Source organism: Podarcis bocagei (genome assembly GCF_964188305.1).
Source record: "Podarcis bocagei genome assembly, chromosome: 13".
NCBI classification, from domain to species: Eukaryota; Metazoa; Chordata; class Lepidosauria; order Squamata; family Lacertidae; genus Podarcis; species Podarcis bocagei.
This window is the reverse complement of record NC_138138.1, coordinates 11874414-11996309: the sequence shown is the minus strand read 5'-3', so window position 1 is coordinate 11996309 and position 121896 is coordinate 11874414. Positions and strand designations below refer to the sequence as shown.

At 48.1% G+C, this 121896-nt stretch overlaps 2 protein-coding genes across 4 annotated transcripts; one reads left to right on the top strand and one right to left on the bottom strand.

Annotated features, from left to right (window-relative positions):
- Positions 1 to 331: 331 nt before the first annotated feature.
- On the top strand, positions 332 to 52369 carry LOC308571364 (transcription initiation factor TFIID subunit 1-like). 2 transcript variants are annotated; one of them, XM_081167017.1, is made up of 40 exons: positions 332 to 533; positions 2204 to 2321; positions 3415 to 3531; positions 4571 to 4696; positions 6189 to 6430; positions 8343 to 8561; positions 9293 to 9505; positions 10271 to 10466; positions 11974 to 12090; positions 15141 to 15308; positions 18699 to 18826; positions 18925 to 19032; positions 20242 to 20415; positions 20572 to 20745; positions 20836 to 20940; positions 22362 to 22562; positions 23263 to 23404; positions 23722 to 23852; positions 25668 to 25748; positions 25901 to 26050; positions 26948 to 27067; positions 27147 to 27322; positions 28681 to 28922; positions 30300 to 30513; positions 31112 to 31277; positions 32133 to 32344; positions 34471 to 34579; positions 34825 to 34923; positions 35552 to 35729; positions 41235 to 41302; positions 41544 to 41666; positions 43030 to 43122; positions 44111 to 44195; positions 45470 to 45537; positions 45630 to 45746; positions 46700 to 46825; positions 47929 to 48027; positions 48283 to 48430; positions 50539 to 50716; positions 51966 to 52369. In XM_081167017.1, the coding sequence occupies exons 1-40, from the start codon at positions 405 to 407 to the stop codon at positions 52183 to 52185; spliced, it is 5880 nt and encodes a 1959-aa protein (XP_081023143.1). In that variant the 5' UTR covers positions 332 to 404; the 3' UTR covers positions 52186 to 52369. The 2 variants fall into 2 exon arrangements, with proteins under 2 accessions (XP_081023143.1, XP_081023142.1); XM_081167016.1 differs by having other exon boundaries at positions 9293 to 9508.
- A 1303-nt stretch (positions 52370 to 53672) lies between these two features.
- Positions 53673 to 82537, bottom strand: LOC308571098 (zinc finger matrin-type protein 1-like). Of its 2 annotated transcripts, none has more exons than XM_081166480.1 (7): positions 82386 to 82537; positions 72549 to 72655; positions 69302 to 69406; positions 61524 to 61692; positions 59443 to 59709; positions 59034 to 59133; positions 53673 to 55537 (listed from the first exon to the last, which is right to left on the bottom strand). In XM_081166480.1, the coding sequence occupies exons 1-7, from the start codon at positions 82507 to 82509 to the stop codon at positions 54718 to 54720; spliced, it is 1692 nt and encodes a 563-aa protein (XP_081022606.1). In that variant the 5' UTR covers positions 82510 to 82537; the 3' UTR covers positions 53673 to 54717. The 2 variants fall into 2 exon arrangements, with proteins under 2 accessions (XP_081022606.1, XP_081022607.1); XM_081166481.1 differs by lacking the exon at positions 82386 to 82537 and adding an exon at positions 81045 to 81226.
- Between the last annotated feature and the right edge of the window lie 39359 nt (positions 82538 to 121896).

The following is a 121896-nucleotide window of genomic DNA, read 5'->3' as shown; positions in this document are numbered from 1 at the left end:
AAAAAAAAACCCAGTTTATATTCATGCTGCGTTTGCAAAATCGTTAATTTTTGCCGGGTTGTGTGTTGTTGTTGTTTTGGAACTTCATCTTCTGCATTTTGATATATTTCCGACGTATTCCAATGTTTTCGGGGCCGTAAGCCGCTTTGGCACAGCCGATCGCGGGGAAAGCGGCGGATAAGTCAAGCGACCCATCGACAGAGAAGCCAGCCGATGGAATCCTAGAGGCGCCGCTGTAGCGGTCGATGCGGAACTCGCCCAGGGGGCCTCCTAGCGCCGCTCTACCCTTCCGGCGTGCTTTTTATGGTCGCGGCGGCTTCCGCTTCCGGCGTAAACACTTAAAGGCAGGCGGCTGAGGCGGCGGCGCTCTTAGGAACGGAGTCGGCTGCTGCTGCGTCGTGGAGATGTCGGACTCGGACAGCGAGGAGGACGAGGGCGGCGAGAGCCGGGCGGCGCCCTTCTCCCTGGCCGGCTTCCTCTTCGGCAACATCAACGAGCAGGGCCAGCTCGAGGGCGAGGGGCTCCTCGACCAGGTGGGCGCTTCGCGGGGGTGGGGGCTTACTGGTCGGGGGGGGCAGGGACGAAGGGAGGGGGGCTGGCTAGCTAGCCGTGTCAAGGTAAAGGGGGCGCGCGGAGTGGGGCGAGGCGCGGGGCACAGTGGGAGGGGCCGAGTTGAAAGGGGGAGGAGGACACCTGTCAAGCTGGGTCGAATTGGAATGGGGGCGGCACAAGGGGGGGCAGGGGAAAGGTAGGGGCGGGGACTGGCTAGTCGGGTCGAGCTGAACGTGGGAGGGGGGCTGGGGACGGTGGGGGCTGGCCAGCCAGGTGTGTGTGTGTGTGTGTGTGTGTGCAGGACAGCACGCGGGAGGAGAGACGGGAAGGGAGGGGAGCGGGGGTTGCCAAGCCATGGGGACGGGGGGCCCCGAGGGCTGCCCAGACGGTGGAGCAGGGGGCTGCCAAGCCATGGGAGGGGGCTACAGTTGTGCAGACGGGAGGTGGGGTTGCCCAGCCATGGGGAGGGGGTTGAGGGCTGTGCAGGCGGGGGGGGGCTGCCCAGCCATGGGGGGGGGGGGCTAGGGCTGTGCAGGGGTGGGGTTGCCCAGCCATGGGGAGGGGGGTGAGGGCTGTACAGACGGGGAGTGAGGGGCTGCCCAGCCATGGGGGCTGCCCAGACGGTGGAGCAGGGGGCTGCCAAGCCATGGGGGCGGGTGGCGGGTGAGGGCTGTGCAGACGGGTGTGTGTGGGGGGGTTGCCCAGCCATGGGAAGGGGGGTGAGGGCTGTCCAGACGGGGAGTGAGGGGCTGCCCAGCCATGGGGGGGGGCTAGGGCTGTGCAGGCAGGGGGCGGGGGTTGCCCAGCCATGGTGAGGGGGGTGAGGGCTGTCCAGATGGGGAGCAAGGGGCTGCCCAGCCATGGGGAGGGGGGCAAGGGCTGCCCAGACGGGGTGGGGGCTGCCCAGCCATGGGGACGGGGGGGGGCAAAGGCTACCCAGATGGAGGAGCAGGGGGCTGCCAAACCATGGGGGACGGCTAGGGCTGTGCAGATGGGGGGGGGGTTGCACAGCCATGGGGAGGGAGGTGAGGGCTGTCCAAACGGGGAGCGAGGGGCTGCCCAGCCACGGGGGTTGGGGCGAGGGCTGCCCAGGCGGGTTGGGGGCTGCCCAGCCATGGGGATGGGGGGGCAGGGCTGCCCAGCTGTCGGGACGGGGGAGGGTTCTGGGTCAAGCTGGAGCAGGGAAGAGAAGATGGAGGGAGGGAGGCAGCAGGGAAGGGATGGGGGAGTCGGCACACGTGGGGCAGAGTGAACTTTAGATAAACTGGTCTCAAACTATTCAGGGCTTTATATGCCAACAGAGTAACACTTTGAAGCTGTTGGGATGCTTCCAAGGGAACGGGGGCAATTTGCAAGCCCCCAGCTGGCTCCAGCCCACCGGCCAGTAGCCAGGTGATCTCCTGTCCTTGGCTCAGCATGAAACAGCGACCCACAGCTTCAGAAGCCTTCAGAAGCTGGAGCATGCTCTAATCAGCAAGATCGTAACAGAATCTAGCCTGATAGCAAATGGGCAACTAGTGCATATCTCTGAGCAAGGCACAGCGGTTTGAGTTAGAGCATCTACTTTGTATGAGGAAGGTCACAGTATGGTCTTAAGGTTCTTTCCCTCCGCTTCCAGCCAAATCCTGTTTTCTTTCTGTCCCCTCCCCAGGAGTCAAAAAAACATTTGGCCGGACTTGGGGCATTGGGTCTGGGGAGCCTCATAACAGAAATCACAGCCAGCGAAGATGATGCTTCTGAGTCAGATGGAGCCCAGTTGGATGAGGAAGGTAGGAGAACGTTTTTGTCTTAGGACTGGGACAGAATAGCTTTCTCCAGGCTGGTGCCTTTCATATGTTGTTTGGAGCCCCATCAGCTCCTGCTGATGGCCAGTGGTCAAGGATGATGGTACTTGTGGTGCAACAACTTACTGAGGGCACTAGTTTGGGAAAGGCTAGGATATAAGGCTTTGCTCTCTCAGGGATCAAGGCTGACTCCTGTTTGTGCATTTAAAAAGAGGTGCAGCTGGTTAATTCAGTGTTCTGGCATTGCTTACTCAGGGTTTGCATGTAATGCATGAACTTAGTAGCAAAGCAGTAGCCTCTACAAGCCGTCTGTAAAGTCCAGCACCACCATGATAGCACAATATTTTATTTTAATTTGGATACCACTCTTCATCCATAGATCTCAGGGGGTTTAAACATAAAAATACAAAATAAAAACACAAATTACATAATAAAACAATAACAAAAAACCACAAACCAATGAACCCCCCTCACCCTCTCCCACAACCCTGCGTAAAAGTTGTAAAAGGTGTTAATCTGCCAAAGGCCTGGTTGAAGAAGAACGCTTTCACATGGTGCCTAAAGGTCTATCATGAAGGCACCAGGCAAGCCTCCCTGGGGAGAGCATTCTACAGGCAGAGACCCACTGCAGAAAAAAGGCTTGTTCTTGTGTTGCCACCCTCAAGGTCTGGGTAGGTTCATATGGAGAGAGGTCGTCCTTGAGGTATTGTGGTCCTGAGCCATTTTTTAAAAAGATGATCTTTATTTTTTTTATAATTACATAATATACATACACATAAAATATTACATTTTAGAAGGAAGGAGGGAAGTCAGCTCTTGAGAGCAAGAATAAATCTAAAATGTAAAAATGTCCTGAGCCATTTAAGGCTTTATAGATCAAAACCAGCACTTTGAATTGGGCCCAGAAACTAACTGGCAGTCAGTGCAGTGGGGCCAGAATTGAATGCTGAAACCCGTATTGCCCTGGTGAGCAACATTATTCTTGAACATGGGTGCGGAAGCTGGGATAGAAAAATGGTGTGGCCTGTTGGGTCTGTAATTTTTCTGTGTTCTTCCCTGTTCCTCTCCCTGCCGCCAGGCTGGGTTAAAAGCACCGAGGATGCTGTCGATTATTCTGACATCACCGAAGTGGCCGAAGATGAAAGCCGCAGGTACCGGCAGGCAATGGGCAACCTTCAGCCAGTTCAGAGGGCAGGTAGGTGGTGGCAACAGCTGCTTTCCTTTGTCACAACTGTGATCTTTCACCTCTTCAACTGGTCCTTGCTAACCTGACACTCGCCCTGGCTCCCCGTTGCTCTTCTTGTTTAGCATCCTGTGTATGGGGCGTTAGAGGAAGGGTAGTGCCTATGGTAGATGGGCTACCAGGATGACCAGCCCCATCTGCTGTCACCTCTCTACAGCATGTGCAGAAACTATTGGGCCCATATTGTTCTTGTCCTCTCAATCCGCCAGAGCCTGTTTTCGCATGCATGGGAAGTCCCTAACTAACCAGGGGTTTGAGACCTGTCAACTACCCTCGCCTGGTTTAGCTGGCCAGTTGAAGCCAATTTTGGGGTGTGGCTGCTGTCACGTGCTGTCACATTCCCTTTGTTTTTAAATTTACTGTACACCCATTTGGGCGTTTTATATTAAAAGAACATAGGAAGCCGCCTTATATTGATTCAGATCCTTGGTACATCTGGTTCAAATGGGACGCGGGTGGCACTGTGATCTAACCCACCAAGCCTCTTGGGCTTGCTGATCTTAAGGTCAGCAGTTCGAATCCACATGTCGGGGTGAGCTCCTGTCACTTTGTCCCAGCTCCTGCCAGCCTAGCAGTTTGAAAGCATACCAGTGCAAGTAGATAAATAGGTACCTGCTGCGGTGGGAAGGTAAACGGCGTTTCCATGCACTTGTCACGGTGTCCCGTTGCACCACAAGCGGTTTAGTCATGCTGGCCACATGATCCAGAAAAACTGTCTGCGGACAAATGCTGGCTCCCTCGGCTTGAAAGCAGAGATGAGTACTGCACCCCATAGTTGAATTTGACTGGACTTAACCATCCAGGGTAAACCTTTACCTTTTTTACCATCTAGTTCAGATGGTGGGAATAGAATATCTGTTTTGGATGATGGAGGGTGCCTGGATTTTCTTGGAATGTTTCATCCTGGTGGTTTTTAACAGGGACGATAAACTGAAGTTGAGATGTGATGGAAGGGCTGCCCACCACTCCTTTTTTTTCTTCCTTTCCTTAGACGATGATGATGATGATGATGATTATGATGCTGACTCCGAAGATATTGACTCCAAGCTGATGCCTCCCCCACCACCACCTCCAGGGCCAATGAGAAAAGAGGACGAAAAGGATGCAAGTGCTTCTGGTGAGTATGTACTGTTGAGATGTAACATGTACTCCTGGGAAGTGCCTGTGAGTCCTGCAGGGCCCAGGGGTGAGCAGTATCATAGGCTTGTAGAGTTGGAAGGGAACCCGAGGGTCATCTAGTCCAAACCCCTTCAATGCAGAAATCTTTGGCCCAACTTGGGCTCAAACCCACAACCCTGAGATTAAGAGTCTCATGCTCTACCCCCTGAGCTATCCCTGGTCTGAAAGAAACACAGTGAAAAATCGTGGGTGGAGTCCAGAGTAGCAGTACCTATTGTTCTGTTAGCATAAGAATTTTTGCTTCTGCCATGTAACTCCCCCCATGTGCACCCCACACACCCAGTCTGTTCTGGAGGGGCTACTTTGGTGGAGGAGAGGGGTAGGATGTTCCGTTGCAGAAGCAGAAATCCTTGCGCTGGCAGAACATTCACACAGTGCCACTTTGGATACAGCCCTAATCTGGGATTTCCCTTTTACGTTGCTGCCTCAGCTAAAATGTGGTTTTATTTTGATGTACTTTTTTCTGGCTTGCGGTTTTTCACTTTAAAGTGCTTTCAGCTTTGTGATAAGGCAGTATGCAAATGTGCTTCATTTATTCAATAACCGTAGAATCTACCGGAAGCAGGAGAATTGGATCTGAGAATTTAAAACTCCCTGAGTGCGGAGTCCATGCAGTTTTTGATGTGTCCAGGAGGATTCTCTTGGCGTCTCTTCCCCTCCCACTCACTTGACCCTTTTTAAAATGCAAGTTGAAAATTTCAAGAAATACTGCACTTTTGTCTTTGATGCCTGGAATAAGGCATGTGACCCAGGGTTAGCTTTCGGACATGTTGAGGTTAGGAAGTAGAGTCTTTCTTTCTTTCTTCCTTTTTTTAAAATAATATTTATTACTTTCCAACAAATTAGATATTACATAAAAAAAGAAAATAAACAATACAATACAATAAATACAATACAATACAAAAACAATACCTAACACTAAACTAACAAAAACAATTTAAACTAAAAAACAAAACAAAAGCAATTTAAAACACATCAAATAGTTTCAATCTTTCATTCACTTGTTTCCATGACCTCCTCACACCTCCCTTTTTGTATTCCGCTTCTATTAGTTGTTTCAGCAATTCCTTTCCATCTTCCTCTGCTTTCTATCCTATAATTATCTTAACACATTTTGACCTTATTTTCCCCTTTAATTCTCTATTAATCTATTTATACTTAATTCCTTATAACATTTCTGCTGAAGCCATATAATTTCATTCCAACATTTTTCTAACATTCATTGATTTTACAATATTTCTGTAAATAGTCTTTAAACTTTTTCCAATCTTCTTCACCGACTCTTCTCCCTGGTCTCGGATTCTGCCAGTCATTTCTGCCAATTCCATATAGTCCATCAACTTCATCTGCCATTCTTCCCGGGTGGGTAAATCTTGTGTCTTCCAATATCTTTCTTTTTTTCTTTATTTCTGAGAGGTACTCTCTTCCAGGGTCTGAAGACAACGATGGTATCATCCTTCCATCCATCATTGCCCCTTCATCCGCTGCCTTGGAGAAGAATGACTTCAGCAGCTCTTCGGATTCTGAATCGGAATCGGGGTCCCAGGACTCGCGGAAGGAAGAGTCCAGCGACAGCAGACTTACGCTGCCACTTGCAGGGATAATGCAGCAGGATACCACCAAGCAGCTGCCAAGTGTCACAGATCTGTTCCCCGAGTTCAGACCAGGCAAGGTAGGGCTTGAAGGTTGACACTCTGCAGAAAGGGGGGCGGGGAGGACTGAGTGAAAGGCCATGCTTTGTGCTAAAAGGACGGAGGTCTCCCCTGTGCTTGATTTCCTTTATTTTATGTCATATAAGTTAGCAGAACAGATGGGCTACCTTCTCGGGTTGATGAGCCCCTTGTAGGAGAAAGAAAAGACCGATCCTAAACCTCCACTGCCCTACACAAATCTGGGGTGGATTTGCTAACATGGTTGGATGGAATGTTGTATGCTCCTTCCAGCAATTCCTGCAGCCAAGCTGGTGCCGAATGTATTGCTGTGCATTCCTTTGGCCCACATCAGCGAGGCTTGTTGTCTGGGCAAAAAGGTAAAATAACGAAATGGAGGAAAAAATCACAGCCATACTTAAAAGCATAAAGGTAAAGGGACCCCTGACCATTAGGTCCAGTCGTGACCCACTTTGGGGTTGCGGCGCTCATCTCGCTTTATTGGCCGAGGGAGCCGGTGTACAGCTTCCGGGTCATGTGGCCAGCATGACTAAGCCGCTTCTGGCGAACCAGAGCAGCGCACAGAAACGCCGTTTACCTTTCTGCCGGAGTGGTACCTATTTATCTACTTGCACTTTGATGTGCTTTTGAACTGCTAGGATGGCAGGAGCAGGGACCGAGCAACGGGAGCTCACCCCATCACGGGGATTCGAACCGCCAACCTTATGATCGGCAAGTTCTAGACTCTGTGGTTTAATCCACAGCACCACCCGCGTCCCTACTTAAAAACATACAGAGGATAAAATGCTAAAACAAATTAATTGTGATGTTTAATACAGCTTCACTAGGTGAGGACAACATTGGTCGCTGGGAACCCACAAAAGCAGAGTTCACAGGCATATGTTACCCAGGCTTCTGTCGAGGCATAGCCTCATCTGAGATTTTCACATGTGTAGGAATCAAGTCTTATAGTAAGCAGGATTGCAATCTGGAAACCAACCAATGGCCTTATCAGAAGAGCAAGCGTAACATCACAGGAACAGGCTTGAATAGCAAATTCAAATATTTATCTGTCAGTTTCAGCAGATTCCTTCATACCTCATTACAGACATTTCTGCTCTTTTACAACACCCTTTCACTCAATATTTTCTTCGCACTTGCTTTTACTGCCAGTAAGCTATCTTTCAGAAGGTGCATCAATGTATTTATCCACCACAGGGGCACTATTTTGTTGAGGGGATTGCAGCTCTTCCCACCCCACCCAAAAACTGCCCTTCCCTGCTACGGAAAATGCTGCCCCACTGCAGTTAGGCTTGGAGAAAGCCTCCTATTTTATAGCGGTTTTTCATGCCTGGTTGTGGCGGGGGCAAAGTTTACATTGACAGAATGGATGTTTGTGTCCGTGAGTGTAGAGGAGTTATCTGAATAAATAACTCTGCGTGTGTCCCCCAAGCTGAGGACGCTCCCCCACTCGTCCTCCTGGTCTAGCATCCCCATCTGCAGAGGGCTGCCTCTCCAGTGAGCCAGAGATGTGAACTTGCCTTTGACACAGCTGAGTGACCAGAGGCCAGTCGCTTGCGCCTCCCAACCTTTCCTCCACTCTCTGCCAGTGTGGTGTAGTGGTTAAGAGCGGTAGACTCGTAATCTGGTGAACCGGGTTCGCGTCTCCGCTCCTCCACATGCAGCTGCTGGGTGACCTTGGGCCAGTCACACTTCTTTGAAGTCTCTCAGCCTCACTCACCTCAGAGTGTTTGTTGTGGGGGAGGGAGGGAAAGGAGAATGTTAGCCGCTTTGAGACTCCTTTGGGTAGTGATAAAGCGGGATATCAAATCCTAACTCGTCCTCCTCCTCCTCTTCTTCTTCTACTTCTTCTTCTTCTTCTTCTTCTTCTTCTTCTTCTTCTTCTTCTTCTTCTTCTTCTTCGTCTCCCCTTAGGTGCTGCGCTTCCTGCGCCTCTTTGGCCCTGGGAAAAACATCCCATCGGTCTGGCGCAGCGCCCGCAGGAAGCGCAAGAAGAAGCACCGGGAAGTCACTCCGGAAGTGCAGATCCTGGATGGAGAAGCTGCGGTCGAGACAATTGTGGAAGAGAAATCTCCCTGGGAGTACGAATATGCCCCGCCTCCTCCTCCGGAGCAGTGCCTTTCAGACGACGAGGTGAGTCTTCAGGAGCAGAGAGGATGATAGAAGTGGGGCGGGGTGTCACGTCACATGGCTTTGTTCCTACTCCAAGAGAGAGGGCGGGGCTTCCTCTCTGCCTTGCAGTAGGACTGTCCCCCTGCCGACAACAGCTGGATATAGTAACAAGGCAGGGTAGTGGTGGTGGGAAGACAGTGAGCGGTCAGAGGGAGCAGATTGGTAGGAGGAGATGTTGCAAGCTGAAGAGGCAACAGGGTTTAGTGAGCAGGAAGAGTCTGTGGCAGAGAGCAGCTCAGAATCAGAGGTGGAGGCTGGAGAGGATAAGGCTAAGAGGCAGAGATGAGGCAGGCTGCTGAAGAAGCCGGGGGGGGGGGGAGTCTCCCCCTCCTGCTGTGACCAGCCCCTGCCCCCAGTCTCCCAGAACCCAGAGAACTATGAATAAGGTGAAGCAGAGATAAGTTGCAGAAGTATCAGGTTGCTTGGAAAGGACACGGGGTAGGAAGGGCCTTAGAGAGCAGTGGGAAGGCTGGGACCTTCAGGCTTCACAACTGCCTCATGGGGGCAAGACCTACTGGGAAGAGTTGCTGTGCTCACTGGGTCTGAGCTGCTTAGTTTCTTTGAATAAAGAGCTAACTTCACGGGCACCTTGTTAGTTATTTCTGACCTGCACCTGACACCTGCCTTGACATCATCTCAGGATGATCCCAGTTCCGTCTCCCTTGACCCTCCAACACCCTCTTGTCCTCCAGATCACCATGATGGCACCGGTGGAGTCCAAGTTCTCCCAGTCTACAGGAGATGCGGACAAGGTGGCCGACACCAGGCCCAAGGTGGCTGAATGGCGCTATGGGCCTGCCCAGCTCTGGTATGACATGTTGGGCGTTCCTGAGGATGGCAGCGGCTTCGACTATGGCTTCAAGATGAAAGAGCGCAAAGAGGAGGAGGAGGAGGAGAAGGAGGAGGTAGTGAGTTGGGGGAAAGGCTTGAATTTGTCTCTCCTGAGGCAGTGCATTGGCAGTTTAAAAAATTTCTTTCTGTAAAGTTTTATTATCATCATTTCATGTTATAACACATATAAAACAGAGAACAATTATAACCATGAAAAAAAAATTAAAAGATGGAAAAACAGAACTACAAAACAAACTTACAATGACCACATGAGTTAAAACAACAAAATTCAAGTAAAGACTTACCAACGTTCTCAGATAATGAAGTTTTGTCAGGCTTATGACAAGGGTCGGCTTGAAAATGACAGTTCCGCTCAGTGCTATTTTTCTGTAAAAAGAGGAGCTGGAACTCATCATTTATACCTCCCTCATTCTCTTTAGAATGGCAATGGCACCCACCTGAGAGGTGCTGGAATTGAGTTGCAAAAAAAAGGACTGGTTCTGCTCTATATGTCCTAAAAGAACGCCAAATATATTAAAAGTGCCTGGAGGTTCTAGTCCTTGTGGAAATCTCAAATTATGCAGAGTTTTCTCCATTACTGCTGTATTCCAGAGTGAGCGGTACCAGGCGTCCAGTGCAAGGTTTGGGGCTGTTTCCCATTGAGTTGCAATTTGTGCTGCCAGGATCGCATACAAGATCTATTCTTTTGGCCATATATCTGCATTGGCATCGTCTAAAATACTCAGCGACCTTCATTTTGGGCAGCAGGCGGTAGTTTCCATAGTAGTAATCACTGTTTCTGTCGAAACCCTTGAGGCTTTTCTGTTCTGCCCTGGCAGAGCGCTGTGGTGGAGAAGGATGCGCTGCTGGCAGACGAGCACTTCCTCATGGTGACCCAGCTGCAGTGGGAGGACGACGTGATCTGGAACGGGGAGGACATCAAACACAAGGGGACCAAGACGCAGAGGGCTAGTCTGGCTGGCTGGCTGCCCTCCAGCATGACCAGGAATGCTACTGCTTACAACGCCCAGCAAGGTGAGCTCAGCAGGCAGCTGGGCCAACACGGGCCATAGTTCAGTGTCAGAGCACTTGCCTTGCATGCAAAAGGTCCCAGGTTCTGTCCCTGGGCAGGTGTGAAGGTCCCAGGTTCTGTCCCTGGGCAACTGTGCCCCTGAAGAACCAGGTGCGCAGCCTGGGAGTCATTTTGGACTCACAGCTGTCCATGGAAATGCAGGTCAATTCTGTGTCCAGGGCGGCTGTCTACCAGCTCCATCAGGTACGCAGGCTGAGACCCTACCTGCCCGGAGACTGGCCAGAGTGGTGCATGCTCTGCTTATCTCCCGCCTGGACTACTGCAATGTGCTCTACGTGGGGCAACCTTTGAAGGTGACCCAGAAACTACAACTAATCCAGAATGTGGCAGCTTGACTGGTGACTGGGAGTGGCCGCCGACCATATAATACTGGTCCTGAAAGACCTATCATTGGCTCCCAGTACTCCATCCCCATCGTTCAGCCCGGACACTGAGGTCCAGGTTTGAGGACCTTCTGGCAGTTCCCTCACTGCAAGGTGAAGTTACAGGGAACCAGGCAGAGGGCCTTCTCGGTAGTGGCACCCTCCCTTTGGAACACCCTTCTATCAGAAATAAACAGCTATCTGATTTTTAGAAGACATCTGAAGGCAACACTGTTTAGGAAAGTTTTAAATGTTTGATGTTATATTGTGTTTTTAATATTATGTTGCGAGCCGCCCAGAGTGGCTGGGGAAACCCAGCCAGATGGGTGGGGTATAAATATTTTTTATTATCCCTGGCATCTCCAGGTATGGTCAGGAAATGCTGCCGGAAAGCCCAGAAGCTGCTTCCAGTCAGTGTACTCAATACTGAGCTTGATGGACCAATGGTCAGACTCAAGATATGGTAGCTTCCAGATAATTATGTCTCTTCAAAGCTGCTGGCTTTCTTTGTTACCCTCTTGATAATGAAATTTTTATTATTACTGTTACTCCTTTTACATACGCCTCAAGGTGATGTGCAGGCATACAATAAGAATGGCTAAAAATGGTTTTAAAAATTCTACAGCTTTAAAACCAATGCTAAATGAATACAGCAGAGACCCTTCATCTCAGTGTGGTGTAGTGGTTAAGAGTGGTAGACTTGTAATCTGGTGAACCGGGTTCGCGTCTCCGCTCCTCCACATGCAGCTGCTGGGTGACTTTGGGCCAGTCATACTTCTCTGAAGTCTCTCAGCCCCACTCACCTCACAGAGTGTTTTGTACAGCCTCCACAGAAGGAGGCTGTGGGGGAGGAAGGGAAAGGAGAATGTTAGCCGCTTTGAGACTCCTTCGGGTAGTGATAAAGCGGGATATCAAATCCAAACTCTTCTTCTTGCTGCAAAAGTTTATTGAAACAAAAATGTCAACAGTTTGTTTTTCATGCCTGGTTTTATTGGTATATCGCCCTGGAACCTTTCTTAGCCAGCTGCTGCCTGGTTTCAGCAGAGGCTCCCTGACATTTTCAATGCCCTCTTGCTTCTGTTTCCAGGGCTGAACCGCAGTGGGTCCCTGCTCAATTTGCCTGTCCCTATGATGCAGAAGCCCAGCATGTCAGGAGTCATGGGCCTTGCCAAGTGCAAAGAGAAGCAGCTCCCTGAGCAGCAAGGTAAGGAGGAGCGGAGGCTTGTGGCTCACAGTGAGGAGATGGTATGTGTTGGTCAGCAAAAAGGAAACTGGTGATAATTACCTGGCAGGCTCTGGGTCTGATGTATCGGCTGCAGCCCTGCCCAAACATTAAACTTAAGGTTTCTTCAGAGGGGAAGCAGCACCCCACAACAGATCTCTACACCACCAGTGACCCTGAAGAGTTGTTGAATCCTGGCATTCCTGCCCCAGGACCAGAGATCCCCACACCTGGGTTCAAGAATGTATAGAATCATAACCTCAATCTCTCTAGTTACTGTGTTCACCCACTAATAATAATAATAATTTTTTATTTATACCCCGCCCTCCCCAGCCAAGGCCGGGCTCAGAGCGGCTTACAAGCAATAATAAAAACAAGATGAGTGATTACAACTTAAAAACAAAAATAAAATACAACATTAAAATAATGGAACATTAAAATATTAAAATGGAGCCTCATTGCAGGAGAAGGAAAAGAAAAAAGAAAAAGGGGGCGGAGGGAATCAAATTGGCTCCAATCCAAAGGCCAGGCGGAACAACTCTGTCTTACAGGCCCTGCGGAAAGAGATCAGATCCTGCAGGGCCCTGGTCTCATGAGACAGAGCGTTCCACCAAGTTGGGGCCAGTGCTGAAAAGGCCCTGGCTCTGGTTGAAGCCAATCTAACTTCCTTAGGGCCTGGGACCACTAGGGTGTTGTTATTTATGGACCTTGAGGCTCTCCGTGGGGCATACCAGGCGAGGCGGTCCCGTAGGTACGAGGGTCCTAGGCCGTGAAGGGCTTTAAAGGTCAAAAGCAGCACCTTAAATCTGACCCTGTACTCCACCGGGAGCCAGTGCAGCTTGAAAAGCACTGGATGAATATGCTCCCATGGCAGAGACGCTGTGAGGAGCCTCGCTGCAGCATTCTGTACCCGCTGGAGTTTCTGGGACAGCTTCAAGGGCAGCCCCGCGTAGAGCGAGTTACAGTAGTCAAGCCTGGAGATGACTGTTGCATGGATCACTGTGGCCAGGTCGGGGCGGGAAAGGTAAGGGACCAACTGCTTGATGCGGCGAAGGTGGAAAAATGTCGCCTTGGCTGTTGCTGTGACTTGCGCCTCCATGGAAAGGGAGGCGTCAAGGATTACACCCAAACTCTTAACGGAAGGCAATGGCACTAATTGGGCCCCCGCAAGAGAAGGGAGTTGGTCCCTCATCCCCATGCTATCCCGACCTAGCCATAGGACCTCTGTCTTCGAAGGATTTAGTTTCAATCGGCTCCCACGAAACCATCCAGCCACAGCTTCCAAGCATCTGGTCAGTGTGTAAGGGGCCGAGTTGGTGTGGCCATCCATCAGTAGATAGAGCTGAGTGTCATCAGCATATTGATGACAGCCCAGCCCAAAGCTCCGGATAATCTGGGCAAGGGGGCGCATAAAGATGTTAAAAAGCATTGGGGAGAGAATTGCGCCCTGCGGCACTCCACACACCAAGGAGTGGCGTGACGACATTTCCCTCCCTAGTGCCACCCTCTGTCCCCGACCAGAGATAAAAGAGCACAACCAGTTACGGGCTATGCCCTGTATCCCCACGTCTGCAAGGCGATGGTCCAGAAGATCATGATCGACCATGTCAAAGGCTGCTGACAAATCTAAAAGGATCAGCAGTCCTGACCCGCCTCGATCCAGTTGTCTACGGATATCATCTGTTAGGGCAACCAGAGCCGTCTCCGTCCCAAAACCAGGACGGAAACCGGACTGAAATGGATCTAATGCCGATGCATTAGTGGCTGCATGACCTACTTTCATCAATTAGTTGGTTAAGTATAATAATTTTATTGACCATTAAGGTAAATGTGTACAGGATTCGACAAATCTATGGAGGGTTAGATTGTCAAAGGCTCCTAACCCAGATGGCCACGTTCACCATTGGAGGCAGTATTCTTCTGAATACCTGTTGCTGGAAACAGCAGCAGAGGGGCTTGCCGCTGTGCTCATGTCCTGCTTGTGGACTTCTGGTTGGCCACTGTGAGAATACAATATGGGACTAGATGAGCCGTTGGCCTGGTCTACAAGGGCTTTTCATAGGAGGCCTTGAGAGAGCAGCGCCTTGGCATTGAGTGGCTTAAAGTCCAGCGTGCCTTAAGTTAGCAGGTGGCACAGTCGGTGCAAATGGGAGCACTTCAGCCCTATGGGTTTCCAGGAAAAAGATGGCAAAGGTGTGCTCTGGTGAGGAACAAGCAGAAGTAGGGAATTCTACTCATATATGGAATTCTATTCATATATTGATCCAGAGTTGAATCCCAATGTATAGTTAACAGAGTAAAAACTTTAACACGTTGCAGGATCCCCACAAAATAGACCAGAGGCAATTGTATTTCATCCAACAGAGCTTTACTGCTACTGAATGGGGAGGGGTATACAAGGGTTAAGGAGGGACGCAGGTGGCGCTGTGGGTTAAACCACAGAGCCTAGGACTTGCCAATCAGAAGGTTGGCGGTTCGAATCCCTGCAACGGGGTGAGCTCCTGTTGCTCGGTCCCTGCTCCTGCCAACCTAGCAGTTCGAAAGCACGTCAAAGTGCAAGTAGATAAATAGGTACTGCTCTGGCAGGAAGGTAAACGGCGTTTCCGTGCGCTGCTCTGGTTCGCCAGAAGGGGCTTAGTCATGCTGGCCACATGACCCAGAAGCTGTATGCCGGCTCCCTCGGCCAGTAAAGCGAGATGAGCGCTGCAACCCCAGAGTCGTCCGCGACTGGACCTACCTGTCAGGGGTCCCTTTACCTTTACCTATGTCTTGCGGACGGTGCAAAAACCTTGTGTTAAACGAGCAGCATTGATTCCACACAAGATCTCCACCTGGAGCCATTCTCCATTGACAATGTGCTCTTCCTCCTTGTCTCGTAATGGCAGAGTCTGGAGTTGGACTCTTCTGGTGGTACTCTGGGGTAGGGTCTGCCTTTTGGAGAGGGTGGCTGGCCTCGTTTTGGGGAAGAGGAACTTGACGGTATCTTAGTACTCCAGAAATAGAGAGATGTGTCGTATGTTGTGTTGTTGCAGCATCTCTGGATGAAGACAAGCCGTGGTATTCTATTTTCCCCATTGACAACGAAGAGCTGGTTTATGGCCGCTGGGAGAACAACATCATCTGGGATGACGAGGCGATGGAGAAAGTCTTGACCCCACCCGTTCTGACCCTTGACCCAAATGATGAAAATATAATCCTGGGTATGTCCACAGAACCATTGTGCTTTCCCTTTGGGCCTACTAGTGGTTGGAGAGAAAAGATCTCTGGCTTTCTGAAGCATGGTGATTTTGTAACTGGGCTTCAAGGTGAAAAATTTAGGTGGGCTGAGGGAAATTTTTTCCTCAGCAACCACCTGTCCAAGGGCGGCGAAGCTCCTGCTTTTTCTATCTCCCAGGAAACTACCTCTCCTAATGAATTCTGGGAACTGTAGTTAATATGAGGAGCCTGAAGATCTCTTACAGAACTTTCAGTAAACTGTAATTGCCAAGGTTCTTTTGCAGCAACCATGACAGTTAACTGCCTCCCCCCCCCCCTTATTTAAATTTGCACTGTAGCTATTTCTATACTGTAATGAGCAGTGGGGCTTAAATTGCAGAAGTAGGGAGTGAGGTAACCTGTTATATAAAAGATCCCATAGGGAGGAACCGTTGCCTCAGGCTTAAAAATCCCCATAATCTCTGATAGTTTTAAGTTTAATGGCTATTTTTAAAAAATCAGGCCATTTAAAAAATAATAATTTTGCAAATGTAACAGAATAAAAATTCTGTTAAATGGTATTAAAAGAAAGAATATTCCATCAATCCCGGCTTAAAATCATAGGTTACTATAAATAGTTTCATGTCCAAATAGGTACCTAAACGAGATTGATGATTATAAGCCCTGCATTCAAATGGGCTTCTTTTATGTATTTTTCCCCCCTGAAATGGAAATATCCTTTTAAATTACATTTGTGGCTAAAAACTCGTTTGCTTTATAAAAACAGGTGCAATACAATCCTTTGACTGCATTGACATTTATGTCAAAGTGTTACTTAAGAGAAAAATAAGGAGCCTTGCTATCTCTAAGCTAATCAGGTGCTCAAATGAAAGGTAACAAGGATAACAAGGTCCATAAGAGAATAATACATGGTAAATAAATCTACCACAGAAATTCAAGCCATTGCATGTTGACCATTTGTGTAAGCTTCTATTTTTTTAAAAAAGATATTTATTAAGGTTTCAACATATTACAAAATATGCAAAAAAAGAAAAAAGAAATAAAGAGAAAAAATAGAAAATGAAGATACAAAATATAAACAATTAAAAAAACAGATTAGTCTTTCCATGTCTTATCTTTCATTTGCTTGTTTCCCCGACCTCCTCACACCTCCCTTTTTGTATTCCAGTTCAAATTAGTTAATTCAGCAAATCCTTTCCCTCTTTGATTTTATCTTAATCTCTTATCTTAAAATATAATAACTTTAAATTTTCACCTGTTAACAATCCATTTTTACATATTCCTTTTAACATTGCTGCTAAAAGCCACTTAACTTCAATCCAACATCATTCTAACATTCATTAATTTTGCAGTATTTCTGTAAATAGTCTTTAAATTTCTTCCAATCTTCTTCCACCGACTCTTCTCCCTGGTCTCGGATTCTGCCAGTCATTTCCGCCAGTTCCATATAGTCCATCACCTTCATCTGCCATTCTTCCAGAGTGGGTAAATCTTGTGTCTTCCAATACTTTGCCATAAGTATTCTTGCTGCTGTTGTAGCATACATAAAGAAAGTTCTATCCTTCTTTAGCACCAATTGGCCAACCATGCCCAGGAGAAAGGCCTCTGGTTTCTTCAGAAAGGTATATTTAAATACCCTTTTCATTTCATTATAAATCATCTCCCAGAAAGCCTTAATCCTTGGGCACGTCCACCAAAGGTGAAAGAATGTACCTTCAGTTTCTTTACATTTCCAACATTTATTATCGGGCAAATGATAGATTTTTGCAAGCTTGACTGGTGTCATGTACCACCTGTAAATCATTTTCACAATATTCTCTCTTAAGGCATTACATGCCGTAAACTTCATACCTGTGGTCCATAACTGTTCCCAGTCAGCCATCATTATGTTATGTCCAACATCTTGTGCCCATTTAATCATAGCAGATTTCACCGTTTCATCCTGAGTGTTCCATTTCAACAGCAAGTTATACATCTTTGACAAAACCTTGGTTTTGGGTTCTAACAGTTCTGTTTCCAATTTTGATTTTTCCACCTGGAAGCCAATTTTCTTGTCCAAATTTTATGCCTCCATTATCTGATAATAATGAAGCCAATCTCGCACTTTATTTTTTAGTTTTTCAAAACTCTGCAATTTCAATCTGTCTCCCTCTTGTTCCAAAATTTCCCAATATTTCGGCCATTTGGCCTCCATATTGAGCTTTTTCTGAGCCTTCGCTTCCATCGGTGACAACCACCTTGGGGTTTTATTTTCAAGTAGGTCCTTATATCTTATCCAGACATTAAACAATGTTTTCCTGACAATATGGTTTTTAAATGCTTTATGTGCTTTAACCTTATCATACCACAAATATGCATGCCATCCAAATACATTATTAAAACCTTCTAAATCCAAAATGTCTGTGTTTTCAAGAAGCAGCCAATCTTTCAGCCAGCAAAAAGCTGCTGATTCATAATAAAGTTTAAGGTCTGGCAGGGCAAATCCACCTCTTTCCTTTGCATCCGTTAGTATTTTAAATTTTATTCTAGGCTTCTTGCCCTGCCAGACAAATCTAGAAATATCTCTCTGCCACTTCTTGAAGCAATCCATTTTATCCAAAATTTGCAATGTTTGAAACAGAAACAACATTCTAGGCAATACATTCATTTTTATCGCAGCAATACGGCCTAGCAGTGAAAGCTTCAAATTTGACCAGATTTCTAAATCTTTTTTCACTTTAGTCCAGCATTTTTCATAATTGTCTTTAAATAGATTCCCATTTTTAGCTGTCATGTTAATCCCCAGGTATTTCACTTTCTTAACCAGTGCTAATCCTGTCTCATTCTGAAACCTCTCTCTCTCAATCTCTGTTAAATTTTTCTCTAAGACCTTTGTTTTTAGCTTATTCAGTTTAAATCCTGCAACCTGACCAAATTCTTGAATCAGTTCCAAAACTCTTTTGGTACTAGATTCTGGCTCCTGTAATGTCAATACTAAGTCATCTGCAAATGCTCTCAATTTGTACTGTTTAACTCCGACTTGTATACCTTTAACCAATTGGTCCCTTCTAATCATATTCAGCAGGACCTCCAGGACCGATATCGGACATTTGTGTAAGCTTCTAGTCTAGCACTGAGCAGGATATTGACTGCTTAGCACACTCTCAAAGAAGCACAATACTGTCCCCCACTGGTATCAGCTGCCTCCAGAACAGAGGAGCTGACAGACAGCTAAAATGGACAGTACTTTTATCTTCCAGCAGTGAACACTGTCACAGACATCGAGATGACAAAGACACCTGACCACCACTCGAGTTCTTTTATGTTTTTGAAGTGGTGCTGCGGATATCTGAGGGAAGCATTCAGAATCCATTCTCTTGTATGTTCCTTCCTAGAAATTCCTGATGAGAAGGAAGAGATGACGTTGAACTCTCCTTCCAAAGAGAGCAAGAAAGAGTCTTCTCTAAAGAAGAGCCGGATTCTCCTGGGCAAGACAGGGGTCATTAAGGAAGAGACTCAGCAGGTTTGTGGGAATGGCTCAGGTGTCTCTCTCCCCCCCCCCCCCAGAATGATGAACAGTAGACAAATTCCGACTCTTGCTTCCCTGTGTTGCAACTCTAGAATATGTCTCAACCGGAGGTGAAGGATCCCTGGAACCTCTCAAATGATGAATTTTACTATCCAAAGCAGCAGGGGCTTCGTGGAACCTTTGGAGGCAACATCATCCAGGTTAGAACCAGTAGGGGTAACTCTCTCCAGCTCTGTGTGTGCATTTAAGTATGCAAAATGCAATCTCCTGTAGAATTCCATCATTCTGTAGAACCATGTGGTGTTCCCTGCCTTCATCATAGGACAAGGCGCCCTGTGCAGGTATAACTGGTGACCCAGCTTTCGGTTGGAAGTTTGCAGGGCCTCTTTCCAAAGCTTTGCATGCTATAGAAAGCAGCAGGTCCGTGGTACCTAACACCAAGAAAACTAGCGCTAATACGCCCAGGAACCTCACCAAAATGCTGGAGAGGGTGCACCTCCACAGGCACATACCTCCACATGTGGTGGGAGCGCCCCAAAATCCAACTATTCTGGACAACAACCATCCAAGAAATAAGTAAAATAACCAAGCAAGTACTAGAAATCACCCCAGAATTGACCTTACTAAACATCTTCCAAGACAATAATGCCCACTTACACCACAAAGAACTCATAACCCACCTACTTTCAGCAGCCAGAAGCATCATAGCCAGACACTGGACAGACCTGTCAGGAGTAAGCATGGACCAATGGTACCAAATAGTATGGGAAACAGCCCTACTAGAAAAATTAACCAATAAACTGAAACTGACACGGGGACAAATAGAAGAAGACGACTTCACCCCGGTATGGCTCACTTTTATCACATACACAGCCCAACAAGACAACGACAAAAATCCACCAACGGCATACAAATCAATATGGCTAACCTGATCCAAAACACCCACCCACCCCACTCACACACGAAAACAAAGACCACCACAGCCAACCACAAATGAATAACCACACTATAGGCCAACCCCAACCTCTCTCACCACCAAAGGAACACAAGCAAACAGCAAAGAACCTGCACAATCAATGCTGACACCAAACCCTACACATAGTAAGTAAAATAGAAACATTGCCACCTGACCCCACTCCCCCTCCACCTCTTTCCCCCTTTTCTTCCTAATGTCTCGACAAATGAAACTGATTTGTTAAAATGTTACATGGAAAAAAAATACGAGAGAGAGAGACATTGCAAACAGCAGCAGGTCCTTTGGGCGGACACATCCCTCAGCCCCTTCTCTTCCTGTGACCCAGGATTTCCCTGTTCTGGGATGGGGAGGTGTCCCTGTGGCTGGCGGTAATGTGCGTCCTGATTTTTGTGCCCCTCGAGTGACGGCGCACATGTGCTCTTTTTTGGTGCAGCACTCCATCCCTGCGGTGGAGCTCCGGCAGCCCTTCTTCCCCACCCACATGGGCCCCATGAAGTTGCGCCAGGCTCACCGGCCTCCCCTGAAGAAATACTCCTTTGGGACCATTTCCCAGCCCGGCCCTCATCCGGTGCAGCCGCTGCTGAAGCACATAAAGAAGAAAGCCAAGGTGAGGCCCTCCCACTTCCTGGTTCTGCTTTGACAGCTTCGACCTTGGCTGCTCTTCACTTTGAGGGGCTTCCCTGCTCTTCCTGGGATCCGCTGCTTGGCGTGTGGGTTTCCGTTGTCTTTTGCTCTTTTGATAACCTCCTTGCTTCGCGCCCAGATGAGAGAACAAGAGCGGCAAGCCTCTGGCGGCGGGGAGATGTTCTTCATGCGCACCCCAGCCGACCTCACTGGCAAGGACGGCGACCTCATCCTGGCCGAGTACAGTGAGGAGAACGCCCCCTTGATGATGCAGGTCGGCATGGCAACCAAGATCAAGAACTACTACAAGCGGGTGAGTGCGCTGGGGTTTGGCTGCCGGGGTTTTGGGCTTCTGCAATTTGAACCTGCCCTTCTGACTTAACCCTGTCTTCCTTCCTGGCAGAAACCGGGCAAGGATCCTGGTGCCCCAGACTGTAAATACGGAGAGACGGTGTACTGCCACACCTCCCCGTTCTTGGGCTCTCTTCATCCGGGCCAGCTGCTCCAGGTGAGAGATTTGACTTTTACAGGGGGTGCGTGGGTGGAGTTGGTGTGTGCTTCGAATTACCACCAGCTGCAATTGCTTGGGCAGGTGGCCTTTCTAACGTCTGCCCATCTCTCTTTCCCAATGAAGGCATTTCGTGTGCAGCAGCAATATTAATTCATAGAATCATAGGACTGTAGAGTTGGAAGGGACCACAAGGGTTGTCTAGTCCAAACTCCTGCAATGCGGAAATCTGACGATGATGATGATGAGAATAATTTATTTATACCCCTCCCATCAGGGCAGCTCCCAACAGAATATTAAAAACCCGATAAAACATCAAACATTGAAAACTTCCTTAAACAGGGCTGCCTTTAGATGTTTTCTAAAAGTCAGATAGTTGTTTATTCCTTTGACATCTGATGGGAGGGCATTACACAGGGTGGGTGCCACTACCGAGAAGGCCCTCTGCCTGGGCCTTCCCTGTAGCTTCACTTCTTGCAGGGAGAGAGCCACCAGAAGGCCCTCGGAGCTGGACCTCTGTTGAATGATGGGGGTGGAGATGCTCCTTCAGGTATACTGGGCTGAGACCGTTCTGCCCAGTGTGCGGCTTGAACCCACAACCCTGCGATTTAAGAGCCTCATGCGGTACGAACGAAGCTATCCAAAATTCATTTGCTTATTCATTGCAATATTAATAATCCACATTTCCTGAAAGTATAACAAGAGCAGTATGCAAAATACAAGATTATAATAAAATCAGGAAAAGTGTCGGGCAAAAACTTCTTTTTTTAAAAAATAATAATAAGCAAATACTGATAGGTTAAAAATAAATAAATGTAAAGTCCTATCTAAAGAATGCAGCTTTCGGAAGACCCCTAAAGGAGGCAGGAGTGTTTACTGCCAATTCGCTCAGATGCTTACATGAAGCCTCGGTCCTGGCAAGTAAAGTTGTGATGGACAACTCCGTCACGGCTAGGGAGTTTGTGTCTTGAGCGTGGGTGCTTCTTACCCAAGCTACCAGCAGAGGCCAGAGGCTGGGGGTGGCAAAACAACTTGATTAAGGCATTCCAGTTCATGGCAGACTCTTCCATGGGCTGTGTCCAGTACTCCACCTGGTCCGTAGCTTCAGGGAGTATACTTAAAACATGCAGGCAAGCAACCAGTTCTTTCACTTTCAATTTTTTTTTTGCACATCAGTCACCTTTGGGGAATGGAAAATGACTTGCTGTGTGTGTTGCAAGCTTCAGACTCTGGCGTATAAATATTTTTGTGGTGCTTGCCCATCTTTGAGCCTTCTGTGTTATCTCGACTGTCTCTTGGGTTTGGTGGATAATCCCAGTGCATCTCAAGGACTAAAACTGGCCTGTAAGGTTATGCCAGATTTCTTTTCTTCCTCTGACTGCTTTTGCAGTTGACCAAAAGCTGGCCCCTTTTTCTTTCAGGCATTTGAAAACAATCTCTTCCGGGCTCCGATCTACCTTCACAAGATGCCTGAAACAGACTTCTTAGTTATCCGGACGCGACAAGCTTATTACATCCGGGAGCTGGTGGATATATTTGTGGTTGGACAAGAATGTCCTCTCTTTGAAGTTCCTGGACCCAACTCTAAACGGGCCAATACTCACATCCGAGACTTTCTACAGGTTTGTTTTTTGTGGTTTGTGTAAATTATCTCTACGACAAGCTCAGGGAAGAGGAAAAAAAAATAGCAAGTTGCTTAGCACATACAACTGGTGTTGTCTCAGCTGTGAGACATGGGTCTGTGCAAGAGGGCACCTTAAAAAAAGGTCTTCATACTTGAGATCAGAAAGGGATCAGCTCAGGTTGGCTAGTAACCTCAGAGTACTTGTCCTCTCTTGCAGTTTGGCTCACTTGCTAGAGACTACTGTTGTTGTTGTCTTTAAAAAGTCATTAGGTAAAGGGACCCCTGACCATTAGGTCCAGTCGTGACCGACTCTAGGGTTGCGGCACTCATCTTGCTTTATTGGCTTCCGGGTCATGTGACCAGCATGACTAAGCCGCTTCTGGCGAACCAGAACAGCGCACGGAAACGCCGTTTACCTTCCCGCCGGAGTGGTACCTATTTATCTACTTGCACTTTGACGTGCTTTCGAACTGCTAGGTGGGCAGGAGCAGGGACCGAGCAATGGGAGCTCACCCCGTCGCGGGGATTTGAACCACCGACCTTCTGATCGGCAAGTCCTAGGCTCTGTGGTTTAACCCAGCTCTTGGTGGGCAGAAAGGAGCACCAGGCTGGGCTGCCTGGTCCACGCCCCCTACTGGCACCCCTTCACACTACGCCCCTGCTTGTAACTCATACTGTTCCTTGGGCTTCCTTGCCAGGTCTTCATCTATCGCCTGTTCTGGAAGAGCAGAGACCGGCCCCGAAGGATCCGCATGGAGGATATTAAGAAGGCCTTTCCTTCCCACTCGGAGAGCAGCATCCGCAAGCGGCTGAAGCTCTGCGCCGACTTCAAGCGCACAGGTAGGCTTTGCTCACTTCACAGTGTCATGCAGGTGCCCCGTTCTGCCGAGGTGGCCAGTCGCGGAGCGTAGCATCGTTTTTCTGAGAAGGGGCCACAGCTTGGTGTTAGAGCACCTTCGTTGCCAGCAGAAGGTCCTGTGATTTGTCTCTGCCATCTCCAGTTAAAAGGATCGGGCCACGAGTGCTGTAACTGGAATGCCTTCCGACACTTCCCACGTCTGAAATGTCGTCTGCTTGCTGGTCCTGCTCTTGGGACTATGAGAGGAGGGAGGGAATATTGCCTAGCCTGGCTTATTGGGGACCCCTGCCTTTTTCAGGGATGGACTCGAACTGGTGGGTTCTAAAGCCAGATTTCCGACTCCCCACCGAAGAGGAGATTAGAGCGATGGTGTCTCCGGAGCAGTGCTGTGCCTATTACAGCATGATCTCTGCTGAGCAGCGCTTGAAGGTGAGCCTATGCCTTTTGTGAATTTCCTCAGTCCTTGTTGGTCGCTTGCTTTTGCGCTTTGCAAGGTACTTTGAGAACTGCAGGGCCATCTTCCTCCTGGCAGTTTCCACCAGTGGGAGAATCACAAAGGCAAAGGACCGTACTTTTCTGTGTATAAGACTAGGTTTTTTTCTTTTAAAAACTATGCCAAAAAGTGGGGGTCGTCTTATACATGGATAGCGCATAGGGTTGACGTTTGATTGGTTGCTGCATCAAGGGCTGGTTTTGATTGGGTGACGCTGTGCCAATTGGGTGGACGATTGGCAGCTTCTGTCGGCAAGGGGACAGATGAGAGGCGGATTTTGCGCTGCTTTCGGTTGGGCGATTTTTGGCAATCCTTCCCAATAAAGTTCAACAACTCAGAGCCATCTCCCCCCATTTTCTTAAATTTGAGTCCCCCAAAATAGGGGCGTCTTATTCATGGGGGTGTCTTATACACAGAAAAGTACAGTATATGTTGCAGAACCTGGTCAGTGGTGGTGCAGTGGTCAGAATGTCAGACTAGGACCTGGGAGACTGGGGTTCAAATCCCCATCTCAGCCATGCAGCTCACTAAGGTGACCTTGGGCCGGTCACTGCCTCTCAGCCTAACCTACCTCACAGGGCTGTTGTGAGCTCTTTGGAGAAAAAAAGTGGGAAATAATCGCAGTAAACAAATAAACCTTAAATGCATCCTAAATAAACAATACCGTATTGGCCTGAATATAAGCTGCACCCGTAAATAAGCCACACATTTAAAATTTAGAGGCTTGGGAGCGGCGGGTGGGCGCCGTTTGCCTTATGCTCCTGGGCTGCTTCCTGAGGGGGTGGGAGTCGCGCCGCTTTGCCGGTGGCTTAAGGTCGCAAATATAAGTTGCACTTTTAACTTTTCATGATTGGAATTTGGGGGGGGGAAAGTGTGGCTTATATTCAGGCCAATATGGTAAATAAATTTCGTGTTAAGTAGACTAGCCCAAGGGAGTAGATGATCCTGTGTCCTCAACTGTCCGCCCTGGAGTGTCGTGGACTGACTGGATGCAAGGGGGGGGGCACTACTTTGTGAGCCCCCAAGGGAAAGAAGGCTCAGAACCAGGGGAATGGTGGTGGGGCGACAGTGAGTGGCCAGGGAGGAGGAGGTGTTGGAAACTTGAAGAGGCAAGCGAGTTTAGTGAGGAGGAAGGTGGGGCAGAGAGCAGGTCAGAGACAGTTTGTTGAGGAGCGGGACGAGAAGCATTGTAGAGGCAAGTTGCTGAAGAAGCCAGGGAGTCTCCCCCTCCTGCTGCAGCCAGCTCCTCTTCCCCCAGTCTCCAAAACATGCAGAGAAATGAAAAGAACAGAGCAGAAATTGGTTGTACGCAGAGGCAGTTTGGGAAAGACGCTGGAGAGGTGGCGCCTTATAGAGTGGTGGGAAGGCAGGGACTTTTAAGTCCTTGCGACTGCCTCATTGGATTAAGACCTGGGATTCAGCTAGACTGGCAAAGAAAAGTGTTTTATATGCATTGTATATGCGATATAACACTGTGACACCAGATGGTGTTGTGGAGTCCCGTCTTTCCCTCCCAGATTTCCCTGTATGAGTCTACAATGCATTTACGCGAATAGCTTCTTTGATGTGCCTAGATCCAGTCTTACTGGGACCACAAGGCCTGCGCTGTTTTGGTTTCTTTGAAGAGTTAACTGCACAGAGTGTTGTTGTTTTTTTAAATTGCTGACCTACACTTGACTCCAACTCCTGACATTCATCTGGTATGTCCCACGTGACTCAGAAAACTGCTTCCTAACCCTCTCTTTCCTCAGGACGCAGGTTATGGAGAGAAATCCTTCTTTGCCCCAGAAGAGGAAAACGAGGAGGACTTCCAGATGAAGATAGATGATGAGGTACAACTGGCGGTATCCAGGGTGCAGTAGGGGCCTGCGGGTGCTAGGCCACTGGGGAAGTCGTAAATGTACTCAGGTGGAGATAATATCTTCTCACGGCCTCGGCTGCCCAGGCCTGGAGTGACAATGGCTTCCCCCCCTCTTCCTCTCAGGTCCGCACAGCTCCCTGGAACACCACACGGGCCTTCATTGCAGCCATGAAGGGGAAATGTCTCTTGGAAGTGACGGGAGTGGCAGACCCTACGGGATGCGGAGAAGGCTTCTCCTATGTGAAGATCCCAAACAAGCCAACGCAGCAGAAAGTAAGTGGAAGGGCCAGGTTAGAAAAGTGTGGAGCAAGGGCCCATGGTTGTGAGGCAGGCGCTTAGGAGTCTCCTCTTTCTGTTGCTTCCTCCTCTTACTTGCCGGCGAGGAAGGGAGAAGAAGATGAGCTTTCCTATTTTGCCCCCTGAGGTTAGGGGTTAGATAAGGTTAGGGGTTAGATAAGGTTATGAGGGGCGCGGGTGGTGCTGTGGGTTAAACCACAGAGCCTAGGACTTGCTGATCAGAAGTTCAGCGGTTCGAATCCCCACGGCGGGGTGAGCTCCCGTTTCTCAGTCCCTCCTCCTGCCAACCTAGCAGTTCGAAAGCATGTCAAAGTGCAAGTAGATAAATAGGTACCACGCCAGAGGGAAGGTAAATGGCGTTTCCGTGCGCTGCTCTGGTTCTCCAGAAGCGGCTTAGTCCTGCTGGCCACATGACCCGGAAGCTGTACGCCGGCTCCCTTGGCCAATAAAGCGAGATGAGCACCGCAACCCCAGAGTTGGTCACGACTGGACTAATGGTCAGGGGTCCCTTTACCTTTAAGGTTAAGGAGGTGGCTAGTTTCCATTGAAGGTGGCTGAGTTTCCATTGAAATGAGGCTGCATTTTAATTTTAATGTTTTAATGTTGTATTTTAAACTTGTTTTAAAGTTGTATTTCAATCAATTCATTTTTATATGGGTTGTTAGCCGCCATGAGCCCAGTCTTGGCTGGGGAGGGTGGGGTATAAATAAAATTTATTATTATTATTAGGCCTGGGGAGGGTGGGGTATAAATAAAATTTATTATTATTATTAGGCCTGAATTTTTTATTATTATTAGGCCTGGGAAATGGGAGGGTAACTGGATGGGACTCTGACAGGAAGAATCCTGCTCTCCTTCTCCTTCTTCAAGCAGGACGACAAGGAGCCCCAGCCGGTGAAGAAGACGGTGACCGGGACGGACGCGGACCTGCGGCGCCTGTCGCTCAAAAACGCCAAGCAGCTTCTGCGCAAGTTTGGCGTTCCCGAGGAGGAGGTGAGTAGGCGCTGTCTCAGGCTTGTGCCCGGAGCCTCCGCTCGGAATCCTCTTGCACTCAGCCAATCTCTCCTTGCAGATCAAGAAGCTCTCCCGCTGGGAGGTGATCGACGTCGTGCGCACCATGTCCACGGAGCAGGCTCGCTCGGGTGAAACCCCCATGAGCAAATTTGCCCGCGGGTCTCGCTTCTCCGTGGCGGAGCACCAGGAGAGGTACAAGGAGGAGTGCCAGCGCATCTTTGACCTGCAGAACAAGTGAGTTTCTTTGGCCTGTGCCACGTGATCTTTTCTGCCATGCTTCCCCCGCCCATCCTTCTACCAGTCAGTGCTGTTAGTTCTGAGATAGATGGACCAGTGTCCTGACTATGAATGAATGAATGAATGAATGAATTTATTAATACGGTCACAGACCGGCATCAACACACACAATATCACAGATCATAAAAAAATCATAAAAAATATCAGAAATACAGAGGACAATTTGAATATAACAAGGATTTAAATATAAAAAATTAAAATTAATTTCTATCAGTGTCCTGACTATGAACCAGAAAAAGTTTTATTTGCACCAGCCACTTCCCACAGCAATAAAATAAAATGTACTGAAGACAGGGGTAAAAACTTAACTATGCACAATACATTTGGGAGGTTTACATCAATAATCCAATAATAGATCTTATTCTAATTGCCGCCACTAAAAACCTTGCAGTTTTTGCTGACGCCTGATCATCATCATCATCATTATTTTATTTGTATGCCGCCTCTCCACAGTTAAAAACAATGCTCAAGGCAGCTTACAACATGACAAGATTTACTTAATTACAAAAGTCAAAAACATAAACAAACCACATTAAAAAATACACAAGCAAATGGAAAATAATTTCCACATAAATAAAAATCTAAAACTAAGAATACAGCATTAATAATGACATAGGTAAAAAATAACAGCAATTTAAAACCAAAAAACCAAAAGTATCACAGTTTAAAATGACATAGGTAAAAAATAACATCAATTTAAAAACGAAAACCAAAATCGGAGCCCTCCCTGTCCAGCAGCAGCGGCAGCAGTCCTTTATGGAGCCCGTCAGGCCCCGCCCTAGGCCAGGTGGTGAGTGGCAGGACTGGGGCCCCGCTGAGCAGGGTCTTGGTCTTTTAAAAGAAAGGACGCAGTAGCAATGGTTGAATGACCCGGCATGGACAATAATAGAGGGGTGATAACCTCACTCCTCAAATCTTTACGAAGAGTGCTGACCAGAAGCAGGTGAGCCACTGACTCCATCAGTGTCCACATGGACATAACTGTTTTTCCAGTGGAAGTTTTTGAAATCGACCCTCAAGTACAGCCGAAGGCAGTATATTCATTCTTGCAAAAGTGAAGGCGCGCCTGTATTTTGGAATTGTTAAATTTTGCAAATAGGGTGCCAAAGTGTTCTGGCTATGCTTTAGGCCGCTTTCGGTGTCCTAGTGTGTGTAGGAGAGTCGCCAGGGCTCTGTGGTTGTGACTCCTTGAAAGCCGCTGCGATGTTTGTGCTTCCGCCCCCCTGTTTGCGGCCCAGTGCCTTACATGCTACAACCCCAAAGAGGTTGACCCCGGTGGTGGTTTTCTTCTTCAGGGTCCTAGAGTCTACGGAGATCTTATCCACGGACACCGACAGCAGCTCTGCGGAGGACAGCGACTTTGAGGAGATGGGGAAGAACATTGAGAACATGCTCCAGAACAAGAAGACCAGCTCCCAGCTGTCGCGGGAGAGGGAGGAGCAGGAGCGGAAGGAACTGCAGAGGATGTTGATGGGGGAGGACAGCATCAACGAGAAGGAGAGGGGCAAGAAAGACAGGAAGGACAAGAAAGGGCTCTGTGAGTGCCTGGCAGGGGCAGGAAAGTCCCCAGATAGGGGGCAGCTTGGGATCCAGCTATAGTCTTAATGCAGCAGCAGCTGTGGCATTCCTGGTGTTCTTGGACTCCAACTCCCAGCATCCTTTGCCAGTATGGCCCAATGCTCAGGGATGATGGGAGTTGTGGTCCAGATATAAAGTAAAGGTAAAGGACCCCTGACAGTTAAGTCCAGTCGCGGACGACTCTGGGGTTGCGGTGCTCATCTCGCTTTACTGGCTGAGGAAGCCGACGTTTGTCCGCGAACAGTTTTTCCAGGTCATGTGGCCAGCATGACTAAGCTGCTTCTGCCGAAACGGAGATGCCATTTACCTTCCCGTCGCAGTGGCGCCTATTTATCTACTTGCACTAGTGTGCTTTTGAACTGCTGGGTTGGCAGGAGCAGGGACCGAGCAACAGGAGCCCACCCCGTTGCGGGGATTCGAACCACCAACCTTCTGATCGGCAACCCCTAGGTTCAGTGGTTTAGACCACAGGGCCACCAACGTCCAGATATAGCTATAGCTATATATAGCGGTACCTCGGGTTAAGTACTTAATTTGTTCCAGAGGTCCGTTCTTAACCTGAAACTGTTCTTAACCTGAAGCACCACTTTAGCTAATGGGGCCTCCTGCTGCCTCTGTGCTGCCGGAGCACGATTTGTGTTCTCATCCTCAAGCAAAGTTCTTAACCCGAGGTACTATTTCTGGGTTAGCGGAGTCTGTAACCTGAAGTGTATGTAACCTGAAGCGTATGTAACCCCAGGTAAAGGTAAAGGGACCCCTGACCATTGGGTCCAGTCGTGACCGACCGACCTGAAGTGCATGTACTGTATTTTTCGCCCTATAGGACGCACTTTTCCCCCTCCAGAAATGAAGGGGAAATGTGTGTGCGTCCTATGGGGCGAATGCAGGCTTTCGCTGAAGCCTGGAGAGCGAGAGGGGTCGGTGCGCACCGACCCCTCTCGCTCTTCAGGCTTCAGGAAGCTATCCGCAAGCCTTGCCAGCCCGGCGGGAGTTCCCAAGTTCCTGCGGGCTCGCAAGGCTTGCGGGCGGCAGCCTGCAGCCCACAAGCTCGGGGGACAGCGGGGAGGCTCAGCGCGCCTTCCCGCTGTCCCCCGACCTGGTTTGGAGCCTGGCGCTGGGGAGAAGGTGCTCTCCTAGGGTGCACATTGCTTAAAAGGTGCATGGTTTAATGGGGGGTGGCAGTTTCTATGTGCTCTCTCCTAAACGTCCAGTCCCGAGACGTGCCTTTGCCCCTTCCCATTGGATATTGGAGACACTAGGCATTTCGGTTTCCGCATGGAGAGCTTACCGCCTTGGCTTGTCCCCTTGGCAATGCAGCCCGTGTTTTCCCTTGCAGCCTCCACCCCTGGCAGCCTGGGAGGGTCTCACAAAGATGACGACACGGCTTCTGTGACCAGCCTGAACTCCTCCGCCACGGGCCGCCGCTTGAAAATCTACCGCACTTTCCGCGACGAGGACGGGAAAGAGTACGTGAGGTGCGAGACGGTCCGCAAGCCCGCAGTCATCGATGCCTACAGCAGGATACGGACAACCAAGGACGACGAGTTCATGTAAGGGCATTCCAGAGACGCTGCTTTCCTCTTGGGAGTGACATGTTGGTAGGGTGGGGAATCTCCTTGCCAAAGGAGAGTGGCGAGAGGCCAGAAAACGTGCAGTGTGTTTATATTTGTTCCTTAAAAAAAAAGTTGCATCCTGCCTTTGTGCCTTTTTCTACGCGGAAAAAAATATTTTAAAATACACATGGGCGGGATATGGCAAATAAGAAAATATGGAACCAGCACAAGGAGTCAGTCAGAGTGAATCAAATCGGGCAGCAGCCAACGTTGTATTCCAGAGGCGAGGAACCTGTGGCCCCATCAGATGTTGTTGGACTCCAAATCCCATCAGCCCTAGCGGGCATAGCTAGTGGTCAAGGATGATGGGAGCTGTAGTCCAGCACCATCTGAAAAGCCATATGCCTAGTTTTTGTTTATCTGTGTGCTTTAATGCTTAGTGGCCGGCCCTACCGTTAGGCCAGGGAAACCTGTGGTCATCTGGAAGCTGCTGGCTATACACAGCTCCCATCAGGGCTTGCCAGCAGAGCCAATTGTCTGGATGATGGGAGTTTGAGTCCTGCAACATCAAAGTCCCTCGCCTTTGTGTTTCCAGCCGGAAGTTTGCCCTCTTTGACGAGCAGCACCGGGAGGAGATGCGGAAAGAGAGGCGCCGGATCCAGGAGCAGCTGCGGCGGCTCAAACGAAACCAAGAGAAGGAGAAGCTGAAGGGTCCTCCTGAGAAGAAGCCCAAGAAGATGAAGGAGCGGACGGACCTTAAGGTAGGCTGTCTCTCTTGAAAACTTTGGCTGCCTCTGCTCCTTTTCTTGTGGTCTTTAAAGTAATAGTCCAGCTGTTGTGTTTGTGGAGAAAAAATAAGCAAGCATCTCAGAAACCAGATTGCGGACCTTTAGCAGGTGGTGCTATCCTGTTCTTGTCCCCTCCTCCAAGTCTGGTAGAAGCAGCATAAATTCTGCAAGGAAGGAAATGTGTAGCCCAGTTTTATTCAGCCATTGTTGAGAGACTTTGCTGAATTTAGATTGCATAGCTGCAGAATCATTTTTTTTAAATAAAAAAGAATCCCAGAGTGGTAGCCATGCAACTAAAAAAATATCAGAGGCCTGTAGCACCTTAAAGACTAACACATTTTATTAAGGCATAAAATTTTGTGGGCACAAACCCCCTTTGTCAAAAGCATTAGGTGAAAGTTGGCAGTAAGAAAGCAGAAATTTTAATAAGTTTCAACTCTAGTTTATCACAGACTAGGTTTTTTTGCATCTCCTTGCCATTCGGCTCCCACCTTAAAAGTCTCTCCTTTATCTACCTCCCAGCTAAGAACTCCATGCCACTGACAGGGTGATCTTGAATCCACAAAAGATGACAGCATAATAAATTTGATAGTCTTTAAGTGTGCCGCAGGACTCTTTAATTTTTTTAGCTACATGGCTACCTATCTGGGATTTCCTCCCCCTAAATCTGGATTCTGCAGCTATGCAACTTAGTAGGTGCACAATTTAGCTTTAAGCTGCTTCTGGTGGTGCAGTTGATGAAAGCCTTGCCTGTGTCTATTGAGAACCCCCCCCTTTTTTTTTTTTGCTTCTGGAGCTAAGCCTTCATCCCTTTGCTTTTGCTTGCAGTTAAAGTGTGGTGCTTGCGGTGCCATTGGCCACATGCGAACCAACAAATTCTGCCCCCTCTACTACCAAACCAACGCTCCGCCCTCCAACCCCGTTGCCATGACGGAGGAGCAGGAGGAGGAGCTGGAGAAGACCGTCATCCCCAACGATAACGAGGAGCTGATCAAAGTGGAGGGGACCAAGATTGTCTTGGGGAAGCAGCTCATCGAGAGGTGAGAGGCGTTTGACATCATCTCACAGATAGGGGAGTCTTCTGGATCAGGGCCATAGCCCATCTAGTGCAAGCATCCTAATCTCACAGTGGGGACCCAAAAGTCTGTGGGAAGCCCCCAAGTGCAAGAGCACTTCTCTCCTCCTCTGATATTTAGCAACTAGCATTCAGAAGCATAGGGGACGCGGGTGGCGCTGTGGGTTAAACCACAGAGCCTAGGACTTGCCGATCAGAAGGTCGGCGGTTCGAATCCCCGCGACGGGGTGAGCTCCTGTTGCTCGGTCCCTGCTCCTGCCAACCTAGCAGTTCGAAAGCACATCAAAGTACAAATAGATAAATAGGTACTGCTCTGGTGGAAAGGTAAATGGCGTTTCCGTGTGCTGCTCTGGTTCGCCAGAAGCGGCTTAGTCATGCTGGCCACATGACTCGGAAGCTGTAAGCCGGCTCCCTCGGCCAATAAAGCGAGATGAGCCCCAGAGTCGGCCACGACTGGACCTAATGGTCAGGGATCCCTTTACCTTACCTTTTATTCAGAAGCATTACTGGTCATATCCATTGTGGCTTGTAGCCATTGACAGAGGACCACCGTCATACGGTCTCCTGTGGGAGCAAGTTCCATACTTTAACTATGCGTTGCAGGAATAAATGCCAAATCTTCTACTATTCAGCTTCATTGAATGGCCACAATTTCTACTGTTACCAGAGAGGAGCAAAAACTTTCTCCTATGCCAGTGGTTTTTAACCTTTTTGAGTCCACATCTCCCTTGACCAATCATTCTTTCTGCGGCTCCCCTGCGGAAGCCACTTACCCTGGGGTTCCTTTGCAGTAAGTGGGGATTTCTCGTTCTGCTTCTGCCCTGCTCCTTTCTGGCACCCTTTTGGGCACGCAGGTAACTGCCCTAAGTAGAATAACAGGGTTGTGTCCTGTGTTCATCATAATCCAGAGCAGACCCAAAGAATGAATATGCCTAACTTAGGCTTGTTAATTTTAGTGGATCTGCTCCAAGTAGTACAGTGGTGCCTCGCAAGACGAAATTAATTCGTTCCGCAAGTCTCTTCGTCTTGCGAGTTTTTCGTCTTGCGATGCGCGGTTTCCCATAGGAATGCATTGAAAATCAATTAATGCGTTCCTAGGGAAACCGCCTTCAGACCAGGTCCGGGGACAGTCTGTCCCCGGACCTCTTCTGAAGGCTGGGGGGGGGGGACAAGGGCTTTTATTCCCACCCCCAGCATTTTAAAAAAGCCCCTGGGAAGGCAGGCAGGGGGGACAAAGACTTTTGCCCCCCGCCAGCCTTCAGAAGAGGTCCTGGACCTCTTCTGAAGGCGAGAGGGGGGCGAAAGTCTTTGCTCCCCCCCCGCCTGCCTTCAAAAGCCCTCCGGGACAGGCAGGCGGGGGGGAGCAAAGACTTTCGCCCCCCGCCAGCCTTCAGAAGAGGTCCTGGACCACGGGTCCTGTTAGCTAGGGATCATGGGAGTTGTAGGCCAAAAACACCTGGAGGGTCGAGTTTGTCTATGCCTGATCGAGCTCAAACGTTTTGCTCATCAATGAATCCGTAAACGGTAAAACCATGAAATGGTGTGACCCGCCAGTCAGGAGCGTTGCAGAAAAGAAATGCCAGTGCCCAAAGATCATCAGCGAAGATGCCTCATGGGTGTGTTTGGCAAGGCTTTTCCCAAAAAGAGAAGGCCATTGGATAATTGAAGAGATGGCTCACATACCACCCATTGCACAGGGTGCAAGGCAGTTAACCAGCAAGGTCAAGTAAAAAGAATCCAAAACACCCATAAAATAACATAATGCTTTAAAAATAACCACGCGGCAGCTCATAGCAAGTCACTAAACGTCAATTACTAAGAGCAGCGGGAGCAGCAACTGACTGATGCACAAGGTAGAATTGGTAGCACCTTAAGGATACAGCAGGCTGCTTTGTGAGCTGACCCTTGGTGGGGATACAGGTCTTCAACTTACAGCTCCTTTGACCCCAGACGAGACCCACTGAAAGAGTAAACGGGCTTCTTGCTGTGCTCTTTGTGGTTGACTCAGTCCCTCCCAGAGTGGCAGCTAGACGCACCAAAGGAAGAGGGGGTGCAAGCTATAGCTCACGTCTCTCCCCTCTCTCCCTGCAGCGCGGATGAAGTTCGCAGGAAGTCTTTAGTGCTGAAGTTCCCGAAACAGCAGCTTCCACCGAAGAAGAAACGGCGCGTCGGGACCACAGTTCACTGCGACTACTTGAACGTGAGCCCTTCCCTGACTTTCGTGCTCCTTCCCTCTGCCCACGGTCTACCTGGGAGATGGTTGCAGGGACAAGGACTTGCTTCAAGCCTCGGTCAGAGGGCCAGTAGGCTGCAAGTTGGCCCCAGCTAGAGGGCAATCCCTCCCCTAAAAAGCGCAGATCAGCTGAATGCTTGGCGATGCTCTTTGTCAAGATCTTTGTGCAAACCTTGGAAGGGTCTTTAACGCATCGCTTCTGTCTCTTTCAGCGGCCTCACAAATCCATCCACCGGCGGCGCACCGACCCCATGGTGACTCTGTCCTCAGTCCTGGAAAGCATTATCAATGAGATGCGAGATCTTCCCAATGTAAGACCTTTTCCCCTGCGGGGTTTGATTTTGGCCTCTTATGGTTGTACGTTGCGTGCAGAGGCAAGGCGGCTCTTTGCGTCCCAGGTATCGGGAGGACCAGCTCCTTGGTTGGATGGGAACAACAGAAAACCTGATTTCTGAGATCTTTTGTACAGGGTTTTGTAGGAGATTTTCTACAGGGTGTCCTTTCCCGCACTCGCTTTGTCCAAAGATTGCAGGGTGGTTCTCAATGTAAAAGTAGAAAATGAGAACACAAAATACGTACGAAAAACAAGGTGAAGAAAAACAAGGTGATTTTCACCTTGAAGGTGAAATTTGTAAAACAAAGCTGTCAACGTTTCCCTTTTTTTAAGGGAAATTCCCTTATTCCGAATAGGATTCCTCACAAGAAAAGGGAAAAGTTGACAGCTATGGTGTAAAACGTTTCTCATAGGGAGGATGCTTGCTTGGAAAGGCTCTGGTAGCCTTTTGGGGGCGTGCAGGCTGTTTTCTGCCCTCTGCCTTGGAGAGCAGTGCTTTTAATGGGTTTTTAATTAATGCTTTTATGTTGCTGTACCCAGCCCTTAAGGGAAAGATGCAAAAGGGAAGCTCACCTTCCTTTTGGGTTTTCCTCTCCTTCTCCCAGACATATCCCTTCCACCAGCCTGTTAACGGGAAGGTCGTCAAAGATTATTACAAGATCATCACGAAGCCAATGGACCTGCAGACCCTGCGAGAAAACGTCCGCAAACGCCTTTACCCATCCCGCGAAGAATTCCGGGAGCAGGTGGAGCTGATTGTGAAGAACAGTGCCACATACAATGGTGATGGTTAATTAGTTTTTAAAAAATGAAATAAACACTTCTCTTCTCTTCTCTCCTCTCTTCACACTTGGAGAGCTAGTGTGGTGTAGTGGTTAAGAGCGGTAGACTCGTAATCTGGTGAACCGGGTTCGATTCCCTGCTCCTCCACATGCAGCTGCTGGGTGACCTTGGGCTAGTCACACTTCTCTGAAGTCTCTCAGCCCCACTCACCTCACAGAGTGTTTGTTGTGGGGGAGGAAGGGAAAGGAGAATGTTAGCCGCTTTGAGACTCCTTCGGGTAGTGATAAAGCGGGATATCAAATCCAAACTCCTCGTCATCTTCTTCTCCTTCTCCTGAGCTCCTTGCATGAAGTGTCCCAGCCTTAAAATACTAGTCATGGCAACTGGGGCAGTGACCTGATGCGCTTCCTGAGGAGGCGAAGGTGGCTTTTAAGTATTCATTTGTAAGGCTGAAATTCCTTCTGATGCTCCCCTGCTTTACGTCATAACCCATTTTATGCTCTAAAGCAGTGTCCCCCAACCTTGGGCCTCCAGCTGTTTTTGGACTACAGTTCCCATCATCCCTGACCACTGGTCTTGCTAGCTAGGGATTATGGGAGTTGTAGTCCAAAAACAGCTGGAGGCCCAAGGTTGGGGAACACTGCTCTAAAGTGCTTGTCCTATCTTCATTAGTTGTCCTGCTGTTTCCTTGACTGACAGCCTTACATATTTGTAGCTTGCCAGCCTATTTCCTTCCTGCAGTTTCCTGGTTTTCCTCTTCTCTCAGTGTGGCTGATTCCCTTTCCTCTCCTTGTTTGATTTATCAGCAGGACCGGCACCTACCTTGCCTCGGGTGATTTTTCAGTTAGAACTGAACTAGTCCTTCTGGGCTGCTTAGGAAGAGCTGTGATACCTGCTCCTTTTCTCTGGCGCTGTGATCTCCCAGCAGCTTGCTTTGCCTGTTGCTTCTCAGTCTCCCTCCCACCAAAGGGCAGCCTTTGCCAATCTGATGCCCTCCCAGATCTTTTGGACTACAACTCCCATCAGTCCCAGACCTTACTGGCTTGGGCTGATGGGAGTTGCAGTTCCCAAACAGCTGGGGGATACCAGCTGGTTGCAAAAGGGGAGAGTCTGCTCCCTGAGTTAGCTCTCTGTGCCACTGGGAGATGTGACTAACCTAGCCATATGGAATCTTAAACTTCTGATTCTCCTTTCAACCTACCAAGGCTCTCAAGGCAGCTCGCAACAGCGGCACCCCACAATAAATGTTTCTGTTGTGTGTGTAATAAACAAAAATCTGCCCTGATTCGCTTATGGGGGACACAAGAGCCCTTAGAGTCCTTTGTAGGTTCTCCATTGGTCGGAGAAAATAACAGAGGCCAAACAGAGAATATTGAGAAGCAAAGCAGCGTGTAAGCTTGATCTTTATTGAACTGTTGCAACAGGGTGCTCCCATCACATGCAGGAGAAGGAGGAGGACCCAGAACCAAGGTGTGCCTGCCCTTATATAGACATTTTAAATTCCCTGCCCTGGAGCTCAAGACCACCCCTCCATACAACATACATACATCACAGAAGGGGTGTAACCCAAGACCACCCCCCACAAACATTACACCTACATCACAGAAAAGGTGGTCTACAACAGAAATTTGAATGTTGTTGTTTTTCCTGTCTGCCAGGTTATCTGATAATGCCTTATCTGATTGCCTTTCCTGGTAATCTGTCACCCTTTGAGATGGTGATTTCCCAATTCCTGAGGCAATGGGAAGGTTCCCTGACCCCCCCTCCCTCCTTGCAGAGAAAACATTTGGTCAGTTGGGGAGTCAAAATTGTTTCAGGGCGGTCTTCCTGTGCTGCTCCAGACATGTGGTCCACATATCTATGTATGCGCTTGGTTGGTACATTTATGAACATTTATTTTATATATATATATATATATATATATATATATATATATATGCAGGTTTTGTTGTCTTCGGGTGTCTTCCCGTGTAAGAGTTGGGGTGTCTAGGCGACGTTTCGACGAGGTCTCACTCGTCATCTTCAGGCTGGTGCTTTCGGCTTCTTGTTACTAGAACAGAGCAGGATCTCAGTGTTTGAGTTCCTATAAATACTGTTGAGGGGGTGTGGTGTATAGCCTCCAACGTTCTGGGCAGAGAGGGAGTTCCCAGGTTAGTGTGCCTTTTCTTCTTTTGTTCCTTAATTACTTGAGGGATATCTTGAGTGATTTCTTGAGTGATATTCTGAGTACCACTTAGGAGGGTCATTAGGTGTGGATTAGTTGCTAAAGCTTTCGTGTCTTGACCTCTTGAGCTTGTGAAGAGTTTTTCTGAGAAGATGGCTGTACTGCACTTAGTTGTGCTCTGGCTTGGCTTCGTGTATAGGGGCGAGCTGTGGTTTTGTGCCCTGTGCCAGCCAGATCTGTGTAGGGATTGCAGGGGGGTGCAGCATCCGGAGGTGCCACTATGGTTTGGCTACTGGATGGTGTCTGTACTTTATCTGTGGAGAGGGTCTGGGTTTGGGTCTGGTGTGGTTGATTGGAGATGGCGTTCTGTGTGTCTCTGGTTCTGGTGTCGGTTTTTTCCTCAGAAACCCAAAAGATAAAATCCAGTTAGAAAACCAAGGGGTCTATGAAATACCCTGCAAAGTCTGCCCAGCCACGTACATTGGACAAACAAACAGACGAATAAATGCACGTATCGCAGAACACAAGAATGCCGTCAAAAAAGAAGAAAAAACTTCCTCTCTTTACCAACACATGAAAGAAACAGGACACGAAATTAATTTTGCAGATTCCAAATTGCTCTTTAACATGGAACATCACCACAAGAGAATAATCATGGAAGCCATCGAGATAGAGAAACACCCTCACAACATGAACAAGCGTGACGACACGTCCCGCCTGCCAGACATCTGGAAATTAGCCCTCCCCACAAAAACCGACACCAGAACCAGAGGCACACAGAACGCCATCTCCAATCAACCACACCAGACCCAAACCCAGACCCTCTCCACAGATAAATTACAGACACCATCCAGTAGCCAAACCATAGTGGCACCTCCGGATGCTGCACCCCCCTGCAATCCCTACACAGATCTGGCTGGCACAGGGCACAAAACCACAGCTCGCCCCTATACACGAAGCCAAGCCAGAGCACAACTAAGTGCAGTACAGCCATCTTCTCAGAAAAACTCTTCACAAGCTCAAGAGGTCAAGACACGAAAGCTTTAGCAACTAATCCACACCTAATGACCCTCCTAAGTGGTACTCAGAATATCACTCAAGAAATCACTCAAGATATCCCTCAAGTAATTAAGGAACAAAAGAAGAAAAGGCACACTAACCTGGGAACTCCCTCTCTGCCCAGAACGTTGGAGGCTATACACCACACCCCCTCAACAGTATTTATAGGAACTCAAACACTGAGATCCTGCTCTGTTCTAGTAACAAGAAGCCGAAAGCACCAGCCTGAAGATGACGAGTGAGACCTCGTCGAAACGTCGCCTAGACACCCCAACTCTTACACGGGAAGACACCCGAAGACACCAAAACCTGCATATATATATATATATATATATATATATATATATATATATATATGCAGGTTTTGGTGTCTTCGGGTGTCTTCCCGTGTAAGAGTTGGGGTGTCTAGGCGACGTTTCGCCTAGACACCCCAACTCTTACACGGGAAGACACCCGAAGACACCAAAACCTGCATTCCTGTACCCGTGAAAATCTACGAAAGCATATATATATATATATGCAGGTTTTGGTGTTTTCGGGTATCTTCCCGTGTAAGAGTTGGGGTGTCTAGGCGACGTTTCGACGAGGTCTCACTCGTCATCTTCAGGCTGGTGCTTTCGGCTTCTTGTTACTAGAACAGAGCAGGATCTCAGTGTTTGAGTTCCTATAAATACTGTTGAGGGGGTGTGGTGTATAGCCTCCAACGTTCTGGGCAGAGAGGAAGTTCCCAGGTTATTGTGCCTTTTCTTCTTTTGTTCATTAATTACTTGAGGGATATCTTGAGTGATTTCTTGAGTGATATTCTGAGTACCACTTAGGAGGGTCATTAGGTGTGGATTAGTTGCTAAAGCTTTCGTGTCTTGACCTCTTGAGCTTGTGAAGAGTTTTTTTGAGTTTTTCTGAGAAGAGTTTTTCTGAGAAGATGGCTGTACTGCACTTAGTTGTGCTCTGGCTTGGCTTCGTGTATAGGGGCGAGCTGTGGTTTTGTGCCCTGTGCCAGCCAGATCTGTGTAGGGATTGCAGGGGGGTGCAGCATCCGGAGGTGCCACTATGGTTTGGCTACTGGATGGTATCTGTAATTTATCTGTGGAGAGGGTCTGGGTTTGGGTCTGGTGTGGTTGATTGGAGATGGCGTTCTGTGTGCCTCTGGTTCTGGTGTCGGTTTTTGTGGGGTGGGCTAATTTCCAGATGTCTGGCAGGCGGGACGTGTCGTCACGCTTGTTCATGTTGTGAGGGTGTTTCTCTATCTCGATGGCTTCCATGATTATTCTCTTGTGGTGATGTTCCATGTTAAAGAGCAATTTGGAATCTGCAAAATTAATTTCGTGTCCTGTTTCTTTCATGTGTTGGTAAAGAGAGGAAGTTTTTTCTTCTTTTTTGACGGCATTCTTGTGTTCTGCGATACGTGCATTTATTCGTCTGTTTGTTTGTCCAATGTACGTGGCTGGGCAGACTTTGCAGGGTATTTCATAGACCCCTTGGTTTTCTAACTGGATTTTATCTTTTGGGTTTCTGAGGATATTGGCTATTTTTTGGTTGGTGCAAAAGGCTGTTTTGATATTGTGTTTATGGAGGATTTTGCTAATTTTATCTGTGGTGCCCTTGATATAAGGAAGGAGGGCCATGCCATTGTTTTCTTCTGTGTCTTGGTTTTTGGGGGGTGTTTCTTTTTGGATTAGCTTCGTAACTCTGTTTTGCTGGTATCCGTTGGCGATTAACACATTTGAGAGATTCTGTAACTCAGTTGTCAAGTGGTCTTCGTCAGCCAGGCGTTTGGTTCTGGAGATGAGAGTCTTGGCTACGGAGTTTATTTGTGCAGGGTGGTGGTGTGATTGTGCATGTAAGTAGCGGTTGGTGTGTGTTTTTTTCCGGTAGATAGTGTGTCCTAGGGAGCCATCAGGTTTTTTGTAGATTAGGACGTCAAGGAAGGGAAGTTGGTTGTTGGCTTCTATTTCCATAGTGAATTGTATTTTGGGGTGTAGGCTGTTGAGATGTGTGAGGAAGCTATCTAGTTTTTCCTTCCCGTGTGGCCAAATTACAAAGGTGTCGTCAACATATCTGAGCCAAAGTTTGGGTTTGTGTTCTGACTTGTCTAAAGCATTGGTTTCAAAGTGTTCCATGTACAGATTTGCGATGACCGGTGAGAGGGGTGATCCCATAGGTGCTCCTTCTATCTGTTTGTATCTTTGTCCATTGTGGATGAAGTACGTGTTGGTTAGGCAGTGGTTGGTCAGGTCCAGGATATACAAGACCTTACATTTTTTTATTTCATGTGTTTGCAGGCCCAAAGCACTCTTTGACCCAGATCTCTCAGTCGATGCTGGACCTCTGTGACCAAAAATTAAAAGAGGCAAGTCAGGGTGTGGAGGGAGGGAGAGATTGCTTGTGGCTTTGCGACCAACGCAGGACTGCTCATAGTGAAAGCCACTCTCCAGGGCGAGACATTCCCGATTCTACCTGGAAATGCCAAGGATTGAACTCTGCCAGTGAGCTGTGGTCCTTTCTAGTGTACAGCCGTTTTTTTTGGAGGGGGGGCTGTAAAGGAGTTGCTGTGAATCTGTGCGCATTTCTGTACTTTTGTGCCCTTTCAGAAGGAAGATAAACTGGCTCGTTTGGAAAAGGCAATTAACCCCCTGCTGGATGATGACGACCAAGTGGCCTTCTCCTTTATTCTGGACAACATTGTCACCCAGAAGATGATGGCTGTTCCTGATGTAGGTCTGCCCCTGGCATATTGGGGTGGTCCCCTTCTGTGGTTTCCATCAAACTGGCATTGGTGCCTCCAGCTCTGGAAGGCAGAGCATAGCTATCCTAGCTGTTGTTTAGTCGTTTAGTCGTGTCCGACTCTTCGTGACCCCATGGACCAGAGCACGCCAAGCACGCCTGTCTTCCACTGCCTCCCGCAGTTTGATCAAACTCATGCTGGTAGTTTCAAGAACACCATCCAACCATCTCATTCTCTGTCGTCCCCTTCTCCTTGTGCCCTCCATCTTTCCCAACATCAGGGTCTTTTCCAGTGATCCTAGCTAGCGGCCATCAATAGCGCTCTCCCCTATGAATTTGTCTAATTCTTTTTAAAAGCCTGGTGGCCTCCTGGGGGAGCAAGTTCCAGTTTAACTACATGCTTCCTGTAGAAGTACTTTCATCCAATGGCGTTTCCATGAACTCTGGTTTCCATTGCACCAGAGGTGGTTTAGTCCTGCTGGCCACATGACCTGGAAAGCTGTCTGTGGACAAATGCCAGCTCCCTTGGCCTGAAAGCGAGATGAGCTCCGCAACCCCAGAGTCGCCTTTGACTGGACTTAACCGTCCAGGGTTCCTTTACCTTTTGCCTTTTCTTCTACCATTCATCTTCACTCAACCCCCTAGAGCTATGAGAGAGGGAGAAAGCCCTTTTTCTATCCACATTTCTACACGCTGTGCAAATTTTTATTTCAGGGTTCCTCAACCTCAGCCCTCCAGATGTTTTGAGACTACAGTTCCCATCATCCCTGACCACTGGTCCTGCTAGCTAGGGATCATGGGAGTTGTAGGCCAAAAACAGCTGGAAGGCCGAGGCTGAGGAAGCCTGTTTTATTTCCTTTTATATATATATAAAAATTTCTATCTTACCTGCCTTTTCTCTAGGCCAAAAATCTGGTATTCTGATCCCTGTATTTACTTGGGTTTGGCTAAAAGGGTGTAGCAGACTGCAAGCAAACCAGCATAGGATTTGGGATTTGCTGGCAGGTGCAGGAAATGGATCGTTTCGTAGGTGTTCTGCAAAAGCCTTTCAGTGTCTCTTGAAGATGCATGAAGCCCACAGCTTGTGCCCATTTAACTTCTGTGCATTCGGCTGTATGCGCTTGGCAATTTAAAAAACCCGTAAAATAAAAGGGGGTGGGCATGCAGGGGAAAAGGCTTGGGGAGTCTTACCCCCCATTGCATCCAATGTGTTCTGACTATATGTGATTTTGGCTTTGGGCGTGATTCCTTTAACACAGATCCCCCGTAAATTGCGGGCTTCCTGAACTGGATGCAGTTCACTCTGCAAGAGCGGCTTGCTCATCATCTCTCTTGCCCTCTTGTCGCTTGCAGTCTTGGCCTTTCCACCATCCTGTAAACAAGAAATTCGTGCCAGATTATTACAAAGTCATTGTCAGCCCGATGGACCTAGAGACAATCCGGAAGGTGCGTACTGTGCTTTTACGTTTGCAGCTTCTCAAAACTGCCTTTTGTAAACCATTTAGAAGTTCTCTTACGACTGAGTACCAGATAAGTTTTGTCGAATAAGATAAACAAACCCTTAGCAGCGAAGCAAAGGCCCCGGCTGGCTGGCTGGCTGTATTTTAAATCTTGAAGTACCGAGAATAGAAACTCAGTGTGGAAATATATGGGCTGAGGGCGAAGTACAGTGGTACCTTGGTTTGCCAACTTAATCCATTCTGGAAGTCCGTTCCAAAACCAAAGCGTTCCAAAACTAAGGCGCGCTTTCCCAAGAAAGTAATGCAAAATTGATTAATCCGTTCCGGACTTTTTAAAACAACCCCTAAAACAGCAATTTAACATGAATTTTACTATCTAATGAGACCATTGATCCATAAAATGAAAGCAATGAACAATGTACTGCAGTCACATAATCAGCAGCTGAACTGGGTTCCACACAGCCACAAAAACAAAAACAAAAAGAGCCACAAAAACGCAAAATGAATAGCAAAAACAGACAGACACTCAAACGGAGCACATTCTGCTTCCAAAAATTTTCGCAAACCGGAACACTTACTTCTGGGTTTGCAGTGTTTGGGTTCCAGGTTGTTTGAGTACCAAGGCGTTTGAGAACCGAGGTACCACTGTAATTCTGTTTCCTTAGCCTCAGCCACCAGCTGCTGATTTGGGGGCCAAAAAATCATGAGGAGAAATAAATAACCCAGAGACATGTGCTGCTTTTGGCTTGGGTCCTGTTGAGCGGGGGTGGGTGTGTGTGTGTGATGGGGAGTAGCAGCTTCACATTTGAAAGGACCCCCAGAATGCTGAGATCCTACAATGGGGCGTGAGGAAAGAAGTGGCCCCTAGTTGGCCCGGAGGGGTAAAGGACATTTTGCAGGCCAGAATCAAAAGACTTCACACGGACTCCTTAAAGTTCTACACTCCCGCCTTGCCTCCTCTCTGTTCATTCTAGAATATTTCCAAACACAAATACCAGAACCGAGAAGTCTTTCTGGATGACGTGAACCTGATCCTTGCCAACAGCATCCGATACAACGGTGAGCGACCCCTTTGGCTCTGTGCCGCATCTGTAGCCCGTTGACGCATGTTTGTGGAGAGTTTTCAGGGCGAGAGCTGAGCCTGACTCCACATCTGCTCGTGAAGACATGAATAAGTGTCTCTTCCTAAAACGTGGCTGGGTCCCTTGATGAAAGTTGCTTAGGGAAGTTTTTAATGTGTGACATTTTAATGTATTTTTAATCTTTGTTGGAAGCCACCCAGAGTGGCTGGGGAAACCCAGCCAGATGGGTGGGGTACAAATAATAAATTCTCCTCCTTCCCCTTCTCCTTCTCCTTCCTTCTGGGCGCTCTCTTGTTACACTTCTTTAGCTCCTGGGGCCCAATCCTGTGAGTAGGCACAAACAGAACAGAGGGATAACTTATTCCAAAGCCTCAGGGCTCTAATCTGTCTTCCCCCAAAGCAATGCATTTTTCTGTCCTCCCACCAATTTTGGTGACAGTAGCAAAAGCTGGGGAGGTAGAAAGCTCTAACTCCCTTCACTCAGCCCAGTGCCCTGATTGATAATTTGATGTATGGGATGGGGGGGGGGTTAACCCCTTCCAGCCAGCTGCTGGCAGCAGCTGCATGTCTGGTATGTGTGCAAGAGTGTGCAAAAGACCACATCCACTACAGGCAAACCATCCCTGGAGGATTAGCAAGAAAGCCAAGAAACCTTAGCTGCCCCTGGAAAGAGGGGACTGGTTTTACTTAAATCCCAAGGGCTATTTAAGTGTGCTGTGGGGCAGGGCAGATTCAGGAGTCCTCCAGGGCCAGAGCTCAAGGAGATCTTGTAAATTTTGGCTGGCTGGCTGAGACAAGCAGCTTCCCAGGAAAAGAGTCCTTGAAAGATATCACTCTCAGTTGCCACAGTTGCACACCGGCAAAGCTTTGGAAAGCTCTGGGTGTGTACAGTGAGTGGTACCTCTGGATGTGAACAGGATCCGGCCCTGTTCACATCCTGAAGCGAACGCAACCCGCACCTGCACGTCACGATTCGCCGCGTCTGCGCATACGCGTGACGCCATTTTGAGCCTCTGCGCGAGCAGCGAAACCTGGAAGTAATGCGTTCTGTCACTTCCGGGTCGCCGCAGAGCGCAACCCAGAAACGCTCAATCCGAAGCATGACTGTATCGCAAAAGCAGTACTTACCTGTATCTCTGCTTCCTTGAAATGAAGAGGGCCACGGGAACTAGTGGCTTTCTCCTGGGCTCAGGTATCCGCGGGCCAGCACTAAGGAGATGTGGTTTGTTCCTTTGTTTCCCCCCATTTCAGGGCCTGACAGCCAATACACAAAAACAGCTCAGGAGATTGTGAACATCTGCTACCAGACGCTGGCAGAGGTAAGTTTGCCCAGCAAGCTGAGCCTGCCAAGGACTGCTTTGAATTCTCGACAGCCTCCGCAAACGCTTCTCTCTCTCTGTTCGCCCTTCAGTATGATGAGCACTTGACCCAGCTGGAGAGGGATATCTGCACTGCCAAAGAAGCGGCCTTGGAGGAGGCAGATCTGGAAAGCCTGGACCCGATGACCCCTGGGCCTTACACTCCCCAGGTGAGGCACCCCACCTAAGCTTTTTCACAGGACCCCCTTCTGCTCTCAAATGCTGTGGCCCTAGCATGGGGTGAGGCTACAGCAGAAGATTGCACACGCGTGTGGAAAGGGTTTGTTGTATTGGATTTCTGAGCCACAGACTTGTCCTAGTAGCACTGGGAGGCGTCTGGTTGGGAAGGAGCCTTTCAGAGAGACTGTTGTTCAGCTAGACCAGTTCTCTCCAGCAGCTTAGACAGGGAAGCAGAGGGCCTTCTCAGTAGTGGCGCCCTCCCTGTGGAACGCCCTCCCATCAGATGTCAGAGATAAACTACCACCTGACATTCAGAAGACGTCTTAAGGCAGCCCTGTTCAGGGAAGTTTTTAATGTGTGACATCTTAGTGTATTTTTGGTCTTTGTGGAAGCCGCCCAGAGTGGCTGGGGAAACCCAGCCAGATGGGCGGGGTATAAATAATAAATTATTATTATATTATTATTATTATAATTTGCAATGGCCTAGCAATCCTCCTGCTTCCTTGCAGCATGGCCAAATTGGGTGCTGGGTTGACCAACAGACAGTGCATTGCAGGTTGAGTCGATTTCCCCATCCTCCTTTTGTCCTCTCTATTCTGCCCTCTTTTCCTCCTGACAAGGGTTGCTTTCTCTTTCCTTCTACTGAACTCCATATAAGCTTTTTGTATCTGATACCAGATAGCACACAATCCCACAATACCTGCTTCCATAGCAGTAGGCTCCTATTTCATCCCCTGCCTGACCTTTGGACACTTCCCCTGTGCGTGTTGCATATTGGAATCTGTTACCCGTTTCCCTATTGCTTCTGGGTTTTTTCCCCGTGAGAAAGGGGATGAAATCTCCAGTCATTTACTATAGAGAGAACCACAGCCAGGAAAGGAGGGCAGGAGCCATTACCAAACTGCTAAGAAATTCTGATTTCTTCTTTTTAAACGTACTCCAGCCTCCAGATCTGTATGACACCAACACTTCTCTCAGCATGTCCCACGATGCCTCGGTCTACCAAGATGAGAGCATTCTGTCTGCTTTGGATATTCCCACAACCACCCCTGAGAAGCAAGGAATACAGGTCAGAAAAGTCTGGAAGCAAAGAGGGCAAAAATATCTATTGGGAAAGGCAGGGGAGAGAGGGGTTATAGCTTTCCCTGTGGCAGAAGCTGCACGGAAAGTATGTAACAGGGCATGCGGTATCAAGATGGATATAATTTGGCATCATCGTTAATTGCTGGTCAAAGAAATGGGGACAGAGATGTAGGAGGAGGCTTGTAAAGATTTTCAATAAAACCAGAATAGCTGGGACCAGAATAGCTGGGACCTTGAAAGGGATAAGGGCTAAACCGTGGCCAATGGTTCACATGGCGTAGAAGGGCCACGGTTTAGCCCTTATCCCTTTCAAGCGGAAACTGTGTCAAAGCAGCTCATAAAGCCAAAAGCCCTTCTGGGCTGAGCACTAATATGCGACAGCAATACCAGGTAGCCACTCCTCCTCTGGTTCTAGTGGAGCATGAGAACTCAGCGTGCCACAAATCTGGAGGAGGATTTATATTGTGGAGGTTCCGATCGCACGATGCCTGTATTGTAGGCAAATAGGGGAAGAGGCATTTATTGGAGATAATGGATGGGACGTATGCTCTGGGCCATTTAACTGGGGATAAATACATTTTGTGCAGGTTCTTTATGTGATGGGCCTAAATGTGGCGTGATTTGTAGCAGGAGGGGAAAGGAAAGGGCAAGGGGCTGTGTAAACACAAAGCGTACGTTGCAGAAAAGTACAGGGCTGTGACAGAATTGTCTTCACCCGTTTACCAGAGGATGTGCCGGCATGGCAGAAGCGGGGTACCAAGTTTGCAGCTGTGGGTTTTGAACCCAGGTTGCCCTGCGAAATGGGTTTCTGCCATTGCAGGAAGGTGGCTCTCTGCTCTTGGGGAGAGAGAGGGCAGTGGAGGAAAGGAAATCCTGTCCGCCAGCATCTTAAGAGGCCCTTTGCACTTGTAGGCTTTTGTGACTTGGCTTGATACCCTGAGCAAGTCCTGGAGGTGCGTAGGAAGGCATTTCAGAAGCAAAAGCTTAGGAAAGTGCCGCAAGTCCCGGGCGGGTCTTTCCCCTCGGCTGCGGCCCGCTTCCGAGGGCCTGTTCCCTTCCTCAACCGTGTTGTCTCTGTTCCCCACTCAGATGCGGCAGGGCCGAGGTAGGCTGGGCGAGGAAGACTCTGACGTAGATATTGAAGGGTTTGATGAGGATGAGGATGGGAAACCTAAGACTCCAGCCCCAGTGAGTATCTCTGATCCCATCCCTAGTTTGTGGGTTGAACTTCTGCCCTTGCGGCAGCTCAGGGACCCTTCTGAGGGACGTTGGTAGCAGTGGCTGGAGACGCAAGCCAGGGCCCATTGTTGTTCTTTAGAACGAGACGGCCTTGCTGGTGAGGGACGGCCGCGGGTAGAGAGATGCCACACTCGGCAGGCGCCGGCAGCTGCCCTCCCGTCTCTCTCTCTCTCTTTTTAACCACCGGCTGTTCTGCCCTGACAGGAAGTGGAAGATGGGGATGGAGACCTGGCCGACGAGGAAGAAGGCTCGGCGCAGCAGCCTCAGGCCAGTGTTCTTTACGAGGACTTGCTCATGTCAGATGGAGAGGACGATGACGGCAGCGACGAGGAAGGCGACAACCCTTTCATGTGTAAGTTGTCCCTCTTTACACAGCAGGGCCAAGTCAGGTGATGGGTCTATCTCTCTCTATAAAGGTAAAGGGACCCCTGACCATTAGACCCAGTCGTGGCCGACTCTGGGGTTGCGGCGCTCATCTCGCTTTATTGGCCGAGGGAGCCGGCGTACAGCTTCCGGGTCATGTGGCCAGCATGACTAAGCCACTTCTGGCGAACCAGAGCAGCGCACGGAAACGCCATTTACCTTCCCGCCATAGCGGTACCTATTTATCTACTTGCACTGGTGTGCTTTTGAACTGCTAGGTTGGCAGGGGCAGGGACCGAGCGACGGGAGCTCACCTCATCGCGGGGATTTGAACTGCCGACCTTCTGATCAGCAAGCAAGGCTCTGCGGTTTAACCCACAGTGCCCCCCACATCCCTTGCTGTGCTGGTGGGGGCTTCTTTTTTGGGGGGAGCAGAAAGGAGGCGAGCAATAATGCTCCCTGAAAATTGTCCTCGCTATATGACAACTAGGGTTAGGGGGGAAGTAGAAAAGGGGGCCAACAGTTATGCAGTGGGGGCTGGGGAAGAGCTCAGAGAAAAGGTGACTGAAATGATTTGTGGAGGGATGGAAACGCCCCCCCCCCAAAAAAAACCTTTCAGCTTTGGCTCTGCCTGTTGCCAATACAGTGGTATCTCAGTTTACGAACTTGATCTGATCTGGAAGTCTGTTCTTAAACTGAAACTGTTCTTAAACCAAGGCTCGCTTTCCCTAATGAGGCCTCCTGCCGCCAGTGCCCTTCCACCATTTGGCTTCCGTTCCTAAACCGAGGTAAAGTTTGCAAACCCGGACACTGCTTCCGGTTTTGCGGAGTTTGTAAGCCGAATAGTTCGCAAACAGGGCTGTTCTTAAACCGAGGTACCACTGTATCTGCTTCCCCACCACTTTCGTTCATGGGAATATAGCCTTTGTCGTCGTCGTCTTCTTCTTCTTCTTCTTCTTCTTCTTCTTCTTCTTCTTCTTCTTCTTCTTCTTCTTCTTCTTCTTAAATTTGTATACCACCCTATACCCACGTCTTGGGGCAACTCACAATATAAAAACGCAAAATACACAATAAAAACAAAACCCACCCCGATAACCCTCCCCTCCCTGACACATTTTAAAAGGGCTTTGGATTTCAATCTGCCAAAGGCCTGGCTAAAGAGGAACGTTTTTGCCAGGCAGCTAAAGGTGTATAATAAAGCCGTCTCCTTCCCCTGCCGAGGAGCCTGAATTTTGGGAAAGCCTTAGGATATATCACCAGCTAAACATTGCAATATATCATGATATCTGAAATAAGGATGGAACTATGTAGAGGCGGATGAGGTCCTGTCCCTGCTATTGCTTCTACTTAATGTATTGTTACAACTGTTACTTTATAGTACAGATATTTTTCTAATTTGCACATTTCCCCTAAAATACGGAGGGAAGCTGTTTTGGGGAAGACAACAATGTAAACACCGGAAAGTAAAAATGGAAACACTGACAGTGGTACCTTGGTTTACAAACTTAATCCATTCCGGAAGTCCGTTCTTAAACCAAAGCGTTCTTAAACCAAGGCGTGCTTTCCCATAGCAGCGAGGGACTCAATTTACAAATGGAACACACTCAACAGGAAGCGGAACACGTTTTGCTTCCAAGGCAAAGTTCACAAACCAAAACACCTACTTGTAGCGTTCTTAATCCAAGTTGTTCATACACTAAGATGTTATTAAACCAAGGTACCACTGTATTTTCTTCTGCCAGTGAGCTGGGTGGCAGGGAAGAAAAAGGAAGAAGACACAGACACTTGCATGTGTGTGTGTGTGCGCGCGCGCGCGCACACACACACACACACACACACAGAAGGGGAGTGTACATAGCATGAACACACATTGAGATTTGCGATACGTTGCCATGTCAAATCTTAGGAAACCAGTACCACGATGTGGACTTTGAACCAGTTTGGGGTGATATATTGATGCACCACTGCCCAGCCCTAGTTGACTTGTTGAGCTGCAGAGTGTTTTTGAACTGCAGCTTAGCCAGAACGCTAAACTACTGAGAAAATCAGGAAATCAGGCTCGGGTAACTGCAATGTGGCTACCCTTTCTCTGCCCAGCTATTCAGCTCAGTGAAAGCGGGAGCGATTCCGATGTGGAGTCCAGTGCCGTGAGACCCAAGCAGCCTCACGTTCTTCAGGAGAACACGCGAATGGGCATGGATAACGAAGAGAGCATGATGTCCTACGAGGGAGCTGGAGGAGAGACATCACATGCCCTGGAAGACAGCAATGCCAGGTAACCATAGACAAGCGTGCTGTTGGAGGCAGTGAGTAAGTGCTTGGCTCTCACGGATGTAGGGTGGCAGGGCCCAGTTCAAGCGACTCTCATGCAAATGCTTACGAGGCCCGGGCCTCTCTGCTCTTTACTGCTCCTCTGTTGACGAACTCATTGCATTTCTGTGCCCTCCATCCAACCAAGTTCTCTGGGCCAGTTGCTCAAACATGAAAATGCTGAATGCAATTCACAGTTGAAATGGGTTGGGGAGCGAAATCGCATAGTGGGAGAAAGCCCAGCAAAAACCCCAACCGAAACCATCAGAAAACACAGCAGCTAAAACGACGAGAGCAATTCCTTTTTTTCAATTGCTGTGATGCCGGAAGCAGATAAGTAACATCACCAAATGCTATCGGAACAATCCTTTAGTAGTAACTCTGGGGTGCCATTTCATGGCTTCTTTTGTAGATGTGATTCATAGGCCTAGTTATGGGCAGGATCACAGCCTTGCCTTGCCTTTTAAAATGTATTTGGAATAGTTATTAAATGTACATAAAATTATGAAGCGTGGAGCATTAAACCTATGCATTGCTGTTTCAGCTGCCTTTGAAAAGTTTGTTCTGTCTCTAAAAGGCTTTTTAAAAAGCTGAGCAGAGTTCAGTCTCTGGGCTTCTGCCTGGAACACATACATAACCACATCTAGCACAGCAACCCAAATGTTGCAGTCTCGAGTGTTAGTTATGGCGGTATTGCTTGCACCAGAGCAGTGTTTCCCAAACTCAGGTCTCCAGCTGTTTTTGGACTACAGTTCCTATCATCCCTTCTAGCTAGGGACGATGGGAGTTGTAGTCCAACAGCAGCTGGAGACCAAAGTTTGGGAAACCCTGCACCAGAGGAGATGGCCACCAGCTTAGATGCTTTACAAAAAAACAACAACAGGAAAAGTCTATATTCTCCTGCCAGAGGCAGTCTGTTTCTGAATACCTGTTCAGAATTACAGGTGGGGAGGATGCTACTGTCCTCAAGCCCCACTTGCGGGCTTCTCTCATGGGCATCTGATAGGTCACTGAAAACGGGGTGCTGCACTAGACAGACCCTTGGCCTGATCCTGCGGCACTCCTGCCGCTAAAAACCTGCAGAAAAGCACCAAGTAAACGCTAATCTGCCACACTTTCGTGTTTCCCTTCACCGCATGGTTTCTCTTCTGAAAAGCATGCGGCATGTACGATCAATAACGAATGCATCATGTGAGGTTTTTATCTATCTGCAGTTACGGTAGCTACGAGGAACCAGACCCCAAATCCAACACCCGAGATACTAGCTTCAGCAGCATTGGGGGTTATGAGGTCTCGGAAGAGGAAGAGGAAGAAGAGGAGGACCAGAGGCGTGGCCCTAGTGTGTTAAGTCAGGTTCATCTGTCGGAGGATGAGGAAGATAGTGAAGACTTCCATTCCATCGCAGGAGACAGTGACCTGGATTCAGATGAATGAGCCCCTTTCCTGGGGGATTGATAAATGTGCACCCTGGACTCAAATGTAAAGATTTTTTGTTTGCATCCAAATGTGTCTCCTGCTAAACTGGAGACACCTGTTTTGGTCCTTTTTAAAGATAATTTGTTATTGTGTATAAAGGGATGTGTGTACATATATAATAAAAAAATTACTAGCAACTGAATGAGGGCTGTTCTTTGTTCACACAAGCACTCATGATAAAAGTCTCATTTTGCTAGCAAATGCTGTATATTTGCCGATAGTGTTTTTTCCCAGCCAGAACTTAGTTCTGACACCTCTCAGGTGGGTGCCATTGCCATTCTAAGACAACAAAGGGAAGAGTTCCTGTTCAGTTCAGACACCATTTCCCCCCTAGAAAAATAGCACTGGAGATAGTTTGTATTAATTTGTCCATTCCTGGCATTTTGGAAGAAAAATGTTGTAAGCTTTGGAGTTTAAAATGGCTGACTTGCACAACCCTTTTGTCACGCATAAAAAGGTAAAGGTAAAGGGACCCCTGACCATTAGGTCCAGTCGTGGCCAACTCTGGGGTTGCGGCGCTCATCTCGCTTTATTGGCCGAGGGAGCCGGCGTACAGCTTCCGGGTCATGTGGCCAGCATGACTAAGCCGCTTCTGGCGAACCAGAGCAGCGCACGGAAACGCCGTTTACCTTCCTGCTGGAGTGGTACCTATTTATCTACTTGCACTTTGACGTGCTTTCGAACTGCTAGGTTGGCAGGAGCTGGGACCGAGCAACGGGAGCTCACCCCATCGGGGGGATTCGAACTGCCGGCCTTCTGATCGGCAAGCCCTAGGCTCTGTGGTTTAACCCACAGCGCCACCCGCGTCCCACATTTGTCACACATGCTTTACTCCAAAATACCTTTTTGCTTCCAAGCAAGGATGTTATTGCGCACAGGCTTTGTTGATACCTTAGCATATATAGCTGAATAACCTCATTTCTGGAAAGGGTGTTCAGGGTGTGTGTGTCAACCCTCCTCTTCCCCTGCTCCAACTTTCCAAATGCTCATCTGGTTGGAATGTGCCCATGAAATGTTAAACGGTGCCTGCTTGGACGATGAGGAGAAAGGGGCTGTGCGTATACATTATGTGGCTGGGACATATCTGCACAAACGAAGGTTGAGCGATCATAAGAGTTGCAGCCACTGCTTCTGCCCTCTTGATTTGACACAGAACTAATTAATGAGGAATAGGTCTCCTCTAAGATGACGGGATTTTAAAAGATGGAACGAAAATATCCATCTATGTTGCTTTGGAGAATACTAGAGATGTGCAGTTTGGAAGTTTTCTTTTCCATTCAGCAGAAATCCGACATCATTAATTTCAACTCGTAGCTGAATATTAAACATTTCTATTTCAGCGACCCCAGGGTCAGTGCTTGGCCCGACCTGCAGAGCAGGTAAAACATAAGGTGGAATTGTGGGAACAGGGACCTAACATTCATGGGAGCAAAACAGGAGAGCGCTTTTCAGAAATCATCTTTACTGTCTACATGACATACAAGTAAAGGCAAACATTGCTTCAACCATTTCCATGCCTTGAAAGCAGGCATGAATTTCTGGGCATCTTAATTCTCATTTTAAACTGACTGCCTTAATCCCCGATCCTTGAACACTCTTAAATAGTGTTTCGTTTTCAGAAAAACCATCCTTGAACTTTACAAGCACCTCTTACCTGTTGGAGATGGTGACAATCACCATCTTAAGCCAGAGATGGGGAAATCTTTTGGCTCCATGGTCCAGATCCCTATCAGGATCTGGCTTGTGGGCCAAATTTAAAAGGTGGGCAATCACTTGAGTTTACAAATGGCGACAGGGGATGTGGTGCTTTGAAGTCCTGAAATTGGGGCTTCAAAGCACCAGTGGGCAGTGAGGCACTGCAGAAAGCAAGGTCCTCACCCCAGTTTTAACAGTGAAACCTGTTGTAGTCAAACAAACCTTTATGAGAGATTTTGATGAGGTGATGTTGGGGCTTAGGATTAAGAACTATACCTAAATAAAATGTACCTGAGATGTAAAGGGTGTGTGTGTGTATATATACATTCAATTAGTTTCCTCTTCTTGGTTTAATGTGTTATTTTATACTTTCAGAACTGGAAGGGGAAAACAATTATAAAGAAGAAATGGAATAAACCCTCTCTCTGTCCCCATACTTTCATATTAAAGCTTTCAACAACACAGATATCACTGCAACCGTAGACAATGCATAGCTTTTTGGGGTTTTTTAAACCTGCATTTAAATGCTACCGGAAAGAATATTACACACTAAATTCATAACGCATTAAATGCCGCTTCAGGATAAGTACTGAAAATTGCTAATTCTGTTTCGTACAGTACAACAAAATTTCAGTTCCACTTCTTCCCTAGTGCTTTGCTAAGAGATCTTGTGCCCATCTTTCATTATTCCTGAACAAGCAATTAAAAGGGGGGGCAGGGAAAGTAACCAGTAATGGAAACATAAAAGTGCACAACGGTTCAAATGAACGCAAAAAATCATTAATTAGGAGAAGCTCAGAATCCCAGGATGGATTCATCCCATAGCATCTCCTCCTCTGTTGGTCCACTGGCTCCAGCCTTCTTTTTCTCCTTCTTGTGCTTCCTGCTCTCCTTCTCAGAAGATCCCTCTGTATTTCCTCTGTCTTTACCCTGCTTCGATTTCGACTCGGCACTTGAGTCGCTGTCCTCTTTCTTTCTCTTTCTCTTCTCTCCGCCCTTTCCAAAGTTTGCGTCTCCTTCGCAGCGCGGTTTTCTCCTGAACTTAGCAAGGGGTGGGCGGGGGTCGCCGTCTTCCTCTCCTGAACATTCTTCCTCCTTTCTGAATGTCTTTGGCGACTTCTGGCTCCTCCTATGAAAGGCAGAGCTACTATCGGAAGGTAGATGTTTGTAGCCATCAACGGATTCGGATGATGGGTTGCAATTGTCACTTTTGTAGGTGGCCAGTGGAGATGCCTGCTTTTCTAGGGAACCACCTGTGCTGTGCTGAGAAACGGGTGCATTTTCTAGTTTCGGCAGGTCTCTGTACCCTGGCGGCCAGTGAGACAATCTGCTTCTAGCAGAATACAAAGGTGGACATGTTTCTGAGAAAATGCCAGAATACTGCCCTGGTGTGTTAGCGTCGCCGGAAAACTGATCCTGATCAAATCCAAAGCCCCGTTCGTGGCCATTCATGGAACCGTACTCTTCCATTTGAAAGTCTTCTTCTGGCTTTCTGAAGTGTGTCTTTGGTTCCAGCCCCCTCGCTTTTTGCACTTTAATATAATCTTCCAGTTCATCTTGGAAGGAGCCGTATGTTTTCCTGGAGTTCGTTATTAGATTGGAAATCATGGTTTCTCTACAAGAATAAAAGGGAGAAGAAATATAATTGTGGCGGGAATGAGCAAAAATGACAACAACATGATTTTTAACCAAATTGGCTGAAGTCAGAAAGAAAGAAGTGCCTGTGGACCAAAATGTCAGCTGAATGATTTATAGTTCCACTTTAAAGATAAAGGGATCCCTGACCATTAGGTCCAGTCGTGGCCGACTCAGGTTGCGGCGCTCATCTCGCTTTATTGGCTGAGGGAGCCGGCGTACAGCTTCCGGGTCCTGTGGCCAGCATGACTAAGCTGCTTCTGGCGAACCAGAGCAGCGCACGGAAACGCCATTTACCTTTCCGCTGGAGTGGTACCTATTTATCTACTTGCACTGCATGCTTTCGAACTGCTAGCTTGCCAGGAGCAGGGACTGAGCAATGGGAGCTCACCCCATTACGGGGATTCGAACCGCCGACCTTCTGATCGGCAAGTCCTAGGCTCTGTGGTTTAACCCACAGCGCCACCCGCATCCCACAGTTCCACTTTAGCACCACCTAGATTCCTGCAGTATTATTCTACCCACATTTCACTGGGAAGCAAGTCTGGATTTAAAGGGGCTTTTACATAATACGTGCGATAGATCAGTTTTTGCCCGTTTCACACTGCTGAGAAACAAATCCTTTGTCGTCCCAGTACATGCATATGTATTCAGGAGCTGAATTAAGAGAGGGTGTACTTGATCCTGTTCTCCTGTGATATAATTTGATGGAAGATGTAGGCCTCACACTGAGAGCCAGTGTGGTGTAGTGGTTAAGAGCGGTAGTCTCATAATCTGGAGAACCGGGTTCGCGTCTCCGCTCCTCCAAACGCAGCTGCTGGGTGACATTGGCTAGTCACACTTCTCTGAAGTCACTCAGCCCCACTCACTTCATAGAGTGTTTGTTGTGGGGGAGGAAGGGAAAGGAGAATGTTAGCTGCTTTGAGACTCCTTAAAGGGAGTGAAAGGTGGGATATCAAATCCAAACTACTACTACAGTGGTGCCTCGCAAGACAAAAAGAATCCGTTCTGTGATTCTCTTCGTCTAGCGGTTTTTTCGTCTTGCGAAGCAAACCCATTGACGGATTAGCGGATTAATGCTATTAGCGGCTTTTAGCGGCTTATCGGATCAGCTGATAAGCGGCTTAGCGGCTTAGAAAAAGGGGGGGGGAGGAAAAAACCCTGCAGGAACTCGCAAGACATTGTCGTCTTGCGAAGCAAGCCCATAGGAAATTCGTTTTGCGAAGCACCTCCAAAACGGAAAACTCTTTTGTCTAGCGAGTTTTCCGTCTTGCGAGGCATTCGTCTTGCGGGGCACCACTGTACTCTTCTTCTTCTTCTTCTTCTTCCTCCTCCTCCTCAAGGCTTTTCTGCAAAGACTTCCCAACATATTTTGATCAAAGCTCTTCCTCAGGGGCAAAGGGTCTTCCTATATCTCATTTGGGTACACTAATTAAAAGCCACTCACTCAGAAGCACATCTAAGAGCTGCTCTTCCACTTTTCTTGCTGCTGCTACCCCTGTCCTGCCATTTGAACAGAGGTAGGATGCACTGGGATAAAGGACCTTTTCAGTTATTAGCCACTTCTCTTTACAACAAGTGAGCTCACAAGTGACTTGCAATACAATACAAATGTTCAACCAATACAAACTAAAACAATATGAAAGCTAAAAACATTCCTGTACATAAAAAGTAGTCTCCTCCATCCCACCCACTAAAGGAGACCACAATTATCTGAAACTCTCCAAATTAAAGCCAAAAGCATGACTGAAAAAACATTTTTGCCTGGTGCATAAAAGTGATGGAACATGCTCTCCAGTGAGGCTCACTTGCCTACATTAATATGCTTTTTTAAGGTGTCAGGTACCTTATCTATCTATCTATCTATCTATCTATCTATCTATCTATCTATCTATCTATCATCTATCATCTCTATCTATCTATCTATCTATCTATCTATCTATCTGTCCATCCATCCATCCATCCATCCATCCATCCATCCATCCATCCATCCCTGCTGTGGTTATTTTTAGCATTGCCTTTTGCTGCTGTTTCACTGATTATCATTTTATGTGCTGCTGTAAAACTGGCCTGGATGAAGGGCAGTATAGAAATCCTTTAAAGCAAGAAAATCCATAAAACATCGGTGGACGAAATAGGCCTGTTCCTGCACAGCTCTTCTTAGAAGCCTTGACACATTATTCCACTGCGCTTGCCTGGTGAACTTGTGGGAGACGCAAATCAAGTGGAACTTACACTAATGAGAGGTGGTTATGTTCCCCCCACAAACCCTGTGCTTCCTTGAAGACACCTGCTGCACCGTAAGCATGAAGAAAGGTCACAATACCCACCACATTAAAAAGGTAAAGGACCCCTGACAGTTAAGTCCAGTCGTGAACGACTCTGGGATTGCGGCGCTCATCTCGCTTTACTGGCTGAGGGAGCTGGCGTTTGTGTGCAGTTTTTCCGGGTCATGTGGCCAGCAAGACAAAGCCGCTTCTGGCGAAACCAGAGCAGTGCACGGAGATGCTGTTTACCTTCCTGCCGGAGCAGTACCTATTTATCTACTTGCACTTTGATTAGCTTTCCTGCTAGGTTGGCAGGAGCAGGGACTGAACAACGGCAGCTTACCCCATCGCGGGGATTCAAACTGCCGACCTTCCGATTGGCAAGCCCAAGGCTCAGTGGTTTAGACCACAGCGCCACCTGCGTCCCCTATCCACCGTATTAAATGCTACTTAACTAAAAACACAAAAGAACTTCAGAGCATGGGAAGTAACCCAAAAGATATATAATTTGGCATTGAATATTTGGCTTTTTTGATTGCATTGTAATTTAGAATGTTTTAATGTGGTTTTTTTATTGGATTGTTAAAATGGAAACTTTAATAAATATTAAAAAGAGAGTTGGGGAAGTAAATAAAACGGACAATGAAATCTTCTGCAGGAATTTTTAAAAACCTGAAAGAGCAAACTGAGGAGACATCTCCTCAGAGAGGATGTCCTAAAGTTGATGCTACTCAGTGCTTCTTTTCTAAAAAAATGTTTAGGGGTACTCTCATTTTCCTACTCATATTGAAAATACTGCCCACTCAACGAGGCCAAACTTAGATTCAGAAAATGTTTAGGAGTATGCGTACCCCTGCGTCCCTGAAAAAAAGGACTGCTGTTAGAGAACTGAGCAGCAAGGCACTTTCAAGAGAAGAAAAATCTCTTCTCCTCTGCCTTCTAAGAGAAAGCTGTGCAGGTACAGAACCATAGCTGTCAACGTTTCCCTTTTTTTAAGGGAGATTCCCTTATTCCGAATAGGATTCCTCTCAAGAAAAGGGAAAAGTTGACAGCTGAACCCAGATGAAGGACTGCACAGAGATCACCACCCAGTCTTTGTGAGGCTCCACTGCAAACATTAGCACACACTTCCCACACTGAACTGTCACTGAACTTGTTTGTGGGGGGGTTGGGGAGAAGAGAAAAATGCACACCTGGGAAAACACTTACTTTATCTGATGCTTATTTCCTTGCATGTGCGACTGGTACATTTCTATGGACGTGAGACTGATGCTGCATATGGGGCATATATACTTGCCCACTCCAACTGCTAAAAGAACAGAGGGCTGCAGGTTAAACAGATTGCAATGAAAATGGCCCCAGGGCACGTCCAAAACGTGTCCGAATTCCTTGTGCCATATCTCTCTGCCCGCCAATTCCTGGAAAAAGTCTTCCACTAACTGACAGCTGGATACGGTGTTGTGTGTTCAGAGAATATTTTTAAATACAGGGAAGCATTCCAGGAAAACATGGAATCCCCTCTGCAGCAACAGCCACGAAGTCCCACGAGTCTGCTGACCATGTAGCTTGGTTCTGAGCCACGCTCAATGGACAGCGTCTCCCTGTGTCGCCTGCTTACCATTGGCCTGGGATTCCACGGGAACGGCCTCAGATCCCATCTCGGTCATCAGCTTCTTGCGCGCTTCGTTCCTTTTGTGCTTCTTGCCCACGTAGTGTTGGTGGGCCATAAGCGGATTGTTGAAGGGCGCCGAGCAAAGCTTGCAGAATTTATCCGGATCGTCTAGATCCAACGTGGCTTTACAGGATGGCGGCGGGTCTTTCACATCAGTGTCCTGCGAGGCGTTTTCAACAGATGGCTCCGGCAGAGATGGAACCGTAGAGGGACCTGGGAAATAAGTGCAAGGAAGGAAGGTCAGCGCTCCCAACAAAGCAGCCAGAGAAGACACGGTAATGGCCCTGTAAGTCTTTCGGTTACGCTGAGAATATATTCCATGCAGCTCTTATGTATCAAGAAGGAATGCCCGACATACAAATGCCGTATTTTTCGCTCCATAAGACGCACCTGACCATAAGACGCACATAGTTTTTAGAGGGGGAAATCAAGGAAAAAAATATTATGCGCAGAGCATGTAAGCGGCTCTCACTTTTCTTGCTTTAAACCCTTCCGTCCCTCCTCCTGCTTCGCTGAGAAGCCAGCAGAGCAAGCTGCGCAGCTCTCGCTGAAGCCAGCAGAGAAAGAGCGATAGCTGCGCAGCGCCTCTTCTGCTGGATTCCCAGCAAAGCGGGATGAGGGACAAAAGGGAGCCCTTACAAGGGAGCGCTGAGCAGAGCCTGGCAGCGGCTCTTGCTGGCTTTTGCGGGAGGTGGGGGAAGGGACAGAGGGCAGCCCGTCAGTCCCTTCTCCCACCTTGCGGAAAAGCCAGCAAGAGCCGCACAAACACTAGGCATGGCTCTTTAAAGAGCACGCGGCTCCAGCAAGAGCCTCCTGCCTGCATTCGCTCTATAAGATGCACACACATTTCCCCTTACTTTTTAGGAGGGAAAAAGTGCATCTTATGGAGCGAAAAATACGGTATGCCGCGTCCCATGTGCATTTATCTCTCTGGATGACAAATACACTTGGTGGTGAGCTGCTATAGGTGTAGCCTCCTGCAAGCGGCTGGTTGGCAGGCCTAAGTCAATACTTTCTCCCTTCCCTTTCCTGCACTATGCGGAAAGACCAGGGGACAGGCAGACGTGAACAAGGGAGCAAAGAAGAAGGGAAATTTTGCTTTCCTTCTTCCTGTCAGGGACTGGACTGAGGAGGAATGGTGGAGACTGCCCCTGCTGCACTTCCCAGAGAAGAGGGAGACAGTATAGATTTAGAACAGTGGTTTGTAGAAGGTCACAGTTCAGAGGCTGCAGAGAGGAGAAGCTGGGAAATGTTGGGAGAGGAGTAGGAGGGAGAAGCAGCACCAGGTGAGACAGGTGACAGACAGTGTCTTTGGAAAGCATGCCAGACCCCACCCCACCCTCTCCCAGTTCCTGGAGAGCATTGAGAGTAGGAGAGCAGAAAGCTCAGAGGCAGAAAGCTCAGATCAGAAGAAGAAGAAGAAGAAGAAGAAGAAGAAGAAGAAGAAGAAGAACAGGAGGAGGAGGAGGAGTTTGGATTTCATATCCCGCTTTATCACTACCCGGAGTCTCAAAGGGGCTAACGTTCTCCTTTCCCTTCCTCCCCCACAACAAAGACTCTGTGAGGTGAGTGGGGCTGAGAGACTTCAGAGAAGTGTGACTAGCCCAAAGTCACCCAGCAGCTGCATGTGGAGGAGCAGAGACGCGAACCCGGTTCACCAGATTACGAGTCTACCTCTCTTAACCACTACACCACACTGGCTCTGCAAGGATGAGTTATGATACGAGAGAGCGAGGGTGTGGGACTTTACTCGGAGCAATGCTTTTACTGGAATGGAAAGGCACTTCTCAAAGCATCTCTCTGGGAATACTGAATAAAGGACTTGGTAAGAACTCTTCTTGTTATCAACTTCTTGGCTGCCCACTGTGGGAGGGACTGGATTCTCTGAAGCCTGACAGTTCCTTGGATTCAGCTAAAATGTTGCACCACTCTGCCCTGACAGAGGACAGAGTGGCCGGGGCAACCCAGTCAGATGGTTGGGGTATAACTAATAAAATTATTATAAAAAAAAACCACTGAGTCTTCACCAGGTTCTGGCTGAGCGTTCTGCACAGGCTGTTGTGCCTGATCTTCCGACAGCCGTTTCAGCTTCTTGGTGTGAATCTTTCCCAGGTAGTGTGATTGAGCAACTACTGGGGACGTGAAGACCATGTTGCAAAGCCTGCAGTAGGTGTTTTCGTCCACATTTGGGTCCATCTGAAATCAAAGCATGAAGACATTTAATCGACCAGTGCTAAACCGATGGGAAATTTCTGAGAGGAGAATGAGTGGGACAGAGAAAGGGAAAGGGAAAAGGAGAAAAACTGGCGTATATGGTGCAAACAACAACAGGGTTTAGGATGCAGTTTAGGATTAAAAACATATTCCAGGTCTGAAAAGGTTTTGGTCTTAATCGGCAACTAGCCATATAGAGCAGAGTAGAAAAGAAGATCTAACTCCAGGCTGAATCCTGAGCTCCCCCACCCGGCTGGGCCATTCTGATAGGTGGCTAGGGACAACCACTTGCCAATCACCTGATTCCACCATGACATCAGGCGAACAACAAGCTCCCTTTGGGCGGCAGATGCCACCCTGGGGAAGGATTATTTGCATTGCAAAGCTCCCTGAAATTCAAGCTTTTGATTCAAAGAAATAATCGGAAATGCAATCTCTAGGTATGCTCTTGATTCTTTCTTTGCACCAAAAACATTGGCACTTCCTGAATTTGGTAAAGAGGTAAAGGTAAAGGGACCCCTGACCATTAGGTCCGGTCGTGACCGACTCTGGGGTTGCGGCGCTCATCTCACTTTATTGGCCGAGGGAGTCAGCGTACAGCTTCCGGGTTATGTGGCCAGCAGGACTAAGCTGCTTCTGGCGAACCAGAGCAGCGCACGGAAACGCCGTTTACCTTCCTGCCGGAGCGGTATCTATTTATCTACTTGCACTTTGACGTGCTTTCGAACTGCTTGGTTGGCAGGAGCAGGGACCGAGCAACGGGAGCTCACCCCGCCGCGGGGATTTGAACCGCCAACCTTCTGATTGGCAAGTCCTAGGCTCTGTGGTTTAACCCACAGTGCCACCTGCGTCCCTCTTGAATTTGGTACTGTCAGAGGCTGCCTCAGGTCTCAGCTCACAAAAGACCAACGCCAAGCTCTTCTTATATACAAGGATGTTTATTGCAGTTCATTATTGATTCCACAACCGAGGCGCGCAGCCCCGAGTCTCTAACGTTAGACATTTGAAGTCCCCTCTGAATCGGTCCCGCCCCTGCACCAACTTAAGAGGCTTGTGCTAGACCACCTCTTCCTGTCTTTCCTTTTCCGCAGGGTCTTTCTGCCCCCCTGGGTTCCTTCCCTCCTGCTCTCTCCTGAAGCGGATTCCTGAGATGCCTGTTCCCCCCTCCTTCGTGCTTTGGGGCTGGGCTCCTCCTCCGGGCTTTCTCCATTTCCGCGCGCCTCCACATTTGAACTTGGCGCGCGCTCGCTACCCCTGACCTTCCTTTTGACACTTACACTACTCCCTGTACTACTCTCCGCCTCTTCCGCCAGGACGTTCTCCCCAGATCTCCTTCCCCTGTCTCTTTCCTGCTCCGCTCCGTGTGTCACACTGGGAACCCCCCTCTCTTCCCTTCGTTCCTGCTGGGAAGCCGGCCCCGATCTCCCACTCCCGCTCGGGGTTTCCCTGCTGCTTCCCTGCTCCTGGCAGGTCCCCCCTGTGTCCCCCCTTGTCCTGACTAGGGGCGCCCCCTCCTGAGAATCCTCCGATTCACTTGAGAGACTCATGGAAGATCTCAAGTCATTGTCATCCTCTTCCTCACAGTCCTGGGATTCTTCCTCGTCGCTCTCCGTCTCCTCCCTCACCTGTGCCTCTGTCTCTGAACCCCTGACATCCATCCCCCCTCGAAGCCCCCCCTTCCCCCCTCCCGCTGCTCGGGCGCAGGTTCCGGGGGCTCCGTCGTTGCGGAGGTCGCTGCCGGACACAGGTCGTCGACGTCGATCTCCTCTGCTTCCAGTTCATTGTTTGTGTACTCGAACCCATTGTCCTCTCCCAACATGTTCACGTCCTCCCCTCCCCCTGTTGCCTGGGTGGGGTCTGCTTGCCAAGGACCCACCCGCCACCTCATGCGCCAGTCCTCTTCTGGTTGGTCGTCCCACCAGTAAGAAGGGTCGGTGTCCACCCCCGAACACGATCCCCTTGGAGGGCTCGACGCTGGCGTCGTCTCCTCTGCGGTGGAGAACCCTCGGAAGGTGCTGGCGGAAAGTGTGGGCGTAAAAAGCCAATCGTCGAAAAACTGTGCTGGCATGGGCCTGTGTGGGAAAAGGGCATGGAACTCGTCCTTGAGGAGGGGTTCGTTCAAAGCGTAGTCCGGCACCCAACTGTTGGTGCTGGCCGGGGCGCCCTCCCTGGCGAGAAAATATTCTACTCCCTCTTCCCCCCATCTCGAGTCCAGAATCTCTGTGACCTCGTTGACTGGTTCGTCCTTAGGTGACCTCCCCCTCTTGGGCGACTCCCTGCTTGGTTCCGGTGCCGTCCCTGACTCCTGAAATCTGTGTGGGGCCTTGTAGGGGGTGAGCATCGACCTATGAAAGACCGGGTGCATTCTGGAACCCTCGGGGAGGGCCAATCGAAACGCTACGGGATTGATCCTGGCCTCAACTTGGTACGGCCCTAGTTGCTTGTGTCCTAGCTTCTTTTTAGCTAACGACTTGGCCGGCACCGCTTGGGCCGCTAACCATACCCAGTCTCCCACCTGGATGTCTTCCCCCTCCCTCCTGTGTTTGTCCGCCTGCACCTTATAGGCTTGTTTAGCTAGCTCTAAATGTCTCCGTAGCTCGTCGTGCACCTCTTGCAATTCTGCTGCGAAATGGTCGGCTTCCTGTGGCTCCCCCTCCCCCGTCGTTACGAGCCCCGGGAAGGTTCTGGGATGCCTTCCATTGTTAGCAAAGAACGGCGTCACCCCCGTAGACGCATGCTTCGTGTTGTTGTAGGCAAACTCGGCCATCGGCAGGTAATCCACCCAAGCCGCGGGTCGCTGATTGGCGTAACATCTCAGGTACTGCTGCATGATCGCGTTGACCCTCTCTGCTTGGCCGTTGGTCTGCGGATGTTTCGCCGACGACAAGTTGATTTTGACGTGCAGGATCCCTAGGAGCTTCCGCCAGAAACTGGACACAAACTGGCGCCCCCTGTCGGACAGAATGGACCGTGGCAACCCATGCACCTTGAACACGTGGTCGATGAACAGTTTGGCTGTCTGCTCCGCTGTCGCCACCTTCGCGCAAGGAATGAAATGCGCCATCTTGGTGAACAGGTCTACAACCACAAGCACCGCCGTCTTGCCTCGCGAACTGGGCAGATCAGTGACAAAGTCCAGCGCCACCCTCTCCCACGGTTGCAGTGGCGTTTCCAGCGGTTCCAGCAGTCCCGCTGGCTTCTGGTGCACTGGCTTGGACCTTTGGCACGTGTCACACCTGGCGACGTACTCCGCGACCTCCCCTCGCATCTGGGGCCACCAAAAGTCTCTGGCCACTAATTCCGTTGTCTTTTCCTTGCCGAAGTGGCCAGCGCTGGGTGCGTCGTGCAACTGCTGCAGAACCTTCGCGCGGAGATCGTCTCCCGGAACGTAGAGAGCACCTTTACGGGTCAGCAGGCCGTCGCGTATCTGGAACTCGTCGTCCTTCGCTGTGCCCCTCCGCACCTCTTCCATCTTGGACTGTGCGAACGGATCCGCCTGCAACGCGCGACGCACCGCCTCCAGGTCCACGGCGGCTGAAGCGCACGCCCACGCCTGCGGTGCAAAAATGTGCTTGGCTGCCACCGGTGCCGCTGCCTCGAGATACTGCGGTTTCCTGGAGAGCGCATCTGCTATGACATTGTTGTCGCCTGGGATGTACTCTATCCTGAAATCGAAATCCGCAAAGAACTCCGCCCAGCGTATGTGCCTCTGGCTCTGTAGCTTTGCCGTGCGCCAGTACTCTAGGTTCTTGTGGTCCGTGCGGACCTGCACGGTGTGCTTGGCTCCGATGAGAAAGTGCCTCCACGCCTTGAAAGCTGCGTGGATGGCCAGCAACTCCCTGTCCCAAATGGTGTAGTTCTGCTCCGACTTGCTGAGCTTTCTGGAGTAGAAAGCACAGGGCCTCCAGTTTCCCTGCGGGTCTTCCTGTAAGAGGACGGCCCCCACCGCTCTGTCAGATGCGTCAGTCTCCACCCTCATGGGCCTGCCAGGATTCACGTGTAGCAGCTGTTCTTCGGACGCGAAGAGACTCTTAAGTCTCCTGAAGGACTGCTCCGCTTGGTCCGTCCAGGTGAACTTCTTCTTCTTGGAGCTGAGAGTGTCCGTGATAGCTGCCGTCTCCTTGGCGAAACCCCTGATGAACTTGCGGTAAAAGTTGGCGAAGCCGACGAACCTCTGGACCTCTTTCCGATTTCGCGGGCTCTTCCAGTCCAACACCGCGCGGACCTTGGCGCTGTCCATGGCTAGTCCCCTGTCGGACAGCCTATAGCCCAGAAAATCCACCTCCGTCACGTCGAATTGGCACTTCTCCAGCTTGGTGTAGAGCCTGTGCTCCCGTAGCCTCTGCAGGACCTCCTTCACGTCGCTCTCGTGAGCCTCCGGCGATTCTGAGAAGATCAGAATGTCGTCGAGGAAACATACGCACTTCTTGTAGAGGAGTCCCGCTAGCACATGATGCATAAAAGCTTGGAAAAAGTGGGAGCCATTTTGGAGACCAAACGGCATAACTCTGTATTTGTAGGTGCCCAACGGCGTGAACATGGCCGTCTTCCACTCATCACCCTCTCGCACGCGTATGAGATTGTAAGCTCCGCGGAGATCCAACTTGGTGAAGATCTTCCCTTTCCGCACCGTCGTGAGCAGGTCGTCGATCTTGGGCATGGGAAAGGCCGCGGGCTTTGTCTTTGAGTTTATGAATCTGAAGTCTACGATCAGCCTCTTTTGGGGCGTGTCTTTCTTCTTCACAAAAAACACAGGACTGCCCCCTACAGCCTTCGATTCTCGGATGAATCCCCGCTGCAGATTGTGATCTATGAATTCCCGGAGCTCCTGCAGCTCCTCCTCGGACATGGAATACAGCTTCACAGGCGGCAGCGTTGTCCCTGGCAAGAGATCAATAGCGCAATCGTAGGGCCGGTGAGGTGGCAACTGGTCAGCCTCCTTCTCGCAGAAAACCTCCAAAAACCCCTTGTACTTGAGGGGTACTGCTTGCGCCATGCTGAGACGTAGCTGCTGCCCCTCCTCTTGGCCCTCCTCCTCCTGACCGGTCTGGATGCAATGCTGCGCGCAATAGGACGAGCCAAAGGTGAGCTGCCGCTGGTACCACGCCATGGTCGGGCTGTGCCTATCCAGCCAACTCATGCCTAACACTATAGGCGTGTCTGACAGGCGGGTGACGTTGAAACTGATGACTTCTCGGTGATTGCCAATTTGCATCACCATGGGCGGCGTCTGTTGTACCACTTGCCCCCCCAGCAGCTTCCTGCCATCCACTGTGACGACGTTCAATGGCAGCGTGGCTGGCAGAAGCTCTATGCGATGCTGCTTGACGAACTGCACCCCCACGAAGTCTGCGTTGCTCCCACTGTCAATTGTGATGGGGACCTCCAGGGTGCGTCCATTAGGTAGCTGGAGGGTTGCAGTGAGCTGCACTACAGGTTTGGGTGGCAGGGGGTCTGTAGGCTGCAAAGGCGCTGGGGACTGCTCTATTGACTTGCCTGGCTGTGCCCCAACATTGCTGATTCCAGCCAGGCATTGTCGTTTCCCTGACACAGCTCTTCATGTTGTGCTGCTGCATTTACTGTCGCCAAGGCTGCAGTGTGCTGCCGGAGCCTCTGGGGACACTCTTTCGCCATGTGCGTTGCACTGTCACAGACGTAACACTTCCTGTTCCCTCTAGGAGGCTTCTTCTTGACTGTTCCGGACGCTGGGGCTCCGGCTGCTGACTGAGCCTTTGCACTCCCCAGTTCCATAGGCTCCTCCCCTGGCTGCAGCTGAGGGGAGAGACGCGGACGTCCTGGATCTCTGGGAAACAAAGGAGGCACTCTAGACGGTGCGTGAAGCTGGCTACCCCCCTCATTGCGCCAAGGGCGTTCTTCCTGGCGCACTCCAATGGCAAGCGCACGCTGCACCACGTCTGCCAGGGTTTTAGGTCTGTCCCCCCTAGCCAGCTCCTCCTTCACCGGGCCAGAGAGCCCCTCCCAAAATAAGTCTCTGACAGCCAGAGAATCTTTCTCCCATCGCAGCACATTCAGCAAGGCGAAAAAGCGAGCATGGTACTGACGTACGGAAGCCTTGCCTTGCCTTAAACCATGGATCTGCTGGCGTGCCACATCCACCTCCACGCTAGACTGAAAGCAAGCGTCCATGCATTTGATAAATTCATCAGTGTCCCTTCGAGCTGGGCAATCCTCGCGCCACAGATTGCGCAGCCAAGCCCTCGCTTCCCCATGCAAGTGGGACACAATGAAACCCACTTTCTCCTCTTCATCTTTAAAGTCGTCGCGAAGCAAATGCAACGCATATTCTACGTCTGCTCTAAAACTGGGGTACTGCTTCAGGTTCCCATCGAAGTGGGCTACCAAGTTGCCTCCTCTTCTGCCCAGTGCTACTCCAGCAGCTTTGGCCCCCGGGAACCCCACCTGGCATGCACGATCCCACCTGGCTTGCAGATCTTGGCACCGCTTTTCCGCCTCTTCCCCCCTCTTCTGGGAGATCGCTACCTCAGTGGTAAGCTGGGAGACTGCGTTGCGTAGCTCAGCTATCTGCTGCTCCATACTCATGGCTGCCAAACTTCGTGAGCTTTGCAAAAAAAATTTTTGCGTATCTTAGGGAGGGGACTTACTGTCAGAGGCTGCCTCAGGTCTCAGCTCACAAAAGACCAACGCCAAGCTCTTCTTATATACAAGGATGTTTATTGCAGTTCATTATTGATTCCACAACCGAGGCGCGCAGCCCCGAGTCTCTAACGTTAGACATTTGAAGTCCCCTCTGAATCGGTCCCGCCCCTGCACCAACTTAAGAGGCTTGTGCTAGACCACCTCTTCCTGTCTTTCCTTTTCCGCAGGGTCTTTCTGCCCCCCTGGGTTCCTTCCCTCCTGCTCTCTCCTGAAGCGGATTCCTGAGATGCCTGTTCCCCCCTCCTTCGTGCTTTGGGGCTGGGCTCCTCCTCCGGGCTTTCTCCATTTCCGCGCGCCTCCACATTTGAACTTGGCGCGCGCTCGCTACCCCTGACCTTCCTTTTGACACTTACACTACTCCCTGTACTACTCTCCGCCTCTTCCGCCAGGACGTTCTCCCCAGATCTCCTTCCCCTGTCTCTTTCCTGCTCCGCTCCGTGTGTCACACTGGGAACCCCCCTCTCTTCCCTTCGTTCCTGCTGGGAAGCCGGCCCCGATCTCCCACTCCCGCTCGGGGTTTCCCTGCTGCTTCCCTGCTCCTGGCAGGTCCCCCCTGTGACCCCCCTTGTCCTGACTAGGGGCGCCCCCTCCTGAGAATCCTCCGATTCACTTGAGAGACTCATGGAAGATCTCAAGTCATTGTCATCCTCTTCCTCACTGTCCTGGGATTCTTCCTCGTCGCTCTCCGTCTCCTCCCTCACCTGTGCCTCTGTCTCTGAACCCCTGACAGGTACCTTTGCCTTTTTGCCATGCACGGCATGCTCCTGGCTCTTCTTCACTTTAACCACAGCTTGAAATCTCCCTTTTCTGATTGTGACAGGCACAGGAAAGGTGGTCAGAGTTTCCCCAAAACTGGCTGCCAGCCCAATCTCTGATACCTCCCAGGCTTATGCTGAGGATGAGATAACATTACCTGGAAATTCACATACTGTAACTTCTGTTTGCTGGGCTCCTGGGCATCCTTCTGTTCACTATGCATCTGTAAATAAAGCCGGACTTTCTGAGCGTGCCTTTTGCCCTGGAAAACAGAAGGATTGGTTTTATATCAGGATGCACCTTGGGGTTCTCTTTTGAGATGAAATGAATAAGGCCTGGAATATACGGTACCTTTGAAAAAAACTTGGAGAACTGCAATGTTTAGAGAATTCCTTAGCTATAAGAATAACAAGGAGAATAAAACCCTCTTGCCTGCCAACATAATATGGACTTGTTAAGTATGATGGAAAAGTCCCATACCAGCGACTGTGATGATAAGAAGGGGTTAAGATCGGAACTATGATATTGGGAGAAAACGCAGGAACAAAAGCAAAAGATTTTCTCTGGAGCGGCCAGAACATGGGAAGTCCCGTTAAATTATTTAATTCAGAATATATACAGTGGTACCTCGGTTTACATACGTTTCAGGTTACATACGCCGCTAACCCAGAAATATTACCTCAGGTTAAGAACTTTGCTTCAGGATGAGAACAGAAATCGTGCTCTGGCGGCACGGCAGCAGCAGGAGGCCCCATTAGCTAAAGTGGTGCTTCAGGTTAAGAACAGTTTCAGGTTAAGAACAGACCTCCAGAACGAATTGAGTTCTTAACCCGAGGTACCACTGTAATTGGCCTTTTTATTTGTTATGTGATGTAGCATGATTTGATATGTTATTAATTGCAATGTTATTAATGAAAAATTATTAAACATTTTTTTAAAAAAGAGAGAATTTCTTAGCTGTGAGAGAATATTGTCCCCATTTCACAACAGCAGCAATTGCTTGCCAGCTTCCAGTGCTTGCGGTTACCTCTAAAGCATTAAATAGCTTGACCCCAGATACTTACGAGACTGTCTCCTCCTCTGCCAGCCTGACCACTACCTAAGCTCTGCTAGAGAGTTTCTTCTTTGCATCCCAACAGTGGCCAATGCATGGCTGGCTGGGATGCAGGACGGCTCGCGACTCTCCTTACAGTACCTATGAGCCCCATCAGAATGAATGGGAGCCACGGAAGAGCTCTTTGGTGGCCGAGCACAGCTCCCGCCCCTTTCTTGTCTTGTTTGGTGCAGGGCTTCCTCAGGCAATGTGCCTGCAGAGGCTCAAGTCTCCAGGCAGGACAAGGAGAAGGGAGAGAAGGAAGCATGACAACACAGACAGTTCAGAGGCTACTTGTCTCAGAACGCCCACAGCAGCTGATACTCAGGGGAAAACTTTAACAAGCTGGTTTAGAGAAGAGATTACCGTATTTTTCGCACCATAAGACGCACTTTTCCCCCTCCAAAAATGAAGGGGAAATCGGGGTGCGTCTTATGGGGCGAATGCCTGCAAGCCTCGCGCGCCCGGCAGGAGGTCCCACCGGGTGCGCGAGGCTTGGGGCGGCAGCCTGTCGCCCGAAGCACGGGGAGCCCTCTGGAGGGCTCCCCCTGCTTCGGGCGAGTGTCTGCAAGCCTCGCGCACCCGGCAGGAGGTCCCGCCGGGTGCGGGAGGCTTGGGGCGGCAGCGGACTGCTTGCCGGCATGCAGAAGCTTGGGGCGCGCTGAGCTCAGCCCGCCCCAAGCTTCTAGGTGCGCGCAAGCAGTCCGCTGCCGCCCCAAGCCTCGCGCACCCGGTGGGACCTCCTGCCGGGTGCGGGAGGCTTGGGGCGGCAGTGGACTGCTTGCCGGCACGCAGAAGCTTGGGGCGCGCTGACCTCAGCTTGCCCCAAGCTTCTGGATTAGCGCAGAGGTCCCTAGCCCTGGGAGAGGCGCCCGGCTCTCCCACGCTAGCAGAGACCTTGCCAGCACGCAGAAGCTTGGGGCGCGCTGACCTCAGCTCGCCCCAAGCTTCTGGATTAGCGCAGGGGTCCGCTAGCCCTGGGAGAGGCGCCCGGCTCTCCCATGCTAGCAGAGACCTTGCCGGCACGCAGAAGCTTGGGGCGCGCTGAGCTCCGCACGCCCCAAGCTCCTGGTGTAGCGCAGCGCACCTGGGGGGGAAATAAATTTTTTTCCCTTTATTTCCCCCCCTAAAATCTAGGTGCGTCTTATGGGCCGGTGCGTCTTATGGGGCGAAAAATACGGTAAATCAAAGTGGCGCGGGATAAAGAAAAATGGATCCCATGCCTTTAATATGTTGGTTTCACTGGCCAAAGCAATGTTATTAGCAATGAAACAAGACAAATATTTTACAGTGGTACCTCGGGTTACAGACACTTCAGGTTACAGACTCCGCTAACCCAGAAATAGTACCTCGGGTTAAGAACTTTGCTTCAGGATGAGAACAGAAATTGTGCTCTGGTGGTGCGGCAACAGCAAGAGGCCCCATTAGCTAAAGTGGTGCTTCAGGTTAAGAACAGTTTCAGGTTAAGAACGGACCTCCGGAACAAATTAAGTACTTAAGGCGAGGTACCACTGTACTTGGGTTGGGGTGTGCGTCTTAGGAAAATTAATAGCTGTGGCCCTATATTAACATGTGTTCAGGACTAGGAGAAGCGACTGTATGGCAGGACAGCATGAATATGCATTTACATGGGATAATATCGTTACGGCTGTCAGGCGATGATGTAACCCGTTACTTGATCTTTTCCCAATGGGTCAAAGCGCACAGATGGCTAGAACAGGTTTCTTCAATGAACAATTGTGGATGGTGATTACAAGCTCATGGGGATTCTTAAGACTTACCAGTCAAGGGTGAAGTAGGGCAATTTTGGGCATGACTTGTACTGCAACCCACAGAGACAAGTCTGAGTTTTTGCAGGTGGCTTTGAGGAGACAGTCCCCCCCCAATATGCTGCCTATTTTTGGAGAAAACCCCTTGGTTTTACCTATCTATCTATCTATCTATCTATCTATCTATCTATCATCTATCTATCTATCTATCTATCCATCTATCTATCATTATCTTTCTTTGTTGTTTATTTCTAAGTTGCTTTGGGCTGCCCTGGGCAAGATAAAAGCAACCAACAAATTTAATAAACAAATAAAATAAATGAACTGTTTCAAAGTGCAACACTCTATGTCTGGGTGTCTGCCTATTCAGTTTGAATATTTATAAACGAACAGATATTCTAAAAATGCTACAATTCTCTAGTGGACTCTCCTCCCAAGGAAATTGAGCCTGTACTGGGAAACACTGAAATGTCCTTTGCTAGGAGTTAAGGGGTGTGTGTGTGCAGGAAACACAACTGACATATTCTGCTCCAAAAGCTTACCTCATAGTGTGCAGCCCTTTGTGATTCAAACTGCAATACAGCTCCACAAACTTTGCAGAAAGTGTCTGTGCACAGTTCTTTCCTTGTCACTTCATCCAAAGTATCATCTAAATGAATGATTAAGGATATAGCAGTCAATAAGCAGAGGAGTGATCTGATTACCTTTAGCGTTTAGCAGAGACTTATTCAGCCCACAATTTTGATCTTGGAACTGAGGGACCTATTTACCGAACGCTTATCCGGATTTGTTTGCAGAGAAGTTAAGTCTTATCAAGGAATTGTTATCCCTCACTTTTCTTCCTACAAAAAGTCTGGGTTGTTCTTTTGAGGGTGTGTGTGCAGAAGTGACAAATCCACTTTAACCAAATCTGTTGGTCTCTGTGTTAATCCAACTAGCAAAACAGTGTCCATCTCGAAGCAGCCCTAGTCTACCGTATTTTGCGCCCCATAGGACGCTCTGGCCCATAGGACGGACCTAGGTGTTTTTTTGGGGGGGGGGAAATAAAGAAAAAAAAATATTTCCCCCCCAGGTGCGGGGCTGGAAGAACCAGGTCGGGGAACAGTGGGAAGGCACGCTCTGCCTCCCCGCTGTCCCCTGAGCTTGTGGGGCTGGCGATGGGGAGAAGTGCGCTGATCCCGGGACTGCAGGCAGCTCTGCGCCGCCATCCGGAGACCCTGGTATTGGGAAAGATGGAGGGCACAAGGAGAAGGGGACGACAGAGGACAAGATGGTTGGACAGTGTTCTCGAAGCTACCAGCATGAGTCTGACCAAACTGCGGGAGGCAGTGGAAGACAGGAGTGCCTGGCGTGCTCTTGTCCACGGGGTCACAAAGAGTCGGACACGACTAAACGACTAAACAACAAGATGATAATTTACTGCATCTTGTTCATGAGTAACCCCATAATGCAGAAAAAAAGAAAAAAGAAATGGCCTCAACCCTGGTTCTTTGCCTTCTTTGCCTGCTCATGCCCGGATGCCTGATATCTTTAAAGAGTTTTAAGAAAACGAAACTGCAGATAGAAAACCTTTTGTAACATATTCCGAAACCGAGTTGAAGAGAAGTCAATTATTGTTGTGTGATTTAGTTATTTAGTTACTGTAAGTTTAATTTGTTGGTGTTTTATGTTATGTAATGTTTTTCTTTTTTGTTGTTTTTTGTGTTTTGTTTGTCTTTTTTGTTGCTTTAATGTTTGGTGTTGTATAATGAATTGAAACTAATAAAAATTAAATGAAAAAAAAAAAGAAAAGACCCTGATGTTGGGAAAGATGGAGGGCACAAGGAGAAGGGGACGACAGAGGACAAGATGGTTGGACAGTGTTCTCGAAGCTACCAGCATGAGTCTGACCAAACTGCGGGAGGCAGTGGAAGACAGGAGTGCCTGGCGTGCTCTGGTCTATGGGGTCACAAAGTGTTGGACATAACTAAACGACTAAACAACAACAACAGGCAACTCTTGTCCCAATGGAGGAGATTGAATTAAACCAGTTTCACTCATTACAGCTGCTAGGGGTGGGGGACAGGTGTTTCTTAAGATATGTGAAAAGTGATGTAAAGAAGCATGTACACTTATCTGCAATGTCTACATGTTAGGTGTTTGCTGTGGAAAACACTGGTGTGCTACTTGTATTTCCCAAAGCAATCATAAAGGATTGCATACAACTAAGAGTAGACCCAGTGAAGTTAATGGGTGGAGGTTTAGCCATAATGCAGGTGGTGACCATTTTGTGCAGGGGTTGTGTTCCTCCTCGGACCCCACACGTCGGCAGAGTGCATATAAGCAAGCAAGCCCGTTTTGCCTTCTTTTGGGTCCAAAAGGACCCATGCGTTGGCAACCGCATGTTAATTGGGCATGCCTAAAATGTTCCCCGCTTGTAATTCAGACTGTGCTGGCGCAAGGCGAAAGGATTTGTTATTTGTATGACAATGGACTGCCTTCCACCTCGTACTATGAGAAGATCAGGCTATGATGTGCACGAAGCGGTCCATTTTCAAAGCACTGGGGAAAGGATGAAAAATTAAGACACACGGGAAGACAGAATTATTGGGGAATGTGGAGGAATGTTGGAAGAAAACCTGATTTCATGTTTGGACACTTAACCGTAGACACTAAGAGCTCTGCAGCCAGAATGAAGTCAAGATCGTGTGCAAATGTGGCATTATCAAGGCAATCTATTCATGTTTTTGGCAGGGTTTTCTGTTCTAACCATTCAGCAAATCCTAAGGCAGAGGATGCTGCTGATTAACAGAATGGCCGCTTCTGGCAGCCATCTTTGTGTTGCCTGCCCCAAACTCCTCTCCTGCAAGCTGTACCACGCAGAACACTTTTATATAAAAAAAGAAAAACCCACAGCAACTGGAGGAAGAGAATGAACATGGGAACCAGTGGGGGGAGCAGTGTGTTTATGTGGGTTTCCCCCTTTTTTTTCTTTTTAAAAAAAATTTTATTAGTATTTTCCACACAACAACACAAAAGATATCGAAAAATAACAATACACAAAAATCAACATTCGAAAACGAAAACAAAAAAAAAACCAAAAAACCCACAAATCTATATCTTACAAGATTATAAACACTAAAACAAGAAACTAAAACAAGACTTCCACCAATCCCACAGCACCTCCTTTATCTCTCATTGTGTCTTCCTGTTTTCTTTATCATCTCTATCCTAACATCTAGATATAAATCCCTCTTTCATATCCTTTCCCTTCACAAGGTTATTCCAGACTCAGCCAGATTTCTGTCCTCAAACCTTGACTTTTGAGGTATTCATTTAGGCACTCCCATTCTTTTTTTACTTCACTTTTTGGTTTTTGTCTTATTATGTCTGTCAATTTGGCTAATTCTAAGTATCTAAGTTTCTGTGGGTTTCTGTGCACATGCTTCGAGGCAACATGTGACGATATCCAGCTGAAGCCCAAAATCCATTTACATGGATAAAGATTCAATGGGAGTCAATGGCTTTCTGTAAACGAACATAAATCAAAATTTAAGTTCCAAATTTAAAATAAAGTACCCGAACGTGTGGACTTGCTTGTAAAAACACGTTCTAAATCATTATCCAGAATATAGTTTTTTCCCCAAGATCAGCCAGGTATGAACGCTATTAGCTGCTCAAATCTACTTCGGCAAAGTCTATTCAGAAGGAAGCCCCACTAAATTTAAAATTATAGAATTGTGGTGTCATCAGGGACCCTGATGATCATCTAGTCCAACTCTCTGCAATGCAGGAATCTTTTGTCCAGCGTAGGGCTTGAACCCACAACCCTGAGATTGTCATGCACGGTCAACTAAGCCATCTCAGTCCAACCAGCCGGGCTCACTCCCAAGTAGGTACTTATTCTGCAAGGTTACGTATGAACAACCAAACACAGGGCAGAGTTGCAGAGTGGAACATTCAGGTGCCAATCTACAAATGCACATTCACATCAGATTAATTAAAAACTTTTTGATCAGTTGACAAGCTGGCCCTAACTAATTGGGCACTTAGGAAACAAAAACATTTCAAGGAATTAAACAGGGATCATCATTCCACTCCCCTTCTCACACAAGAGGCACATGTGGTGACATGTGGTATGCCGCATTTTAAAACAAGAAAGAATGCTTTAAGATTACTGTATTATTTGTATGCAAATTTATGCAGATTTTGTAAATACTCATGCCATGCTCCTGAGGCAATTGCCATGTTTAATTCTTTTAATTATTAAAACTTTAATTCAGCTTCGCATATTCTTCTTCACATCCACATTGGTCTGGTTTGAATACCATGGCAAACCATGCTTTAGCATTATGAACAAGGTATGGGGATGCAGGTGGTGCTGTGGGTTAAACCACAGAGCCTAGGACTTGCCGATCAGAAGGTTGGCGGTTTGAATCCCCGCGATGGGATGAGCTGCCGTTGCTCGGTCCCTGCTCCTGCCAACCCAGCAGTTCGAAAGCACGTCAAAGTGCAAGTAGATAAATAGGTACCGCTCCGGCGGGAAGGTAAATGGCATTTCTGTGCACTGCTCTGGTTAGCCAGAAGCGGCTTAGTCATGCTGGCCACATGACCCGGAAGCCGTACGCTGGCTCCCTCGGCCAATAAAGCGAGATGAGAGGTCTGATTCAGCAGGGCTCTCATTCTACAATGCCCTGTTGCTTTGAGTTAGCAGAGGATCACAAGACATTACTGCAATTGCAGGAGTCCTCACAAAAACTACGTCTCCCCAAATCCCCTAAACTTTGAACCCTAATGCTGTGTTACCTAGATGATGAAGGCAATCTCAGGAAGTTCTCCCCCCTCAATCCTTCTTATGGCATGGCTGTTGCTTCTCCTGCTGTTTGAAGAGTAAAAGCTAGAAGGAATGTGTGTTTTGGGGGTCTGGGGAACAGCGGGTGCCAGGAAAACGAGCCCCTAATTCTTCCGCAGCTCAGATTCTCATATGGGATGGAGAATACACCCTGCAGCTCCAAAAACTCATCTCTCATTTGTGGTGACCTTTTAAGAGCCTCCGAATTTAGTTTTCGAGCTTGGTTTGGAAATTCTTTGTCAACAACTCTAAAGTAAGCTCAAAAATGCTTTCGGTGCTTAGAGTGGATCCTGCTTTCGGCCATGTTGTTTCCCTTTTACAGTGGTACCTCGGGTTAAGTACTTAATTCATTCCTGAGGTCCGTACTTAACCTGAAACTGTTCTTAACATGAAGCACCACTTTAGCTAATGGGGCCTCCTCCTGCTGCTGCACCGCCAGAGCACAATTTTTGCTCTCATCCTGAAGCAAAGTTCTTAACCTGAAGCACTATTTCTGGGTTAGCGGAGTCTGTAACCTGAAGCGTATGTAACCTGAGGTACCACTGTATTTGGGTTGCAATCCATTTCACTTTGCTAGCTTTCGTCTCTCGGCAATTTCACGTGGTGTATATTTCTTATGAATGTACCCCATGCGGTGAGAGCAGTTATTCACCACATCAGGGGGCCTTGCATATTTTTTTCCCTACATGGGAAATGCCAGCTGTAGAAACACCGATGAAAAAGATTCACTGTGTGAAATTGGTGCAAGAAAATAGTATTGGAGTGATTTTGCCATGACATAAGGCCTCTAATTCTTTCTTGCCCTGCTTCCATATACTCATGTCCCACTATCATCAGTTCACAAAAAATTCCAGTCCAACGTGTCAGCCAGCCATTTATTGTTGGTCCTGAGTAGAGGCGGCAGGTTCTGCCTCCCACCTGTTGCCGCGCTTTACGCAAGTTCAGCAGCACGCTAGCACCACTGCTGCAAGTTTCCTGGTGTCTAATGTGGAGTGAGAGAGTTATTTCACATTAGGCATTCCTGCATTCCATCTCATAATCTGATCTTATGTTTATTGCCTGTCAAAGTGGCACAGTGGTATTTTGCTCAGGGCTTTGAGCCTATGAGTTGTCTCATATATTGCCGCATATATAATTTGTGCACTGTAAGCATTCAACTTGTTTTGAGCGGAGAATTGGTGGAGAGAGGAACTTCCGCAAGCAAGATAATGACTTCTCAACTCACTGTACAGGAAAATACATTTTCCTGCTTGAGGAAGAAGGGGCTTAAACGCTGTGGAAGAGCACATATTTTCCACGAATACATTCCCAGGCTCAATCCATGCCCCTCCCAGCTAAACGATCTGAGTTAGAAGGTCTGGGAGCCCCATTTGATGGAGACCCTTGGAGAGTCACTGCAGATCAGTGGGGCGACAATTTGTGGCGTGTATGAACCTGGAAGAACAGCACACGACTCAGCTCTTAAATCACAATTGTTCCCCTAGTTTGCTGCAGTTTAAACACAGTCTCTTAAGGATTAGAGAAAGAGAGAAATCGCCTGCTTACTAACCCCAAACAGAAGATTGTTCTGTTGGGACAAATATTTGGTTGGAACGAAACTTCAGGAAAGATCAGGCCTCCTCCTGCCTCCATTTAAACTTACAAACACCTACAAGAAGGAATAATAGAATTGTAGAGTAGGAAGGGACCCTGAGGTCATTCCCCTGCAATGTAGGAATACTCAGAATGAAAGACTCTTCCTACTACAAATCAGAGTTACAGCCTATATCAGAGTGGTCCGACATGAGGCCTGGGGGCTGTAAAACCCCCAGAATTCAATGGGGCGTGCCTGTTGCTAAGTGTGAATAGCATAAGCCTTGCTCATCACTTCTCATTCCTCTTTAGGTATGAGCTCAACTGAAGAAAGAGAAGAGATGGAAAGGAACAAGTGGCAAATTTAATTATAGTGACAAAATCCTACTGCCCTTGTCTCTGTATTTTCATTGTTTTAAATAATGAGAAAGGAAGTTAGAAATCAAAAAGAAAAAATTAAAAATCCATACCTAAAGGCCGTTGTGAAATCTGGTGGGATATGAATAAGGATTTATGACCTCACAAGCTGTGAGATTCTGAGTGAGTGATATTTTAAATCTCTTGCTGAAGCACACACAAAGTCCAATCACTCAAAAGGAGAGGTACAAACTCTGACAATTATTTGGAATCTACACCAAACCTCTCTTGCCGTAAGTGGCATACATGTTTTCTGTAAGGCACCACACGTGTGATACAAACTAAGGTCCATCCATCTTCAAAGACCACATGAATAATGTATTGCCACAGATCAACTGTTAAGGTGGCGGAGACATACCTCAGTGGCAGAGCACACACCTGCATGAAAATTTTTTCCAAAGTTAATTCCAACTTGGATAGCAGGACAGGATATCAGAACCACTCCAAGCCAAAGCAGATACCACAAGGCTTTGATGAACCAAGTGTCTGATGTAGTATGAAGCAAGATTATATGAAGACATTGAGGGGAGGCTACTCAAATCTGCTGATGAAACCAAACTGGGAGGGGTAGCCAGTGCCACTGAAGACAGAATTGGGATTCAAAATGACCTGAACAGATTGGAGAACTGGGCCCAAACTAACAGAATTTCAGTAGGGACAAACGTCAGGCTTTACACATAGGCAGGAAGAACCAGCTGAACAAATGTAAGATTGGGGACACCTGGTCTGCCGGTCGTACATGAGAAAAGGATCTAGGGGTCTTAGTAGAACAAAAGCTTAACATGAGTCAACAGTGTGATGCAGATGCAGAAAAAGCTAATGCTATTCAAGGCTGCATCAAAAGAAGTCTAGTGTCCAAATCAAGGGAATGAATAGTACCACTCTATTCTGCCTTGGTCAGACCGCACCTGGAATACTGTGCCCAGTTCTGAGTGCCATAATTTAAGAAGGATATTGACAAGCTGGAATGAGTGCAAAAGAGGGAGACCAAGAGGATCAAGAGTCCAGAAACCAAGCCTCATGAGGAACGATTGAGGAAGTTGGCTATATTTAGCCTGGATAAGAGGAGACTGAGAGGAGATAGGATAGCCATCTTCAAATATCTAAAGGGCAGATGGAGCAAGCTCCTGCATGGGAGGGCACAACGTGAACCAATTTATTCAAGTTATAAGAAAGGAGATTCTGATTTAAGTATCAGGAAGAACTTTCAGAGGTAAGGGTTGCTCAACACTCAAAAGAGAGGTGGTGGACTCTCCATCCTTGGAGGTTTCTAAGCAGATGTTGGATGGCCATTTGCCATGGATGCTTTTGTTGAGATTCCTGCCTTGCAGGGGGTTGGACTAGATGACCCTCAGGATCCCTTCCAACTCTTCAATTTTATGATTGCATATGGGCCAAAAGAAATTTCTAACTCAAATGATGTGTCTTAAGATATTTTTCAAATGTTTGCTTTCTGAAGAGTTGTGAGTTTTTTTTAGTGGGTGTATTGGATGAGATTTAAGATTTCACTCACTGTTGCTGTATATTTTTCAGAGCCAGTAAAATGTCGTAGGGAGGAAATCTCTTGCCACTCATTCCTGGGAGGTGTTGCAAGTCAGATTCTCTGTGAGGTGGTCTCCAAGTCTGGTTGTTAATGGATTCTTGGACAGTTTGCCTGCAATGTGCTTTGACTACTGTAGCCACCCTGTGGTACGAAGTGAGCAAGTTTTGGCTGCACAAAGGATTCTTAAAACATGATGGTCTGTGTGGTCAATACTTATGGGGGGGAAAGTTATATTTCCCCATCCTTTCCATGTGTGTTGTCCATGAAGCCCACTGTGCCATTAGACCCCTGCCACACCACTGCATTCCTACAACATCACGATTGCTTGTTTTCAAACTGATGACTGCTGTTTGTCATTTATTATGGTGGGGTTTTTTTTGCCATAGCAGCCGCTTTCGAGTGCTTACCAGAACTGTGTGATACAAAGTCCAAACCAATAAATCCAACACAACGCCGCAGAAACTCTATATGCAAGAATGACACCAGAGCTAGCGCAGACCTTATTTCTTCCAAGTTCACCTAAGCAACTTACTACTTATCTGAGCAGATGATGTGCATGTTCAGCATAATATGACAGAAGTACACCTGAGCAGGACACACCCAACCCTTACTTTGCTTGTGTTCTCCCTTTAGTTTTGTTTGTACCATTACACCACTCACAAGGAGGCGGCTCACCTATTGGGTTGGTTCCCTGTCGACGTACCCCAACCTGCCGCCCTTTCAGCACCTGGCGCTGTGCTGGTTTTTCCTCTAATTCAGCATGAATCTCTGGGGTCATGGGTTCGAGCCCCACAATGGACAAAAGATTCCTGCATTTAAGGTGACTGGACTAAGATGCCTCTTGCCATCCCAACACTTCGTTTCTATGCATGTGTGTAGTAGAAGCTGCACAGAAACTCTACCAAAGTTTAATTGTGTGTGTGTTTTAAGGATTCTCCCCCAGTTTTAGTTTTTCTTATTTTTTTTATAAGCCGCCTTGAGTCCCTGTCAGAGGAAAAGGCAGGGTATAAATAAATAGATAATAATAGTAGTATTTTTTCTAAATAATAATAGTATTTTTCTTAAAATAATAAGGTTCCTCTTCTAGCTGCTTCCTCTTTCTCAGAGACTCACCACGCCATTATCAGCCACTTTTGCTCTACCCCCTGTGATAGGAATTTTATGGTCTTAGATATATGGTAATGTTCATAAGTGTACCAACCAAGCACGTACATAGATCAGCACAGGAAGGCCAACCTGGAACCATTTTGCTTCCTAAACTGACCAAATGTTTTCTCTGCAAGGTCAAAGTGGGAAACCTCCCCACTGTCTCTTTCCTCACGAATCCTGTCTTAAGGACATATTTAAGATATGAATAGGGTGTGAGCCTGTGACATGGCCCAGGAACTAAGTATTTATCATTACAAAGGACTGGCCAGGCTACCCAGGCAATCTAAGCAAGTAGCCTGCCAGATAAACAAGGACAGGAGAAAAACAACATTCAAATTTCTGTTTCAAGACCGCCTTTTCTGTGATGTAGGTATGATGTATCTGGGGGGTGGTCTTAGGTTACACCCCTTCCGTGATGTATGTATGATTTTTCTGGGGGTGGTCTTGAGCTACAGGGTGGCAATTTCAAAAGTCCATATAAGGCCTTGCGCACCATTGTTCTGGGTCCCTCCTCTCTCCTCCATGTGAGGGGAGTACCCTGTTGCAACAGATCAATAAAGATCAAGCTTACTAGCTGCTTTGCTTCTCAATATTCTCTGGTTGGCCTCTGTTATTCTCTCCTACCAACAGGGAACCTATGTAAGGACTCTATATGGGCTCTTGGGTACCCCATAAGGGAAAAGGGCAAGTTTTGTTTACACCCAACCACTAAATCCTAGAAAGCCCCCAATTTACCTGAAACAACCCCCCCCGTCCCTGCCAGCTTCCTGTGCGTCACTTCCTCCTCCTCCTCCCGCGCCCCTTCCTCTACCTAGGAGTTGGGGTGGGCAGGGCCTTTCCCTGCCGGCCACTCAGCTCACCACTCACCTGCTCTCTGGCCGCGGGGGGGTGGCGGCAGCGGGGGGGAGGGGGCGCCCCCTCCCCCCTCTGCCCTCTCCCGCCCCACAGCAGCAGCAGCAGCAGGTGCCGCCGCCGCCGCCGCCGCCGCCATGGCTGGGGAAGCGGGCCCCGCCCACCCTCGGCGGCAAAGGCCTCGCGGGGGGGAAGCGGTGAAGAGATGGCAGCCGCGACCCGGAAGCAGAAAGCGGCCAGCGTCGGAAGCCGGAACTTCACATCCGCAGCAGGCGTCTCCTTTCGAACGGCTTTTTTTTTAAAAAAAAAAAATAGCTTAGCTCCGCCCCGCCAGCCGCGCACCTTCCTGGTTGGTCTCCGAGCCCCTGTCAATCACTGCTCTGCCCCAATCAGGTGCTCTCTAGGATGTAAAAGCGGTCGGGATTGATTTGCTGAGGGGAGAGGGGGGGGCGGGAGCGCTTATGTTTGCTGGAGCTGGCGAGAGCAATGCTGTTTGGCAATGTATGGACGATGACCAAAGGTTCCTCCACATTTGGTCTGCTGCTGCTAAGCATAACCTTGCAGGGGTGTTGCAAATTGTTCCACCTTGTCCCAGTTCCAACATGCAGTGTTAACAGCGGACCACATTCCAGAGGTATCCTAAAGACACAAGCCATTAATTTATCAGCTCCCTTGCCTGCACCTACAATAAATGGACTATATAGGAGGACTCTCCTAAGCAGGCATAGGCAAACTTGGCCCTCCAGATGTTTTGGGACTACAACTCCCACCATCCCTAGCTAACAGGACCAGTGGTCAGGGATGATGGGAGTTGTAGTCCTAAACATCTGGAGGGCCGAGTTTTGCTTATGCCTGCTCCTAAGTCTCTGTTTTGGTCACAGCCACCTCAATGTGCCAGTAAGAACTGTCTTTGCATTTGTGCTTTATTGGGGACCTGGGTGGCGCTGTGGTCTAAACCATTGAACCTCTAATCAGAAAACCGGTGGTTCGAATCCCCGTGACAGGGTGAGCTCCTGTTCCTCTGTCCCAGCTCCTGCCAACTGAGCAGTTCAAAAGCATACCAGTGCAAGTAGATAAGTAGGTACCGCTGCGGCGGGAAGGTAAACGGCATTTCTGTGCACTCTGGTTTCTGTCACGGTGTTCCGTTGCGCTAGAAGTGGTTTAATCATGCTGGCCACATGACCGGGAAAGCTGTTTGTGGACAAATGCTGGCTCCCCCGGTCTGAAAGCGATATGAGTGCTGCAACTCCATAGCCACCTTTGACTGGACTTACCACCCAGGGGTCTTTACCTTTAAAAAACAAAACAAAAAACCTTTGTGGTTCATTAAAAAAATATATATATTTAGAGACTAATGTTCTTAATTAGAGTTAGAAAGAGCATATTTTCTTCTCCCCTACATTTTTTGTGTGGAGTGGAGGTTTCTCCAATGTTTCATATGAATGCCTGGTATTTTTACCTTGCAGGGAAGAAAAGGTGAGATTATATTGATTGCCAGATACTCTGCTCAACCAGGATACCACTGATCTTTAGTATGCTTGCGTTGGGTGTTTCCCAAATGTTCTGTATATGGCCCCTCCAGCACTTGAACTTCCCAATCAATATACCGGTAGTATTCATCCTGATTTGCTTGCAGGGTGCCATTGACACTTCATACCATTACAGTGGTACCTTGGGTTACATATGCTTCAGGTTACATACGCTTCAGGTTACAGACTCCGCTAACCCAGAAATAGTACCTTGGGTTAAGAACTTTGGATGAGAACAGAAATCGTGCTCTGGTGGCGCCGTGGCAGCAGCAGGAAGCCCCATTAGCTAAAGTGGTGCTTCAGGTTAAGAACAGTTTCAGGTTAAGAACGGACTTCCGGAACAAATTAAATACTTAACCCGAGATACCACTGTATTTGATGGCACATTGCACACTTTTCAATTCATTTCCCCGTCACAAAACTGCAAAAGATCCATTTCTAAAAGATTGTGGATTTGTTCTGCTAGGGCAACAGAGCGTTTTAATGTAACCTACAGTTACAGTATTCTCTTGAATCCCTCCTATAAAGTAGTGATAGTCTGAGGCACCCTGGATTTACGGGAAAAGAAATTTGAATCTGGCATTTTACCTCAAGATGGCACTACACCCTAATGGATGAATTGATTATCCTAGTTGCCATCACGATGTTACTTTAAAACTTGTTTGATTCCGAAATCCGTAGTAGAACAATGCTTTTACTAAGGGCAACCAACGTGTTACAAAATAGCTTGCAAGATGTTTAACATACACCTTCATGAAGAGTTCTGGATAACTTGAAAAAGCTTGCTAGCTATTTTATGACATTTTGGTTCGCCTAGTAAAAGCACTGCCCTTCTTATTGGCCAACATGTACCTTTTGCTTTTTCTAAGTAATGCTATAGAGTAGACTGACAGTGCAATCATGTGCATCTTTACTTAGAAGCAAGGTTCATTATTGGAGGACCTGTGGGATTTCTGTTAGCACCTCACATTTTGTAACCTAATATTTATTTTCCACCCCCCTGTCCCAAATAACACCAGTTTCCACCAAAATAGCCATTACAGGCATAGCAATAAGAAGGGGAAAATTGGCAGCACAACTCATTTGGCAGGTTAAGAACACTGTGAATGTGAAACCTTTTAAATAAGTTTTTTTAAAACAACAACAACAACGCCAAAGTCAGTAACAAGAAAGAGCACAGCAGATGCAGAGGTAATTTGGCGTGCTTCACCTGTGCACACAATTGCCCATTTCCCAAATATGAAAATAAGATTGCAACTGGCAGATTTGGTTGTTCTAGAGGAATTTGCATGTCAGTTTGCGCTCGAGTCTACGGGAAATCCACGGCCCTTTAATCTTCCAGACTGATTTTATCAGAGCTCTCCTTACCTAATGTGCACCTGGATGACTCAAAAGGTCAGGGGCTGAGGATCTGACGTGAGGAGGCTTCACTGCAGAACATCCTATGCTTCAGAGACTTGCAACATCCTCCCCACCTCCCCTTTTCAATGCACAGACATGCTCTAAGGTATCAGGCATCCAGGCATGAGCAGGCAAAGAAGGCAAAGAACCAGGGCTGAGGCCAATTCTTTCCCTTTTTTTCTGCATCATGGGGTTACTCATGAGCAAGATGCAGTAAATTATAATCTTGTTGTTGTTGTTGTTTAGTCGTTTAGTCGTGTCCGACTCTTCGTGACCCCATGGACCAGAGCACACCAGGCATTCCTGTCTTCCACTGCCTCCCGCAGTTTGGTCAAACTCATGCTGGTAGCTTCGAGAGCACTGCCCAGCCATCTCGTCCTCTGGCGTCCCCTTCTTTCTCCTTGTGCCCTCCATCTTTCCCAACATCAGGGGCTTCTCCATGGAGTCTTCTCTTCTCATGAGGTGGCCAAAGTATCGAAGCCTCATCTTCCGGATCTGTCCTTCCAGTGAGCACTCAGGGCTGATTTCCTTCAGAATGGATAGGTTGGATCTTCTTGCAGTCCATGGGACTCTCAAGAGTCTCCTCCATCACCATAATTCAAAAGCATCCATTCTTCGGCGAGCCGCCTTCTTTATGGTCCAGCTCTCACTTCCACACATCAGTACTGGGAAAACCATAGCTTTAACTATACGGACCTTAACTATCTTCTTAGCAGAGCAAATTAAATGGCATTTCTGTCTGAAATTTCAGAAGCAGGTAAGGAAGCCAATCTATGAGGATACTGCGGTCATTGATATTGAAAGCTGAAGAGGGATCAAGAAGCAAGAACACGGATGCTCTCTGCCTGTCTCACACACTGCAAACGTCAGGGTGACCAAGGTCAACTCAGTACCATGGCCAGCCCTGAACCCGGATCGAAATGGATGTAAATAATCTGTCTCATCCGGGAATGCTTGTAGCTGTCCCAGCACCACAATCTCCACCACCCTCTCCACCAAGCAGGTACTGTATTTTTCGCTCTATAAGACGCAGCAGACCATAAGACGCACCTAGTTTTTGGGAGGGGGAAAGCAAGAAAAAAAATATTCTGAATCCCAGAAGCCAGAACAGCAAGAGGGATCTGGCTTCTGGGATAGCCTCTTGCTGTTCTGGCTTATGGGGTAGCCGTGCGCAGCCTCCACCGGGCAGCAGGAGGAAGGCTCCCCCAAGTGTTGTGCTCCCTTTAAAGAGCGCACGGTGTGTGTGTGCAGCTCTTGGGGGCTTTCCCCCTGGCAGCGGCTCTTGCTCGCTTTTCCAGGAGCTGGGGGAAGGGACAGAGGGCAGCCCATCAGTCCCTTCTCCCACCTCGCAAGATGCTCCACGCGGCTCTTTAAAGGGAGTGCTGAGCAGAGCCTTCCACCTGCATTCACGCCATAACACACACACATTTCCTTTTACTTTTGAGGAGGGGGAAAGTGCATCTTATAGAGCGAAAAATACGGTATCTGTAGCTGGTTGATAATTTTTCCAGTCTAAGGGGTCCGGAACCAGTTTCTTTAGGGGGGACCACACCACTGCCTCTTTTAAGGCAACTGGGACAAGACCCTCTTGCAATGAAACATTAAGCATACTCTGGATGCAACCATCAAGACCCCCCTCTGCTAGTCCATGGAGGCACAGGTCAAATCTGTGTCCAGGGCAGCTGTTTACCAGCTCCATCTGGTACGTAGGCTGAGACCCTATCTGCCTGCGGACTGTCTCGCCAGAGTGGTGCATGCTCTGGTTATCTACCGCTTGGACTACTGCAATGCACTCTACGTGGGGCTCCCTTTGAAGGTGACCCGGAAACTACAACTAATCCAGAAGGCGGCAGCTAGACTGGTGACTGGGGGCAGCCGCCGAGACCATATAACACCGGTCTTGAAAGACCTACATTGGCTCCCAGTACGTTTCCGAGCACAATTCAAAGTGTTGGTGCTGACCTTTAAAGCCCTAAACGGCCTCGGTCCAGTATACCTGAAGGAGCGTCTCCACCCCCATCATTCTGCCCGGACGCTGAGGTCCAGCGCCGAGGGCCTTCTGGCGGTTCCCTCATTGCGAGAAGCAAAGCTACAGGGAACCAGGCAGAGGGCCTTCTCGGTAGTGGCGCCCGCCCTGTGGAACGCCCTTCCAGCAGATGTCAAAGCGATAAACAACTACCTGACATTCAGAAGACATCTTAAGGTTCAGGGAAGTTTTTAACGTGTGATATTTTATTGTATTTTTGGTTTCTATGGAAGCCGCCCAGAGTGGCTGGGGAGGCCCAGCCAGATGGGTGGGGTATAAATAAATTATTATTATTATTATTATTATTATTATTATTATTATTATTATTATTATTTTAATAAGCCACACGGGACAGGGGTCAAGAGGACACATGGTTAAATGTCCTGCTGCCTGCACCTTGTCCATATCCAGTCGTCACAGAAGAACCCTCATTTGCCCCTTGAGAGAAGCAGATGCCTCTCTTTGGTATAATCCTTCTTCCTCTGCTTGCATCGCTTGCAGGAATCTTTTCACAATATACAGGAAGCGGGCTCAGCTCTCCTCTCCACACACAAGCCCACACAAACAAACTTACACTGAGAGCAACCTGATATCCATTCACCAAATCACACACTGTCAGCTAAAGGATTGGAAGAAAACCATGCTCACCCGTTCAAGTGTTGCGTCATTGTTGGACTTGGAAATCTCAGATTCTCGCGGGGGGGGGGGGAAGCCTGCGTGTTAAGACCTTCAGTGCCTTCTGAGCTAGGCTACATTTTTAGGAGATACTTTGGGACACCTGTTTGCTATTTTATTCTTCTCTGTTGTTTAGTCATTTAGTCGTGTCCAACTCTTCGTGACCCCATGGACCAGAGCACGCCAGGCACTTCTGTCTTCCACTTCCTCCTGCAGTTTGGTCAAACTCATGCTGGTAGCTTCGAGAACACTGTCCAACCATCTCATCCTCTGTCGTCCCCTTCTCCTTGTGCCCTCCATCTTTCCCAACATTAGGGTCTTTTCCAGGGAGTCTTCTCTTCTCATGAGGTGGCCAAAGTATTGGAGCCTTAGCTTCAGGATCTGTCCTTCCAGTGAGCACTCAGGGCTGATTTCCTTAAGAATGGAGAGGTTTGATCTTCTTTTAGTCCATGGGACTCTCAAGAGTCTCCTCCAGCACCATAACTCAGAAGCATCAATTCTTTGGCGATCAGCCTTCTTTATGGTCCAGCTCTCACTTCCATACATCACTACTGGGAAAACCATAGCTTTAACTTACGGGCCTTTGTTGGCAAGGTGATGTCTCTGCTTTTTAAGATGCTGTCTAGGTTTGTCATTATTTTTCTCTAAGCCTACCCAAAACTCAGGGCAAGTACCAGAATTGGGGAGGCACTGGATAAAATATCTGCATGGAGGGATGGTGGGTCTGTCAATCATGGTTTTCCATTTTCCACTCTTAACTTTTTTTTTTAATCAAAAAGGTCATCATGAAAATTCATCAGTATTTAAGTGCTATTTTCTCCTAACATACACACATTTTAATGCAATTTTCTCCCCAAATTTAGGCCATTTCACCTAATAGGATGCAGTTCTGTATGTTCCTTTTCACCAATATATATGCATCTTAATGCATATCCCCACCCCACCCTAGTACATGTATTTTTGAACACATAACATGGCTGGAGAACTGCATTGCAAAATTTGGAGAAGTGTGGCTTTGGAAGGATAGCCGCATTTCAGTTTGCACGTGAGGTGGAAATTCTGCAAAACCCATTATCAGTAAGGTCAGCTTCACATACATAAGGGTACGACCTGGTCACAAAACTGACAAGAACCAATTTAGGGGGAATCAGGGAAAAACGGTTCCAGTGGTGCAGCGATAAAGCTGCTAACATATTTGCAATGCTAAGCAGGGGTCAGTATGGTTTCAAATTGGATGGGCGACTGTTGAGATTCCTGCATGGTGAGATGTTGGACTAAATAATGTGAAGTGAAGGACATGAGCTGATAATGTAGGTGAGCTGTGCATAAGCAAGCTGCCAGCTAGCTTTGCAGAGGCTCTTTTTATTAGCACAATATGCAAAACCAATCAGATACATTTTGGACTGTGCCCTTTACATATCTTCCAATCACGCGATCGTGGGATGGTACAAAGTTATTTTGGCACCTGTTTCCACCACGTCATTTCCCCCCTGAACAATGTTTAAACGAAGGAGACAAAGGTCACAGACAGGGCATGGCAGACCACTAAGAGAGCAAAAGGTTAGATAGAGGGCATGATGTTCAGTCAGCTGTGGCTTGTCTGCGGGCGGAAGTGTGCTTCACACCCAGCGGTCATTCCTTCAATCATGCATAGGCAAACTCGGCCCTCCAGATGTTTCGGGACTACAACTCCCATGATCCCTAGCTAACAGGACCAGTGGTCAGGGATGATGGGAATTGTAGTCCCAAAACATCTGGAGGGCCAAGTTTGCCTATGCCTGGACTTGATGAACGTCAGGGTCCCTTCCAACTCTCTGTTTCTATGATTCTAGATCAGATGCAAGAAGGCCACTGCACATACAAGAAAAAACGAAGTGTTTTCAAGTACTATGCTTGGATGAGGAGATGATGAGGTGCCAGGGTGGCTGTAGGTGGTTGGCTAAGAGGTTGAAACAGCCAAGAAATCTTATTTTTCCTAGACAGGGAGTGTTTTACTGGACTGCTCTCACAGACTCTTTTAGACTGCTATGTATTACCAAATAAAAGTCTGAGTAATTGGGAATCTGGTTTGAGTCTCTGTATTGAACCCCCCAAAAGGAGTTTTCTCCCACACACGTAATTTCAGGAAGTATGAATTAAGTAAGTTCACATTCAAATGAGAACCGAAGCAAATTTCTCTTCCATCTCTATCCACAGGGCCTGTCCAATGTGAGCATATGAGGGGATGGCACATTACTGATCTGTGCATGTCCGTGCCTGCTCTCCTTCGCTCTCAAGTGAGATGTCTGCAGGACCGTTTCCTTGCATTTGAACTCTCCCTACCTCATGCCAGAGTCGCTGCCCAAATCAGTTGCAGCAGCGCTGACAATGTAGTCGTTTCAAAGTTAGGCACTAAAATTTAGTATTTTGTTCCACATCTAATTTTGTTGTAGAAAAGGGTTGCCGTGTTCGAGGGAGAGTGGCCATCCTTACTCCATTCTTTGCGTAAAATGAGTTTATTCCTTTCACAACCTGTTCGTGCCATGATTCTCTCTCTTTTAAATATATATATAAATTTATTTGGTTTTTCAGATTAAAATTTTACAGTCATATATCAAACATAGATAATAAAAAACAAGTTTCCAAGGAATCTCCTAGCCTTCCATCCTCCTATTATTAACCATTTCCTCCTGCATCTTTTATGATGCTCCAAATCTTTTACATCTCCATTGTATCTAGAATTCACCATTAAACTACAAGTGATATTCCAAACCTGCTAATGATTTTAACTGTTTTCAATGGTCTTTAAGATAAGTTCCAAATTTTCCCCATTCCTTATTAAAATTTTGGTCTTCCTGATTTCTGATTCTTCCTGTCATTTTAGCTATTTTGGCATAGTCCATCAACTTGATCTGCCATTCTTCTCTGGTAGGGACTTTATCTTCTTTCCATCTCTGGGCCAATAACATCCACAAAGCTGTCGTCGCATATATAAATAGTATTTTCTCCTCCATTGGGATTTCGGCTCCTAGAATTCCTAAAAGGAAGGCTTCAGGTGTTTTTTTAAGCAAATGTTATTTTAAACATTTTTTAAACTCATTCTATATCATTTCCCAAAATCCTTTTACTACCTGACATTTCCACCACATATGATAAAAGGTGCCTTCTTTTTCTTTTACATTTGAGCCTGTTTTATACATTTTTGCTAATTTACTAGGAGTTAAATACCATTGGTACATCACTTTCATATAATTTTCTTTCAACGTATAACATCCTGCTGCTGCCACACCGCCAGAGCACGATTTCTGTTCTCATCCTGAAGCAAAGTTCTTAACCCGAGGCACTATTTCTGGGTTAGTGGAGTCTGTAACCTGAAGCGTATGTAACCTGAAGCGTATGTAACCTGAAGCGTATGTAACCCGAGGTAAAGCTAAAGGGACCCCTGACCATTAGGTCCAGTTGTGGCCGACTCTGGGGTTGCGGCGCTCATTTCGCTTTATTGGCTGAGGGAGCCGGCGTACAGCTTCCGGGTCATGTGGCCAGCATGACTAAGTCGCTTCTGGCGAACCAGAGCAGCGCACGGAAACGCCGTTTACCTTCCCACCAGAGCGGTTCCTATTTATCTACTTGCACTTTGACATGTTTTTGAACTGCTAGGTTGGCAGGAGCAAGGACTGAGCAACGGGAGCTCACCCCGTCGTGGGGATCCGAACCGCCGACCTTCTGATTGGCAAGCCCTAGGCTCTGTGGATTAACCCTCAGCGCCACCTGCATCCCGAGGTACCACTGTACAATTTAACACATCAACTTAGGTGCAAAAACGCTAGGGAAACCAGCCGTCAAATGACACTTCTATTTCTCTCCCCCAATAGCACGAAGCACGTGTCATCTCTTTTACAAAATCAGCATTATTGTTAAATATCCTGCAGCAACGACGACATGGCCGCCTTCCAAAGCAAACCACAAGCTCTGAGACAGGTACATATTTAAACACTCGACAATGAGGAAGGAACCTCCTTGCATCACAACTTGGAGGCTGCCGAGGTCTGATTCATTTTTACCTTAATTTCCTAGGAAATGACTTCTTGACACCACACCTGCCTGTGCCTATTCAGATATGCAGCTCGGGGGCAGGGGGCAACATTCCCAGTTTTGAAAAAGTGTTTACTCATTCCTTTTTGTCTCTTCAGAGTCACTTGGCCTGTGCTGGACTGTGCCAGTGAATCTTAACTTTGGGTCTGTGCCAGTGCTTGTTGTTGTTGTTGTTTAGTCGTTTAGTCGTGTCCGACTCTTCGTGACCCCATGGACCAGAGCATGCCAGGCACTCCTGTCCTCCACTGCCTCCTGAAGTTTGGTCAAACTCATGTTCATAGCTTCAAGAACACTGTCCAACCATCTCGTCTTCTGTCATCCTCTTCTCCTTGTGCCCTCCATCTTTCCCAACCTCAGGGTCTTTTCCAGGGAGTCTTCTCTTCTCATGTGGTGGCCAAAATATTGGAGTCTCAGCTTCAGGATCTGTCCTTCCAATGAGCACTCAGGGCTGATTTCCTTCAGAATGGATAGGTTGGATCTTCTTGCAGTCCATGGGACTCTCAAGAGTCTCCTCCAGCACCATAATTCAAAAGCATCAATTCTTTGGTGATCAGCCAGTGCTATTTTTCTAGAAAAATATTTTTCTAGAAAAAAGGGGGCCGGAACTCACCACAAACGCCTCCCTTGTTCCCTTATCATGGCAATGGCGCCAACCTGAGAGGTGCTGTAACTATGTTCTGGTGAGTTCTGACTGAAAAAAAAAGTCCTGGGTCTTTCCCTCCCAATGGACAGAGTGAGGCGTTTGCCTCAGGTAGCTGATGCTCTGGAACAAAGAGCAACAGTGAAGTGTTTGGAGGCCAGCTTGCCCTGTGCCCTCTTATCAAGTTGTGTTGTCCCATTGCCAGTGTTCAAACTGAGATTCGGCTGGCCAGCTTCTGTAAGTGGGGGACCTGCTTTTGGCCAGCTTCTAAACACAGGGCAGAAAAGCATCTTGGGTTGGCCCTGCCTTAAGGATGGGCAAATCTGGTTTCTCTCAATTTCTGTTTTTTTCCTAGTCTTAAGTTCTCCACATCAGTTTATGGTTTTTCTATAAAATCCCCATGAAAGTTCACCTCTGTGCAATTTTCTCAAAAAACCCTAAAGTACATATTTTTAGCGGTCTTGACTACTAGACACGGTTTTGCACAGGATATTTATACAGTGCTACCTCGGGTTACAGACACTTCAGGTTACAGACTCCGCTAACCCAGAAATAGTACCTTGGGTTAAGAACTTTGCTTCAGGATGAGAACAGAAATCGTGGCAGCAGGAGGCCACATTAGCTAAAGTGGTGCTTCAGGTTAAGAACAGTTTCAGGTTAAGAACGGACCTCCAGAATGAATTAAGGACTTAACCCAAGGTACCGCTGTACTTCTCTTAATGTAATGAACTTCTGGATGCCATTTTCCAATAATATATGCATTTTAATGCGCACTTTACCCTAATATCTGCAATTTTGTACACAGCACTTGTCCGGAGAACGGCATTGCAAATTTCAGAGAAGCGTGAATTTAGAAGGGCAACCGTGTTTCAGTTTACACATTGTTTCAGAAAGTTCAAATTCAGTTGCTTTGCCTTTAAACGTGAACTGAGCCTAATTCATCATCATCAACCTTTATTACGGTCCAGAGACCCAACAAATCGTTACAAAGCAATACACAATTCATACAGCCTACGAGTCTAATTTTCTCCCCGCCATCTTAGGACCCTTCCAGAGCCCTCACGCCTCCTTCCCAAAGCTGGGCACCTCCTTACCCACAATGGCAAAGGCAGCATAAGAGCTGGGCTGGAGGAACGCCAAATTTTGGCCTCACACAGGGCGCCATGGTACCCAAGAGTGCCACGGATGTGATGCTAGGTTAGTGGTGTCTAAGTTTCTTTTGAAGAGGGATAGATTTGATGAAGTGAAGGGCCGTGAGGGCCGGCCAAAGGGCCAAACAAAGTTGCTGACCTTTTTTTACGATTGAAGTTGTTGAGCTTTTTGATTAAACTGACTGGCAGGCCGGATTAGGCCCCCGAGACGGACTTTGGACATGCCTTTGGGCAGGGCAAGGATCAGTACTGGTGGGGCAGGCATACCACGGCTCTGAGATCCTGGCAATGCCTGAAGATTGCCAGGATAGCTTTTGTGCGTTGCCAGGTGTGGACTGCCTATAAACAGGGTGGCAGTGAGAGGAATGTTTGTGGGTGTTATGCGGCAAAGCAAACAGGTACGGCTGCCAATTTTTGCTAACAAAGGCTCCCCGTGACACCTGGGAATCTGGCTTCCTTATCTCGCTGTCTATATATTGCGGCAGTTTAATTATTTGCTCAAGGAAACTATTCCTTTGTAGTCCTCATTAGTTCCTTCGCGGGGCCAGTGTCACGGCCAAGTCAGAAAGGTCTCTGGGTAAACATGCAAGGAGGATTAACTTATTAAAACAGAATGGAAAAAGGAAGTATTCTGTGTGTATTCAGCATGCTAAGAATGTCTCTCTCAGCATGATCAGTGTAGGCTTTCCAGAGGCACCTGGTTAGCCACTGGGTGTCCTCAGGAGGTTTTGCACTCTCCTTCCTTGGAGGTTTTTAAGCAGAGGTTGGATGGCCATCTGTCACGGCTGCTTTAGCTGAGATTCCTGCCTTGCAGGGGGTTGGACTAGATGACCCTCAGGTCCCTTCCAATGCTAGAATTCTATGATTCTGTGATTCTATGACCTTTGATTGGATCCAACAGTAGTCCGAGCGGGAGATAACCAGTGCATATACCACTCTGGAGAGACGCAGGCATGTAGGGTCTCAGCCGGCGCTCTGCCCCGGACACAGAATTGACCCGTGCCCCCACGGATGTTGTTGTTGTTTAGTCGTTTAGTCGTGTCCGACTCTTTGTGACCCCATGGACCAGAGCACGCCAGGCACTCCTGTCCTCCACTGCCTCCCGCAGTTTGGTCAAACTCATGCTGGTAGCTTCGAGAACACTGTCCAACCATCTCGTCCTCTGTCGTCCCCTTCTCTTTGTGCCCTCCATCTTTCTCAACATCAGGGTCTTTTCCAGGGAGTCTTCTCTTCTCATGTGGTGGCCAAAGTATTGGAGCCTCAGCTTCAGGATCTGTCCTTCCAGTGAGCACTTAGGGCTGATTTCTTTCAGAATGGAGAGGTTGGATCTTCTTGCAGTCCATGGGACTCTCAAGAGTCTCCTCCAGCACCATAATTCAAAAGCATCAATTCTTTGGCGATCAGCCTTCTTTATGGTCTAGCTCTCCCATACATCACTACTGGGAAAACCATAGCTTTTACTATACGGACCTTTGTTGGCAAGGTGATGTCTTTACTTTTTAAGATGCTGTCTAGGTATGTCATTGCTTTTCTCCCAAGAAGCAGGCGTCTTTTAATTTCGTGGCTGCTGTCATGGATGTTATACACCCAGAAATGGAAGGAAGGAGTAATACCGACAAAAGAGGAATGACAGATGAAACTGGGGGAATATGCTGAACTGGAACAGTTAGGAAGCAGAATTCGAGACCTAGAGAAGGAGATTTTTAAGAAAGAATGGGGGAAATGTGTGGAGCACATGAAGAATTATTGTAAACATCTTAAAATGCGAGCAGGACTGGAATAATCAGAGTAGAGGAAGTTTAATAAAACGAAATAAGACTGAAGGTGAAAATAAAAGGGTATAGTAGTATTTTGGATATGCAGTCGAATAGGGGAAATTTTAACGAACCACGGAAGGCGGGGAAGGGAAGTCGTGGATAACGAGATGATTTCAAAAATTATGTATTTGTCGTAAAATCGGAAACTAAAACAAAAATGTTTTTAAAAAGACTTGTGCCTCCATGGACAGCTGTGAGTCCAAAATGACTCCCAGGCTGCACAGTTTTAAGGGCACAGTTACCCCATTGGCTGCACTGCACTGGCTCCCGGTGCAGTACAGGGTCAGGTTTATGTTCCTGGTTTTGACCTTTAAAGCCCTATGCGACCTAGGACCCATGAACCTACGGAACCGCCTCTCCTGGTATGCCCCGTGGAGGACCTTAAGGTCCACAAATGACAACACCTTGGAGGTCCCAAGTCGCAAGGTGGTTAAACTGGTTTCAACTAGTGCCAGGGCCTTTTCAGTACTGGCCCCGACTTGGTGGAATGCTCTTTCACAAGAGACTAGGGCCCTGCGGGACTTGACATCTTTCTGCAGGGCCTGCAAGACAGAGCTGTTCCACCTGGCCTTTGGTTTGGACTCAGTCTGACCCTTATGTCTTCCCTCCTCTTACGGTTTTGATCTATGTTGGCTACTTTTAAAATGAGGCTGCATTTTAAATTGCATTTAAACCTGTATTTTAATTTTTTCCTCTCTGCCCCCCATTATGTTTCTATTGTAATTTTACTGATATTAGTTGCCCTGAGCCCAGCTCTGGCTGGGGAGGGAGGGGTATAAATAAAAATTATTATTATGATTATTATTATTATTGACCAGGGAGTCCCCCCACAGCTGCCTGTCCCCTGTCCCCCACAAACAGTGCTTCTGTCTTGGCAGGATTGAACCCAACTGTGCAGGACTGTTTTAGAGGTTTGGGATCGGCCTCATAAACATCAGCCATTGGGGCTAGCCAACTCAGCGTAGTCGGCAGCCAAGAAACGATCAGCTGTGTAGCTGCAGCAACAATCAGAGCATCCAGGAAGCAGGTGTGGTACAATAACCCTGTGAGCCAAGCCCATGTTTCTTGCATCACTGCCGCTCAACTTTGTATCACCACCATGCTTACAAATGCATTGGTCACACACCTCCCCAAAGCGCCTTCCCTAGCATACAGAGAGGGCTGGTCTCAGCAAGTCCCATCCCTGTAATAAAACTGGGAGTCATGAGGCCAGGAATTCTGCAAATGACTAAGCTCACCTGAATGTGCTTGTAAGGCAAGAGTATTGACAGATGAGAGGGAGAGAGAGTCATTTCCTTAGGCAAACTGCACTTTTCACACCATTTCTATGAAATCGGTCATCAAAAGCCGTTTATTACACATATCTTATGTCAACGTCGGCTGGAGAAAGCTTTCCATTTGAAAAGAGTGCTGCAGCTTCTGCAAGAATCAGGCTTCAGCGAGGTGCTGTGGCATACAAATTTATTTGAAACAAAATTTAAAAATTCCTTCCAGTAGCACCTTAGAGACCAATGAAGTCTGTTATTGGTATGAGCTTTCGTATGCATGCACACTTCTTCAGATACACGAGTACATAGAAGCTCATACCAATAACAAACTTAGTTGGTCTCTAACGCGGGTGGCGCTGTGGGTTAAACCACAGTGCCTAGGAGTTGCTGCTCAGAAGGTCGGCGGTTCTAATTCCTGCGACGGGGTGAGCTCCCGTTGCTCGGTCCCTGCTCCTGCCAACCTAGCAGTTCAAAAGCACGTCAGAGTGCAAGTAGATAAATAGGCACCACTCCGGCGGGAAGGTAAACGGTGTTTCCGTGTGCTGCTCTGGTTCGCCAGAAGCGGCTTAGTCATGCTGGCCACATGACCCGGAAGCTGTACGCTGGCTCCCTCGGCCAATAAAGCGAGATGAGCGCCGCAATCCCAGAGTCGCCTACGACTGGACCTAATGTTCAGGGGTCCCTTTACCTTTAATGTGCTACTGGAAGGATTTTTTTAAATTTTGTTTCAACTACAGCAGACCAACATGGCTACCTACCTGTAATACAAGTTGTTGTTGTTATTGTTATTATTATTAGTGGGTTTTTTTTTCTAAAAAGAATGTTTAGGGGTACTCTCATTTTGACAAGAAAATCACTGGGAAGCTGCCATTGGAGGTGGCAGCAACGAAACTGACCAGTTACCATGCTAGATTCCAATTCCTACTTCACACGTTAAACGCTCACTTCCGTCTGAGACTCAGGAAACACCATGATAGGAAATGAGGCCGCCATCGGGGGTAGCAACGGAACTGACCATTTATTACTGTATTTTTCTGTGTATAAGATGCCCCCATGTATAAGACGACCCCTATTTTTTTAAAGCCAAAATTAAGAAATAAAGTTATTTAGCTTTTTGGGGGGTGGGGTGGGAGAGATCACTTCCGCCAATCGCTCACGCGCCTGCCCCCCACTGCCGATCTCTTGCCACAGCCACTACCGATCGCACACCTCGCCACAGCCGCCAATCGCCTGCCCAGTTGCTGCAGCCACAGCCAATCGCCAGCAGGCCTTGCCACAGCCACCAATCACCCGCCCAATTGGCTCTGCCAATCTCCTGCTTGCTGCTGGCATTAATTGCATGTCCCCTGTCTGCATTCACTATCTGTGTATTGTTGGGTAGCTGCTGGGGAGACAGGGGCATTTGGTAGGCCCCCAGCTGGCTCCAGTCACCGGCCGGCAGCTGGGTGAACTCTGGTTCCTGGAACAGCATCAACCCGCGACTCGAGCCTCCGAAATGTTCAGAAGCTGTGCATGCTCTTATCAGCAGAGTGAATAAATCCTCACAACGGAAGTGGCGGACAGAGACATGTGTAAGCATTATTTACAGGCGTTTATTCAGCATAGTTCAGGAACAAAGGAAAAACATGTCTGCTTCCCTTCGTGTCCCGCAAAACAGCAATATAGCAAAAGCAATATACAACGGAAGTTCCCAGCAGACTGTGCTGGAAGTAAACAGGCATGTGACACACAACAGCCGTGCCTGTTCCTTTTAAGGTGGAACGGAACTATATCCTAACATGTATAAGACGACACCCAATTTTTGCCTAATTTTTTTTTAGCAAAAAGCATTGTCTTATACATGGAAAAATATGGTATGTGTGTTTTTTTTATAAATTAGTTTCTTCTCCCGTTAGATTCACAAAACATTTAGGGGTATGTTTACCCCTGAGTCTTCCCAGAAAAAGCACCGATTATTATTATTAATGTAGCTTTCATTCTAGCAATGTTTTTTTTTAAAAGATTGTTTTTTCTATGTTTTTAGTGGTTCTTGGTTTATCTGTAAGCTGCCTTGAGTCCCATTAGGGAGAAAAGCAGGATACACACTCAGTCACTCAGCAGGGGTCATGAAAGTGTCAATGTCAGCAGAATCCTCATCCTTGGGATTAATTGCTCTTTGTGGGCCCTCAAGCAAGATCAGCCATTGGGGTCGTTTGACGACACTCAGGCCAGCAGATGGAGCCCATGAACCACAGAGTTGAGCTCGCCAGACTTGCTGAACGCTGTGGGTTCAGGAAGTCCCATTCTGGAACCTAGCTCCTGGGAGACTGGGTCTGAGAATCCCAAGCTCTCAACAACAGGATTTCCCCCTCCATATCCTATACTGACTAAATCTACTTCAGTTACACTGTTGGTTGCAAAACATGTCTTAACTTTCTTATGAGTGTTTTGTTTTGGAAGGTTATTTATTTATTTATTCAAGTTAAACGCCGCCCTTTAGCCGAAAATCCCCGGGCGGTGCACAACATTAACAACATAATTTACATAGCATCGTAATAAAGGACAATAAACGATCACGGAAAATATCGCAATGACAGCCCCACCTCCGCATTTAAAAAGCCATAGGTTGTTTAATGGCCAAAGGCCTAGGTAAAGAGGATTGTTTTCCCCTGGTACCTGAAGACAGGTAGCAATGTGATGATGGGAGCGGCTGGGACAGAGAGGGGACAGAGAGAACAATTGCAGGGTAGAGGCTGGTTTATATGGGGAGAGAAATTCATTCATTCAGCCTTTACTGGCATAATTTAGGCAATAAAATCATCAACAAAAAAGAGGGGGGGGGAGACCCCATTCGTAAAACATTGGTGATCCACACATTTACTCTGCAGCAAGACAATGGAGGAGAATGAGCCCTGAGACCCAGGTGGGTGGAAGCAATCTCTTGAGAGACAGTCCTTAAGGTACTGAGGTTTTAAGCCATGTAAGGCTTTATGGATTGGCACCAATACTTTGAATTTGGCCCGTATTTTTTGCTCTATAGGACACACTTTTCCCCCTCAAAAAATTAAGGGGAAATATGTGTGCGTCCTATGGAGCGAATGCAGGCTCCTTGGCTTCAGCGATAGCAACAGGAAGCCTCCGAAGCGCAGAGAGAGCACTCCCTCCGCGCTCCGGAGGCTACGCGTTGCTTTCGCTGAAGCCTGGAGAGCGAGAGGGGTCGGTGTGCACTGACCCCTCTCGCTCTCCAGGCTTCAGGGATAGTCGCCTGAAGCCTCCGGAGTGCAGCGGGAGCTCCTGCTGTGCTCCAGAGGCTTCAGGTTCCTTTTGCTGAAGCCGGGAGAGCAAGACTCTCCCGGCTTCAGCAGAGAGGGAGAGCTGCGCAGCGCCACTTCGGCCAAGCGGGAGGAGAAATGGAAGGGGGTCCGTTTCTCCTGCCGCTTCACTGAAGGGGCGCTGAGCAGAGAGGGGGAGAAATTTTTTCCCTTGTTCTCCCCCTCTAAAACAAGGTGCGTCCTATGGCCGGGTGCGTCCTATAGAGCGAAAAATACGGTAATTGGCAGCCAGTGCAGTCAGGCCAGGATTGGTGTTATATGCTCAACCTGTCTTGCCCTGGTGAACAGCCTGGCCGCTGAATTCTGCGCAAGCTGAGTTTCTGAAGCATCTTGAAAGGCGGCCTCACATATAACGCCTTGCAGTAATCTAACCTAAAAGGTAAAGGTAAAGGGACCCCTGACCATTAGGTCCAGTCGTGGCCGACTCTGGGGTTGTGGCGCTCATCTCGCTTTATTGGCCAAGGGAGCCAGCATACAGCTTCCGGGTCATGTGGCCACCATGACTAAGCTGCTTCTGGCGAACCAGAATCTAACCTAGAGGTTACCAGAACATAGACAACAGGCTATCCCTGTCCGGATAAGGGCTCAGCTGAAGCAAATGGAAGGCACTCTGTACTACCAAGGCCACTGGAGCCTCAGGTCACAGCAAAGGATCCGGGAGTATCCCCAAGCTACGTACCTGCTCCTTTAGAAGGAGCGTAACTCCATCAAGAGCAGGCAACCTCCCATCCTTCTGGTCTAGGGAACCACCCACTAACAGTGCTTCTGTCTTACCTGGATTGAGCATCAGTTTGTTGGCTCTGATCCAGTCCATTACCGAGGCAAGACACCGGTCCAGCACTTCCGCTGCCACACCTGTAGATGTAAATGAGAAGCAGAGGTGTGTGTCATCAGCATCCTGATGTCGGCACACTCCAAAACTCCAGTTGACCCCACTCGGCGGCTTCACATAGATATTAAACAACATGAGGGATAGAATTGAACCCTGAGGAACCCCACATTGAAGGCCTTGTGGTGCCAAAGAACACTTCCAAAGCATCACCCATTGAAGATGACCATCCAATTTGGACTGGAACCACTTCAAAGCAGTGTCACCCACCCCCATCTTGGTTTTTTTAAAAAAAAGATTTTTATTGATACAACAAGAAAAAAGAAAAAAACACAAATACCAAATTACACACAAGAATAACCATAGACACAGAATTTTCTTATCAAACAATAAAGCATATATTGGTCTTAACCCTAAAGACCCAACCTCCCGTCTATTCCATATTTCAGTTTCATATTACTTATTGCCAATACACACTTTTATCATAATTAAACTTATTCTTAATATATCTAATTTCTTATATCTACCTTGCAACTATTACTGAAGTTCCTCGAATGCTGCAACAGAATTTAAACTACTATATTTATTTTTCAGATATTCTTTGAAAACCTCCCATTTTGAAACAAATTCCTGTTTTGATTTATTCTTTATTTTTTCTGATAGACCATCTAATTTGGCATATTCTGTCAGCTTTTGGATCCAATCTTGTATAGAGGGGATTTCATTACTCTTCCATTTTGCTGCGATCAAAACTCTTGCTGCCGCCGTCGCATATAAAAAGATACCCTTCCTCTTTTGTGGAATATCCAAATCTGTTATTCCCAGGAGGTAGGCCTCTGGTTCTTTATTGAAAGAGCCCACCCACACCTTGGATAACCTCTTCAGGAGGATACAGCGGTCGGTGGTATCAAAAGCCGCTAAGAGATCATGGATACATTGCCTGCCCCTGCCTGTCTCTCGACAGAAATAATTATGTAAGGTGACCCAGGGGCGTAGGAAGGGGTGTGTGGGACTTGCGGTCCACCCCAGGTGTCATACCTGAGGAGGTGACAAAATGACACACTGCGGGGGGCGGCACTTACCGCAGGGTCTGGCCTGCAGCACACTCAAGCCACACGTCTCTCCTGAAGGAGCGTTTCCACCTCCATCATTCTGCCTGGACACTGAGGTCCAGCTCTGAGGGCCTTCTGGCGGTTCCCTCGCTACAAGAAGCCAAGTTACAGGGAACCAGGCAGAAGGCCTTCTCGGTGGTAGCACCCACCCTGTGGAACACCCTCCCACCAGATGTCAAAGAGAAAAACAACTACCAGTCTTTTAGAAGACATCTGAAGGCAGCCCTGTTTAGGAAAGCTTTTAATGTTTAATAGGTTATTGTATTTTAGTGTTCTGCTGAAAGCCGCCCAGCCCAGAGTGGCTGGGGAAACCCAGCCAGATGGACAGGGTATAAATAAAAAAATATTATTATTATTATTATTATTATTATTATTATTATTATTAGGCTCGGGGCTCCACGCTGCCCGAAACGGCAGCGTGGGGCTTGTGTCGGCCAGGTGGACTCTGTGGGCAGCTCACTGCGCCAGTCCCCTGGGTGGATCACCACGTCACCCCTCTGGGTGGATTGCCGCGGCTCGCCCTGCCCACGCTGCTCCTGGTGCTGGAGCAGTTAGCTACACCCCTGAGGTGACCAGGGCAGTTTCTGTGCCAACACTAGACCAAACCCCCAATTGAAATAGATTTAGAAAAACAGTCTCCTCCAAGGGTGCCTGGATCTGGTTAGTGAATACCCGCTCAAGAACCTTGCCCCCAAAAGGGGAGTTGGCAACTGGCTGGTGGTTGCTTAGGCTCTCAGAATCTAGGGATGGTTTCTTGCAGAGTGGTCTTATCAGCACTATAGCACTTAAATAGTAATGGCTTCCCTGGAAGCTGTAGTACACAAAGGGTCCTGAGAGTTGTTATGAGGCGCTCTTTCCCTCACAGAGCTAAAAACCTCAGAGTTCAACGGGAAGAGGAATTGATTGTTAAACCACCCTGGGAATTGTAGCTCTTTGAGGGGAATAGAGTTCTCCGAACAACTCCCAGCACCCTTAAGAAGCTACAGTTCCCAGGATTCTTTTGGGAGGAACCATGACTGTTAAAAGTGGCATCATAGTGCTTAAATGTATGGTGCAAATTCCTCTTCTTAGGACTACTTTGAGGACAAAGGGAGTCTAAGTTTCACTTCAGCACTGAAGCTACATTGGTACCTTGGTTCTTGAACGGCTTAGTTGTCAAACAAATTGGCTTCCAAACGCCACAAACCCGAAAGTACGGTAAGTGTTCTGGTTTGTGAACATTTTTGAGAAGCCAAATGTCAGACACAGCTTCTGCTTCAGTAACGGACTCCCGTAACGAATTAAGTTCGAGAACCAAGCTACCACTGTATTGTGGGAGTGGGTTGGGATGAGGTGAAAAGAAAGGATTAGAATTCAGGGCTCCCTTTGGTTCTCTGAATCCAAATCGTTCCCTCAAAGATTTCTAGGCTTTCCCCGCCAAAAAATGCTCACAATACATCAGAGAAATGTTTGGTTTTGGAATAATCTCCGGGAGGTTGCCTTAATTTCTTTAAGGTGACATTGGTTGGATCAATACACATCAAAGAAGTGTTTCAGTTAAATGCGTTGTAAACTTCATAAAGGGAAATCATGTTGATGACAGGACTCCACAGTGTCCTGTGGTGTCACAGTGTTATAATGCATATAAAACGTATTTTCCCTTACTAATGTAGCTGAGTGATCGCCGAAGAATTGATGCTTTTGAATTATGGTGCTGGAGGAGACTCTTGAGAGTCCCATGGACTGCAAGAAGATCAAACCTCTCCATTCTGAAGGAAATCAGCCCTGAGTGCTCACTGGAAGGACAGATCCTGAAGCTGAGGCTCCAATGCTTTGGTCACCTGATGAGAAGAGAAGACTCCCTGGAAAAGACCCTGATGTTGGGAAAGATGGAGGGCACAAGGAGAAGGGGATGACAGAGGACGAGATGGTTGGACAGTGTTCTCGAAGCTACCAGCATGAGTTTGACCAAACTACGGGAGGCAGTGGAAGACAGGAGTGCCTGGCGTGCTCTGGTCCATGGGGTCACAAAGAGTCGGACACAACTAAACGACTAAACAACAACAACAACAATGTAGCTGAGTCCACAGTTAGCATTTATTTTATATATTTATTTCATAAAATGGATGCACTGCTTGATTGTAAAAAAGAAAAGAAAAACCCTCAAAGCAGTTTACAAAAAGATAAAACAAACAAATCAAGGAAAAATTACGACCGTACTTTAAAACATATGAAAGTTAAAATACTAAAAGAGATTAAAATTCCCCGAATGCCCTAAGCATCTGGGTAGACTTGTCTAAGCAAGAATGTTATGTGCTGAAAAGAGTACATTGAAGGCACCTGCTTGGTTTCAATAGGCAGGGAGTTCCAACACTAAACGATCAAGTATTTACAATTGCAGAATGGCTATTTCTATGGAACTTCTATTAGTGTCATTTCTGCCCATTGAAATGGTTGAGTGTGGTAAGGTGATCTCGCAGGTAAACCAGTCCCAAGTTATTAAAAGCTCCATGAAAACAGCATTTTAAAAAGTTACCAGTGTTTGGGCAATTTCTTCTCTGTGCTTAATTGGTGGCCTTGTAACCTAAATAAGTTTCCCTTGCACCAATGCACAGCCATGTCTGAGGCACTGATGGTGATGAAATTATATGACTAAGTCATCTCTGACATAATGCTGCATGCTGCCCATAGTTAGCGGGCATTTTTTCTCCTTCTTCTTGACTCAATCGACCGCTTTGTGCAATTATAACAGCCCCACCAGTTTCAGTCTTTGGTCAAAACTAGGCATGGCAAATAAATACCCTTCGGTGTCTTGCGTTGCATCATTAGAAATCCGATAGCCATGTGATGCAATGTCATGTGATCCTAGTAGTAATTTTCCAGCTCCACTTGTTGTTTTGGAACTGGGGGTGAGGCTGGGGTGACCTAGCACGCCGTGCCTTAATGAGAGCAACGCAGTCAGAGGTCAGTGCATTGCATTAGCATTTTATGTGACAATTGCAGATATGTAATGCGAATCTGCCGGTAGCTAATTTTAATCACGAGATGAAACTAATGCACATCCGCAACCCACCTAAATTGAGGTTCTTCACTGCAATGGGCACACCCACAAGATTGTTGTGTGATGCCACATAGGTACAGGAAGGCATGAGAGTATTTGACTATTGTTGTGGCAACTGCCGTGGTTATTACCAATGTGACAACTGGTGTAATTTCCATGCTCAAAAGCAGCACATCTCAGATGGTGAGGGTAATAACAGGGAAAAGCCAGCAGCCTCATGACTTGCTTGAAAGCTTCTAGAAGTGTCTAAATGGGCACAAGATGTAGGTCATAACATTATAATGGAAGATTGGGAAAAATTATGGAAAACTGATTTAAAATTTACAGATTTTTCCCTATTGAAGGAGAATTACATGAAGATGATGTACAGATTGACTTATGGTGCTGGAGGAGACTCTTGAGACTGCAAGAAGATCAAACCTACCCTATCTGCCTGCGGACTGTCTCGCCAGAGTGGTGCATTCTCTGGTTATCTCCCGCTTGGACTACTGCAATGCACTCTACGTGGGGCTACCTTTGAAGGTGACTTGGAAACTACAACTAATCCAGAATGCGGCAGCTAGACTGGTGACTGGGAGCGGCCGCCGAGACCATATAACACCGGTCTTGAAAGACCTGCATTGGCTCCCAGTATGTTTCCGAGCACAATTCAAAGTGTTGGTGCTGACCTTTAAAGCCCTAAACGGCCTCGGTCCAGTATACCTGAAGGAGCGTCTCCACCCCCATCATTCTGCCTGGACGCTGAGGTCCAGCGCCGAGGGCCTTCTGGCGGTTCCCTCATTGCGAGATGCAAAGCTACAGGGAACCAGGCAGAGGGCCTTCTCGGTAGTGGCGCCCGCCCTGTGGAACGCCCTTCCAGCAGATGTCAAAGCGATAAACAACTACCTGACATTCAGGAGACATCTTAAGGCAGCCCTGTTCAGGGAAGTTTTTAACGTGTGATATTTTATTGTATTTTTGGTTTTTATGGAAGCCGCCTAGAGTGGCTGGGGAGGCCCAGCCAGATGGGCGGGGTATAAATAATAAATTATTATTATATTATTATTCTGAAGGAAATCAGCCCTGAGTGCTCACTGGAAGGACAGATCCTGAAGCTGAGGCTCCAATACTCTGGCCACCTCATGAGAAGAGAAGACTCCCTGGAAAAGACCCTGATGCTGGGAAAGATGGAGGGCACAAGGAGAAGGGGACGATAGAGGACAAGATGGTTGGACAGTGTTCTTGAAGCTACCAGCATGAGTTTGACCAAACTGCGGGAGGCAGTGGAAGACAGGAGTGCCTGGCGTGCTCTGGTCCATGGGGTCACGAAGAGTCGGACACGACTAAACAACAACAAAAAATTAGGCTCTGGGGGAAAGTTCCATCCTTTCTTCACCCCATCCTGACATTTCCCCTGTGGTTAGAGAGTGATAGTTTTTCTCCAATAAAACAGCATTTCTGCAGCTTTCAAAAAAATATCCAAGTGCCACAAAGTGCTCTGAGTGGTCTATGGACAGACTCCCACTTTTCCATGAAATTGTTGTCATGCAATCTATCTTGCCTCACCCTCATTATATTTGCCACTTTGACCATTTGTTCAATGCCCCAGTTTTTGATGAGCCAATCAGCCTTCAAGATTAGCTGTCTGTGACTTTTCCCAAACTTGTACTTATAGGCAAATAAGCCACTGTTCGTAGGTGGATAACCATTTCTTTGTCTTCTCGGACCACACCTTCTTTCACACACCCAAATAGCACTGTTAGTTTGTAGTTCACATCCCATGATTTTATTAATGTCTCTCCTAACCTTTGTTCCCAGTATGCCTTCATTCTAGGACCACAAAATATGTGATTGACACACCTGCATTTATTTCCAAATTGTAATAATTTGAATCAACCGCATTGTTAGTTGATGCTGGAATGTGACAGAGTCTTGGGCATCCCACTAAACAGAAAAGGACTTTGGGATGCCCAAAGGAACCTCCCCTCACTCTCTTCCCACACCCACCATTCTGTTCTGGGTTTTCCCCAACACTTTCAATGAGATTTTGGGAGGGTGTGGGCTGTGTGTAGAGAGAGGAGCGGGAGGCAAAAATCCATTGCACAAGCATATATCCTTGCACTAGAGGATTTATAGAATTGGATTCTGCCTAGAATGTTTGGAACTGACTCTTGTATACATTGACTATTAGGTTATTTGTTTTGAAGGTGACTCCCCTATGTCTCTGTAAAGAGAGTAATCCCTAGACTATTTAGACCTCTCCTACCTGGGCAGTTATCTTTCCACAAGGGTCGACATTGATGCCAAAATCCAATATCACCTGAGCTCTGTGAGTGCGGCTTTCTCCTGATTGAAGTGCAGAGTGTTTGAGGACCGGGACATTCGCAGGGAAACCAAAATGCTTGTTTACAAAGCTTCTGTACTACTAACCTTACTGGATGCTTGTGAAATATGGACCACTTTTAAATGCCATCTCCAACTCCTCAAAAGATTCCATCAACAGTGTCTCTGGAAATTTTTACGCATCACTTGGGAAGACAGGTGAATTAATACCAATGTACTGGAAGAAGCAAAGATCACCTGTGTTGAAGCGATGATTCTTCAAAATCTGCTTTGTTGGATTGGTCATGTTGTGTGGATGCCTGATGATCATCTTCCAAAGCAACTACTCTATTCCGAACTTTAAAAATGGAAATGCTGGTGGTCAACAAAAGAGGTTTAAAGACTGTCTCAAGGCAAATCTTTAAAAATGTAGTATAAACACCAATAATTGGGAAACACTTGCCTGCAAGCGCTCCAATTGGAGAACAGCCTTTACCAAAGGTGTCATGGGCTTTGAAGACACTCAAACTCGGGACGCAAGGGAGAAACATGCTAAGTGGAAGGCACACTTGACAAATCCACACCGTGATCAACTCCCGCCTGGAAATCAATGTCCCCACTGCGGAAGGATGTGTGGATCCAGAATTGGCCTCCACAATCACTTACAGAGTCATTGTTAAAACCGTGTTTATGGAAGATGATCTTACTCGGCTACGAGTGATAGCCAAAGAGAAGAAAGAGAGACTATTTATGTTTCATCTTCAGTGAATGGCACAGTGTGGGCTGCTAATGGCTTGGCTGCGTTAAATAAAATAGGAAACGGAACATGACAGAGTAGCAGCTGCAGAGCATTCCTGAGTGTCAACCCACTTGCAGTGAAGTAATGCAATGGGTGCTTAGTCACTGTGGAACAGTTACCCCCACTTACCTTTTGCTCTGTGGGACGCAGGTGGCGCTGTGGGTTAAACCACAGAGCCTAGGGCTTGCCGATCAGAAGGTCGGCGATACGAATCCCTGTGACGGGGTGAGCTCCCATTGCTCGGTCCCTGCTCCTGCCCACCTAGCAGTTCGAAAGCACGTCAAAGTGCAAGTAGATAAATAGGTACCACTCTGACGGGAAGGTAAACGGCGTTTCCGTGCGCTGCTCTGTTTCGCCAGAAGCGGCTTAGTCATGCTGGCCACATGACCCGGAAGCTGTGCTCTTTCCAGGCAGAGAGCAGTGCTTTAAGGTTCCTTGTCTGTGCGGGATTGTGTGTGTGTGTGTGTGTGTGTGTGTGTGTGTTTTGCCCCAAGCTTCGCTTCACTTTGCCAAACCTTTATTAGGCATTGCAAGTATGCGCCATCATAAAAGATCCATATAGAGAATTTTAAAATATATACAAATAAACATATAGAATAAGAGAACAAGAAGAACATGCGTTTAAAGAAGATTGGAAAACGTCTATTGAATATATGGGAAATAATTGTATACAGCTGAAAACGCTGGCAGCATTGAGATAAATTCGACAGTGTAAACAAGTTTTGATGGATGCAATAATGGAATCCTGAATGGTATAGGTTGCCTACCCCTGTAATGTGTTCTTAACCTGTGACCTGATTCCTCTACTTATTGCAACTGGTTGCTATATTTATTTTAGAGGCGTGGGCCAGTCGCTACAGAGCTCAGAGGATCACATGCAGACATTTAATATCCACCAGGGGAAAAAAAGAGAGAACTTTCCTTACTTCTTCAAACAAGAAGGGACACAATGTTTGCCAACACCTAGCGAGAAATGAAACTCCTTGTGGCCTTGGAATGTGCCTGATTTCAACATGACAACCTGAGCTTGTAGGAACTTGCTGGTTCTCTCCCCCCCCCACCGCCATGCCCAGAAATCTGGAAATGTTTATGTCTAAGAGTAGCATCTTCCACCTGTTGACTCAGAAGTCAGTTCCAGTGGGTCCAGTGGTCTTAGTCCCAGGAAAACCTCCCCCCTCAAAAGCCTTGGGAACCACTGGGGAAAATGTGATGAAGATGATGATTCCACTTGGGAGCCATGTGGGGAAAGTTGGTAATAAAGATGCCTCACCACTGGGCTGCTCTCCAACAAATTTAGAACAACCTCTAAATGCGTGTGACAGAAGAAACAAGAAAGGGTTGCTATATCCTCCTGTCATCATCATCATCATCATCATCATCATCATCATCATCATCATGTAAAGGTAAAGGGACCCCTGACCATTAGGTCCAGTTGTGACCGACTATGGGGTTGTGGCTCTCATCTCGCTTTATTGGCCGGCGTACAGCTTCCGGGTCATGTGGCCAGCATGACTAAGCTACTTCTGGCGAACCAGAGCAGCACACAGAAACGCCGTTTACCTTCCCGCCGGAGCAGTACCTTGCACTTTGACGTGCTTTCGAACTGCTAGGTTGGCAGGAGAGGGACCGAGCAACGGGAGCTCACCACGTCGCGGGGATTCGAACCGCCGACCTTCTGATCAGCAAGTCCTAGGCTCTGTGGTTTAACCCACAGCACCACCCGCATCCCTATCATCATCATAATTTATTATTATTTGTACCCCTCCCATCTGGCTGGGTTTCCCCAGCCACTCTGGGCAGCTCCCAACAGAATATTAAAAACATGATAAAACATAAAACATCAAAAACTTCCCTAATCAAGGCTGCCTCCAGATGTCTTCTAAAAGTCAGATAGTTGTTTATTTCCTTGACATCTGACGGGAGGGCGCTCCACAGGGTGGGCGCCACCACCGAGTAGGCCCTCTGTCTGGTTCACTGTAACCTCACTTCTCGCAGTGAGGGAACCACCAGAAGACCCTTGGTGCTGGACCTCAGTGTCTGGGGTGAATGATGGGTGTGGAGATGCTCCTTCAGGTTTACAGGGCTGAGGCCCTTTAGGGCTTTAAAGGTCAGCACCAACACTTCGAATTGTGCTCGGAAACGTACTGGGAGCCAATGGAGGTCTTTTAAGACCGGTCTTATGTGGTATATATAGGCTCTCGAATAGCTGCTCCAACTACCAGCAGACCACAGCCAGTGGTGGTAGCAGAGCTTCAAAAACCAGCAGCTTCTCAGCAGTGTTCCTTAATGAGAACGGCCTTATCATACCCTCCAAGTGTCCTGATTTTCCAGGGGATAGTTCTGGAATTATGAAAGCCATCCTGGCTTCTGATTTGATCCCGGAATGACCCTATCTCCCCTGCCAGCGCCGCCACAAGCTATGGGAGGAGGATGAGTCGGTACTTATCCCGAGAGGCGGCAGCAGCGGCAGCTGCAGGGGACTACTCCATTGCCTCTCCATGGCCATTGCTTCTGGCTTCCACCCTTGGGTGGGTGAGGATGAGGTGGGAAGGCTGCTGCCGAGACCCAGCCCCACATGACACGCTGGCTCTGAGGGGCAGGCAAAGGGCAGGGGCACCCTAGGTGGGAAGAAAGAGGGAGCAGAGCGGAGCTCAAGGAGTCTTGATTCTTAAAAATAAATAAATAAATAAATAGTGACTCAGGGCAAGAGATGTAGGACACAATATAATGTTGGAAGATTGGGAAAGGCTGGGGAAGAAGGGGGTTAAGTTTACTGCATGTACTGTATTAATAGAAAATATTATGAAAATGATGTATAGATGGTACTTAACCCCGGTGAAAGTAGCAAAGCTCTATCATACTAACGATAGTCTATGTTGGAAATGTAAAGAAAAAGAAGGTACGTTTTTCATATGTGGTGGACATCTAGTCCAGCATCGTCTTTGCATAGCTGTCAACTTACACATTTGAAAATAAGGGATCAGCAGCCAAAATAAGGGATTTTGCTTGGCTTATACATCAATCCACCACTGATGGAGCCATGCTGCTTTGGCTGCCACTGACTGTGTTTTGCAGGGGGTTGGGCTACATGATCCTAAGGGTCTAGAACTCCGACCGAAGAAGAGTGGCAGACAAAACTGATGAACGGCATCGAGGTGGCAAAGCTTACAGGCAGAATTAGAAACCAAGTTTATAATTTATTTGAAAAGCTATTGTCAAGAGTTACATACATTGGTGGGACTGACAGAAAACTTGTAGTAAAAATCTGAACTATGGATGGACAAATGATTTATAAAAAGAGAGTTATGAAAGGGATGCAGAGGGGGAAATCACTACATTAAGATGTTGCACTGGTTGGAGGGGATGCTAAGCAGCCCGTCAGGGCTGCCTTCGTCCTGGCGCGAGGAGTTCCATTGGCCCTTCCCCGCCCAAGAGAGAGAGAGGGAGGGAGAGAGACTCTCACCCATGCCGCCCGCGAGCCCAGCATGAGGCGGTTGCAGCACCGCCATGGCCGCTGAAGCCCTTCTGCGTCCCTCCCCATCCCCTCCTCTTCCTCCTCCCTCAGGCAGCCTCCTCAGCCGCCGCTGCCGCCTCTGGCTTCCGCTGGCAGTGTGGCGGAAGTCTCGCAAGAGAGGGGCTGCCTGCCCGCTCGCCACCACCCATCTCCTCACAACGCGCCCCTGAGGGGGAAAAGGGAGAGACGGAGACGCAGCAACTCGTGTGCGCGCTCTCTCTCATGGCAGAGGACCCCGAGTCGTTGCTTCCCTCCCGAGCCGGGCGAGCATGAAACCCGGGAAATTTAAGGGACATCATCAATAAGGGACAGCAGTGGGACACGGCGCTGGGATAAGGGAGTTTCCCGCCAAATAGGGGACGGTTGACAGCTATGCCTCTTTGCGGGCTCCCTGTAAGTATCTGATTGGCCACTCTGAGAGTCGGTTCCTGATGAGACTTGGGCCTGATGCAGCCAGGCTTGTCTTGTGTTTATATGGGGGGAAAGATGGCTGCCTATCACAACAGAGGCATATACAGTGGTGCCCCGCAAGACGAATGCCTCGCAAGACGGAAAACCCGCTAGACGAAAGGGTTTTCCGTTTTGGAGGTGCTTCGCAAAACGAATTTCCTATGGGCTTGCTTCGCAAGACGAAAATGTCTTGTGAGTTCCTGCGGGTTTTTTTCCTCCCCCCCTTTTCCCCAAGCCTCTAAGCCGCTTATCAGCTGATCCTAAGCCGCTAAGCCGCTTAACAGCTGATCCGCTAAGCCGTTTATCAGCTGATCCGCTAAGCCGCTTAACAGCTGATCCGCTAAGCCGCTTATCAGCTGATCCGCTAAGCCGCTTAACAGCTGATCCGCTAAGCCGCTTATCAGCTGATCCGCTAAGCTGTTTATCAGCTGATCCGCTAAACCGCTTATCAGCTGATCCGCTAAGCCCGCTAAGCCGCTAATAGCGCTAATCTGCTAAGCCGCTAATGGGCTTGCTTCGCAAGACGAAAAAACCGCAAGACGAAGAGACTCGCGGAACGGATTCTTTTCGTCTTGCGAGGCACCACTGTACTGTATATATATATAATTATATTGACTTTTGCTGCCTTCCAGATGTTTTGGACTACAACTCTGATCAGGCCCGGCCAGTAATGCACCTAAAACGTCTGGAGGGCACCGGTTTGGCGAAAGTTGCACTGCATGTAGTCACAGTAACACTTGGAAGTCAGATTGTTTGGCCAACCCCAAGAGTTTCCCAGAAGCAATTCCCGAAAGAAAGGGAAAAACCCTCCCACAGCCTCAAGACAATCTCAGTTTTTGGAATGGCATCCCATTGTTTAATTTCCGGTTATGCAGATTTGAGAGGCTACCTTGGCAACACCCTCTCGGCTGCAATAGAAAAGGGTGTGAGAATTAAGCTCATAGAAAACACATGACTGACCCTTTTCCCATGCCAAATATCTCCCAAGCAAATTGAGGGTGGTGTAGGTCTATAGATAGATATATACATGCCCAAATAAGCTCTCGAAGCAGAATAAGCCGGAATGCCTCCTCTGACTTTGCCACTCCTTTTCATGATGTGGGGCTGGAGGCTGCGAACAGGGACAAAGCGTACGACAAAATTAGTGTGGACACAAATTGGGAGGAGGGTGGTTTATCCACCATCAGGTTCGGTTGTTTATTGAGCATGCAGCTCAACCCAATGTGCAAGATAAGCACGATGCAATAGAAACCACAACAAAGAAATGATTGTGCAGTATATTGGGGACGTCAAGCAACTTTGGGATATTTCTTCTTCTTCTTCTTCTTCTTCTTCTTCTTCTTCTTCTTCTTCTTCTTCTTCCTCCTCCTCCTCCTCCTCTTCCTCTTCCTCTTCCTCTTCCTCTTCCTCTTCCTCTTCTAATGAGTGTACAGTGGTACCTCAAGTTACGTATGCTTCAGGTTACAGACTCCGCTAACCCAGAAATAGTGCTTCAGGTTAAGAACTTTGCTTCAGGATGAGAACAGAAATCGTGCTTTGTCGGCGCAGCAGCAGCAGGAGGCCCCATTAGCGAAAGTGGTGCTTCAGGTTAAGAACAGTTTCAGGTTAAGAATGGACCTCCGGAACGAATTAAGTACTTAACCAGAGGTACCACTGTTTTGTCCATCATCCGAATATCCCAAGGTGGTTCACCGTGGAAAAATACAAAATGAGAACATAAAATATGTAATAAAACAAAAACAAACCAATAACCCCTCCTCCAAGAAACACATTTTAAAAGCCACAGAAAAGTCGACAGACCCGATGGTTACCCCGTGATAGGAATGTGCCATTTTAGACTTGAAGGGCTTGCGGCAGCTTCTAGAATCAGTTGGGGAGGCAGCATGGGATTTCCACACATCTGGGGGAAGGTTTAAACCTTCTCTTCCTCATGTAATGAGGTGGTGGGTGGTGCCAATGTCACATGTGCCCCCCACGGGATCCCCTGTTCTAAAGCTGGGGTGGGGGAAGAGTTATAGTCAAGGTGTCAGTATCAGCAGCTAAGAGTGGTGGACTCGTAATCTGGTGAACCGGGTTCGCTTCCCTGCTCCACCACATGCAGCTGCTGGGTGACCTTGGGCTGGTCACACTTCTCTGAAGTCTCTCAGCCTTCAGAGTGCTTGTTGTGGGAGAGGAAGGGAAAGGAGATTGTTAGCTGCTTTGAGACTCCTTAGGGTAGTGATAAAGCGGGATATCAAATCCAAATGCCCCTTCTTCTTCTTCTTCTTCTTCTTCTTCTTCTTCTTCTTCTTCTTCTTCTTCTTCTTCTTCGTCTTCAAAGAAAAAGGACAACTTGCAGATTTGTTTCGATCCCAGTACTGTTAATAATAACATACATTGTCTAATTAAGGGGACACAGATGGCACTGTGGTCTAAACCACTGAGCCTCTTGGGCTTGCTTATCAGAAGGCTGGTGGTTTGAATCCCTGTGACGGGGTGAGCTCCCGTTGTTCTGTGCCAGTTCCTCCCAACCTGGCAGTTCGAAAGCACGCCAGTGCAAGTAGATAAATAGGTGCCGCTTCGGCGGGAAGGTAAACGGCGCTTCCATCATGATGTTCCATTGCGCCAGAAGTGGTTTAGTCATGCTGGCCACATCACCTGGAAAGCTGTCTGCGGACAAATGCCAGCTCCCTCAGCCTGAAAGCGAGATGAGTGCCGCAACCTCATAGTCGCCTTTGACTGGACTTAACAGTCCAGGGGCCCTTTACCTTTTTTTTTTACATTGTCTAATTCAATTCCAAAACACTTTGATGAATGCTATTATCCATGTTTGATACAGCGCATACTCCGTTGCTCCTAGCAGGTATAGGTTGCCCATGATTCACTTCCATAAAGCAGTGTGCTTGTGGCGATCACACACAGGGCCCCCGGATGTTTGATGGTCTATTGACCCTGTGCCACCATTGCAATTGCTTTTTCCGCTGCCACCACCCCGTATCTCATGGGGATACACGGAGTCCAGTCAGTTGTTAACATAAACAAATAATCAAGTTTATTTTTAAATGCAGGAACAAGCTTATGGTTTCAGCTAGTTTTTCTTGACAGTTTCTTAATCTTAGTTCCTAACAAGTTCAAACTGATTATTCCCAACTATCTATCTAACTCCACCTAACAATTCCTCTCACTCTCTCACAATACAACTCTTCCAACCCACTCCTAATCCACCCTCTTCCTTCTTCAACTCCCAAACCTCAACTGACTTTCAAAACCTCCCACTCTAACTTTTATTCCCCCCTTGCATTCTCACTGGCCAATCACATCACACCTATTTTAACCCTTTCCTTATGACCCATCCTAGGAGGCAAACGCCACAGTGCTCAGCACGCAAGCCTGGCAGACCTTCTTGTTGTTGTTGTTTAGTCGTTTAGTCGTGTCCGACTCTTCGTGACCCCATGGACCAGAGCACGCCAGGCACTCCTGTCCTCCACTGCCTCCCGCAGTTTGATCAAACTCATGCTGGTAGCTTCCAGAACACTATCCAACCATCTCGTCCTCTGTCGTCCCCTTCTCCTTGTGCCCTCCATCTTTCCCAACATCAGGGTCTGTCCCAGGGAGTCTTCTCTTCTCATGAGGTGGCCAAAGTATTGGAGCCTCAGCTTCATGACAGGCAGACCTTCTTAGGGTTGCCATATTTTGTAGAGCGGAAAAGAGGACACATTTGCCAACTACTGCTTTTAACACTTTGACGACTCTCATCTTAAATACCCCCCCCCCGCTATATGTAGGCTATAGAAGCTGTGATATGTTGCTAGTAGCAATGTTCTTAACTTTCAACAAAATAATCATCATCATCATCATCATCATCATCATCATCATCATACATACATACATACATACAGTGGTACCTCAGGTTAAGTACTTAATTCGTTCCGGAGGTCCGTTCTTAACCTGAAACTGTTCTTAACCTGAAGCACCACTTTAACTAATGGGGCCTCATGCTACCGCCGTGCCGCCGGAGCACGATTTCTGTTCACATCCTGAAGTAAAGTTCTTAACTTGAAGCACTATTTCTGGGTTAGCGGAGTCTGTAACCTGAAGTGTATGTAACCTGAGGTACCACTGTACATACCTTATTTTTTGCACCATAACACTCACTTTTTTCCTCCTAGAAAGTAAGGGGAAATGTCTGTGCGTGTTATGGAGTGAATGCCTGCGGGTGGCGGGGGGATCTGCTGCAGTCGTGAGCAGAGGATCCATGGTTCCCCTTCCTCCTCCGTGGTTACAAAGCATGGATCCACATGTATCCTCAGGATTTTTGCATTGGGCTACTCCAAACTCTCTGTCAGATCACATGTCTGTGGCCACAGCATGAACCACAAAAATCATATATCCACTATTTCATTTAGAATATTTTTTTTCTTGTTTTCCTCCTCTAAAAACGATGTGCGTGTTATGGTCTGGTGCGTGTTATAGAGCGAAAAATACGGTACATACATATTGCTCCCTCACTTGCCACATGAAAGTATTTGGGCTCATGTTCACATCTTTGTGAACATAGGTGTGCACAGAACAATTTATTAAACTGTTTAACATGTACATATGAACTCTCCTTAAAGGCAGGGGGATATTAACTCCTGCCCTCCCAGACTCTTTCTCCAAGATCTTTTAGCTGAGCCAGTGTCCTTTGAGTTCAGCAACAGGAGAAGGGATTTATACAGTAAGTAGCTAGCTTAAGATGCTGCTCTGTTGTGATTCTCTGATACAGACTAGCTTAGCCGGGTGCCTTAGATCTGAGTCTAACGCACAAGAAAAAAATTCTTGGGTTACTGTAAACCAGAAAACCAAACAAAAAAACTCCCAACATTTTGCCAGTTTAAAAAAATCCACCTTGATAGAAATTTTAATCCTGAAAAAAAGGACATGTTTGGGGAAAAAGAGGACATATGGCAATCCTACTCCTGGTTTAGGACTTTAGCATCACATTCTCCCATAATGCAATCTGGAAAATGTACAACATAGCAAAAGATGCCATGAAACTAAGAATCTGGCCCTTTCCCCTTTTCTCAGGTGTTTTACTCCATTGGCTATCTCCCTCTGGACTCCAGAACTTGAGGACTGAAAAGCAAGCCCTACAGAATTCATTTGGCAACAACACCTGATATTAAGGAGAGCTTAACGGTCCAAGCTCTCAAATCCTGCAGTCTCCTGTCTACTTTCTTGTTATGCTTACAGGTGGCCATAAGATGGCAGCATTCCAAAATGGCACTGAGATAAGAAAACAAGGAAGGTGGTGTCTTAATTTTACTCTCAGCGCCTTACGTTTTTGTTTTAATGTGATTTCGGCAATGTTAAGTTGTTATCAAGAGGAATGACTCAAAAAGATCATGTGGTGGGCCAGACTATATTTTGAAAAAATAATAATGAACGAATTCCTATGCCCCACAAATAACCCAGAGATGCATTTTAAATAAAAGGACACATTCTACTCATGTAAAAACACACTGACTCCTGGACCGTCTGTGGGCCGGATTGAGAAGGCGATTGGGCCGCATCCGGCCCCCGGGCCTTAGCTTGCCTACCCCTGCTCTAAATTATCAAATTGCTGGTGCCTCTCGTTTTTGGGGAACTGTGGCTTCAGTTACTATAATGCAGAAAAGGTAAAGGTAAAGGGACCCCTGACCATTAGGTCCAGTCGTGGCCGACTCTGGGGTTGCAGTGCTCATCTCGCTTATGAGCCTCTTGGGCTTGCCGATCGAAAGGTCGGCGGTTCGAATCCCCGTGACGGGTGAGCTCCTGTTGCTCTGTCCCAGCTCCTGCCAACCTAGCAGTTCAAAAGCATGCCAGTGCAAGTAGATAAATAGGTACCACTGTGGCGAGAAGGTAAACACCGTTTCCGTGCGCTCTTGTTCCCTTGCGCCAGAAGTGGTTTAGTCATGCTGGCCGCACAACCTGGAAAGCTGTCTGTGGACAAACGATGGCTGCTTCGGCCTTAAAGCAAGATGAGCGCCACAACCCCAGAGTCGCCTTTGGCTGGACTTAACCTTTAGAGGTTCTTTACTGTCAGGGGTTCAGGAGCAGAGGCAAGGGCAAGGGAGGAAACAGAGAGCGAGGGGGAGGAGGCAGAAGAAAAGATGAGTGATGACGACGACCCGAGATCTCCGAGTCTTTCCAGTGAATCAGAAGATTCACAGAAAGGAGCACCAGTGGCCAGGGCAAGGGGGGAGCCTAGGGGGACACCCCAGGAAGATACAGCCAGAGGGGACTCCGAGGGGAGCAGTTGGAAATCGGGACCAGCGTCACCAACAGAGAGCAGGGGAGAGGAAGGGCGCCAGGTATCAAGCGCTGGCAGCTCACAACAGGAGGGAGGGCACGAGTCAGGAGTGGCCACACCTCCATCGGGGAGCGAAGAAACGGTCAGGCGGAAAGTGGAAGGTTGGGCGCGCGCGCCAAGTTCAAATACACAGGAAGGTGGCGCAGTAAGCAGCCCGGAAAGGGAGCCAGGTCCTAAAGCCCGGCGCAAGGAGACAGAAGGGTCCGGGGGGTCAGCGTCAGAAGCGTCCCGGACGGAAGAGACCACGGGGGGCAGAGGGACCCAGAGAAGAACGGTCAGGCGGAAAAGGTGGAGTAAGGCTAGGTTAGTAAGCTGGTGCACAGGGGGCGGAGACTCAGACGGAGCTTCACCGGTCTAACCCATAAGACGTAGAGTTGCACGCAGCAGCTTGAGAATGGAAACTGTAACTCAATAAAAGACTTTTACAAGTGACCGCTGGCTAGCGTGATCCTCTGTGAGCTAGGATCTGGAAGCAGCTCTGACAGTAAGCTCCGTCTCCCGTTGTGGGCATCTACAGCCTCGCGGACAGAGGAGAAGGAGGGTGCCTGCGACTCAGCTCACGAACGGCAGACAATATGACGGCCGAACAGCAGATAGGAGAACTCAGAGAAGCAGTGACACGTCTGAATGCCGAAATACTTGCATCCAGGAAGAGAGAGGAGGACGCAGCTGCCACCTACAGGGATCTCCAGGTCAGGTTGGAAGTGCTTACGAAGCAAGGGCAACTGACATCCAAACCGGAGGGGATTGGTTTGGGGAGACGAACAGGCGGGCTGGTCTCTCACTTCGATGGGAATTTACAACTGTACCCCAACTTTAGAGCAGATGTACAGTGTGCACTGCAACTGCTGGACAAAGACTTTAGAGATGAGCAAGAGAAGGTGGGATTTATCATGTCCCATTTGCATGGAGATGCTAAAGCATGGCTGCGCAATTTGTGGAGGGATAAGGATCCAGCGCTCCAAACCGCGGATGCCTTTATTAAAGCGATGGATGGCTGCTTTTTATCTAGCATAGACGTGGATCTTGCCCGGAAGGAGGTGCATGGGCTGAAGCAAGGGAGGGCCAGCGTAAGACAGTACCATGCCCGCTTTTTTGCATTAGTCAGTGCCTTGGAATGGGACAGAGATTCAGCTCCAGTCAGAGATCTATTTTGGGAAGGCTTGAACAGTGCGGTTAAAGACGAAATTGCAAGGGGGGAGAGACCCCGGACCACGCAGGAGGTCGTTCAGAGGGCGCTGGCGGTGGGAATGCGGCTGGAGGAACGTCCATGGAGCAGGGACGAAGGACGTGGAGGGCGCGAACCAGCGAGAGGGTTCTCCTTCGTTCCCAGGGAAGCTGCGAGTGCGCAATCCACGCCTCCGCCAGGAGGGGGAGCGGAACCGATGGAGGTTGGCGGGGCCAGGGATCAGTCAGCAACCAGAGCCACAGCACCGGGAGCAGTCAAAGCGAAGCCTCCTAGAGGGAACAGGAAGTGTTACATCTGCGAAAGTCCGCAGCACCTGGCGAAAGAGTGTCCCCAGAGGCTCCACAAGCACACTGCAGCCTCAGCAATGGTAACTGCAGCAACTCAGCAAGGGGAACCACAGCAGGGAAACGACGGAGTCTGGCTGGAGAGAGAGGCACTGGGGCCCAGCCAGACGTGTCAGTGAAGCAGTCCCCAGAGATTTTGCAGCCCACAGACCCCCTCCCACCCAAACCAGTGGTGAGGCTCACCGCATCGCTCCAGCTACCCAATGGACTCATCATGGACGTACCAATCACCATTGACTCAGGAAGCAATGCGGACTTTATAGGGCAGGACTTTGTCGATAAACACGCTATACAGCTGCTGCCTGCCACGCTGCCCCTGCAGGTTGTCACGGTGGATGGCAGGGAGCTGCTAGGGGGGCAGGTGGTGAAGCAAACGCCACCAATGGTGATGCGACTTGGAAATCACAGGGAAATCATCAATTTTAATGTCACCAGACTGTCGGACACGTCTATTGTCTTGGGCATGAGTTGGCTGGACAGACACAGTCCGACGTTGGCTTGGTACCAGCGGCAGCTAGTCTTTGGCTCCTCCTACTGCGCTGAACACTGCATCCTGCCCCGGCAGGAGGGAGAGGAGGAGGAAGCGCAACTGCAGCTGGGGACGCTGCAAGCAATCCCCCACAAATACGCGGGATTTTTGGAGGTCTTTTGCGAGAAGGAAGCGGATAAGCTACCCCCCCACAGATCATATGACTGCAAGATTGACCTCCTGCCAGGGGCGGCGCTGCCCAAAGGGAAGCTGTATTCCATGTCTGAGGACGAACTACAGGAACTCAAGGAGTTCATAGATCATAATTTGGAGCGCGGCTTCATCCGGGAGTCCAAGGCGGTGGGAGGCAGTCCTGTGTTCTTTGTTAAGAAGAAAGACACGCCCCAAAAAAGACTTGTAGTGGACTACCGGATCTTGAACAGTGTGACCAAGCCATCGGACTTCCCCATGCCCAGGATCGACGACCTCCTCACGACGGTACGCAAGGGTCGCGTGTTCACCAAGTTGGACCTGCGTGGGGCGTACAACCTCATTCGCATGCGGGAGGGTGATGAGTGGAAGACAGCCATGTTCACGCCCCTGGGCACCTACGAATACAGAGTTATGCCTTTTGGATTGCAAAATGGCTCTCACTGTTTTCAAGCTTTCATGCATCACGTGCTGGCGGGGCTCTTCTACAAGACGTGCGTCTGCTTCTTGGATGACATCCTGATATTTTCTGAATCGCAGCAGGATCACGACAGACACGTCAAGGAAGTGCTGAGCAGACTACAGCAGCATAGGCTTTACGCCAAGCTGGAAAAGTGCCAGTTCGACGTGACGGAGGTGGATTTCCTGGGCTACAGGTTGTCAGACAAGGGGCTCGCCATGGACAGCGCCAAGGTTCGTGCCGTGTTGGACTGGAAGAGCCCGCACAACCGGAAGGAGGTCCAGCGGTTTGTTGGCTTTGCGAACTTCTATCGCAAGTTTATCAAGGGGTTCGCTATGCAAACGGCGGCCATCACAGACACGCTCAGTTCCAAGAAGAAGAAGTTCATCTGGACGGAGCAGGCGGAGCAGTCCTTTCAGGCACTCAAGCGTCTCTTCGCGTCGGAAGAGCAGCTGTTGCATGTCAACCCCAGCAGGCCTATGAGGGTGGAGACGGACGCATCAGACAGAGCCGTGGGAGCAGTCCTGTTGCAGCAAGACCCGCAGGGGGCCTGGAGGCCGGGAGCGTTTTACTCCAGGAAGCTCAGCAAGTCTGAACAGAACTACACCAT

What these genes read in the sequence shown, in the direction of transcription:
- LOC308571364 (XM_081167016.1), top strand. Translation starts at nt 405, where the DNA reads ATGTCGGACTCGGACAGCGAGGAGGACGAGGGCGGCGAGAGCCGGGCG. An exon ending in AGGAGGAGAAGGAGGAGGTA is followed by an intron (nt 9,509 to 10,270) that starts GTGAGTTGGGGG and finishes CTGCCCTGGCAG; the next exon opens with AGCGCTGTGGTGGAGAAGGA. An exon ending in GCTACCAGACGCTGGCAGAG is followed by an intron (nt 45,538 to 45,629) that starts GTAAGTTTGCCC and finishes TTCGCCCTTCAG; the next exon opens with TATGATGAGCACTTGACCCA.
- LOC308571098 (XM_081166480.1), bottom strand. Translation starts at nt 82,509, where the DNA reads ATGGCGGCGGCGGCGGCGGCGGCGGCACCTGCTGCTGCTGCTGCTGTG. An exon ending in GAACGCTCAGCCAGAACCTG is followed by an intron (nt 59,710 to 61,523) that starts GTGAAGACTCAG and finishes CTTATTTCCCAG; the next exon opens with GTCCCTCTACGGTTCCATCT. An exon ending in CGTGGAATCCCAGGCCAATG is followed by an intron (nt 59,134 to 59,442) that starts GTAAGCAGGCGA and finishes CTGTTCTTTTAG; the next exon opens with CAGTTGGAGTGGGCAAGTAT.